The sequence below is a fragment of the Lissotriton vulgaris genome, chromosome 2_1 (genome assembly GCF_964263255.1).
Source record: "Lissotriton vulgaris chromosome 2_1, aLisVul1.2, whole genome shotgun sequence".
Lineage (NCBI taxonomy): Eukaryota > Metazoa > Chordata > Amphibia > Caudata > Salamandridae > Lissotriton > Lissotriton vulgaris.
The window spans coordinates 313,533,489-313,677,667 of NC_141687.1; the positions used below are offsets into that span (position 1 = coordinate 313,533,489).

The 144,179-nt window shown below is 46.1% G+C and overlaps 1 long non-coding RNA gene across 1 annotated transcript; it reads right to left on the bottom strand.

The window, feature by feature from the left end:
* Positions 1-8,025: 8,025 nt before the first annotated feature.
* On the bottom strand, positions 8,026-110,603 carry LOC147730247 (uncharacterized). Its single transcript, XR_015308569.1, has 3 exons — positions 109,906-110,603; positions 9,756-9,848; positions 8,026-8,068 (listed from the first exon to the last, which is right to left on the bottom strand). It is a non-coding gene; the product is annotated as an uncharacterized LOC147730247 (long non-coding RNA).
* Positions 110,604-144,179: the final 33,576 nt, after the last annotated feature.

The window sequence follows — 144,179 nt, forward strand, 5'->3', positions numbered from 1 at the left end:
GTGTGTTGTGAGAAACACCATTATATCTCCACCCTACCCTAAACATGGAAAGAGGACTTTTCGCGCCAGAACATACTGGCGGCCATCTTACAGTGGGTTAATTTCGTAAAATTTACAAAATATAGTTTTTGAGATACAGTGGTGCAAAAAAAGTGCTAGTGCAAATTAAAAACAACTTGATTTTGTATAACAGTAAATTACATTTCAAATTTCATCATGTTGCATACTGTTAACAACATAATCAGGGAAAAAGTGCAAAGTTAGGCATGCCTTCACAGAACTAATTGCATTCTGAGGTTTCCTATTCTCTCGTCGGTCATACGTTAGATTTAGAAGGAAGATACAGATATGTCTCCTAGTATGTGATCATATATATCTATGGTCAACATAGTGTGTGATAATTACATTGTCATCTTCAATCTATGATAACCTTATTCCCTGTGTGTTGTGTATGTATGCGTTTATGTATTCTTATTACGCCCTGTATGGGCATGCTTGACGACCAAGCCGTATTGGCGAAACGCGTCGTGGAGACTTTTCATCTGCCTAAATAAATTTCCTGAACTGAAGCTCTGGACGTCCTGTGTTCTTCTTTACTGTGAAGATTGGTGGAACGAATATATTATATATATATATATATATATATATATATATATATATATATATATTTATATATTTATATATATTACAACACACTTTGACTCAGTCTCGTCAAAAGAATGGCAAGCACACAGGTATCCAGTTCTTCGATGATTTATTACAAACCCCTCAACAATCAAATCTCAATTAACTGGGGGTGAGTGGTTGCATTGTTCAACACTCTGTCAATCATCCCCTTTGGTTTTGCTTTGTTCGCCCTAAGTTGTCAGGATATGCCCAGACGTGGGTCCCTTGCTCACTTTGCAACTGGATTCAAGCTAGCCTGGCTGATGACTGCTGATTAGCCAGAAACCGGTCCCAGGATGTTTGTTTCTGGTCCAGGGAAGACATGGCTTGGCAGTTCGGGATGGACCGTTCCCATGAGGCACAGGATCAGACTGATTCGCATATGGCCATTTCTGAACTGGTGTGGCAGAGTGAGCTAAAGAATGATGATGTATTAAACCCAGATCAGTTGACTGGGGTGAGTGCTTGCATTGTTCAACACTCTATCCATCATCCCCTTTGGTTTTGCGTTGATATTTCTGCGTCACGATATTTCCAACTCAATATTTGTGTAAATTGACATTTCCAACTCAATATTCTGTCTGAATACCATTTTGCTAATAAGGCGGTGTTGACAAATGCCCAATTACAGAATATTTCTACTCTTCGCGCTTTTTGTTTCTTGAAATACATGAAGGGTGCTGATGGTGATGTACCCCTTGTAAAGTCAAACTCTCATAACCATAAAAAGTGCTAACAAATGAAGCATGTGAATTAAACAACAAAATGCACGTAGATAGACACTACACGTGGGAAAACTAATTTCTGTCCTGCATAAAATAACTAACTAAATGAATGTAAATGAGTCATTTTAATACAGAGCTGTGAGATATATATATATATATATTCTCAAGAAAAGAACCCAGCCAGGCTCCTGTCAGCAGCCCAGATTCTCCACAGCACAGACGGAATCCAGACGTTTCTTCAGAGTTGAGGTATTTTTATTTAATTTACAACACCATTAGTGCAACAAAAGAGGACGGTCTACGCGTTTCGGCGGATGCCTTCAACTGGACCATAGAGTCCAAAGGTCTAAACTGTCCATTTAAAGTGTACTAGTGCATAAGTCCCTTCTTAGTTTCTTTAAAAATAGACTAGACTGTTTAACCCGTTTTTTTCTATTCACGTCCAATGGCCGTCATTGTTAACCATTTTTACTACTACAGCAAAGAGGCATTATTGGTGAATATATATATATATATATATATATATATATATATATATATATATATATATATATATATATATATACATACATATACATACATACATACACAAAACCATTTCCCAGAGGGGAACAACGGGTCGCACAGCCAGCTCTGATTTAAAACAGCAATCCTTTTATTTTGTATTTTCAAACAGGGCAACAGCGCATTGATCTACGCGTTTCGGTGTCACTCCACCTTGCTCACGATCACCGGGTTTGCCCCACCCTTAAGCATATATACACATTTTTTTCAAAGTATGGCATTTCCTGTCACATGTTAAGCTAAGGATTCTGGTCCTTGTAGTTTCACCAATTGAATTATTGAATTCATAATCTCATGCGCCTTTCAATGAAAATGATTAGTCAACATAAGTATAACAGACAATGGTGAACATAAAAGCGATGGAATTTACAATGGTACCTACTAAGAGGTAGCACAACAACAGAGACATCAGCCTATTGGAAGGTGCATGAGATTATGAATTCAATAATCACTGATAGAATTAATTTGTTATGAGTGCGGTGCACATTTAAAATTATGATTTTTGTCACAAACAATTGGTGAAACTACAAGGACCAGAATCCTTAGCTTAACATGCGACAGGAAATGCCATACTTTGAAAAAAATGTGTATATATGCTTAAGGGTGGGGTAAACCCGGTGATCGTGAGCAAGGTGGAGTGACACCGAAACGCGTAGATCAATGCGCTGTTGCCCTGTTTGAAAATACAAAATAAAAGGATTGCTGTTTTAAATCCGAGCTGGCTGTGCGACCCGTTGTTTCCCCTCTGGGAAATGGTTTTGGATATATTGAGCGGCTTGGTTCTGCTGCTGGATACCACACATGTTGTGAGCGCTGCGTAAACTCCCGTAAAGGAACCGTTGTGGTGGATATATATATATATATATAAAGCAATCCCAACCAGTCAGTGGATGACAGGCAACATCAGGGTGCAGACCTCAGTATGCCACAGCAGACAGCCAAAACGAAGCTCACAAAGGATCCAACTCAAGTGAGTAGCAGGAATAAACGTTTATTAAATAAATTATATATTATATAATAAAAATATGTGTGTATTTGTGCTTGAGTAAAAGGTCCCTTTGTGGCAAAAGAAAGAGAAAAATACAAATGGTAAGTAAAAAGACGCATATATGTTTGCTTTTGCTAGGTAACAACGAACAGGGAAAATTAGAATGGAGGGAGGTAAACAGAAGGGCTAAAATTCTAAATCTATTTTCTGTTGTGTTTATTTTCGTATTGGTTCCCATTGAGGCATGCACTGTTGAAACGATGGCAAAGGCTCCGAAAAAGATAGCCCCCACACATGCGTTTTGCGTGTCTGATGTGAACTAATGGCCTGTGTTCGGAGTGAGAGATGTCAAGATGTCAAGGTCAGCTTGGCCTAAGAGCATGAAGTGTGCCAAAGGATGCCTGCGTCTAAAACCATGGGAAAGGAAATGCAGGAAATAAAATTACGTAAAATTGATACAAGGAAGGAACAATGGGCACAGATTCTAGATGATGCCGGGAGAAAGCACTGGAGAGTGACATTGCAGATTTAAAACTGGTTTGAACGAGAAAAACATGAGGTGACCATCACCACCCCTCTAATGGACCAATCAGAAATGACTGTGGACCTTAATAGTTTCAATTTTAAGTTAGAGAAATAGGGTATAAAAGAGCTTGCACTAAAGAGAAAAAGTTGGCTCCACGGATTTTATTTTGTACCACAACATGCTGTTGGATTGAACAATTTTATGGTGCTAGAGACTTTGAAATATTTTTGGACTTTAACTTTGAGAGGATGATCGATTGAAGAGTTTCTATGTCAGGAGAGAGGCATTGAGGAGAATAGAGGGACAGACAGCTTGGGAACCTGTTTAATGCGACTCAGTCATTCGCCTATGACTGATGGATAATATGATTTCTAAATTTATTTTTCTCACTTAACCTGTACTAAGTAAATGCTTACATTTTTCTTGCCAAAGAACATGCTAAATTTATTTCTAATGAAATAGATAAACTATTGAAAATGTAAACTCAAGTTTGTTTTTTATTAATTTAAATAAAGTTATGATAAATTAAATTTGACCAGTTATAAGGAATTCTGTGATTGAGCTGGTCTTAAAGCCTTAACCGCGGCAGCAATTCTGCCGCGGTGCGGGCATTCTAAAGAGTGGGTGGGGCTGCGACGGCCGTTGGCTGTTCGCAGCACCAACTAACTTCTACTAGTTGGTCCATCGACCGAATAGCGGAGTACCTTGATGTATTGTTTCCTCTTTTTACAGGCTAGTCGATAACTTTGAAATGTATATAATGTATAAAGTATAGTTCTTAGGTACCCCGCTAACCAGCAGCTCATCCTCTTTGTCATTGATTTAGGGGCGGTGTGGTGTGTGAATGTGTGACTCGCGGTGTTATGGGATTAATTATTGCTCCTGAGTGAAGTGAAACAAGTTTGAGGGTATGTTAGAAAGTTCAGCTGCATCACGGGGTAAGACAGGAAGAAAGAATGTACGGATAGCTAGATCGAAGAGATGAGAGGCTGATTGACTTTTAATGGCAAAAGGCAAAGTACAAAACAACTTTAATTACAGAATATTCGATAAATCAAATTGGGGTCTTGAGGTAGTTCATAAAGCAGAGTATGTGTTTTTATGATAGTCCCAGATAATATATTTTTTTAGTCAAATGCAATTAATTCTACGGACGGGGGTTAGCTGCACAGTACAGGAAGATAGCAGCATGAAAACTGCTACTGTCAAGCAGCAGGCAATGTGAAGATTAATCGGGCCTCTGCTTCAGTGACTAAACTCAGTTTTTTGCAAAGAAAAAAAAACAAGAGGGGTAACGTTAAATAGGAACACAAAAAAGGAAAGCTGGATATTAAGTATTGTAAAAAAAACATTCATGAGCCCTACCAGATTTCCTAATGTCCCACTTTGTTACTGTAGTTTCTTTTAATCAGAGAACAGATAAAACACATCTGGAGGGGATTACCTTATCGAAATAGATTTATCAAAAGTCCATAAAAAACACACACACATGCTTGAAGTGGAAAAAGCCGGGGAAGCCTTGTGCCTGAATAAACTAATGACAATTATAGCATCTCTGGATATCGACTGATCCAGTTTAAATATCTTCAATCGGGTGTACTACACCAGCCTCCGTCTCTGGAAGATGGTGGCGGTCCCATCTCCCACCTGCCTCAGATGCCAATCGGAAGACGGATCCTTTTTGCATACGGTTTGGGGCTGTACGGCGCTACAACATTTTTGGTCGGGTGTACTGTCCTGCCTGGGGCGAGTACTGGATTGGGACCTCCCAGCAGATCCTCGACTAACTCTTCTCCACAGTACAGAAGATATTGGGTGGGAACATATACAAAAGACACATACTTTTTTTAGGACTCACATTGGCCAAGCGCGACATAGCCCAACAGTGGAAGTCCTCTTCTCCCCCGGAGGTGGCGGCCTGCAAATCTGCATTAGACAAATGTATGTCTGCCAAGGTGGCGGTGTTTCAGGCTCGAGGTTGCACGCAGAAGCACGGGAAGATATGGACTACATGGGCCAACTACCGGGGCATTGACCTTTCCATCTTTCCCACATCAACAAATCAGGACCATTTCATGACTTTCCAATCTAATGCGTTGATTGGCCGGCGCAGAGTTATGCCTGCATGTTTATATGCTTGTGTAATGCTTCAAGCGGGATGTGCGGTGCAAGGGAGGGGGGTGGTGGGAGGCCGGGGTTGTTGGTTTGAACGTTTTATTGATCCTCAAATGATACCCTCATCAGCGACTTGTGTAGCTATGATCCGTACCTTATATGACCATTGCTTGTGGGGGGTACGCCCTACTGGATGTAAAATTTCAATAAAATCTATTGTCAAAAAACAAACAAAAAAAAGATAAATATTGCATGTTGTATATTCACCCTCACTTGAAACACAAGGAGCCTCAAAAAGTCCTGACTCAGACGCTGGGCTTCTAATGAGGTGCGACTTTAAAACAAAACCTGGCCCAAGTGGTGTATCAAAATTATCTAACTGCGTAATTTCTGACCGAAATCAATTGGGTAACAATGCAATACATGTGAAGTGTGCTTCGCTGCCAAGGTGCCCAGAGGCCCACTGGGTAAGACGGCCGTGGGAAAATGGAAGACAACCGCTATTAAAACACACAGCTCCTCACTCTGCTTTAGGTAGGCTGTCTGGGAATGCCATTACACCAGGAGAAGAGCTTTGTGCAAATCTATCAAGTCTGCAGCAGCATGCTCTTAACAGTCCAGTTAGCTGTGTAGCAATACAAAAATACATTAATAACATGTACATACATCCCAAAAGCTTCTAGAGCATGCTGCTAAGAGGCATGCCTAGTGTGGAATCGCGCCCTCTACTCAGAGCTCTCCACGCATACCTCCCCACCCTTACTGCCGGGGTGAAATTCAATCAGCAGCCAAACACTGTGTATGTAGTACTGATGTCAGTCAATTAGCATAAGGCGTTCTAGAGGAAACCCATGAGGTACCAAATTGAATTACGAGCAGAGGGCAGAGGTGTCACAAAGAAACAGGAATCCAAACCGGAAAGCTGCAGGCATAGGTTTTACAAGGCCAGTCTCGCACAAAGTTCTGTTAATAAGAGTGCTGCACAGTTTCAGAGCCCTTAGACAGACCAATGCGCCACTGTGTAAAATAGTAAACCCTTCAACAAAACAGGTGGAAAAACAACCTTTTGTTAAGAGCCTCTTGTTGTGCGTATGCTGCATTTAAAAAAAGTGATTAAAGCGTGGCGCAGCCGCAACAGGGCCTGGGAGGGGTCTGCATCTGAAAGCCAGCAAACAACATTCCAAATTCGAGGCGAGGTAATCTAAAGAAAAAAAGTGCACTGTAACTAATGTAAACACGCATAACACGCTTCCTGGGAATACCCTAACAAAATGAAGTGAGGCGCCCCGTGCCTACTGTCCTCCTCCTGTACCGGCGGACATGGACTGGTGCGAGGAGAAGTGAGATGAAAGGGTGGGGGAGGGGTTGAAGCAGCGGAGTGCGTGCTGTGCGTGAGAAGACCAAACAGAAAAAGTAGTGCAAAACGTAGCGATATAGAACAGATGAGCAATTATACAAGTAACAGGGCCAGTTGCTAGGGACAGTTACTACCCACTGAAAGGAGGAACAAATGTGAAAATTAGCCCCAGAAAGGAAAGGAATTTAAACAGGCAGACAAAGGAACAAATGGGAAGCGAGGGGCGGGATCAATCTCCCTTTAGGAGATACAGCATGCCTCGCAGAACAGCACATGCATGCTGCTAGGCTTGACCTAAAAAACAATTCTGAAGCCCTAACTGGATGCAATATTTCTATGTTTTTGAGGTTATGTGTGAGTGGTACTGAAAAGAAGTTTTTCAGTACCACTCAGAATTGCAGGTACCTACTTCTCTCTCACGGTTGCCCCTCCACTAAAATCACTCCAGTCGTGGCCTTCTGATGCTAGGGCAAAGGCAATACAGAAAGGGAGAGCATTTAGGGACACCTCGCTATCCAAGGAGACATCCTAGTGACAATTCAGTTAGTGATGTGCCTGATTTAAAGTGCCATTATTAATCTCTGGTACGATCACACTGGTACTCTATCTGCAGGAATAGGAGCCCCCACACTGTCAATCACACTTGGTGCACTGCTGACCACCTCTGAAAACAGTATCGTTTGGTGCAAACCTACCTGGCATTCATGCCAACGATGTTTAGAGTAAAAATATCCAAGAAAATAAATATTGATTTCTAATCACCAAGTCAACCGATTTTTGTAAATCCCCCTGCTCCTCCTCAGTTCATCCCACCACTGAGGTTAATACGTTTTAGCAGGAAGTGTACTGAAACATGAGCAGGAACAATACTGAGTGCAAAAGAAGAACCTCAGCAGTACGTTTTAAGTTACACAGCAACCTTCGCTGACCAACATCCTGTTCTCTGCCCCACCCACCTCTCCTGAACCGCATTCCCTCATGCAACCATAACAAGGTCTTAATGACCAAAGGAAACATATTCAATTGTCTCGGACTGCTGCTCGCAATGAACCCCAAAAGCCAAATAAAAATCTAGATTCACCAACCTGGACATCATACAGAGCCACGATATTTTCATGTTGTAGTTCCTAGAAAAATAATTGCACTGTCAAACACTGTACATGCAGACAAAAACATACAAAAGATATTCAGCTCACCCTTTATTTACTACAAGAAGAACACATTACATTTACTTTAAAAAAGCAGACAGCGTCTTTACTAACGACGATACATGGGCACAGTTGACTTGTTCTGAAATGGTAATGCAAAACCATTCTTTACAACACCGTGCACAGAAGAAGTATTCAAACAAAGCTATAGATTTCCCTTGAAGAACATCACACTTAGACAGGCAGGGCATCCCTAGGTTTTTATGCAAAAGGCATGAATTTACACAAAACAGGGCAAGAAAGTACATGACATGTAATATTGATGAAGGGGTCACCTGGAACGAGAACGTAAGGTACCGTGCATGAAAGCATAAGGTACAGGGATTAATGTATTCAGTACCAGCAGGAATGTATAAGGCTTGGGGACTAATATAAATACACAACACGGTACATGAATGTAAGCTGCACAGGGCATGAATGTACACAGTAAAGGGCATGAATGTACACAAGGAGGGGGGTCATTTCAGGACAGGCAGGACATTAGTAACGGTGGCAGCAGAGAACAATGGGTGTCGTGTAGGGACCCACTCTTTGCTGCGCCAGATTCTGCCCTTGGCTACATAGGACCCCACTCATTGTCACAGAAGATACCATGTCTTTTAGGAGCAGAAAGACATCCCACAGAATCTGCTGTAGGTTCTAGAGCTCCCATCACTGGTGGCAGCAGACCCAGTGACTCTAGAGACCACTAAGGCTTCTCTCTGTTTTTTCAGCATTTCAACTCCTTCAACTTACCATTCAGTGCCTTCTGCGAAGGTAAGTCATCTATATACTCCTGGCTCCTCAACTGGGGACTGACTGTAACCTAGACCTGTAGGATCTACATTTCCATAACCTTCATTGGCAGCTTCACAAATGAATATCTGGGTTTGTCACAGAGTAAACAGACACTATAAAGTCATCCTTATATGGCAGTGATGAACTCTGTGATTCAGGCTGTGCATGTCAGCTACCACTATTTTGACAACTTTTTGCTCAAAGCTGCTTTCCCCTGGAAATAATATATTCTCCAAGCAGGTGACATCTTTACTGTGTTATCTAGGCCTAACGGTCAAACGGTCATCGCATATCTTGCATCAGCAGTTGACCTTCACGTGGAACCTTAAAATGGTGCTTTCAGAGAGCTCAGAGTCTAATGGTATCTTGTGGTCAAGTAGCTTAGATTGCCCATCTCTGAATGTGCATCAAGCAGCTTTATCTGGCTCATTGGTAGTAGACGGACCCTAAATCCCCGTCTCCAGTATAACTTGGAATTGAGTGAGGATCCTCCACATCTAATCTGAAAAGAGGTGCAGATCCTGATTATTTATTCACCCCCGACACTAACAGAGTGGGTTGCCACCTGGGGACACCCTTCCAGTTTGTGCCATTAGTTCAAAATGTACTGCTTTACATCACCAAACAAGCAGGATCTCACTACCCACAACTGCACCGATGTGTGATGGAATTAAACAGTGAAGCATGATCATCAAGCAGGCAGGAAACGGGCAGATACTATTTCTGGGTTTCAATCCACTGTGGCAAAAGAACCTGGTGAAAAGACTGAATTAACCCTGAACTGGCACATGCAAAGCAACATGCAGTGCAAAAATAAAGGGCAACTTACCTTCAAGATTTTAATCTCTTTGCCGAGCAAGATTTGGGACTTAGACAAATTCTTTTTGTTAATGCTTTTCACGGCTACCTCCCAGTCTGTTTTCTAAAAAGAAAAATATAAAAAGTTTTTTTTTAAAAGGCGAAGAGTAACTTAAGGACAAGAGGGCAATCAAGGGCAAAGAAATGGTGAGACAGAATTTGCCGTTGGTGTATTCCGTTATAAAACAAATGAGCTTTTATTGGAAGCGCTCAGGAGGTACAGCGCCTGCCAAACCGCAGGCGACCATCAACAGCATCTTATTTACAATACAGTAGTTCAGTGTCTGCTTATTGAGCGTGTGGCACTCTACTTGCTGACTGACACTCCCGAATTTACAATCATCAAATCCAGAGCACCTGCCAAACACGATTTGTATATCCTTCCGAAGCCAGAGTCCAAAGTTTCTTTTTTAGCTCTTTTATAACCGAAAGGAAACTGTTTTTCACACATGCTTAACCTTTTATACATGTTATAAAGTACCCCTTTGTCGTACATTAGGATGATATAGCAAGTCACCTAGAAGTTCCATGCGCATACAGAGGAACAAAACTGAAGGGGGAGTTCATTTACAAAGCTATGGAACTCCAAGGTGAGTTGCAATATCCTTATCATGTGTGGCAGAAGGCACTTTCTTCAATATAAAACATGGTCACACCATCACCTTTCCCACAATCCATTTAAATCCTTGGTACGTAGTTCTTTCATATGAGAGAGAGCATGTTTGCAAACATGAAGAATAAAAATAGATTCTCTTGTGCACAGCCAGACAACCAAAAGCTATTAGATATTTTGTTATTGAAAGTTAGTTTAAAATAAAAAAAGGTGCAGCAGCTGGGAATATGAACAAACATGCCGACATATGCTAAATTTGTCGATAATGACCTAAGGAGTGCAAAAAATAAAAATAAACATGTTGCATTAAATATCTCCTTCGTGCTTGTCAGTGTACAGCTAGAAAAACAAGCATTTGCAATGCAATAGGTCTCGCATTAGGAAAGTTTGAGCTATTGGTATTGTAAATGACAATTCTTTTATTTATGTGTTGGTTTTGACAATAGCGAAATTAATAGCTTTGTCATTTACAATGCCAATACTTTTACCTTTTGCAAATGTGACACCTATAGCATTTGTAATGCAATATGTGCTGTATTTACGTGACTTAGATGTATTGCCATAACAAATCACAATAGCTTTCATTTATTTTTAATAAGTAATACTTAAATAAAAGTTATTGTAATTTATATTGGCAATAGCTTAAACTTTTGTAAATAACTTTTGTGAAGATTATGTTCAGTGTATTTTATTGTGATGAAAATCCAAGAACAGAAGTGAAACATTAACATATTTTTGTGACATTTGTAATAAAGCGTGAAACATTGAGAGAACATATTTGAAGCAGTTGTTGTTGAGTGGTTGCAGATGGATGCTGTGGTGGCGCTGAGTGATGTTGCGGCAGCGCTGAGTGATGTTGTGGCGGCGACGAGTGATGTTGTGGCGGCGACGAGTGATGTTGTGGCGGCGACGAGTGATGTTGTGGCGGCGACGAGTGATGTTGTGGCGGCGACGAGTGATGTTGTGGCGGCGACGAGTGATGTTGTGGCGGCGACGAGTGATGTTGTGGCGGCGACGAGTGATGTTGTGGCGGCGACGAGTGATGTTGTGGCGGCGACGAGTGATGTTGTGGCGGCGACGAGTGATGTTGTGGCGGCGACGAGTGATGTTGTGGCGGCGACGAGTGATGTTGTGGCGGCGACGAGTGATGTTGTGGCGGCGACGAGTGATGTTGTGGCGGCGACGAGTGATGTTGTGGCGGCGACGAGTGATGTTGTGGCGGCGACGAGTGATGTTGTGGCCGGCGACGAGTGATGTTGTGGCGGCGACGAGTGATGTTGTGGCGGCGACGAGTGATGTTGTGGCGGCGACGAGTGATGTTGTGGCGGCGACGAGTGATGTTGTGGCGGCGACGAGTGATGTTGTGGCGGCGACGAGTGATGTTGTGGCGGCGACGAGTGATGTTGTGGCGGCGACGAGTGATGTTGTGGCGGCGACGAGTGATGTTGTGGCGGCGACGAGTGATGTTGTGGCGGCGACGAGTGATGTTGTGGCGGCGACGAGTGATGTTGTGGCGGCGACGAGTGATGTTGTGGCGGCGACGAGTGATGTTGTGGCGGCGACGAGTGATGTTGTGGCGGCGACGAGTGATGCTGTGGCGGCGACGAGTGATGCTGTGGTGGCGACGAGTGATGCTGTGGTGGCGACGAGTGATGCTGTGGTGGCGACGAGTGATGCTGTGGTAGCGCTTAGTTATGTTGTGGTGCCCCTGAGTGATGCTGTGGTGGTGCTGAGTGATGCTGTGGTGGTGCGATAGATAGAGTGAGGGCGATAGATAGACAGATAGATAGAGTGAGGGCTAAAGACAGATAGATAGAGTGAGGGCTAAAGACAGATAGATAGAGTGAGGGCTAAAGACAGATAGAGTGAGGGCTAAAGACAGATAGAGTGAGGGCTAACGACAGATAGATAGAGTGAGGGCGATAGATAGATGGATAGATAGATAGATAGGGCGAGAGATAGATAGAGGGCGAGAGATAGATAAGAGGGCGAGAGATAGATAGAGGGCGAGAGATAGATAGAGGGCGAGAGATAGATAGAGGGCGAGAGATAGATAGAGGGCGAGAGATAGATAGAGGGCGAGAGATAGATAGAGGGCGAGAGATAGATAGAGGGCGAGAGATAGATAGAGGGCGAGAGATAGATAGAGGGCGAGAGATAGATAGAGGGCGAGAGATAGATAGAGGGCGAGAGATAGATAGAGGGCGAGAGATAGATAGAGGGCGAGAGATAGATAGAGGGCGAGAGATAGATAGAGGGCGAGAGATAGATAGAGGGCGAGAGATAGATAGAGGGCGAGAGATAGATAGAGGGCGAGAGATAGATAGAGGGCGAGAGATAGATAGAGGGCGATAGAGGGAGTTAGCTAGAGGGCGATAGATAGATAGAGGGTGATAGATAGATAGAGGGTGATAGATAGAGGGCGATAGATAGATAGAGGGCGATAGAGGGCGATAGATAGAGGGCGATAGATAGAGGGCGATAGATAGAGGGCGATAGATAGAGGGCGATAGATAGAGGGCGATAGATAGAGGGCGATAGATAGAGGGCGATAGATAGAGGGCGATAGATAGAGGGCGATAGATAGAGGGCGATAGATAGATAGGTAGATAGAGTGAGGGTGAGTGCGATAGATATATAGATAGATAGATATAGAGTGAGGGAGATAGATAGATAGATATAGAGTGAGGCAGATAAATAGATAGATAGATAGATAGATAGATAGATAGATAGATAGATAGATAGATAGATAGATAGATAGATAGATAGATAGATAGATAGATAGATAGATAGATAGATAGATAGATAGATAGATAGATAGAGTGAGGGCGATAGAGTGAGGGCGATAGATAGTGTAGTTATGTGGCGTGTAATTATGTGCCACTGAGTGGTATTTGGAGTGTATGTTGCATTGTAATTATGTAGCATATAATTATGTGGCACTGAGTGGTATTGTGTGGACTGTGTGTTGCATTCAGTAGAGTGTAATAATGTGGTGTGTAATTATGTGGCACTGAGTGGTATTTGGAGTGTATGTTGCGTTGACTGCAGTGTAATTATGTGGTGTGTAACTATGTGGCACTGAGTGTTATTTGGAGTGTATGTTGGATTTAGGGCAGTGTAATTATGTGACGTGTAATTATGTGTCACTGAGTGGTATTTGGAGTGTATGTTCCATTGAGGGCAGTGTAATTATGTGGCACTGAGTGGTATTTGTAGTGTTATTGTGTGGAGTGTGTGTTACATTCAGTATAGTGTAATTATGTGGCATGTAATTATGTGGCACTGAGTGGTATTTGGAGTGTATGTTGCATTGAGTGCAGTGTAATTATGGGGTGTGTAATTATGTGGCACTGAGTGGTATTCTTTGGAGTGTATGTTGCATTGAGTGCAGTCTAATTATGTAGCATATAATTATGTGGCACTGAGTGGTATTGTTTGGAGTGTATGTTGCATTCAGTATAGTGTAATTATGTGGCGTGTAATTATGTGGCACTGAGTGGTATTTGGAGTGTATGTTGCATTGACTGCAGTGTAATTATGTGGTGTGTAACTATGTGGCACTGAGTGTTATTTGGAGTGTATGTTGGATTTAGGGCAGTGTAATTATGTGACGTGTAATTATGTGTCACTGAGTGGTATTTGGAGTGTATGTTCCATTGAGGGCAGTGTAATTATGTGGCACTGAGTGGTATTTGTAGTGTATGTTGCATTGAGGGCAGTGTAATTATGTGGCGTGTACTTATGTGTCACCGAGTGTTATTTGGAGTGTATGTTGCGTTGAGTGCAGTGTAAATATGTAGCATGTAATTATGTGGCACCGAGTGGTATTTGGAGTGTATTTTGCATAGAGTGCAGTGTAATTACTCATTGACTTGTGTACTTGAGGAGAGATTGGAGAGGAGTGGGGAGAGAAAAAGAGTGAGGAGAGAGGGGAGGGGAGAGAGGAGAGTGGGAAGAAGAGAGTGGGGAGAGGTGAGAGGGGTGAGAGGGGTGAGAGGGGGGTGAGAGGGGGGTGAGAGGGGGGTGAGAGGGGGGTGAGATGGGGGTGAGAGGGGAAAGGGGGAGAGGGGGAAGGGGGAGAGGGGTGAGAGGGGTGAGGGGGGTGAGAGGGGTGAGAGGGGTGAGAGGGGTGAGAGGGGTGAGAGGGGTGAGAGGGGTGAGAGAGAGGGGAGAGCGGAGAGGGGAGAGGGGAGAGGGGAGAGGGGAGAGGGGAGACAGGAGAGGGGAGAGGGGAGAGAGTGGTGAGAGGGGGGAGAGTGGTGAGAGGGGGGAGAGTGGTGAGAGGGGGGAGAGTGGTGAGAGGGGGGAGAGTGGTGAGAGGGGGAGAGTGGGGACAGGGGGGAGAGTGGGGAGAGGGAGGAGAGTGGGGAGAGGGAGGAGAGTGGGGAGAGGGAGGAGAGTGGGGAGAGGGAGGAGAGTGGGGAGAGGGGAGAGTGGGGAGAGTGGGGAGAGGGGAGAGAGTGGTGAGAGGGGTGAGAGTGGTGAGAGGTTAGAGTGGTGAGAGGTTAGAGTGGTGAGAGGGGGAGGGGAGAGTGATGAGAGGGTAGATTGGTGAGAGGGGAGAGTGACGAGGGTAGAGTGGTGAGAGGGTAGAGTGGCGAGAGGGGAGAGAGTGGCGAGAGGGGAGAGAGTGGTGAGAGGGGAGAGAGTGGTGAGAGGGGAGAGAGTGGTGAGAGGGGAGAGAGTGGTGAGAGGGGAGAGAGTGGTGAGAGGGGAGAGAGTGGTGAGAGGGGTGAGAGTGGCGAGAGGGGTGAGAGTGGTGAGAGGGTGTGTTTGGTTGTGGGTGTGGTTGTGGGTGCCGGTGTGGGTGCAGATATGTGTTTGTGTGTGTGGTTGTGTGTGTGGTTGTGTGTGTGGGTGTGGTTGTGTGTGTATGTGTGGTTGTGTGTGTGTGTGGTTGTGTGTGTGTGGTTGTGTGTGTGTGGTTGTGTGTGTGTGGTTGTGTTTGTGTGGTTGTGTTTGTGTGGTTGTGTGTGTGTGGTTGTGTGTGTGTGGTTGTGTGTGTGTGGTTGTGTGTGTGTGATTGTGGTGTTGTGGTTGTGTGCGTGGTTGTGTGTGTGTGCAGTGTTGTGTGCGTGGTTGTGTGTGTGTGCAGTGTTGTGTGCGGTTGTATGTGTGGTTGTGGTTGTGTGTGTGATTGTGTGTGTGTGTGTGTGTGGTTGTGGTTTTGGTTGTGATAGTAATATAGTTGGAGGGTTTGACGTCAGAAATAAATGCAACTTTATAATCAATCAACTGTTGCAAAAAAGAAGCAAGTCAGGACTCTTATATTTAGTTTCAAAGCACAAAGAGAGCGCAAGTAGAAGTGGCTATAAAAGTTTTCACATTTTATAGCAATTTGAATACGTAAATAAGCTCCTTTGAGTCCTTTTATTTTTAACAAAACAGAAGTACATTTATATAGCAAAAAATTGACCCGAAGGCATTGGAGCGCTTTACATGCGCACCACTTTATAATGCAGCTCTACCTGCAAATCACGTATTTCACTTACAATAAATAGCCGACTGTAGAAATATTCAATGATCGCAATATAGTTGTAGGGTTTGACGTCATAAATAAATGCGAGTTTAGAATCAATCAACTGTTGCAAAACACCATAGCTGTGCACAAGGTGATTTTACAAATAGAACTTCTCTGTTTTGTAATTTTATGAAGCCTTCCAGAACAATTGTGCGTGTGTGAAATGATGAAATTTGGCGAACAAAGTTTTAATAAAAATCGAGCACCCAAACAATACTGTTTAAGACAGTGTCCTTTAAAAAAATGGCTTTTGATTAAGCAAAAAGGTTGGAGTTAAGCGTCAACTAATTGGCTTCAGAGGGGACCCAGCAATTACGGAGGATGTCTCTGTGTGCCTTCTGCTCTCCTGGCGTCTCGGGTCTGTTTAGTGTTCATACGTGGAATTTCAAAAGCATTCATCAAGGAGGATGTCTCTGCCTGCCTTGTGGCGCCTGTTGACTGTTCCCAGCAGAGGAAGGAGCTGTAGAAGCAAGATTCACGCGCTTGTGGAGGAAGATTAATTGTTCACAAAAGTTAGCCTTTTCTCCAGCTTACACATAGTTTAGTTCTTACTTAAAGCTTTCATGCTTGTTGTTTCTAAATATATAGAGTGCGTGCATTTAGCAATTTACATTAGACCGTACAAAATGCACGCGCTATGTTTATTTAAAAACAACAAGCCGGTAATGTTTGACTAAGATGGCAGGGTGCTGGCATTTTTTTCATGTAAGAGTAGCATGGGCTAAACATGAATAATAAAAATACGTGCTCTGTGGTGGGGGAGGGGGAGGGCGTTAAAGCGCGACAGGACTGTTATATTTAGTTTCAAGGCACATAGAGAGCGCGAGTAGAGGTGCTTATAAAAGTTCTCACATTTTCAAGCAACTTATCTCCTTTGAGTTCCTTTATTTATTCAAAAACAGAAGTCCATTTATATATCGCAAACTCGACCCAAAGACATTGGAGCGCTTTACACGCGCACTAGTGTATAACGCAGCTCAACCTGCAACTCACGGATTCCACTTCGCAAAAATAGCTGACTGTAGAAATATTCATTGTTACTAACGGAAGCACGGCAGGACTGTTATATATAGTTTTAAGGCACATAGAGAGCGCGAGTAGAGGTGCTTATTGAAAGTTTTCACATTTTCAAACACGTTTAATAAAAAAATTGAGGATTAGCTTTCAGCATGTTCAAGTAAAGGAACAATGACGCGATTAAGGGACTGGCAGATGCCAGCTGTAAAGTAAACAAATAGATTTTTTTTCGAATTCTTTTCTTTTGCATCAATCGCGGCACTGGAGGATTAGCTTTCAGCATGTTAAAGTAAAGGGACGATGCTGCGATTAAGGGAATGGATGCGCGCTTGTGAAACAGGCATAAGGCTTATCAGGGAGCTGACGTGGGACGATGGCGCGATAGTCTGATGGCGGGGCGGGGGAGCGGCTTGAGAGCGGATTCCTTTGAAGACTGATGCGAGGCAGATGGTGTTTGATGTGCACGCGCCTTCCTCACACGACTGCATCACGTGAACTGGACGTAATCCGCATTGAAAAGCCCCTTGGTAAGCTTTCCTGGATCAGCTCTCTATATCTCTCGCATTGCGATTGCTTACGCAATACGCTAGGCGAGACCTAAAAACTGAGCAGAAGAAAGAAAAGCAGTGCTTCATCATTTAAGCAGCTGCTTTAAATAAGTTCTGTGACCTGGCCTGCCTTTCCCCTCAGCTGCTTGCTCTGGCAGCAGGCATTGTGACATCAGCAGTTTACAATTGACTGAGTGCGACAAAAGTCGCCTATATTAAAGAAATCGGAGACAGGTTTTTATACAGGAATTGCAAAATCCTACGTGTTAAACATCTAGAAGCACGTAACAAAACAAAGATGGTTTCAAACACTTAATAGTTAGCATCCTTATAACTGAACTCTAAAGTTCGGGTTTTGTCAACGTCGGAACGGAAAACTGAAATGAGGTCAGTCCAAGCAGTATTCGAACCAGAGACCCGGAGATCATGATGATGCATTTACCCATTCAGGTAGGATACCAACTGAAATATTTAGCTTACTTGGAGTCATGACCAGGCGGGCAACTAGAGCCAAATTTCGGGGGTGCTGGAAAATATTTCGAGGGGGGGCTAATTCTTCCACCACGGGCAGAGTGGCTGTATGATGGGGTGAACACACAACAAAAGCCTCATTTACATTTAAATGGTATTTTAAAGACATGTTAAGTACTCGGGTGCGGGTGCAATTTGATGCTTGCCAGCCCGCGAAGCTGTCTCCACCTCCCCACCGGCTCAAACACACGACTGGGTGGGGGGGTGAAGCATCGTGAGCCCAATGGGTGTTGCGCGCCTGGTCATGACTTACCTATGTTAACAATTTGAGCCTATGTCACTAAGTGCAATTGAGAACCACATTATGCAAATAGCCATGTTCTTGCCTGTGTGTCTCATAACGTAGCTCCAGTTCATATAGTTGACTAAGCCATACTTGCCAATTTACAAAATATTTTCACCTTCTGAGGAAGGGGTGAAGCCTTGGAGGGGGAAAGGCCTGGTGGCATCTAAGAAGCATTCTGACCCTCACCAAGACGCCCACCCACTCCCACTCCCACCCAAATCAAGCATTTACAATGCAACGGTTTCGCCTTTGTAAAGGTTTGAGCTATTGGCATTGTAAATGACAAATTTTGTATTTATGTGTTGGTTTTGAAAGCAGATAAATAAATTTCATTGTCATTTGCAATGCCAATAGCTTAATCTCTCACAAATGGGAGACCTATTGCATGTGCACACACACACACAGAGCACAAACACACAGACAGAGCCACACACACAGACAGAGCCACACACACAGACAGAGCCACACACACAGACAGAGCCACACACACAGACACACACACAGACAGAGCCACACACACAGACAGAGCCACACACACAGACAGAGCCACACATTATGCAAAAAAATTGATTCAGCACAGAAGCAATTTTATAGCAATAGCCACGTTAGTGCGTTCTAGCAATCAGACAGGATAATTGACATGCTATTACCTCAAATGCCACTCTGCAAAGTTTATTTTGCCTATTTGCTTCAAAGGTCTGTGTTTGACTTATGGTGCAGATCGAGATCTTTTCAAAGGGATTTCCTAAAATTGTGCATGAAGTGGTGTGTGATGTGGATTCTACTTGGTAAGAGCAAGTAACAACCTCATGATGTGGGATGGTAAGTGGGAAAAATGATCGTGTTTTATCTGTAGGAGAAAGTATACACTGCTCAGCTGGTTTCGTTCGTTCTTGGCGGGCCGTCGACAAACGGTCTGGGCCTCTGCCTGCTCCGCCGAGATGATTGGGTGTCAGAGTCCCCCAGGGCTCAGTGCTGAGCCCGACTCTATTCAACATCTTTATGACCCCTCTGGCGGCTCTGGCGGAGTCTTTCGGGGCTCAGATCGTTTCCTACGCCGATGACACCCAGCTCCTCTTTACCTGCGGGAGTGGTGAGGATTTCGACGGAGCGAGTATCCGGGGCTGCCTTGGGGCTGTTTTTAATTGGTTCCAACATAACAGCCTCAAGTGCAACTCGGATAAATCCGAGGTCCTCTTCTTTGGGTGCAGTTCAGATCCGGATTGGAAGGTGTGGTGGCCAGAGAACATGTTTCCACCAGCAGCTTCGTCCCAGGTGGCTAAAAACCTAGGGATTAAGATCGATAATGGCTTAACTCGGCGCTCTCAGATAATCGGTCTCACTGGCACCTGTTTCGGCCTGCTCCGGATGTTGCGCAAGTTTCTCCCCTTACTATTGGAGGAGCATAGGAAGATAACAGTGCAGGCTATAATTGGCTCGAGAATTGATTATTCGAACATTCTTTATCTCGGCCTGCCAGAATATCTGCTTCAACGGCTGCAGGTGGTCCAGAACTCAGCAGCACGGGCGATTTTTGGACTATCTCGCCGTGCCAGAGCCTCGGCCCTCCTGCAGTCACTGCACTGGCTCCCCGTCCGGAAGCGGATAATTTTCAAGGCCTTGACTTTGGCGCATAAAGCTCTTCATGCCTCGGGGGCTAAATACCTTCAAAAAAGGCTTGCCTTTTACCACCCGGCTAGGCCCTTGAGGTCCGGATCTCTGTTTCTCGCCACGGTCCCTCGTGTAAAAAGGGCACGCATTGGAGGCCGTTCTTTTAGACTGCTGGCCCCCCAGCTATGGAATACGCTTCCAGTGACATTGCGCAGTACATCAAATTTACTGGCATTTAGAAAAGGTCTCAAAACTTGGCTCTTTACTTCTTAGTTGTCCCCCTGGGGTTTTTTCTGGATCTTTTTCTTCTTTTTCTGCCTTTTATTTGTTATGTTATGAGATAGGTGCGCAAACCAAAGCGCCTGGGACACTCTTCGAGTAGCCGTGCGCTATACAAAACCAAGAATAACATAACATAACATAACACTATTCTCAAGTCATCTGCACACCACACAGACCCCCCAACCTTCACTCTCCTTCGGACCTGATCTGGGAAGGTTATCCCAGGATCAAAGCACAGGCAGAGCTGTGAGGATGTCAATTCACAGCTGGGAGCTGATTGAAAGGGTTCTTAGAAATCTGACTGCACGATTTAATACATAAAATGTGTTATGTTATCTGGCACTTTTATGCCACATAACTGCCTTTAGCATGGCAATGTGGCACTTTAACTGTCCAGATAGATTACACGTGGAAATGCGCACTGCGCTGCCTGTGCTTAGGTAAAGTTCTGGGAGAGGAAGTCATGCAGCTCCGTCCCTGCAGATTTGGAAGTCAATCTCATTTCAGCTGTTTCTTGTGATGCTCTCCCTTACCTCTTAGTCAAGTCGTGTTCATAATATGTCATAGTGAATTAAAAAATAACAATATTAAAGATACTTTTTGCATTAATAAAAACAATATATTTTGGTCACTGGACTATCATTCTAATTGTTGATAGGGAAAGAGCCACAGTTCTAGTTTTGCAGCCAACTTCACCGCCTATTCCCTAGAGATTAAAATTTGTAGAACACAAAAATGCTGCCTGCCTATCTGGCTATTTAATTTAGCATTATAACCTTTACTATGGCTACTGGGCACATAAATGATGGCCCAGGAGTTAAAATAAGTGTGAATGGAATAAATGTTTTCGAATTACAGATGATGGGCTTCTCATAACATCTTCAACGATAAATCAATTCTCTAACCTTCTCTACATATAACGAAATACACCCACTCAGTACAGTTCATTTTAGGGGCGCTAAGTGAGGGTATAATAGCAAGTTGTACAAATTAGAGTGGAATTATATCAACATGATGTTGGTGGCTTTATCCAAATTGATGAACAGCCAGTAAAATGAATGAAAACATCTAGTTGAACGGTTGCTAGTGATAATTATAGCACCAGTAAAAAAGGGAACTTTTTTAAAATCAAAATACAAAACATGGTGTGGGGAGTATGACATTAAAATGTTCCATGGGCTCTAGGCCAGAATGCCACTGATAACAAATCAAGCAATAACTGCCTCCCGGGTGGGCCTGACCGACTTGAATACATTTCTGCTGGGAACTGTATATATTTGTGAAGGTTGATAAAGCCAGTGTTTACGCGTGGCAGTCCTTGGCCATCAGTGAAATGTTTTTTAACAAAAACTTAACACGTTTTCTATGTGGATACACAAGCAACTAGGACAAAGTGGTTGGTGTTTTTTTAGTGATCATTTGAATTTTATTTTTTGTGATAGAAGTCTTGAATTGACTGAGGGATTGACTTAGAAGTCTGAGTGACTGATCAAATAGGGAATGATATTTTGAGAAGAATGGGATTTTCCAATCGCAGTAACCTTCCACCGGGTACATTCTAATTACCTGTGGAGAGACAGCACCGACTGCAAACAATAACCCACATCGGTGACCATGGATGGGCACAAAGCAAGGTTACATCAACCAGTCCGTCCTACTTTATCATCTTTCTACTCAGTTATAACACTTCTTAAGTGAGGAGCGGGTTTAGGGATGCTGAAGCCCTCCTCCCAGCCATCCAGCATCACCGGGGCAGTGCTGAAAACACCAGCCGCTGCTGTGCTGTTTGTCACGAGAGCGCCATGTTTGCACAGAGCTCGGAACCCAACTACGAGCAGGTGACACGGGACGCAGAGGCGGCGATCTCACACACATAGGTGGTCCGAGCTATAAAACAACCCGACACAAGTAATGCTGTGAAAGGTCAATCGTACAAAAACACAGATGACACAAACCACTAGGGGAATTGTGTATTCCTTGTTGTGCTTGTTGTGCTGTCCGCTCGACTCGTTTTTTCTGCACCAAGCAACCTTAGTCTTCGAATGTGTAAATGCAATAATGATAACATATATCGATTCGGGTGGCATTGAAAGCGACAGTTTATTTTTTTTAAATGGTGCGAACCAGACCTGAAAGTATCGGAAAGCTTTACATGAGCTCCATTGCACAGTGGAGAAGTGTGGCTCAATGGTTAGAAGCGGCAGACCTTGATGCGGAGCTCTGACCCGGGACCAGGGTTCGATTCCCGCCTCGGCGGGTTTCGAGCTCAAAAACTCCTTGGACCTGATATTCTCGCCTCAGTGCCTATTCTAACCATGGGTCCCACGCTGCGACTCTGGGCAATAGCTTGCTTAATCTCCACGTCGGCCCCAGCAGCGCAGGGGATGCCTGGCTTCACCTTGGGGGTGCCCAGGGGTGGACACTTCACATGGAAATCCAGGAAGGGTTCCTCTGCGGTATGAATACAGCGCTACGAGGCCTGAGGGTAGAAGTGCGCTATATAAATACAATTCATTTAATTTCATTTCATTTCATATTCAATGGTTTTAGGCACGTAGTGATTAAGATCACTTAATCACTAAGTGATCAGCCCAGAATCACAAAATGCTGAGCCAACGCCGAGACTGGAACCTGCTTCTCCAGTTCCAAAATCTCCAGCTCTGGTCGTAGGGACACATACTTTCCTATGATTTTCTTCTTTCTTTTGCAGTTTTTATATAGATCAAATTCGACCCAAAGGGATTAGAGCGCTTTATGGAAGCACCATTTAGATTAGGCAAGAGCACATTCATTTTTGGTAGGCATGCGGAGATCAAGTAATGTGCCCAGAATCACAGGATTTGAGCCGACGCCGAGACTCGAACCTGGTACTATAGGTCGGCAGTTCTCTGGCTGTTACGCCAAATCCTATTCCCGAGAGTTGATGTTGGGGTTGAGCCGCAGACCCTCCCTGTGGATATATTTGAAATCTGTCCTGGACACGTCCGTTCAGCTGCCTCGGGTCCACGTAGCGTTCCTTGGTCTGGGTGGCCCCAGGGTGCAGAATGTGCCAGGGTCTGTAAAGGCTCTCTGTTTGCAGGGCACACGTGGGTGCCAGATTCCAACGTCTAAACGGCCCGGCCCTAGCGGTGCAGACAGTGTTTGGGTTCATGCCGGGGTGGGGCGCCAGATGCGGTCCGATTTGCCGTGGGATGCGCGGTCTGCACGCAGAGAGAGAGGCGTCGGGCTTTTTAGGAAGAGTAATGCGACCTGTCAGAGCCGCAGAACAAGCTCGCAGGCGGGAGGATGGCAGGGGGTAGGGTCACCCAGTGCCAGCCGCAAGGGAGGGGGCACTGTAGTGGGGGCTTGAAGGGGTGGGGGTGCTGTCCTGGGAAGGTGTGAGGAGGCTGCCGGAGACCGATGCTTCTGAAAAGATGACGGACGGTGTTGGGCGACAAACTCTTCCCCGGCCCTGACAGCTCTTTAGAAGTGCAGGGACCATGGAATGTGTTCAGAAACTCTAGAATTGGCGTCGGGGTGACCCGCCTGCCCGCGAACGGCCATAAATCACCTCCACTGTGTCAGACAATGGCCCCAGAAGGGCTCAAAGGACACGGGAGCGGGGACTCAGGACGGGGAGGAGCAGCAGATGGTTTGAGATAAACTGAAAGCTGACTCCGGGACCATTCTTTCTAGAATTAAAATCTGTCAGCCAAGGAGAGCCCTTGAATAAACCCCTCCGCAATCCAGCACTATCGAAACCCCAGCCACCCCCTCACCCCACCCGCCATCCCTTCTCATTAGTTTCAGAAAAGAAGTCGAGACTTAAATTGCCCCGTCACCTCGAGGCGCCCCCTGCCCTCTCTCATTCAAGGGCTGCCCCCGCAATATGGCAAAGCTTTGGAGGCAACCAATTCACGGGAATCTGAGGCAATTTTAAACTCCAGAACAGAGAATAACTCGTAAAAGACGTGCCTGCTTACAAAGTTCCCAATTATCCTTGTGTTTCCCTCAATCGTGGTTTGTTGTAACTAAGCACTAGAAAAGTCTCGCGTGCCTCTAGCTATGAAACCTCTCCGAGAAGCGCTTCTCCTGATGATGCTAAGTAAATTAAGATGTATAAATAAAACGACATTTAAAGCCAGCAACTTGCTTTGGGGACACTGTCTCTCTCAACAAATTAACTTAAAACAAAGTCAAAACAGTCTCTACCTGTTGATTGTACAGGCTCCTCGAGTCCGGCCACATATTGCGATGTTAAATTAAAGCGGTTTCTCCACTTGAAGTGCTTACCATAAATCGAGTGAGGCGGGGACGGGGTCCTCGGGGGCTCAGAGGGAGGCAGTCCGGAAATTGGTCACCCTTCTCTCCATGAGGGTGCAGATTACAGCAAATAAAACCCTGAATCCAGAAGGGGGAGAGAGGATGTGCCGGGGCGCGCCTTGACCCCACACGGCGGACAGCGACCTCTCTAAAAACACAAGTGCTGCAGATCCCAGGTGGAAAACATACATGGAAACCCAAAATCCAATATTCAGGGAAAAGTGCGTCAGGCTCGGCCGGGAAGACTCCTCCGGGAGGACGCTACAGTCCGTGAAACGGAAGAACCATTCATTCGTCTTGCAGATTAATTTTGAGGGGACTGAATCGCCCGCTGCTGGGTGATTGAAACTGCACAACAAGCATTTACAAGTGGTGCCGGAGACACGGACAGCTAATGGGGGGGCGAGAACGGGCACATTGACAGCGGGAGGGGGGGGGCGGGAAGGGGGACACGGACAGTCGGAGGGGGGGGCGGGAAGGGGGACACGGACAGCGGGAGGGGAGGGGAGCACTCACCTGGACTTCTTCCGGCCGGCGGTCGGCCTGGAGGAATGACAAAAAAAAACCTTGGAAGAAAAAAAAAATAAACAACCGCCCACCGCCGTATGACGTTTTAATAGGGGCGGAGATAGAAAAAAATCACCGGAACGCCCACGAATCTGCTCCGGCAATGACGGACAGATCTATCTTCCAATGGCTAGCCTCCATTTATGGAGCTAGCCAATGGAAGAGCAGGCGGGACAAAGCCCCCGTACTGTTCTAATAAAAGATTGCGCCTGCGCGAACGCTGCTGTGCAGCGGACGCCAGGCGAAACCTAATAAACAAACACAAAGGGTCCACCTATGTCCCCTGGTAATTTCACACGTTTTATGGACATCGGTTGCTTACTGCCTCTGAAAACGAGCTAGAAATCCACTGTTTACTAGATTTTGAGCTTATTTTTCCTGACACCGGTGGATATCAGCTCCTCGCCTGGTGACCGTGTGAAAGGAGCCGAAATTGTGTGCAACACTAAGCTAGGCGTTTACTAACTCGATAACACATTAATAATCTTGCATCAATCTTCTTATCAGCCATACAAAGTGTGACCAAGTTTTTTAAATATAAAAAAATCAGGACATTCCTCCAACATAAAGACTACAGTTTTGCCAACGAACATGAACTGACATAATTGACAGCATTGAGCAGCATACAAAGATAAACAATGAGGCACGTAGGGAAAATTAAATTCAGGTTTTACGTGCAGCATTACCAGTGTTAAAAAACTGCCTGCTGACAAGGCTGCTTATGAAAACTTGCCACAACGCACTCTATGAAAAGCAGGCCATGTGCTAAATTTACAGCAAATTGTTGAGAATGATGGTGAAAAACAGGACTGTTCCTGTAAATCCAGGACGCCTAGTCACGCGAACTATAATGACTGCATTTAACCCTACACAAAGACTACACTATGTCCATCCGACAAACCTATAAAGCAGTCTACATGCTAGAAAGACAAGATCAACCTTTCAGAAATTTGCTCCATTTCAGAAAGCTTTGCTAGCTAAAAGAAGACATTGCAGAAAAGACATCTCAAGTTGCCCCATAAGTAGCTCAGTTTAGTTTTCTTTGTACAAGAAAGTGTGAGCCTGTTCCCTAATGGGCACGCTCACCCGACCCACTCCACAAAACAGGGAGAAGTATTAGCTTTCGATAAATAATCGGAAGGCCAGGACAGTTAACAAAAAACCGGGACTGTTTTGGTAAATCCTCGACGTCTGGTCACCCTAGCCATACAAAAAAAGCTTAATTTACCATACCCACAATGTACATAGATAGCGTTGCATAAAAGCCACAAAATGAACAAAGACGCATCAAAACCTATCTAAATCCAAGGAATGGATGACCATACAAACCAGCAACATGAAACAAGCATTTGCAATGCATTAGGCCTCGCATTTATGCAAGTTTGATCTATTGACATTGCAAATAATGCCTTTTATTTTTGCTTTCGTTTTTAAAATATAAATAAAAGGCATTGTCATTTACAATGCCAATAGCTAAACTCGCGTAACTGCACGACGTATTGCATTGCAAATGCTTGTTTAACTGTCTTATTCACAAATAGGGGTCACTTTTATTTTGGTGCCTGGGCCTAATTTGTGTTCCAGTCTGACTCTGGCACTAGGACAACAGCACAGTAATTACTATGGTGATTGTCCTGGCGGCACTTTTCTAACTGGACCTCATCAAAACTCTCATATTGCAGACTCCTCTATGGAGCATCAAATGACAAGTCTATAATACTTTAGAAGACATGTAACCTTTCACAGTGGGAATAGCTGTAGCATTTCACCAGAAATGTGCCTTCCGTAATAATTCAAGTTGGATTTCATTTTTAGCAAAGACTTACTCCCTGCCATTTTACAACATTTCTATTCTTTTATTGATGTTTTTCTGGTTGAGTCCGGTTTTCCAATCCTTTTTACTGTGGCAAAAAACTAAAGGTACACGTGTAATAAGGTAAAGATGTCTTCAATGGCGAACGAGATCCAGTGCCTGATAGCTAACAAACTTTGACCCTTTTCGGCTCACAATGCTGCTGGATAGCAGTAGTTCTTTTTGTCAACATAAAATAGTGTGTCTGCCTGGGACTAATGGGAAATGGAAAATGAAAAAATAAAATGCTGTGGCAGAAAATAACAAAAGGACCATCCAATTTGCTGGTGTCAACTACTTTAATCAAGGCCTACAAAGCCCTCCACAACCAAGGAGCAGCATACATCAACCACCACTTAACTTCCACCAACCTTCCAGAGACCTTCACTCCACCTCCCTCACCCAGACACCATGCATCTGTCGAAGCTACAGTGGAGGCGGTTAATTCTCCTGCCTCACCGCCAAGTCCTGGAACAACCTCCAATTCTTGACATCACCCTCCCTGGCGAATTTCAGGAAGAGACTCAAGACCTGGCTTTTCGACTAAGCCCTACAACTCACCGCCTGGATACCCTTTCCGGTGAAGAGCTGCGCTTTACAAATACAAATTAATTGATTGACACCACAGAATCCTGAAATAAAGTCCACATGAGGAAAAGAAGAACAAGCAGTAAAAAAATGATTTAGAAGAGATATCCACAAAGTGAAGTGGTCGTCAGGACATTTCTGCACTCAGATCACATTGTGTTTTTGAGGCATGGAAAGGCTTGGAAAAAGTTGAAGCAGATAGTGCTGCATATTAGCAAGTGTGCATAAGGTAAGTGCAAAGAAGCAGGACTGGGAAGAAGATGAAGAGGACGTTAATAGGTGACAGGTCAAAGTCATGTTTGGTGGGATTCCGTAAGAAGCGTCCATGATTGAGTCAGGGGGCCTTATTGGAGTCAGAGATAGGGAGAGGTGATGATACTAACTCAGAAGGGTTAGTGATATTGGACAGATTGGGGAGTGGGATGTGTATCAAGAGATCAAGGGATGAGCCACAGGGTGGCGGTTACAGTGCTTAATTTGAGCCAGTAGCTTACGGAGCTCAGCACTGGCACTTAATTAACAACAATGGCACTTATAACGGCCTGCCGGATGCAATCACTGTTTGTGTCATTCAGATATAAGCACAACATTTGTTTTTTTTAAGTCCATGTATATTAAAAGCCATTCTTATAGTGTTTGGGGCCTGGAATAGTCTACATTTTCACACTTGTTGGAGAGTGATGGTTAGTAGTTGTGTTAATACCGTCACTGGCAGTGCTGGCAGGGGCAATGGGTGGTGCAAGTTGCAGTGGCCTCCTGACAAGAACCCTGGAATTTTGTTTTTGTTATGAGTAAATTAAGCACCAGGCGGTTAGAAGCTGAGGCTTGGGTGAGAGTAAATTAATGGCTGTCTATGGTTGTCAGACGTGCGAGAAGAGTCTGAGATGGGATGAGAGTCAGGAAACCAGGCTGAGGGTAAGAGATGGAGTGGGAGTGAAGAAGATGCAAAGGACGTCTGGGTGACAGTCGTAAGGAGTGGCTACGCCACAAGATATCAGATGAGAATCAGTGAAGGCGGCAAGAGTCAGGCAGCGACAATGACACGCACTGGAGGTGGTGGGACTCCTCAGGTGGTACTGGAAGTCTGCAGGGAGTTATGGGGGGTATGAGAGTCAGGCAAGGGCGAAGACAGTCGGGGGCATTCAGGAGAGGTGTGCATTGGTGGGGGAGTCATGAACAAGAATTACAGGTAGCACCGAAATTCAGTGAGCTATGTCACAGGGATGGTGTGGCACTCAGAGTCAGTGGATATGGGAGAGATGAGGGCTTCTGGAGAGGTGGGGAAGTAAAGTAAGAGTTAAGGGATGACAGTGTAGCTTAAGGGATGACCGTGAAAGCATGCGATAGTGAGGGTTAGCGGGAAGCAATGGCTTTCGTAGGGAGGCTGTGAAAGGGAAGGTTTTGCAGTAAGATTTAGGGATGAGTGAAAGAGGATGTGCGTATCTGTGAGAGTCACATTGGGGTGGTGGGTGCTACAGGGACTGTAAGACTGAGGAAGTGGAGTGTCAAGGGTGACCCACTCAGTGAGGGGGCAGGTATAGCCAGTGTGTCAGTAGAAGTCACCAGGTGGTACTGTGAATTGTGTGGTGGCACTGTGGCAGTAAAAGCTATTGAAAGAATCTGGGAGTTGCAATGAAAGTCTAGGGTGACACTGAAGGCTGTGAGTGGCGGCGGAAATCAAGGTTTACGGTAATAGTCAGTGGTAAGGCAGAAAAAAAGATGGAGGGTAGTCAGTAAATTGCAGTGAGTACATTATGGGGTAGGTGTGAGGGTCTGCAGTGACAGGCTGCATGTAAAAAGCACGGGGCTGGAACGAGAGGTTTAGTAGTGGTGGTTAGGGCCATGGTTGGCAGTGAGAGTAAAAGTCTGTGGTGGCTGAGAGAAAGGCTGAGGGCCAAAGTGAGGTGGGAGTGAAAGTTAAGGAGCCGCAGGTTAATGTTATGTGGTAGCTGCCAATCTTGGGGTGCAGCGAGTCACGGGGTGGAAGTGACCGCCAAGACAGGTGTGAAAGTGGGAGTCACAAGGTAGCGCTTAGAGTCAGTGGGGTAAGTAAACACTCAGACCTAGCCATGCCATGTTGTCGGTGACAGTCAAACGCTGTCAGTGCAAGCCGGGGTTCAGTCAGTGGGTGGTGTGAGGAGTAAATTAGCGTGTCTCCACTCGAGACCCCCGTGCCCAGCAGCACCGTGCTGCACTGCAGGCCGCTCTTCCGGGAGCACGCAGGTGGGCTATCTGTTTTGCAATAATTGCAAACCGATGGCGCAAGGGAAACGCCAAATGTTCACGAGTTGTAATACAAACCAATGCAAAACATGCCCGGCTTAAGTAAAAGTCTTGGGCAAAAGCAAAAGGTCCCCTCCTAAGTAACGCTTGCGCGCTGCGTAGACGAGCCCTAAAAAAACGCAATCACTTCGGCACAGATGTCCATTACAGGATCTAGCCGGCCACCATCACAAAAAGCCACCTCTAAACAATACCCTACTCTCCTCAACCTCGCAGGGCACGATCTCATATGGCTACTCTGTAAACAGTATGATGCAAAGCTTTCCAAAACCCATCTGAACACCCGACTAGTACCCTAAAACCGTAAAGTGCACCCAGATTGTAAAAGCACTACGTGGATATATAAATGGCCGTAGGCACTACATAAATCTACACGTCATTTAAATGGAATTCTTAGAAAAACTTTTCCCCAGGGCTCTTGAGCGGCAGACTAATAAGTGCCTATAAGTAATTCAGTTTGAATTGTCAAGACAAATACTTACTGGGAACAAACTGTAGGAAAAAAATTGCAAAATCTTTTTTTCATTGTTGGAAGTATTTTCCCCTCAAAATCTTCAATGAGCCATTCTTTTAGTTAACCCGCCAAAGTTTACATTTAAAATTCCATCATTACAGTAAATGCTTTGGGGTCTAGGATACCTAATCTAAGCACTAAGATGCAAAGGGAGGCTGTGTCACCTGTGCTATATTAAGGCAGTCCTGGATTTTAGACACCAGCACTGTACATTCCGGGTCTACAGATGCTTTCAATGCCCTAATGTAGACTTACAATCTGATAACAGTACATTCTCTGTTTTGAAGGAATACGCCAGGGGCATTTTTTGCTGCCACATACAATAATCAAACGACAATAGATTATATTTTATTCAGTAAGGGAATACAAAATCTCATGGTAATTTATACAGTGTACCCACGAAGCGAAAGCGATCATGCTGCCTTATTCATTACGTTAAACCTCACAGCAGATACACGCCACACTTTACGTTGCATTGGGGCACCTAATGGAGAAGAGCTGCACAAGTTATTAAGAGGAATCAAATGGGGGCCAGCGCCAATTAACAAGTTCGATAAATGGAAAAAAACATGGGCAGGCTGGCAACTTTGCGCAAACATCAGGGGCGCTATAGATGAATGGGATCAGTTCGCCAGCAAGTTTGCCTCATTGCTTAGAGGGGACACAATAAGCAGAACCCCCCCCGAGACCCATCACACACTCTAGGACTCATCCCAACAATTAAAGAGAGTGCCAAACAATTAAATGCCAAACGTAGGGCTTATCGGAAAACTGGCTCAGCATCCGCCAAAAGGCTACTTAAAGAAGCCGTAAAAAGCCATTCGAAGCAGGTCTGGCCCATGAAACGCGAATGCATTGAGGCGAAATGGCTGAAGATCTTTGATTTGTTGAGGCCATTCAAATCCAAAGAGTTCTGGCGATACTTAAATAATCTAACCCAAGGAGACACCCACAGAGAGAATTCACTTGATGCTGGTACCTGGTCCGCTCATGTGAAAACATTGCACAAAGAAGATCAAAGCAGTACTTCCTTAAATAAATGCCTTAATGCGAGTGAAGAATCAGACAGCACTGTACACGCATTGAAAACGTTGGATGACCGAGTCCCTCCAGGCAAAACTTTAGTTCGCACAATTTTAAAAAAAGATCCGACACAATGGAACACCAGGTCCTAACGGCCTGCCTGGCTCCCTCTTCAGGGCAGACACAGATTTCTGGACGGACAATCTGATCCAGTTATATGCCAAATGCAGGTTCTTGGGAGACGTTCCAGACTCCTGGAGAGTGTCGTTACTTCCCCCAAATCTATAAGAAAGGGCCCAAATCCGACCCTTAAATCTACAGTATGATTGCCCTGCTGGATATTGAGGGCAAGGCCTATGCAAGCACCATTCTGGCAGAACTATCAAATTGGGCCAGCACTGAAGGCCTTCTGCCCTTCTTTGAATTAATTAATTAATTAATTAATTGTGTGCTTATATAGCGCTGGAATCACTCCCGAAGGGGTACCTCCGCGCTTCGACCGCTGCGAACCCCTTCCTGGCTTCCCTGAGAGATGGTCCCTTAATGGGTATCTCCAGGGTGAGACCAGGCATCCCCGGCGGTCTGGTGGGGCCGTTAGTGAAGATGAGGCAAGCTAGTGCCCAGAATTGCCGAGTGTGATCGCTGATCAGAGTGGGCACCGAGGCGAGAGAATTATCGAGTCCGCTGACCCTGGTCCAGAAACCTGCCGCGTCGGGAATCGAACCCTGGTCCCAGGCCGTCCTCTGCTCTCGGGTCTGCCGCCTCTAACCAGTGAGCCACACTACAGGGTTCAGACCTGGGGCATCAACGGTGGAGAACATAATCACCCTGTCATATCTAGCTCAACAAGCCGTGACTCACCAAAGTCTGCCGCTCTTTGCTTGTTTCATTGACTATTCGGCAGATTTTGATGGCGTAGATCGCACCATCCTCTGGCAGAAGTCGGCACGCTGGAATATCAACCCATCTTTATTACAAACGATTCAATCATTGTACTCACGAACTTGGGTAAGAATCAAACTCTCAAGCTTATCTGCTATAGAGAAAATCGACACAGATCGCAGGCTAAAGCAAGGGTGCATCTTAGCCCCGATGCTCTTTAATTTATACACCGCAGACATGGGCCAAGCCTTGACTGGAGCCACACTAGCAACACCCAGTATTGGGCGCATTAAGATCCAACTGATGCAATACGCTGACGACCTGGTACTCCTAGACCATACTAAAACTGGCTTACAAAAAGCACTTACGGCCCAGGCAACTTACAATGTCACAAATAAGTTGGTTGCCAATCCATCAAAATCCAAACCAGTAATTTTGGGGCAATACCCTAAAAAAAAAAAAAAAACTGGCAAAATGGAGGCTTGGTCAGCTGACTTTGGACTGTATACAACATTACAACTACTTGGGGGTTTGGTTTAGTGAAACAGGCCTTCCAGGGTTCCATCTCCACAAAATACAGATGAAAGGGAAAAGCATTATTTACGTCCTCTGAAAACTATACGCAACCTTACACAGCCCCACAACAATGGCTATCCAAAGAGTCCTGAGGGCGAAACTAATACCATCTCTTAATTATGCACAACAGGCATTCCCAGGAAAACTTGCGAAAGACCTAGAAAAAATCCACTGCACAGCCTATAAAAAGCTATTCCACCTATCCGCGTGCACCAGGAACAATCTAGTTTGGTTGAAATTCAACCTCAACCAACAAAAACTGGAAGAGATGGCCTCTCTGAGTAAACACTTCTACCTTTCAACGGCGGCACCAGAGAACACAATGAAGGCTGCCATAAAAAGTATCTTCTTGGAACCCGGCAATCCTTGATCAGCCAGTCTTGCTTCTGACAAAGACTTTTTGAAACTTGCAACAAAGAATTGGGACCCCAAGACAGTCAAGTACACTGCTATCAAAAGCAGAAAAAAAAAAAACAAGTATGTGTTTGCTCTCGCACCTTGGACATGGAATCGATGGTAACAAGAGGTTTCCATGAGTCCCAAAGCCTCCCACATACAGAGCATAACTCCAAACTTCACCTTACGAAGGCCATGGGGAGACAAGCCTTACATAGGATCTTGGCGTTCAGACTACACCCTCTCCCCCTTAAAGAATTATACCCCACTGGGTCAGCAAGACCGGTGTTCATGGAGTTCTGTAAATATAAACGTGAGTCTTTGGCCCACATCCTATTTTGTTGCCCGGCCTTGCGCTTAGCTCTCAGAATTTATATCCGGCCCATCTTGCTACAATTGGGCACTCGAAATGTAAAGGAGGCAGTTCATCAACTTTATACTGAAGACATAGTGAAGCAAATGGCTATGTTTGGCAAATTTGTACTACACACTCGCACGAGGCTGATGGACACTCCCTGCTAAGCGATCATGCAAGTACTTGTGCCGAGGTCACCTATCATCTTGTATTACCTGATTAGCTTAATTGGAGCATGTACAACTACTTGCTGAGTACAAAGAGTTATCTTGGTTTTAAAGATCTTTACATTTTAGACGTTTAGATTTTAATTACACTGTCTATCTTTTAAAATGTAGTGCTCTTCTTTTTTATTGTAATGGTTTTGAGTAACCACGCAAATAAAATGTATTCAATGGCAGAGGTAATGGAACTGTACGTTCTGGGGCTTGCAGTTTGGTCACCTACATTCGTATATGTCTTCCAGTCCCAAGCCACAAAGTAATGTTGAATAGAGTAAAAAACAGAATTTAGAAAAACCAGCAGCGGCTGCTCTAGGTGTCACCAATGGCAAGAGGGCACTTAGTAGCCATGTATGAAGAGCACCATATTAACATGCTCGTCTAAGAGAGCCGGGGAAAGGGAAAAAAGTTATTAGCAAAAACCCCATGGAAGAGTTGAAGACTGTAGCCCGTAATTGGCAGCTGGTAGCATGACCTTTTAAGAAGGAAAATATCAATCAATGTTCCCCAGCCACAAAATGAGTTCAGACACATTGGGGTGGCTCCTTTTGTTCAGGTTATGGCTTCTGGCAAAGAATGAACACAGACGTGGAACAAGTGCTAGCAGGATGAGAAACTCCCACAACAAACACCACTTATTTCAGATCGTTAACAATATAGAAGGACACAGCTAGTCATGGCGTTTTACATCCCGCAGTAATGTGGGAAACAGTAAGTGCACAGCGGGGGAAATAATGGATTGACATTAAATTAAATGCTGCATGTCTAAAAAAATAGGGAGTGTCTCGTATTTAGCTATTCAAATCACAATGTCCACTGTTGTGTAATATTACACAGAGGCGGTCACTACAGTTTAGTTAGGGTTCAGATGCACTTTTCACTGAAAATTTATTTTTTGATTGGAGTATAACTTTTGACCCCGTGCAAAATTTGCACAACAACTGGACCGAGCCTGCCAATGTTGCGAGCAGCAGAAAAAATATTAACAGGGGGTGGAAAGCGTTGATAGAAAGTTATTCGTTCCCATTCCAGTACGCTAGGAAAATCTGCTCACGCTTGCACCAAAAACAGCAGACCGGACTAACGTAAAACTGGTCATCAAAGTTAAACTTAACTCAGAAAGCGTACTTTCATTGGTTTGATGTACACCTGATCAGTAGTTTTTAGAGATATAACCCTTTAAAAATATTGCCCCTTGGGTATGAAAGAGTTATCTCCATCATTTAAAATGATGAGGCAAAAAGAATACTCGTGTCACACACAAGCGTGGAAAAATGTGCTCCCCAAAATTGGTTTTAGGCACGAAAATTGCGATTTTAATGAAAATCAAAAGTTAATGGCAGCCATTGTTTAAAAGCAAATGTAAACCATTTTGTGTTGAAACTCATTATTTTCATTAAAACAGGCAGTATTTGGCAGCAAGTTAGCTCTAGGTCCAGAAAGAGCCCTTTTTGTAATTTAGTGTAAATCACTACAGTAGTTTTGGAGTTATTTAGGAGAAAATAAATATAGATATCCAGGGAAGCAAATCCTCTGCAGATCCGACAGATCTCATGCCGAGATATGATTGGCTGCCAACACTTCACCAGGAAGTGCCGGCAGTCATTTTGGAGCTTCGGACTGAGCAGAGTCCCAGAAAAAGATTTTTTAAAAAAGAGAAGAGGGCATGGTAAGAATACCCTGACTTCCTAGGATTATTGGTGGTGGAGTCCCACCGAGATCTCACCAGGACCAAAAAGCATTTTAAAGAAATGTTTGCTGAAATAATTGCAGCCAATTCGCGAATCTCAGCAAAATTCTTTGTTTTAAAAACAAGCGCAATCCTGGGTGCAAGTATATAAATGTATATTAGGAAGGGGGAGCGCGCGGCCCCCCCCCCTCCCCATGGCTGATTTCAGCCCCAGGGACCACCACCTCCCTGGGGCAAGGCGAATGTTTGTAATGCGGAGGGGGGGCAGCACCAAACCCACTCCTGGGCACTTTTTGGCCCGTGAACCACCATCTCCTTGAGGCCAGGTGGATTTCTATTGGGGGGGGCAGCTGGTGGCACCCCTCCTGGGCTATTTTCTGCAGGGGCGCGGGTTATAGTTACCTTAGGGCAGGAGTTATTGTTTCTTGAGATAAGTGTAACCAGGATTTTAAGTGGCCTGAATAAACTGGGGGCAGGGGGGTCTCTGAAAGTGATGAGGCAAACTTGCTAAAGGGGCATGACCAACACAGTTTAAGGGTGTGGCCTAAATCACGAGAGCTAGAATAGTGTACTTCGGCAATTTTCACTGAGAAAGATGGCAACCCTAAGTGCAAGCTGCATCAGCTACCAAAGTTTACTCCACATAAAAAAAAAATCACACTTTTTATTTAAAAACATGAGACCTGTGCACAGCACAGCACGGCAAGAGAAACAAATTAGCATGTTTAAAAGAATAGTGGTGTAGGCAGTATATGCTGGACCCTAGGGTAAGGAAGGAAATGGCCCTCCTGGCTGCTGTTTTGAACTGCTAAATAAGGTAGTAATCAAGGTTCAGTGAGCCCCTCAGACCTCTGGACCCTAGTGTCACTGCAACTGCTGAACCAATGGCAGCTATGCTCCCGTTTTTGACAAGTGGTGGGAGCAAGGCAGACATGGAGGGAAGAGTGGCAAAGACTGCCTAAGATAAGTGGCTGTTGTATGGCAGCTTTTTAAAGTGACTGTGAAAGAAAGTGTCTTTTCCCCCACTGGTAATAAAACTGTTGAATTTTCAAATATGGGCCTCTATTTTAGCGATCTGTTTCTCTCATGGAACGGATTCTGCTGGATCCTTCGGCAGCTTTTGGCACGGTCGATCACGGTATTCTGATCGACCGTGTCCGCAATGCCGGAATTCAGGGTTTGGCCTTAAATTGGCTTTCCTCCTTCTTGAGTAATCGGACACAAGCGGTGCGCCTTGCCAATTTCTTCTCTAAAAAAAGAGATATTACCTGTGGGGTTACTCAGGGCTCTTCTTGTTCTCCACTCCTTTTCAATCTTCATCTTTTCCCCCTAATTCATTCGCTAAGGGAAAGGAATGTCGGAATTTTTAATTACCCAGACAATCTTCCACTGGTGTTCAACGTTAACTCATCTGATTCCTCTGACTCCAACATTCAAGACACAATGGTCTTCATAAGTGACTGGATGAATAACAACCAGTTGAAGTTGGATCCGGAGAAAACTGAGCTGATCCTCACAGGTGAGTTGAATAACCCTTGGCACTCCAACTTATGGCCCCCGAAACTTGGTAATCCCCCTGTGCCAGCTGTCTCTTCCAAGAGTCTGGGGATCATTTTTAGTAATGATTTGTCCATGAAGTCTCAAATCAGCTCGGTAGTCTCTGCTGGATTCTTCCAGCTGCGGAGAATAAAGAAGATCAGCAGATTTCTGAGCAGGGAAGCCATGATCTTGGTCACTTTAGTCCTAGTGATCTCTCGTCTAGACTATGCCAACTCATTATACGTTGGCACTCCAGCATACCAACTGAGGCGCCCCCAACTAGTCCAGAACCAGGCGGCTAGGCTGATTTATCATCAGCCCAAATGGCATCATGTCACCCCATTAATGAAAAGCCTACACTGGCTCCCAGTGAGTAAGGGCTGCATTTTTATAATGGGCTGTACTATTTTTAAAGTACTGCATTGTAACGGTCCGGCTTTTATCTCAGCCTGCTTACACTCCCTCTCAAAACCTTAGATCCTCCCACCTAAAGCTATTGGAAATTCCCTGCCAAACGGAAGAAGTATGGCGGACTACGGTTCTCTGTCCTTGCTCCACAACTTTGGAACTCCTTCCCATCAGAGTTAAGGTCCTTGACCTCCATTGCCTAATTCAGGGAACAGTTAAAGGCTTGGTTGTTTATTCAAGCATAAGTATTTTCCTTGCCGCCACCACCATCCTCACCTGAGCGCCAAAACAGTTGGTGTACACGTGCTTAGCAAGGACTTTTAACATAACATAACATGGAGGTTTTTTTTATTTTGTCACCCAGCCTATTTTCTGTACTAGTCTGACCCCTGCTCATTCTCTAATCTCATCCTCCAAAAATTAAGGACAAGGCCTTTGATGTAATTAGGAGGGCTAATGTTAGTCTTAGGCTCAAAAGGGGCCTAAGCCTGGACCTGTTTAAATATATTGAATTTTAATATATGCTTCTCGATTCCTTGATATAAAGTGATGCATGAAGGTAAAACACTACTCCGTGTTAATGAAATACACTTTTAAAGATTTTGAAGACAGCTTATCATATTGCCTAGTATACTTTATTTTCAGTCCATGATGTTTGTTGCGTGGTTTACATTTATGTTCAGATCCTGATGACCACAGCAGACACAGAGTACACATCATCCCTAGAAGATGTGAAGACACGCAGAAAACCAGGTGGGGGTAATCCCAGAGAAGCTTCCCCAGCTACTTACCTTAAAATTCTTATATTTACTTAACATGATATGCAATTGCTATAAGTAGTACATGTGCATCGGTGTGCTGTGTGGAGGCGCACTGACACACCGAAAGTTTACCTGCACTATTTGAGCAATTGCAGCCATAAGAAACATACAAACTTAAAGCCCTGACTACAAGGGTTTCATTTCTATGGTTTTGAGACAGTAAATTGTGAACCCAACTATAACGTCCCTCTAACCATTGGTTTTTTAGTGAATATGATTATCTACATAAACATATATACACACACAGACACAGATAGGTGAAGAACATGTTTATTTATTTTATGTATAAAGTTTTATATAGCCCAAACAAGAGCCCGAGGGATATCCGAGCGCTTTACAATATAATGGAAGGAGGGACATAAATACAAAATTATCAAGTCGGAGTAAAAAAGGCAAAAAAACAAGAATATTCGCATATTCAAGGACAATTGCACCATGGAGGTTAATACAATAACACAGGTATAAGTGGGCAATGAAGGGGGTCACAGTCTGTGGTAAAGAGAAGCAGTAACAAATTATGGCACAATGGACGTAGGAAACAGTGTCTTCGAACAGATGAGCCTAGCCCAATTAGGTAGGAATTTATTCATAAGGAATCTTTTGGCTTCCAATTTGAATACCGTCGTTGAGGAGATTCTGCTTACTTCCCGGTGGAAGAGAGTTCCATATCTTTGGGGCAGCACTGGAGAAGGCTTGTGACAAGTTGTCTTTTTGCTAAGGATGAGTGGTTTCAAGAGGAAAGTATTGGCGCTTCTTGAGGCTCTTGCATCACAAGATAGCTCAAGTTTTTGCGCAAGGTACCTTGGAGTATTGAAGTGAAGGGCTTTGTGTGCCAGAACGTCAATCTTTAACTGAATTTGTGCTTTGTAGGGCAACTATGTAAGAGATTTTAGGACAGGGAATATGTGTTCATTTCGTTTGGTGCCTGTAACCAGTCTAGCCGCTGTGTTCCGTGATGCCCTTAGTGAAGCCAGGGTGTATTTGGGAAGGCCACAGAGGATAGCGCTGCCATAGGCAAGCCTTGGCAAGACAAGCGCTTGGACCACCTGCTTGAAATCCTTTTTTGGAAGGGAAGGTTTAATATTTCTGAGTGTCCTCATCAAGTGGTTTGCTCCCTTACACACCTTGCTGATATGATATTTCATTTTTAGGTGCTTGTCCAAGGTGACTCCGAGCGATTTGGCGGGGTCTCTGATGAGAGGAGTGCAGTTGAAGGCAGTGAGGTGACTCAGCCACATGTCTAGCTTGGGATGTGGTTTAGAGGAGAGATGAGCAGGAATTCCGTTTTGGGGGTGTTGACCAGGAGATGGTTCCCAGTTAACCAGTTTTGAGTAGACATTAGGGTAGTGTTGAGTGAGATTATGTTTTCCGGGGAAAAGATTTTCAAATAGCGTTGCGCATCACCAGCATACATATGGAAGAGAAGGTTAGTGGAGTTTAATTAGTTAGCTAAAGGTTTCCGAGAACAAAGTTGAAGAGGACACGAGCTGAAGAGGACAGGAGCTAGGGCGGACCCTTGGGGAAGTACCATGAGAACCGGAGAGGGCTGGGAGAGAGCTTGATTTGCCTTGACTCTGAGATCTGTGGTGAGGAATGACGAGAGCCATTGTAACACCTGTCCAGAGAAGCCCATCCTGTTTTTCAAAATGGCAAGGAGATTGTCATGATTAACGGTGTTGAATACGGAGGAAAGGTAGAGGAGTATCAGGAGGCAGGATTCGTTTTGGTCCAGCCTTTTTAAAATGTCGTCCATGACGTGAGTGAGCACCGATTCAGTGCTGTGCCCCTTTCGAAAGCCGGATTGATGCTGGTCAAGGATTTGGTAATTCTCTATGTGAGCACAAAGTAGAGATTGTACGCATTTTTCTATTAGTTTTGCTAGGGTGGGGATGTTGGAGGTAGGGCGGAAGTTATTGAGATCAGCTTTGTCTGCGTTCGTTTTTTTTTTTTAATATAGAATAGGAGATACCTTGGCTGATTTTAGACAATCAGGGATCGTGCCTTGTGAAGCGTTTACAATCCTTGCCCAGGAGGGGATGAGTATATTCTTGATTATTTTGAAGATGGCCGGGGGCAACGGGTCACTGAAGTGGTTGGATGGGTTGATATTATGAGGGATCTTGTTGATGTCTTTTTCACTGAAAGGGGTAAAGGTATCCCATGACGCATTGTTGTTGCGATCAAGCTGGTAGATATGCGCTTTCCTAAGAGGTCAAAGGGTGATACGGCTTTGGGGAAAGGTAGTTTGTCCTTCTTAGAGGCGAGGTCAATGGAAAGAAGTCTTGCATTCGCAGTGAAGAAATTTTATCATTTATTATCATGACAGAGATGATCTTCTGGTCCTGGACCACCCTCTGGAAATTCACTGCTCACACTATGGGTGTATAAAAAGGAACTGTACACGGATTGTGTTTAAATACTTGAGTTTATAACTTATTCACCGTATGGCATAAACTACATATGTTTATATACAAAAAATAAATAACTGGGATTGAGGCATGGAAAAAACAGCATGGCCTTAATTTTGAGGGCATGCAGTCTTGATGGACGGAAATGTCAACTTAAACTGAATAAGCGTTGTTGACTGCAGAAGCTAAAAGACTGAGTTGATCCAGTCGTGATTTTAAACTGCGACCCTCATTTAATATATCTACGCAACAATGAATTTACCCACAAATTTGTAGTGTTACTGCCCAAGGGTTTCAGTTCAGGATAAACACCAGACGATGATATTCCTCTCTGCTTTCATATGCTGTGTACAAAATGGGAATCTGCAGGTAAGGAATACTCTCTACCTGCCCCAACTAACTGGGAAGTGAGCATTCGCTGCAGCTGATTAAAACATTCTCAAAAAGTGAGGGAAGCATTTCTAAGGACACTTCTGCGCTTTTTCTCGACCTTCATCAACATTAGACTATATTAGGTGATGTCTCGCTCAAGAATGTCAAAGCTTAAAAACTGTTCTGGTCGAATGCACAGTCAGAAAGAACATTAAAATTCAATCTGTTATTAGTAAAGCATACTGAACCATGAAGATCCCCGAGGCTGGACGTATCCAGTATGAACCTTGCAAATGACTGCCTAACAACACCCACACGAAAACACCCAAAACCACAGAACTTCCAAAAAATAGCGCTGAACATTATACGAGCATGAGGCTCATCTCTACTATCACATATTCAAAAAATTTCCACACTCAGAGATGCTAACCACCTCTAGGGTATCTGAACGCTGGCATCATCAGCCGCTGTTGCTTTCATATAGAAACGATCACCATATAACCACCTCTAGGGTATCTGAACACTGGCATCATCAGCCACTGGTGCAAGGCTGTTGCTTTCATATAGAAACGATCACCATTACAAAGAAAAGATGGTTTTAATGGACGAGGCTATGCTCCTGAAAAAAGAAAACATTATGGTTTTTTGTTGAATGACTGTTTTTTTGCCTCAAAATGGTGTTAGATTCTCAGATTTGCTATGTAACTACTATCATCTGCCTGCAATGAGAAAGCGTTTACAAAGGAATTCAGCAGGCAAAAACAGGCACCACGCCTTCACTACAAGGAGGCGTTCTCTCCAGTACTTGAGAGACCAGTTCCAAAACCTAGACACTGACAAACACCACACTTTCCTGCGTCCTGCACCAAGTACAAAATCTCGGAATGTTAAGTTTGGCGCGATACTCTTGCTAAATGGCATGATTTGAAACCATTGCAAGATCCAAACGTGTAGCAACTTTCTCTAAACACATGGGTTGGCCTGAATAGGAGGGATTAATTAATATCCCTTCTTGATTAATAATACATAAACATGTTCATTAAAGTATCTGCTCTGCAACTACCATTCTTCAAGCAACAATAAAACAAGCATTTGCAGTGAAATAGGTCATACATTTGAAAGAATTTTAGCTATTAGCGTTATAAATATGAAAGCAGGCGCTATGCTGAAACAAAGCATGGTGCCCGTGTACATAAAACATACGCATGGCGGCCCGTGAAGCAGATGCCATGGTAATAAAAAATAGAATCAGGCGCCGTGCTATATATACAAGTTAAATATAACAAAAGGAGGGAGAGAGAGAGAGACAAGTGGATTCGGTCTCCCTTAGCAATATGTTTAAACAGATTAGAATCCACTCAGAAAGTGGTGGTGATCCCTAAAGTGATGGGGAGCACACAGTGTTGTTTAAATGCCCCTCACACACCAACAGGCCCCTTGGTGTCATGCTTCATCATCGGGGCCTTCGCACCCATCTACGGGATGCGGCGTGCTACGACTCATGAATACGTAGGAGCACTTGATAGTGAACTATGTGTAGGTGTGTGATTAGGGAGGAAGTGTGAGTGGTGAGGTGAGGTGAAAAAAGTGAGATTTAATTACCTGGCTCGTAGGAAAAAATTATTTATTATGTCCTCGGCTGGTATTATTAAAAAGTGCAAAGTGAGGTTGACAATATACGTAATAGGGTATATCAACCATTGAAAGCATCGACATGTTTCGGAGTACAGCGACTCCTTCTTCAGGATGAGGATATGCACGTTATCCTCACCTTACTCACATGGAATGTAGAATGTCAAAGTGTATTCTACCAAAAACAAAAACTAGGTGAAATGTACCTATCAATGTTAATTGTGGATAAGCTCTGTTGCGCCCAATTGGCGTTAGAGGAACTTATAGTTCAAGGTTTGATGACCTCATGAGCCTAAGCGTGGTATTGGGAGATTCCTTCATCACTGCTCAGTAAAGCAACGGTTACTGCATGGTCTAATAACCTGCCTTCCCCTCAACGCTGCTCCGCCGAAGCTTCTTTCTGCACTTGCTAAAATCTCCAGTTAAATTCTTTAACTTATAATTACAGACTTCTATTCATGTGGATTGTTGTGGAAGCACCAACAATTTAAATCTTTTGTATCTGTCCCTTTTTGCCTCCTACGCGTTTTGATGTCAACTCTCGGCAAGGTAGGCACCATGTGGAGGCAACACTTTCACATGGACATGGCCAGCCCTAGTATCAAAGCAGTGAATCTTTAAGAAGGACTATCACTTCCTCCTGAAGAGTTATACTCAGACAAGAATGCCCAAAGATAAGATAGAAAAAAGTTTGTGATGTTTTGTTTTTAAGACTCCATAAAAATGAATTACAGGGTTTAACTTGAGCTAGGAAAAAGTGAGTAAATGCTGCAAATTTTCTGAATACATTTTTGTCTTCTTAAAAGGACAACCTAAAAAAATATATTTTTGATTCATAAACTTAAGTTTTCAAATTTTTGCTGTGTCACTGAAGAGAGCGGATGTTTGATTTAATCAAATCTTTTAATTATCCTGTGCTCCAGCACGTGTGAGGCACCGCAAAAGTCAAACTTTTTTTTTTAAGGTAGACAACAGTTTACTGTATTTGTACTTATTTGTTTGTTTGATAATATGCTGACAAGGCAACACAAACAAAACAAGAACAAATGAAACAATAAAAACCTATAAAAACCCATTATTAAATTTTTATAATGCCCAAATGTCCACATACATAAAATATTCCAATATTATCAGATATTACGTCTGACATCAATAATCATTCCCAGGTGCATAAAATACAATAAAAACAACATTTCAAATGAATAGTATAAAATTGGAGATACTTAAAACAAACAAGTCCATTTTTCTAGCTGATACGATACAATAGCTAAAAATTTCCTTATCCTTGATCAATCTCATATTATTACACCCTAAAATTACTTTTTAAAAGATCATGGATAAGACAAACTTTACGAGCTCTAAAAATAGGTAGTAACAAGCATTTCCTTTCTGTAACAAATATCTACAAACAAGCATTTGTAATGCAATAGATCTCGCATTACTGATAGTTTGAGGTATTGGTGTTGCGAATAATAATGCAACGCCAATAGCTAGTAATGTGAGACCTAGTGCATTGCAAATGCTTGCGTAGTGAGCCAGGAACCAGCATTGTGTGTCTCAGTGCAGTACTGCAAGCTGCACCTAGAAGTCCCTAGTGAGCAAGGGGGCACCAGCACTGCATGTCTCGGTGCAGTACCACAAGCTGCTCCTAGAAGTCCCTAGTGAGGAAGGCACCAGCACTGCATGTCTTGGTGCAGTACCGCAAGCTGCTCCTAGAGGTCCTCGTGAGCAAGGCACCAGCACTGCATGTCGACAAAGTTGAAGTTACTGGCATTATAAATGGCAATGTTTTTAACCTAGCCTTGTTGCAGGGTGCAGTACCGTATGTGGTCACATATGGTACTGCACCTTGCAGAAGATATGGTAAATCTCACCTACCCATAATGCTTTGCATGCAAGACAGTACTACAAGTACATTCAAATAGCTATGTCCATATATACAATTAGTAGCTTTGAAATGTGACAAAATAATTATTACATTCATTTCGGATTAGGTTGTACTCTGTGTGATGCTGATAAAGGGAAATGTATACATATAAATGTGAAATTATCTAGTGAGTGAAGTAACCACTGCCAGCCTGGCTTTGGACCTATTATGCGTCCAGCCTGAAGCCTTTTAAGAAAATAGCAATTTAAAAGCTGTAATTAAAACCTAGGGAGTAACAACACATGAAACAGTGGGGTCCTCATGGGAGGTTACAAGAAGAGACAAGGCGGACTAAGAAGGGACTACTAAGCCTATTGACCAATAAAAAGCCCCCATTTACGGAGGACGGGGACAGAAGCCAATTAAAAAGCTGGGAAGAAAGTGGGAGAAGCTTTATGCCCATATCCTGAATACAGCATGTCTCGAAGAGACAGCGCAAGCGCTGCCTAGGCGAGACCTAAAAAACAAACCCATTACCCAATGTCAGCGGGCAGAGTTTGAAACAAGCATTTGCAATGCAATAGGTCTCGCATTTATGCAACTTTAAGCTATTTTATTTACGTTTTAAAAACAAAAACAAAAATAAAAGGCATTGTAATTTGCAATGTCAATACCTCAAACGTGCATAAATGTGAGACCTATTGCATTACAAATGCTTGTTGGTTCTGAGATCAACCCTATTGAAAGGTCAATATTCCTTTGCTAATGTCCAGAAAGAGCATTTCCTAGAGTTAGTCGTTCCTCATTTCTATAGATAAAACAGGTACATTTTATTATTTTATTGCACATTATACAATTACGTTTATCAATGCATTTTATAGCGCAGACTGCATAATTGAATCAGCTCTAAGGGCCGATGGATGGATGTTATTATTACTCAGGTTAATGGTACTCACTGTCCTCCATTGAAAGGATGAGCAGGTGAGAGGAATCAACAGTATGCGCTTTATGTTTCACACAGACCTATGCATTAATCCATCAGTCTGCGTCACTGGATTTGCACAAGGAGCACTGGTAGAGTACTCGCAATTAGGGGATCCATCGATGGATATGTGAGGAGGAGATGCCCAATATCCCACAACAAACAGCTAAAGAAAAGATCACAGCAGCCTGTTGTGTTCTTAAGTCAGCACCCCCCGTCTCTCTCCCTCCCTCTCCCTCCCCCCTGCCTGACCCCTCCCTTACATTACGTCACCAGCTGGAATGTTGACAGCTGGAAGTTTCATTCCAACAGTTAAGCACCCCTCCAACTGTCACATGTCATTCGCTCTGAGGCACACACACAAACCACTCCTGTTTATGGTGTGTTGTCCACCAAACTTGAATAAAAGGCTTACGCTAATCATCTCTGCTTCCGGAGCTATACTTAACAATAATGGCGACGAGGTAGCTGGACAGCACACCGGAGGACCCACCAAGAAAGGAGGAAGATAAAAGGAGGCAGAACCAGAAGGAAAAAAAAGAAGAGAAAAGTAAATATCTGAACACAGGCAAGTGACAAGCGAAAAAAAGGCTAGTCGATAGCTTGTGGAGATGAGAGGATAAGGGAAGGATTAAACTAAATTTGGTGAAATTAAGAATGTTAAAAAAAAATAAAGAAGAACAGGAGGGAGTAAATTCTATGCAAAAGACTAAGGAAGTGTGGAAAGCCTTAAGGATTAAATTGGGGTAATAGTAATCTTCAGGTCACCCCTGTGAGCTAAGGCGAGTGAAATATGAAAGTGAAGATTTAAATATACATAAGAAAAAATTAATGCAATTGGCACACTGAATAACAAAGTCAGTAACAAACAAAAAGAACGTGAAATCTAGTGCTGTTCAGAACGGTGGCGATTTGCTGTTCATATAATTGAGGCTATGGAAACGAGCAAACAGAAAATAATAAACGTAATCCTCGAAAGAGAAATACTGAAGTTGTGAGGTAAAACATATCAGCGCTTACGGAAGAAGGAGGCAGGCGTCACAGAAATTCCAGTCAGGAGTTGGGGCTGAGAAACACTACGGGGTGACGTCAGACGCATCAGCACCATTTTGGTAGTAAGAAAGTTGCTGTTCTAGTCTTCCCACGCATGGGAAGTGTGCGTCCAGAACAGATACCTTGAAATGAGACTGGGTTAACGTCAAATAGTCGGATATCAGGATTGGCCATAAACTGGTCTAAATCATACATCATCCCTCTGACTGACACAACAACTCCCCTGGACACCGAATACCCATTAGAATGGCAAATTGATCCTATACGGTATTTAGGGGTGCTGTATCATAGAGACCCTGAGGTGGTGATCCGTTCGAATTATGGGTTAACGATCTCCAAATTGGAAGACAAAGTGCAGCGTTGGATACAGCTGCCATTGTCTTTAGCAGATCGCATCGCGATCGTGAAAATTAATATATTGCCCAAATTCCTATACCTTTTAACAATATCCCAATCACCCCTACCGGGGAAGTATTTTGTCGCATTAAGTCACTTGTGCTACAGATCGTTTGGGCGGGCAAACAAGCTCGCATAGACCTCAAGACGCTGACACTTCCATATATCAGGGGAGGACTCGGGGTGCCGGATTTTAAATTATACTATTTATGCGCACAGGCCCAATACGCTGCCTACTGGTATCACGAAGTACCATACCTCACTCCACTGCGATTGAAGAAGGGGGCGCGAAACCTATCCCGCTGACAGCTATTCTGTCGCATACAAGGCAGCCTCTGCATGCTCAGGACATTATCACGATATACACCACAGTAAAGGCAAACTGGGACAACTGGCACATAAGACCCCCTCTACGCACCGGACATACCTTTACATCATCATCAGGCGCTGTCAGTCACGGGGGAAAAAGTGGGCATGTCACTATTACAGCAGGTGGGCATAGAGCGGATGGGTGACCTCTTTAGGGATGGCAAATGTATAGACATTGTTGACTTGACATACATTCAAAACAAGTCGCAGATGTTCTGTTTCACACATTACAGACTGAAACGGGCATTGATGGAGCTTTATCCCACCTTTCCCAACGAGCCAGAAAGTCTGGACACACTGCAGTTGATTATCAATACTCACGACCTGTCACACTTAGTATCAAGGCTGTACACCACAGTGCAGGCAGAAATACCACACACCACTGAGAAGGCTAAATCTAGATGGGACTCGGTATTGGAGGATCCACTAACAGAACAGGAATGGCAACAGACGTGTGCCTTAATACAAATCCTCACTCCTAATGGCAATCTCAGAATTATACATTACAAGTTCCTCCACCAGGCATACTACACACCAGCACGCATGTGTAAATATGGTCTGCGGGATTAAGACAGGTGTAAATGATGTGGCACAGAAGGCGCAAACTTCACACACTTAGCATGGTTCTGCTCACGAATCCGTGAATACTGGGCGGATGTCAGTGGAAAACTGTCCACTATGATAGGGGTTGAGGTAGATTGCACGACCCGTACTTGTCTGCTGGGCATAACACCACAAATTAAATCCACCAAACGCAAATTCTGTGCTGTTTCACTATTACTTGCCAAGAGACAAATTGCACAATGCTGGCGCAGTACCAAGGTGCCCTCCACATCCAGATGGTTGCAAGATATGTCCAGCTGCAGGGATAAACTCCTAACATATGAGGAAGAACTACCGATGCAATCTAGGCCAAAAGATTTCTGGTGCTACCTAACTGAATATGTGCGCAAGTTGGAGGCTGCTACGAATGAATGACTTAAGGATACAGTCCAACATGAATAGGTTGATATCACTACGGTTGGGTGACATGTGGCTTTGTCTGCACGGACATACTATGAATCATTCAGAATTCACTGATTTGACTGCTAGTTTGGTCTCATTCCCTGGTTTATGAGTTGTTAATATATGTTTATCATTGTACATCACCAAAAAACCAAAAAAAAGTAAGACACAATTTATATGCTTTATGCCGCCGGACCACACGTTGTCGGCTGCAGGGCTGTGTAAAATCATCTTTGAAATGTGATATTTATGTTAGCGCAGCCGGCCTCCGGGTTGTAGGCTACTGGCTGTGTAAGAATATCCTATTATAATAAAGGTCTTAAAAAAAAAAAAGTTGGATATCGATCAGACAGGATTCAGAAAGCAAACTACTACTCTAGCTCAACCGAGGGTATAAAGAAAGCGTTTACAACAGGTGAGAGCATTAAGGATTTAGATTCAAGTACTTGTAAAAAAAAAAATTTAAAAACTAAGCAAAGCATCTAATGAGAAGGAAAAAAACTGTTATAAACATTGACATTGGTGTATTTAAAAGTAATTTCAGATAAAATATAGCATGGCATCAAGGAACATGTACAATCTACAACCACCTGAAGCATTTTTGAAAGGTGCAGGATCACCATCAGTAAAATGGGAGGAATGGAAGGAGCACTTTTGTAATTACGTTTCGACATTTGATAAAAATAATGAACCACTAAAACCTGAGGAGAAAAAAAGATCCTATTACATTGTTTGGGTGCAGGCGGTTTAAAAGTGTACAATAATATCACAAAAAAGTTAAGAGAAGGAGAAGAAAGAAATGTTTTCAATGATGCCATAGAAGACTTGGATAGTTATTATAAGGCCACGGTGTGTTTTGCTGTGCACAGATACAAATTTTTCAGGAGGAAACAAGGGAAGGAGGAAAGTGTAGAGGACTATGTATCGGCATTAAATAATTTAGCTATATCGTGCAAATTTGAAAACATGCATGATGACTTTATTAGGGATCAGATTGTAATGTGTGCTGCAAATCCTAACATACAAGACCCACTATAGGCAAAGGGCGAGAAACCATTTCAACAAGTCATTGAGATGGTAAAGAAAGCAGAATTGACTGGCGATGCGCTAAGGAGGTCATCAGTGAAACAAAAAACAAAACGGATGACGCAACGTAGAGGCTAAAATAAGTGGAAAGAAAAATAAGGTAACAGGTTATAAGCACAAAGAAACGGAAGAACAAAAAGACAAAGGGAAAATGAAGAATATAGAACAAATAAAATGTTACCGTTGTGACAGTAACAAGCATGTAGCAAGCGACTAGAAATATCCAGCAAGGAATAACAAATGTATATGGTGTGGACTAATTGGGCATTTACAAAAAGCTTGTGAAAGAAAACAATGGTTGAATATAAAATACGTAGAGGATGAAGAATAGGAGGAACAAGGATCGTCGGATGACTCAGATTACAACCTATGTGTATTAAACGTGACGGAAGGAAGGGAAGGTGAGGAAACAGGGTGTTAGAGGTGGTCTGATTCACAGACATTTCGTAGCATGTGTTCAGCATGGTGTTCTTTCTTAATCGGATTTGCATGTTTTTAGACATCACCTACTAGAACTCCTTGAGTTCCTTGTGGCCTGTCATGTACTTTTGAGACAATCCCTAAGGAACTGAACAGGACGCCTCTCACGTGAATCCACGCTTGGCTTACTGATTCGGCGTGACCAGGCCCCCTTTACCTAGCGTTCGTTCTTCGTGCAAGCTATCGGAGCCTTTCTTTCTCGATTTATTCCTGTTCCAGTTCCAGATATTTGATTCCTGGCCATCGTTTTCGGAGAGAACTTTTGTACCTTGTAGTCCATTCCCTAGCTTGCACCCACCCACTCCCGAGGGGTGGCGTGTCCTGACCCCGCAATCCTTCTTTTCCGGGTTCCACCCTATGCTGAGTTACGACTAACATCTTTACCTGGCATTTCCCTGTGTTCGCGAGTATTGTCATATCGGGTGTATGTTTTGAGAGGTGTTCGTTCCGCTCCGTCTTTAGTTTACGAGCCGGACAGCATTTCCTCTGGTCTCGAGTGAGCCAGTAACATTGTTGTCGTATTGAAAGCCCCTTCCCACTCGGTCTTTAGCTTATGAGTTGGGTGGAGCTTCTCATCCGTGTTTGTGTTTTATGTACACCCGTTCCGCTCTGTCTTTAGTTTATGAGCCGGACGTGGTTTGCTCAACTCATAATTTAGAACGTTTCCTCCTTGCTCTATTCTGTGGTGCCTTGAGCTGGTAGGAATTCCCTGGTACTGAGTTTTACTCCTCTGCTGTTGATCTGAATGCCGGGTGAAACCCCTATCCTCGCACGTTCTTGCTGTAACCCCTTTTCTGTGTGAGTCCTCTGCTGCCTGCTGGGATACATATCTTCCCTGGCGTATTTTTCACTCTGGAGTTTCCTGGTGACAATTCATTCGATGTCTGACTCTCACTATCGAGGGATAAGTGGAACTTCATGTTGAACACTTGCATATAATTCTGGTTGTTTCATTGTAGTTTAGAAGTACTGTGTATTTTTTGCAGCCTTCTCCTGTCTACAAGCCTGCAGCTACACCATCCAGCTGGGGGAGAGTTGGTACACTCCTCGGATTATTCCCCCCACACTTTGTGGTAGCAGTTGGCATTGAGTGTGTATATATCCCACTCTTGTCTTTGCTTTTTGGAAGTGTGGAGGACTTTCATCTTCGCTTCTGTGGAACTTGGCCCCCATTAGGGGAACCCCGACAGAAAACCAAGCCCACGAAGATATTCCACCCGAGCGAAGATGAATATGGATAACACCCGCAGTCCTTCCGACCCGGCAACCCTCTTACCTAGTCAAGCTCCTACAGTAGAAGACCTATCTATAGTGTTAATAGAGTTGCAAAATGAAGTAGCTCAGTTACGTTAAGAGAATCTAAAATTACAGGCAGAAGTCACCCAATTAAAGTCCCAAGATCTAGGTGCGACGGGAGGGTTGGGTGCCATTCCCAAGGGAAGGAGAAATTATATTCAGCCAGCACATTTTTTTGTTCCGACCTCTTCTGCAAGTGTCACATCTGGTGACACTAGTGCTATAAATCATGTTCAGGTTACTGTTCATACCCCTAGTCAAGTCCCATTAGCTATGCCAGAAAGGTTCACAGGGGACAGTTCTAAGTTCAATAGTTTCATGACTCAATGCCACCTCCAGTTTATGTGCAAAGCGGCTGCCTTCCCTGATGATGCTGCGAAGGTAGCATTTGTTATTTCATATTTAGCTGGGAATGCAGCCGAATGGGCAGTACCCCTTGTGGAAACTAATGACCCCTTGATATATGATTATAACACCTTTCAAGAGAAGTTGAGAAGTCTCTTTGCTAAACATACATACATGCAGGCTAGTGACAATGCCCTTCTTAATTTAAAGCAGGGGTCTAAAGATCTCCTCACATATATCACGTAATTTAATAGACTACTGTCAGAAACTTATTGGCCTGAAGACAAGAGAACATCCTTGTTTTAGAGAGGATTATTGGATGAGTTAAAGGATATATTATCTCAGATAGTTAATCCACCTAAGGATTGTCCTTCATTCATTGAACTCACTGTAAAATGAAATCATCTTCTCAGATCTCAAAATCCAACAAAACCCTAATTAGACCAGTGAAACATTTTCTTCTAAATGTGACCCTCAAATTTCAAATCAAGACATAATATGTCTATATTACTAGACTCTGGAGCCACGGGAAATTTTCTTGATATACAGTTAGCTCATCAGATGAGCATCCCTTTCAGTACCAAGAGTCATCCTGAACCAGTTAAGTCAGTAGATGGTTCGGAATTGTCTTCCGGTGTGATTGTTCATCAAACACCTCCCCTTACATTGGTATGTGGCAATGGACATTCCGAACATATAACCTTTGATTTGATTGACACTCCTAATTTTGGAGCAATATTAGGTGTCCCATGGCTAAAAGCTCATAACCCACAAACTGATATGGATAAAATGTACAGGGACGCTAAAATCTCAATTCTGTATGTTGCACTGTTATCAAGAAGCCCGTGACAGTCTACACCCTTTATGTTGTACCGTTCAATCTGTGGCAGCCACATCTGTGGTGCCAGATGTCTATTCAGAGTTCGATTCAGTATTTAATGAAGAAGAGGCTACTAAACTAACTCCACATCGTAGTTACGATTGTCGTATTGATTTGATATCAGGGGCAGAACTTCCCAATAGTAGAATATATGCTCTGACCTCGGCTGAAACGGACAACCTCAAGATGTATTTGAAAGAAATGCTGCAGAAAGGTTTTATTAGGCATTCATCATCTCCTGTGTCCTCGCCTTTATTTTTTATTCCCAAACGGGAGGGAGGCTTGAGAGCCTGCCTGGACTACTGGGCTTTGAACAAAATCACCATCAAAAATAAGTATCCTCTGCCACTCATTCCGGTCCTTCTTGACCAAGTGCGAGGTGCAAAGATCTTTAACAAAATTGACTTGCGAGGTGCGTACCATCTTATCCTGATTAAAGAGGGTGATGAGTGGAAAACTGCATTTCGCACCCGGTTTGAGTTATATGAATACTGCATCATGCCCTTCTGCTTATGTAACGCTCCAGATGCGTTCCAATATTTTATCAATAAAGTCATGCGAGAATTTCTTGATGTGTTCGTCATCGTTTACATCGATGATATTTTGATTTACTCACAAACTGAAGAAGAACATGAGACTCATTTAAAAATAGTATTAAAGAAATTACAGGAGAATTCTTTATTCGCCAAGTTAGACAAAAGCACTTTTCACACCGATACCATTGATTTTTTGGGATTCATAATCTCACCCCAGGGAATCCAAATGGATCCGAAAAAGACCAAAGCCCTAATGGAATGGCCAAGTCCAACTACGATCAAAGAGGTGCAATCCTTTCTAGGGTTTGCCAATTTCCATAGGAGATTATTGATAATATTTCTGATACCATCACTCCTATTACAAAATTACTCAAGAAAGGTACCAAGTTTTCATGGACGGAAGATGCGGAAAAAGCTTTTTGTATTCTAAAAGACAAATTTACTTCCGCTCCAATAATCTGTCATGCCGATAATACTCCGCCTTTTTTCTGGAAGCCGATGCTTCTCAATTAGCTGTCGGAGCAGTGTTATCTCAGAACGAGAAGAGTACAGGTCAACTGCATCCAGTTGCTTATTTTTCAAAGACCCTACTTCCAGCAGAACAGAATTATACCATAGGCATAAGAGAGTTACTAGCAATCAAGTTGTCTTTTTAAGAGTGGAGGCATTACCTTTTAAGATCCCCACAGGTTATCACTATTTTTTCAGACCACAGAAATTTGCAATTCTTTAAGTCTGCCAAAGCTCTCACACCGAGACAGATGAGATGGGCGTCATTCTTCAGTGAATACGATTTTGTAATCACTTATAGGCCAGCAGCATAACATGGCAAAGCAGACGCTCTATTGCGTATTAATAGCCCTCAAGAAGAGCTCAAAGAAGAGGTGCCTCCTATCATTCCTGAGTATAAGATCATTGGAGCAGAAGAACACAATACCAAAACATTTTTTTAGCTATTAAGAGAGCATTATGCCCTTATCCCTGCTGAAGAATGGAAGAAGAATCCTTTGCGTTCTATCAAAGAAAGATTATATTACCATGATAACAGATTGTACATACCCATTTACTCCTTACAGAATCAAATACTAGAGTGGTGCCATACAGTGTTTTAGCAGGACATCCAGGGGATGTCAAGACTGCTAGTACATGTCAAAGATGGTTTTGGTGGGACAACATGAATAAAGAGATCACTGCTTTTGTAAAAGTTTGTTCTGTCTGTGCCAGACAAAAAGCATCACATTGTGCCCCCACAGGGTTATTAAAGGTGATACCTGCTCCTCCCAAACCGTGGCATACCATAAGTATGGATTTTATAACGGAGCTCCCCTGTAGTCAAGGGTATAATACAATATTTGTAGCAGTGGACAGGTTGTCCAAGATAGCCCATTTGTCCCTTTAAAAAAGATACTGTCTTCCCAAGAGTTAGTACAGATCTTCTTGACTTACGTCATTCGATTACATGGCGTCTCAGCTGTTATTGTATCGGACAGAGGCCCTCAATTTATCTCAAAGTTTTATCAAGGGGTGTGTTCAGTGTTACAAATGGATCACAGACTGTCCACGGCCTATCACCCTCAAACAGATGGGCAGACTGAGAGAACGAATCAGACATTAGAGCAATATTTACAATGTCTTCTGACCAGTCTGTCTACTACCTGGGTGGAGGCTCTCCCATTGTCCGAATTCGCATACAATAATGCAACTCACTCTTCCCTAGGGGTCTCCCCTTTCTTTTTTAATTATGCAGAACATCCAGGGTTTCTACCTATCCCCTTTCTAAAAGAACTTGACAATATCCCCGCTTTAAAAGATCATAATCAACATTTGAAGGCTGTTTGGGGAAAGTGCCATTCAGGAATTAAATAAAGCCAAAGAAAGTATGAAACACCAGGAAGATAAGCATCGTCGAGCAGAGCCACATTATGAGATAGGGGAAAAGGTTTGGTTATCTACCAAGAATCTCAAACTTCCAGGATCCCGGAAACTACAACCCAGTTTCATAGGTCCGTATGCAATCAGCAAGGTCATAACTCCAGTCACTTTAAAATTGCATTTACCCTCACACATAAAGATTCGTCCTGTTTTTCATTGCTCCTTACTCAAGAAATACGTACCTCCATTGAAACCTGAAAAACCTCCCCCTCCTATAGAGATAGAGGGAGAAGAAGAATTTGAAGTACACCAAATCCTAGATTCTAGGAGACAGAGAGGGAAATTGCAATACTTAGTGAATTGGACAGGATACCCTCCTGAAGACAGAACTTGGAAACCTGCAGAAAATGTTCATGCCCCCAATCTAGTGAGAAGATTCCATAGATTACACCCCTCTAAACCACGCCATGTAGGGAGGCTTTTGAGGGGGGGGGGGAGAACTGTTAGGGGTGGTCGGATTCACAAACCTTCTGTAGCATGTGTTCAGCATGGTGTTCCTTCTTAATCTGATTTGCATGTTTTTAGACATCACCTACTAGAACTCCTCGAGTTCCTTGTGCCCTTTCATGTACTTTTGAGACAATCCCTAAGGAACTGAAAAGGACGCCTCTCACCTGAATCCACGCTTGGCTTACTGATTCTGACGTGATCACGCCCCCTTTACCTAGCGTTCGTTCTTCGTGCTTCGTGGAAGCTATCGGAGCCTTTCTTTCTCGATTTATTCCTGTTCCAGTTCCCGATATTAGATTCCTGGCCATCGTTTTTGGAGAGAACTTTTGTACCTTGTAGTCTATACCCTAGCTTGCACCCACCCTCTCCCGAGGGGTGGCGTGTCCTGACCCCGCAATCCTTCTCTTCCGGGTTCCACCCTATTCTGAGTTACGACTATCATCTTTACCTGGCATTTCCCGGTGTTCGTGAGTACTGTCATATCGTGTGTATGTTTAGAGAGGTGCTCGTTACGCTCCGTCTTTAGTTTACGAGCTGGACAGCATTTCCTCTTGTCTCGAGTGAGTCAGTAACATTGTTGTCGTATTGAGAGCCCCTTCCCACTCTGTCTTTAGCTTATGAGTTGGGCGGAGCTTCTCATCCGTGTTTGTGTTTTATGTACACCCGTTCCGCTCTGTCTTTAGTTTAAGAGCCGGACGTGGTTTGTGCTCACCCGTTCCGCTCTGTCTTTAGTTTATGAGCCGGACGTGGTTTGCTCAACTCATAATTTAGAACGTTTCCTCCTTGCTCTATTCTGAGTGCCTTGAGCTGGTAGCAATTCCCTGGTACCGAATTTTACTCCTCTGCTGTTGCTCTGAATGCCGGGTGAAACCCCCATCCTCACACGTTCTTGCTGTAACCCCTTTTCTGTGTGAGTCCTCTGCTGCCTGCTGGGGTACATATCTTCCCTGGCGTATTTTCCACTCTGGAGTTTCTCCTGGTGACACTTCATTTAAGGTCTGACTCTCACTATCGAGGGGTAAGTGGAACTTCATGTTGAACACTTGCATATAATTCTGGTAGTTTCATTGTAGTTTAGAAGTACTGTGTATTTTTTGCAGCCTTCTCCTGTCTACAAACCTGCAGCTACACCATCCAGCTGGGGGAGAGTTGGTACACTCCTCGGATTATTCCCCCCACACTTTTTTGGAGCAGTTGGCATTGAGTGTCTCACTCTTGTCGTTGCTTTTTGGAAGTGTGGAGGACTTTCATCTTCGGTTCTGAGGAACTTGGCCCCCATTAGGGGAACCCTGACACAGGGAAGGTTAAAAAGAAAAAACCTATGTGCATTGTGGAGATAGGAGGTGTGAACATTGATATAGTAGCAGACTCCGGGTCACCCTGCACCATAATCAACCAGGATGTTTGGAGAGAAAAATTCAAAAGAAAATTAGGGAGGCACATGGAAAAACCTGATGTAACTCTAAAAACTTTCACGGGCAAACAAATTGAACTAATGGATTTTAGGGAACTAAATTTCAGATTCAAGGAAAGAGAAACAAGCAGTAAGTTATATGTTGCTACCACGGGCCCATCAGTGCTTGGATGGAAAGACCAGGGTAAATTTGGCATCACAATTAACCCCAATAGATCTGAACCTGTACTAGTAGATCAAAACACAGGTAACTCTCAAACAACCTCTACAACAGTTAAAAGGCTCAAACATGCCATGGAAGAGAGTAGGAATAGATATAATTGGACCGATACAATTTAATGAAGAACAAGTGAACATATTGGTCCCAGTGGATCATTTTTCGAAGTGGCCAGAACTAAAGTTTTGCAGGAGGGTGGATGCAACTGACGTGGTCAGCTTCATGGACTGTGTATTCACGAGAGAGGGTATACCAATAACAATAGTAAGTGATAACGCAAGGCAATTTAATACAGACATTTTTAAAAAGCTGATTGAGCGAAACGGAATTACCCACAAAACAACATCTCTTTATCGACTGGCTGGCAATGGTGCCGTGGAACAAGTTAAAAGGGAAATAAAAAGGACCATTCAACTAACCAACAAAAATGGACGATGTTGGAAGAAGGAAGTCAACAAAATGATATGGGAATACAGAATAGCACCGGGGGAGAATACTCTGATAAGCCCATTCGAAATCATGAGAGGTAGGACTCCCATTTATAAGAACAATATGGGAGGGCTCAAGATGGCAAAGAGAACAGAATGGTCGGCTAAAACAGTCAGAGAAAGAATTCAAAAGCGACAAAGTCTGTGCAAGGAGGAATGTGACAGCAAACATAAGTTAAAGGAAATAAAAATAAAGGAAGGAGACAGAGTGAGAGAAAGGAAAAATGTATAAATAACTCTGCACTCCTTAGCGATGGAAAAATCTGGCATGCTTCATCTATTTCTGTTTGCACAAAACCTGATGCGATTCCTAAGAACACCAATATGGGTAAACGTGTGGAGAACGAGGAAATTGTCGGGGAACTGGGCATCTATGGATGGTTGTGTGAAGAAAGTGAGAATTCTGAAGGTGAAGGAGATATATCCAGGCCTACAAGTAGCAAGGCTAGCAGAGAGGGAACCAGCCTTGAACCTATAGAAACCATTGGTGAATACAGAGACATTAACTCTTCTGACTCAGAGATGTCACCTGGCTCTAACGTCTGTACCACTACTAGAGAAAAACAGGATGGTGAGGAAATTGTGAGTGAGAATATTGATATCGTCACTACAGAAGCAGGTAGCCTTGTAATCACGGAAGATAGTCAAGTGGCAGAAGAGGACAATGTGTCGGAGAAACACATTATGGAAGAAGGAGCATGCACCAGCAAATGCGGACGCAAGTTGGTCAAACCTAGCTAGTACAAAGACTTTTTGTGCGACTAGTTATTCTGAGTGTTTTCTTACTGTGCTTACTTTAGTCGTCCTTCCTTAGGGAAGGAAATGTGTTGTGTTCTTAAGTCGATTCAGAAAAGGGGGTGGTGATGAACAGAGTGTCTGAATTAAGCAGACCACTCTTACCCAGTCCAAAGATCAGGGCTTGATCCATCACCGTTATTTATCTCACTGCACCATCCCAGTTCAGAACCTGGCTATATGCAAATCAGTCTGTCCCTGGCCCAGTGCATCATGGGAACAGGGTAGACTAAACGACCAAGCCAATTCTTCACCAGAAAGGAGACAAGCTACCGGGGACCGGTTTCTGGCATTTCAGCCGTCGTCGGCCCGGCTTGCTTGAATCCTGATGGTGCAGTGAGAAAGGGACTCATGTCTGAGTATACCCTGCCACACCTATAGTGGCCAAAAACGATTCAGAAAAGGGGGTGGAAGGGTATACTCAGATGTGAGTCCCTTGCTCATTGCACCATCAGGATTCAAGCAAGCCGGGCCGAAGACGGCTGAAATGCCAGAAACCGGTCCCCGGAAGCTTGTTTCCTTCCCGGTATAAGAATTGGCTTGGTAGTTTGGTCTGCCCTGTTCCCATGATGCGCTGGGCCAGGGTCAGACTAATCTGCATATAGCCAAGTTCTGAGCCGGGATGGTGCAGTGAGCTAAAAAACGGTGATGGATCAAGCCCTGATCTTTGGACTGGGTAAGAGTGGTCTGCTTAATTCAGACACTCTGTTCATCACCACCCCCTTTTCTGAATCATTTTTGTCCACCATAAGCGTGGAAGGGTATACTCAGATGTGAGTCCCTTGCTCATTGCACCATCAGGATTCAAGCAAGCCGGGCCGAAGACGGCTGAAATGCCAGAAACCGGTCCCCGGAAGCTTGTTTCCTTCCCGGTATAAGAATTGGCTTGGTAGTTTGGTCTGCCCTGTTCCCATGATGCGCTGGGCCAGGGTCAGACTAATTTGCATATAGCCAAGTTCTGAGCCGGGATGGTCCAGTGAGCTAAAAAACGGTGATGGATCAAGCCCTGATCTTTGGACTGGGTAAGAGTGGTCTGCTTAATTCAGACACTCTGTTCATCACCACCCCCTTTTCTGAATCATTTTTGTCCACCATAAGCGTGGAAGGGTATACTCAGATGTGAGTCCCTTGCTCATTGCACCATCAGGATTCAAGCAAGCTGGGCCGAAGACGGCTGAAATGCCAGAAACCGGTCCCCGGAAGCTTGTTTCCTTCCCGGTATAAGAATTGGCTTGGTAGTTTGGTCTGCCCTGTTCCCATGATGCGCTGGGCCAGGGTCAGACTAATTTGCATATAGCCAAGTTCTGAGCCGGGATGGTGCAGTGAGCTAAAAAACGGTGATGGATCAAGCCCTGATCTTTGGACTGGGTAAGAGTGGTCTGCTTAATTCAGACACTCTGTTCATCACCACCCCCTTTTCTGAATCATTTTTGTCCACCATAAGCGTGGAAGGGTATACTCAGATGTGAGTCCCTTGCTCATTGCACCATCAGGATTCAAGCAAGCCGGGCCGAAGATGGCTGAAATGCCAGAAACCGGTCCCCGGAAGCTGGTTTCCTTCCCGGTATAAGAATTGGCTTGGTAGTTTGGTCTGCCCTGTTTCCATGATGCGCTGGGCCAGGGTCAGACTAATTTGCATATAGCCAAGTTCTGAGCCGGGATGGTGCAGTGAGCTAAAAAACGGTGATGGATCAAGCCCTGATCTTTGGACTGGGTAAGAGTGGTCTGCTTAATTCAGACACTCTGTTCATCACCACCCCCTTTTCTGAATCGTGTTCTTAAGTCAGCACCCCCTGTCTCTCTCTCTCCCTCTCTCTCTCTCCCTCCCCCCTGCCTGACCCCTCCTTTACATTACGTCATCAGCTGGAATGTTGACAGCTGGAAGTTTCATTCCAACAGTTAAGCACCCCTCCAACTGTCACGTGTCATTCGCTCTGAGGCCCAAACACACTCCACTCCTGTTTATGGTGTGTTGTCCATCAAACTTGAATAAAAGGCTTACGCTAACCATCTCTGCTTCCGGAGCTATACTTAACACAGCTTAGAGACAGAAAACTACTGCGTGTTTATACAACACACGCGCTGGGAGGCAGCAGTATCTAAATGTGCAGATCCTCGCTGAAAGGAGGGGTGGGGGCATGACTGAGGCGCTGACATTTCTGAAAGAATGTTTCAACTGAATGGAACTCCTAGAAGCAGTGACAATGGCCTGGAGGGCTGAATCCACTGGAAACCTAAGTTTTATGTAACGCGACTTAGACAGACCTTCAGGGTAAAACACCCACTGATGGAAGACGAAACGGTAAAAAACACCCAGCGCAAACCACTCCAGCTACAGTACACGCACACTCATGTAAAAAGCCCCACTCCCACTTGTTTCACCTAAGGTTCAAAACTCATCTCTGTTGAATTAGTCCTATTTGGATGTAAACCGTGATTCGCAGCAAGTACATAACTCTGTTTTCTGTTTGAGAGCGACGCACCGACAAGTCGCAGTCTGCCCAATGTCACTTTACCTGCCTGTGGTGTGGAATGGCTTCAGACGCGACCAAAACAGGCTCTAAATGACGCACAGCAGCACAATGGAGCGCAATGCCAAAGCAACAGGCAAAACAGGGTTCCCTCACCCGCTAAATCTGACATAAATCCAATTTCCACAAGATGGCGAGAGAATAAAACCTGACAACGCCTAACGTTCCCACCCCTCCCCATACCACGTGGCTTTCAAACTGCGGCGAGTGCGTCTAGACTCACTGCTCTATATTTGCATAAAGTGACTTGCGCAAAAGTCATTTGATAATGATGCTTTTTTTTTTAAAACACCTTTTTATTGACAAAGAACAAACAAATGCTTTCTTGATGATTATGCTTTTGTGTGTCTCTCAGTCAGTCAGCCCTCGCCAGAGCACACACCCACCACATCCGAGGACAGACTGCCTCCCGGCAGCCTCCGCGAGTGCCGGTGTTCAGGATGTCCTATTGAAAGCAGACACCTGAGCTCCTTGGCTTTCCAAAGACTGCAGAAACTAATCTTAATGTATACATTGACCTCTCAAAAAATTCCACATGCCAAACTTTCACCTAACATGGTATTTTTCAACAAATATCGTCATTTGGATTAATGGGAACACAAAGGCAAATGCCACGTCCCTCAGACTTCAAGCTATGTCAAAGAAAGAGTTGAATTTGGCAAAACAATGTAAGATGACTTCTTGTAGACAGAGTGCATATCAACCACTGTCCTTTTTCAACCTGGACTATAAGATTATGAGGAAGATCTTAGTGAATTGTATTCAGCCCCATTTATCGTCCCTGATCCACTTGGACCAGTGAGGATTAGTACCGTGAAGAAGCACTTCCTCAAATATCAGTCATCATTTCCACAATCAAACAGCCAACTGGAGGGCTCCCACTAAAAGGTGGAGGTCTCGGTGGACATGGAGAAGACCTTTGATAGCCTACTCTTTGCAGTCCTATGCCACATTGGCATCAGGGAGTAGTTGATAGCCTGGATCCGGGTGCTATACAAAGCCCTAGTCACGCAGATACGGATTGGACGGAAGTACTCAGAGCAATTACAGATTTACAGGGGCACTCGAAAGGGTTGCCAGCCGTCACCCTTGGTTTCCCCCCCTCACAACAGTCTCTGGTATACAGGGTATGAGCGAATGGTGGCGGGAACAGGCTACGAGTGGCAGGTCAGGAACACAACATCTGTTTATACGCAGATGCAATTCTGATTTACTTGAACAATGTTAACACAGCCCTGACACCAATCCGGAGCCTTCTGGACTCCTTCAGAGTGCTCTTAAGACACAATGTAAAGACCCAGAAATCCTAGATCTTGGCCCTGTTTGACTAGTGCACAACTTTTCTGACAGGGTGCGGATTCAGTGCACCGGACCCTATATATACTATTTAAGTGCTCAAGCACAATATGCATATGACTGGTTTAATCCACATGCCTATATTTCGCATGTGGCAGTGGATGATGGCGATGCCTCTCTGACCCCCCCTACATAGTCTCATCACTCACACGAGGCGAGGTACCCCAAAAACGGAAATAAACACAATAGATACTACAATAGCAGTGTGGCAGTCTATAGGGCAGTTCACCAACAAATTACCTATATATGCCCCAGCGATGCCCTTGGCCCACCATGCAGCATTATCTGTGACTCAGGAGGCTGGCCCAATGTGACTGCTTGAGGAGGCGGGAATGAGTACCATGCAAGACCTTTATCCTGGTGGCACTTTCCTTACCCCTGAAGATCTACAGTTTATTACCAACCCCACACTGCTGTACCAGTTCGCTGAACACAGATTGAGGCACACTATTAAATCACATTATGATAAATACCTGGTGGAGCCTCCAGTTCTCCAATCCTTACAGCCATTATTGACAACTCCCACACGAAAAAAGTTAATAACTAAGCTATACAGGGTAATAAGAGCAGAGACAATCAGCGGGTTGGATAGGAGCCTTGATCGTTGGAATGACAAACTAACCCCCCCACCCCTCCCCCCCCCTATGACACTGACAGAATGGGAACATATCTGCAGTCTCACAAGTAAGCTTACCTCGAACAGTAATGTCCGCATCATACATTTTAAATATTTACATCAGACATATCACACACACCTTCGTTTGCATGGTGATGGCTTACGGGATTCTAGTAGGTGTAGGCGGTGAGGCAAATTGGAAGCCAATTTTATGCATCTCGCTTGGGACTGTGGGAGGGTGGTGTGCTACTGGAGGACGGTAGTGCAAAATATACAGGACATGTCTGGATCGGAATTACAATGTACACCATTGGGATGTCTTTTGTGTTATGTTCCACATGTGAAAGGGGTCCTGGGTAAATTTATACGCATTGCCTTACTGATGGCCAAACGTAGAGTTGCTATAACGTGGGAAGGAGCACAGTTGCCGAACGTTGCACACTGGCTAAAAGACATGGTATACTGCAAAGAAAATTTGAAATTATATGAGGAGGAACTACCAACATCATCTAAGTCTAAAGACATATTGGAGCCATTACGGCATTCCCTTCAGCAGCAAGCCATGGCTGGTTCGCAAGGCGGAGCAGAGTAGATGCTATACATGAAAGGGACCTTGCATTCCAGATATACACTGAGATTATTGATTTAATATGCAATGTTTATCCCCTACGGTGTTGTTCGATCACAACTTGTTTCTGGGTGGTTTGATACGGAAGCTACCTTGCATGGTAGTATTGCTGATTATTTTTGAAATGCAATAAAAAGAGGTTTAAAAAAAACTTTGCTGACAGGGTCTGGATCCTATGTGGTCCCAGTGTCTCCACATACCTTCAAATATAGGAGAGTCCATGTGTATAGAGACTCTAAAGATGTAATCTGGGCAGGGTGGTCATCTCTCTCAATCAGTGTTCTGGCAGAGGCTTCTACCATCACCTTTGGGTTGTATTGTACTGGCAAAACTGGTAGCCCCATCGTAACTCTTGTACCTGTTCACCACCATCCCCCATCTGCTGCCTTGCACAGAATTCTAAGATCCTCATGGTTGGCTCTCTGACCTGATCTGGACGTTAGGCAGGCTTTGCGTGGCCTTGGAAAATATGTTTTACCTATGGTAGCAGGTAGTCTGGGGGCTCATGACTACGACCTGCAATTGCCCATATAGAGATTACAATAGCTAATGACGTGGATCGCGGGACAACTTTTGACACATGCGGCGGCGATTCAGGAGACGGTGAGGGGGGATTGTTGACTCGAGAACTGAGACCAACATGGACCCTCCGCTGCACACGCTGCTGATGTGCCAAGAACTACAGTTAGACATTACGGACAAAGATTGGTGTCAGGTTCCGAGACGCAACCAACAGATTTCGCCACTGAAGTTGTTGCAGTTTAATTACATCTATCGCACATACTCAGGGTAGGATTGCCAATGTGGGCAATCTGGCATGGGCCGGTGCGTAAGTGCCAGAAGGAGGCTGCTTTTTTTGGGCCTCTGTCAACTGCCCACAGTGTGCAAAGAGGCAAGGTGGTGTTGTGGCCTTTGGGCCATTCTCACCTAGTTGTCAGTTCTCACTTCGGCTCCCATGGGGCCAGCCCGTCACATAAGTGAAGCAATGCCATTCACATTTCACCTGTCCCCTCCTCCACTAGGACTTCACATTTAGGCCGTAATGGGACGGGGTAGGGAAGCTGAAAGTCCTCATTGGGAGGCCAGGTCAGGTTAGGTGTTGTGGCGATTTTCACCTTGACCTGGCCGGTTCAAATTTCATTAAGTAATCTACCCAGCAAACCCAGTATATTTGGTTTACCTGTAGCATTTACTTGCTTGGGAGATCTGCGTTTTGGCTAGTCAGTTTTAACTCAACGAAAGTAAGCAAAGAGGGTTTCTATGCCTGCTGCAAACACAACCTGTTGTAGCTAGCAGTTGACAGATTTGTATTTTATGTAGCAAAGTCAATGGGTTACTGCTCTTTTGTTACTTGCCGCTTATACATTATAATCATTGCCATTGGAATCAAATTATGAGGCAGTTGACACAATTTTGGGACACGGAAAGACATGTTATGCAACTTTTTGATGGTATTGTTTCATTATTTTGTAACTTTAGAACACAGTCATCCCAGTCTGGAAAAGTGTTTCATCCCTTTATTATCAGTTTAACAATCATATACAGCAACAGCTGAATGATGACCAGTCAACATTTGAGATGGGCCTTCCAATGCACAGGAACATATATCGCCAAGTTTTTTGTAACATTTAAACTGACTGAGCTAGAAACAATATTTTTCCCCAAAATCTTTAAATATTGCAGTAGATGAAGAATTAAGTGGCAAATCCATAATTCTACAGAAAATGCTGTGGCTGCTGAATCACATAATTCCAGGGCCCCTAGCAATGTGCGCTATGAACCAGCATTAAGGAGCTACATGCAGACTGCAAAGAATATAAACTTCTTTCATTTTAAATCAATTTCTTTTTTTTATATTGCTAAAAAAGGGTTCTTCGGGTAGTAATAAACTCTTATTAGTGCAGGCAACCCTAACCACTGTGTTATGTATTAATTATTTTCTGTTTCACTAGACCAAGCACTCCTAACTTATTATACTAACCAATATAGAAGATATGCTACTTTTACATCTTGTAACCATCATTGTCTTATGTAACATTTCCTATGAATTGATGTACACACTTGTAGGATTCATTTTCTGTGTACAATATGTGAGTATGATGTAAATTGCTAGGTCACCGTACACTGGGACACATAGCGCTATAAAAGAAATTAAATAGGAAAATTAATGATGCATGTCCCTTGCATACAGGGATTGAACAAAGTCAAAAAGCTGCTTTGGAAGTGTGGTGGTGCAATACTTGCTCTGCATTTCTGTGAGCAAGCCAAGCAGCAAGTGTGCCCAACTTCAAGGAAGGTTCATGGGTGTCTCTCCCTAAAAAACATGTTTTTAAAGAAGGTTAAATAGTGTACTTTAAAGCAGAATTTTTACATAAAAAACATGCTCATAAACCCTTCTCTCTCAAAGTGCACGTACTAAATACTGAAGTACTTTAAAGGTGTACCAAGTCAATAAAAACGTTTGACTCCCATTTAATTCAAATGGTGCTCCGGGTGCCCCTATATGTTAATATTATCTACATGTATCAAGAATAGAATTATTTTGGTAAAGATGGTTCCCATATGCCATGTGCAATCTGTTACTGCCAAGAACTACATACAGTATGCCAATGGCAGAATGTTGCCATTGACTGCATTCATGTATAGGATGGGTGACCCAAAGGTAAAAATTACCACTAGAATGTCAAGGCCAGAATTTTGTGGTTGCCTGCATCCCCCATTCAATATGCCATGGTTGTCCTGACTAATGTTCAGAATCATCTTGAGTATGGTAGCACCAGCATTTTGCTATTAATGTCCTATATGCCGAGAATGATCTCCAATATGCCAGTGCCAGCTTTTTACCACTGACGTCCCATAGACAACAAACTACCTCTAGTGCATGTATTTTGCCTTAGTTTTCCTTGTACCAAGAATCGAAATTTGCCTAGCTTATGTAACGGTAAGTTTCAATTCTATTAACCGCATCGCTGCGGCGGCTTTTCCCGCTGTGCGCGGCAAATTCGAAAATACCGCGTTACGTGACGAGCTGGCCTTGTCATCCGCGCAGGACAGGTAAGCGCGATGACGAGCCCAGCTCGTCAATAGCCTCGAAGGGGTTAAGGACACGGAGGCGAGGATTACGCTATATCTTCCTTCGCTTTATTAACATAAAACTCCACAGCAGCTCAGGAAAATACTCAAACAGTGAAAGAAAATGCTTTTAATCCCAAAAGCATTTGAAGAAACGTTTTAACAGTCCAAAACCACAACTCCCAAGAGTCTCTTGTGCACTTCTAGTCCACAGTCCTTCCACCATGTCTACCATAGATAGATAGTGCTAGAACTGGCTATTTCTGGTAGGCTAAGGCTGACGCCAAAGCCAGGCAGAAACCACCATTCTAGTCAGGGCAAGGAAGTCACACGCCAAGATAACCTCTGCTCACCCCCTTGGTAGCTTGGCTCAAGCAGTAAGGCTAAACTCGGAGGCAATGTGTAAAGCATTTGCGTCAGCGCACAACAGCAACAACATCCTAGGCACACCACAAAAGAGACTCCACACAAGGTTATTATAAAAATAACTTTTGTATTGTAAAAACATATCAGATAAAATTACACATATACATTGTGCCAACTGGCACGGGCAATATTCACAGGGATAATGTACACCAGACAGGGCCACATGGGCGCCTGACAGAATCAGATATAGTACTTCTAGATAAAATGTAGAATATAAAATCACTTCTAGAATAAAGAATAAATGTAACATAAAATAATAATCAAAGATAACAACCAGTAACCACTGGTAACAGGAACCAGGACCTTATTAGGACCACCTGTACTAGAAAAAGAAGAACCACCTAAATATCACACAGCATTTAGGGGTCTAAGAAAGAATACATTACTCATGATGCAATAAACCTACATTCAGAGGAGTAGAAAAGACAACCACCTAAGTATAAACATATTTAGGGGTATAAACCAGAACACCTTACCCATGATGCATGAACACATTCAGAGGAGTAATAAAGAGAAACACATGATACCATAAACATTCAGAGGTGTTAAGAATAGAGCACATGATGCAATAAAATACATTCAGGGGTGCAGCGCAAGAAGACACATGATGCAGTAACACATTCAGGAGGTGCATAATAAATCAATAGCGCAAAAACTCACATTAGCAATAACTATAAAAAGCATAGAAATCACATTGCGCCAACCCTCCATAAGCCACTACCTGTGGCAGTCCCTAGGCCAACTGGCCTTGTGGGGCAAAGATGCCCTGAGTCCAATGTCAGGGCGCGCTGCCATGCAGCGCCAGTCACAGAGTACAAAAAGCCTAAACGTGGCAGCTGCCCACAAAGTGCTGGGCAACTATGTACATCACAGAAAGGCCTAAACGGTGCAGCTGCCCACTAATTGCTGGACAGCTGGGTATCATCTGTGGCATGGGCTCTCAGTAGCCCTTTGGAAAATAAAAACTGCGCCACACAGCAATCTGGCTGGACACTAATAAGGCCCCCCTGAGCCTAGCAGGCTCTCAAAACAAATGAGGGGTCGTTGGAGCCCTGCAGGGCTCAAAACAAACAATGGGGCCCTCACGAGCCTCTCAGGCTCTAAACAAACATGCCCCCAGAGAGCCTCGTGGGCTCTGAATCACTGTGGGCCTCGTTGGAGTCCCTCACGGGGGACTCGGCATTAAAAGGACATGGCCCCGAACCTCAACAGGCTCTCAATCACGTTGGGGTGGCCCACTGCCAACCGGGGCCGCCCTTGAAGCCCCCGAGGCTTCCCACATCGAGCGCGAGCTCGCGCTACTGCGGGAGGGGGGGCGGACACCGACAATGTGTCCCGGCGCCCCTCCCCTGCTCTGCCCCACTCCGCCCGGCTCCAGCCCAGACTCACCGGGCCTCAGGGGCGGCTCCTCCGGGCGGCGGCTCTTCTTCGCTGGCGGTGGGGGCAGGCACCGACAATGTGCCTCGCGCCCCCGCCGCTCCTCTCTTCACTCGGGCCCGGCGGTGATCACCCTCACCTCTCTTCAGATGCCGCTGGGCTCCCTCAGCTCACGGGAGCCCGGCCGACCCGCCGCCATGCATCCTCTTCTCTCCCTTCCTTCCCCGGGCTCGCGGTCGCCATTTCTCGGCACCCGGGCTGCGGGGGCGGGACTTCCGGCCGGCCGCGCTGGGATTGGCCAGCCGGCCAGGTACTTCCGGGTCGCCGCGGGCAGCGCGGCGGCCCTCGCTAGGCAGGCAGGCGGGCAGGAATCGCGAGGTGGGCACTCGCCAATTAAATAAAGAACTGGGCAAATCCACAATCTGCAAAATAAGCGGAGTGGACTCCCGCGCCGATCTGCCGCCGGCCTCCAGCAGCAACACGCTTCCAAGCGCTATAGAGGCACACAAAGCGCTCCAGCACTAGAAGTGCAATCAAAGCGCCATGGGCAGGAAATGAAGCGCTCTCAGCGCTATAAAGGACAAATCCAGCGCTCCCAAGCGCTACAGCACAGAAAAAGCACTTCCAGGTGCTTAGGGGGGCAGAAGGTCCAGCAAAGTCCCCCCCTCAGGCAAGGCAGAGGGGTCCCCCCAGAAGTCCTCCAGCCATCCAGGGGCTGGGCAGCGCCCCGCCCCTGGTAGATTCAAGTCAGAAACAAGAACATTTTGGATGGGGACACAGCCCCTTCTTATACACAGAAAAGCCTTTGAAGTCCTTTGAAGTCTCAGTGTGAGAACCAGCTGGACTGGTTTAGAGGGAAGTCCCCTTCAGTATCAGGGACAGAGGTGCCAGTCGCCCAGCGGGAGGTGGAGCCAGCTTTGTAGTCAGGCAGGCACAGCCCTTCACTATCAGGTGCCATCTCCTCCCACTTCCCTGGCAGCAGATGCTGCCTTTCATCCATGGGCTGACTCAAGACAACCTCCTGGGCTCTCCAGCCCCTGTCATCCTCAAACCAGTCAATCCACAAGCAGGCCCAGGCACTCTGGGCCAGGCTCACCAGCCAATCACACGCTAGCACCAACTTACACAAATATGCCAACTTTCAAAAGTAGTACTTCTAGACTAGACACAGTCATGCCGCATACATCATTTTGCCGCATTCACTCTCACGAGTTCATACATACCAAATTCGCCCCTGCACTCCCCACACATCAGGAACTACCATGGGCATACATATTCCCCATTCATTCCTATGGGAGGGCAGGTCACTCACCACACATACAGAGAGCTCAAGCACTTTACACTGTACCACAGTGAAAAAGTGCGCAGAGGCCTAAAATCACCAACACCAGGTTCCATAAACAGGCTAGGAAAAAGCAAAAAGTCTAGGGGTGAACCTGCCCAACGGGCCGGGTCCAACAGATAGCCAGTCCTCTCTTCCTCTTCCTCCTCTTTCTTCGCGCAGATTACGCATTTTCCTCACTGATCCTGTTTAGCACCCTAGTTGCCTGCCAGAAAAAAGGACCGCGTAAGCGAGGAGTCACAGGAGCGGAACAGCATGACAGAGGAGCATCAGATCTTAGCAACATAACATAACCGCATATAGGAAAACACTTTACTTACTGCCATACGGGCGGGTAGGAATCACTGTGCATTCTGGGTGGGATAATCCTCGCCTCCGTGTCCTTAATAGAATTGAAACTTACCGTTACATAAGCTAGGCATATTTCGATTCTATGTCAGGACCGGAGGCTTCAGATTATGCTAGTTCAAAGCTTACTCACCACCAACTGGGCCAGATCCACCACTGGTTTGAAATAAAACCTCTTAAACGTGGAGTCCGAGGACCAATCCGCAGCTCGCATTAAATCCTCCAAGCGAGCACCCACAGCAAACGCCTTAGAGGCCATGGCCCCTCTGGCAGAGTGTGCCCCAAAAAATTTTGTAGCAATGCCTGCTTCTTGCATGACCCAAAGCACCCACCTTGCAATAGTGCGGGAGGAGACTGCTTTGTGTGGCTTCCGCAAGGCAATCAGCAATTGACGTTCGCCCGGGGGGCGTATTTCCAAGGTTATATCCTCATATGCTTTTAGGCATTGCACAACACACAACTTAGGAGTGTCCAGAAAAGCTAGGTATGAGATAGATCGCGACGCCGACTTTGTGCGACGCCCCACAGTAAAAGTGACCCCATCCGGGGAGAAGACTCGCGCCGATATGTCCAACGCACGTACATCAGACACACGCCTCAGGGCTCGACAAATGTACTCGCCCGCTCGCAAATGCGAGTGTATTTTGTGAAGGTCGAGTCAGTTTCAAGGCCTACTTGACCGGCCTGGCGAGTGCTATCTGGCAGTGTGCAGTAGCATGTGAAGGCTCTAGGTGGCAGCACGATAGGAGTGCAGGTGGTGCGGTGCGCTCTGAGAGGCTTTAGGGGGCAGCATGCATCATGCACGCACCACCTAACTTGGTGGTGGTGTTGTGGTGCGCTGCCTTTTGTTTGGGTGCCAGGGCTGTCAATCTTGTAGCGCGCGAAAGCGCTTCCAATGACGGCCCTGGCCTGCCCCTGCGCTGTGCTGCTTATAGTGCAGCAATGACGTAGCACGCCACCACGCTCTCTCCTCTGTGGAGTCAGGACTCAGGACAGAGTGCAGGGCGATTTGGCAGAGGTGAGTCAGTTTCGACAACTTGCGGTTAAATTTATTTTCGTGAAACGAGGCTGAGCTGAGCTGAATGATCCGTCATGTGTCTCCCTCGCAGTCCTGTAATTACCACTCCCCAAGGCCTACGAGAATGGTCTGCTCCTCGAAGCTGCCTGTGAATAATTTGGTCGCTATATGGGCATCCTGCCCATTAATAATGCCACGACTTCCCCTCCCACTGACTTGTAATTCGGGGTATTAAAGATGGTCACTTTAAGGACGATCTTGTGGGGGCGGGAAAGCTGCAGTTGGTGTGACAGGGGCTTTGCTGAACGTGAACGGCGCGCCACAGCCCTTGTGCCATATACACGTCTTAGAATAAAAAAAGAGGCAGAATATGTACACATTATTTGGTTATATAGATTCTCTTAGATTCTCTTTCAAAGACGTGGACACCTTAGCTTGAGTCAGTGAGAACCGGCGTGAATAGAAAATAATAAGCCGACATTTTGTTTGTGCAACCCTTACAAAATGCTTTGTTTGCTGTTTTCCTCTGGGTTTTCATTTAGCGCCAAGTGAGGCTGCACTTGGCGCCGCATTAGGGACTGGTGCGCGTGCCGGGAAGTTGGTAGTATGTTCATGTACACACGTGTGAGCCGTCGTCATTACAAGGAACGGCTCATGCCACTGGTGGTAGGATAGATGTACGAGGATACATTTAGGGGTAGAGGTTTAGTACTCCGGTATAGAGGTAAACCATAAAGCTGTATTGGCAGTTTAAGAGGTACAAGTGTGTCAGAAAGGAGGTGGGGGGGGCGGGGAGTATTCGCGAACCTGTATAGCAGAATTGGAAAAGACACTTAAGTGAAAAATAGGAAGGAGCTTCAATTAATGGAGAGGGAATAGAGGAGGCTGAACAAAGACGGATGGGTGTAGACAGGACAATTCCACCCGAAATGTGAAACGAGCATTTTTGTGATCCTTGAGAGAATTATAAAGACTGCAGGGCATGTTTTTTCTACGTAGACTAGTATGGATTCGACATTCTTGGAATTATTAATGTGAAAATTCGAGAAAGCAATGTTCGTGTGGAAAACATATGTATTTGTCTCCAGCCTCACTTGCAACTGCTGCAGTTCCAGATACCTCCCTTGTTCACAAGGAGCGGGCTGTCATGTGATATGTTTATCAAACTTTTTTTTGTTCTTCGGTGTGACATGTTGCAGCCCTATTTGTGAGGTCGATTGGAAAATGTTTCACTTTTGTAAAAGTATTTAGGCTGCAATGCAGATAGCTTCAGACATAAAGGAGCTTTTGGTACAATTTCCACTAGATGCCAGCACGGTCGTTGTGGAAAGACAGGGCCACTCGATAGCAGTGAAACGAGTGAAATTTAAAACGTTGACATTTACACGAGGTAAACTACTCTTTCAAACGTGTTGCCACTTTCTGAACTGAATGCGTAGCAACTTACTTTATTTCGCGGGGTTTTCCTTGGTTCGTTTCATCGTCTTAATTATCAGATGTTATGTACCAACCTCTCTGGTTTTGGGTTATGCAATGCCTCGTCCACATTTCATTTGGTGATCTGTGTAATTAGCTTAGTACACTGCAACTGAATTTTTATCCCCTTTGGTCTTAATAAGATTCGATATTGTGCATGTTACAGTTGAAAATGAAAAGCGTTACGTGTAAATTAGCATGGGAATGATATGTAATATTGTGGAAGCAACGAATTAGAATGACATTGGTGTAGTAAGAAATGACAGTTGCACTGTCAAGCAAGTCCTAAATTGTGCCCTTGAAAATGCAAACTCAGGCTGCTGCATAAGAAAACAAAAATGATCACGGTAAAGCAAAATAACTTTTTTTTGGATGCACATGTTCTGAAAACATGTACTCAGACAATTGGCTCTTAACATTTGGGCAGAGCCAAAGTCCCTCTCTAGTAATGCTCACTCTAATTGCCTGGTCACAGCTACGTTGTCAAGCCAGACCATGTGCAATTTGTTTACAGGACTGTCCGTGCTGTGCCCATATAAACTCACTGTTTAAAAAAGGTTTGCTTGCCTTTTCCCAGATGAAGCGCATGTGGAGAGTTTGATTTGGCTGTGTTGCACCGTAGGGTTTCTATACTTGCACTTTTATAAACGTCCGAACTTAGTCAGTTATTATCTGAAGGTACAAAGGAAATTTATAAGGTATTTTTTTGCCATGTATGTTCGCAGAAACGTTCACCACAGCACTTTGATACACAGGGAGGTAAATGGGTGATAACTTAATAAAATTTGCAGTTAATTTGCTTGGCCAACGTTTTCCTGGGTTGTTGGTGCTGCAAATGTTTTGAAAAAAGTCCATTATGTGATCAATTTGTGGGTCGAGTGCATTGCTGTTAGGTCGAGTAGAAAAGTCTACTCACTCGACCTGCAGGTCAAGTAAGATTTTTTAGATTTGTCGAGCCCTGCGCCTACAAGAAACCAAGCACAACAGCATGGCTAACTTAGCTGAGAGCTCCTTTAGAGACAAGTAGGCGTTGGCCGGCCATGAAAGGAATAAATTCAAGACCAAATTGCCGTCCCAAAGGACGGAATACCGAGGCTCTGGAGGCAACGCAAGACGAATACCTCGCAGAAGTCGGCAAACAAAAGGATGTTCTCCGACCGGAGAATTATCGATCGTGTTGTGACCCGCAGACATCGCAGATCGAATCGCATTAATCGTTCTGTAGGCAAGGCCATTGTCGGCTAGTTCAGCCAAGAAATTCAAAATGGGAACGAGGCCCGCGACCAAGGGATCCAAATCCCTTCGAAGACACCAACGCATCCACTTAAGCCAAGCGGATCTGTAGCGCTTCGTCGTACTATCGGCCCATGCTTTGGAGAGAAGGCCCTCAGCCGATCTCGAAAGGCCCGGGAGCGTCCAACGTCTCCTGAGAGCCTCCACGCCATGAGACGGAGCGAGCTCCGCAAGATGAGAGGATGCGGTTTCTGATCCGGATTCCTCAGGAGGAGAGGAAACAGGGGGAGTAGGATTGGAAAATCCCAAGAAAGTTCCAGAAGAACCGGAAACCACACTTGAGACCTCCAAAGCGGTGTAATCAGCACCAACTCCACTCCTTGGCGGCGTATCTGGGCTGCCGTCTGCACCACCATGGAGAACGGGGGAAACGCAAACGGCTTCTCCCGACTCCAATCCTGCAGAAAGGCATCTGTGGCCCCCGCAAGGGGGTCCGGCCTCCAACTGAAAAACCGCGGAAGCTGGTGATCCAGACGGGACGCAAACAGGTCCACCGAAAAGGGACCCCAAAGGTTTTGTAGCCACTGGAAGACCCCTGAATCCAGTTTCCACTGACTGGCATCTCTGAGGTACCTGGAGTGCCAATCCGCTACCCGATTGGCCTGAACTGGTAGGTACTCCGCTGTCACTGCAATGTGACGCGACAGGCAGTAGTCCCAGAAGTCCTTCGCCAAATTCGCCAGAGCGCGAGAGCGAGGACCCCCTAGATGGTTCACATAACGAACCGCTGAAACATTGTCCATTCTGAGTAAAACGCAGGCCTTGACCGAATCTTTGGTCCAGCAACGCACCGCGAAGGAGCCCGCCAGGAGCTCCAAACAGTTGATATGCAACCGTTGTTCGTCTGAAGACCAGGCGCCGCCGGTGGAGAAATCCCCGCACCGAGCGCCCCAACCTGATCTGCTGGCATCGGATTCTATGATGAGATCGGGACCGACCCGAAGATCGCCCGACCATTCCATGCCTCCATGTGAGAAAGCCACCATGACATTTCCTCCTTCACCTCCTCCGTGAGGGGAATCAATTGATCGTAGCCCATTCCCCTTCGCAGGTGTTGGGCTTTGAGGTGTTGAAGCACCCTGTAGTGCAGGGGCCCCGGAAAGATCGCTTGGATGGAGGACGACAGGAGTCCCACCACCCTGGCGACGTGTCGCAAAGATGTACTGTCCTTCGTGACCGTCTGCCGTAACAAATGTCGGATTTTCGCGATCTTCCTGGATGGGAGGCTTAGAACGGCCTCCACCGAATCCACGACGAATCCTAGAAAGGTAAGCCTCTGAGTGGGAACCAAAACCGACTTGGAGCCGTTGATGACGAACCCCAGTCGCTGAAGGAGGTGCACGGCTTGTTGCAACTGCCCGGCCAAAACCACTGGACACTGTCCCATGAGGAGAATGTCGTCCAAGTAGACCAACATCCGCACCCCCTGGCCCCTCAGGTACTCCACTACTGGATGCAACACTTTCGTGAAGCACCAGGGGGCCGATGAAAGGCCGAACGGAAGTGCTGTGAACTCAAACACCCTGTCGTTCCACAAGAACTGAAGGAAACGACGATGTGGCGGGTGGATAGGAATCGCCAGATAAGCATCCTTGAGGTCTAGCCTCACCATCCAATCCCGCGGGAGGAGCACGTCTCGAAGGAGGTGGATACCCTCCATCTTGAAGTGCCGGTAGACCAACCACCCGTTGAATTCTTTGAGATTGATCACAGGTCGCTTGCCCCCATCTGTCTTGTCCACTAGGAAGACATTGATGACAAACCCATTGGGGTGGCGCATTGATTGACGGATGGCTCCCTTGCGAAGCAACTCCGCGACCTCTCCGTCTATCAAAAGCGCGTCGGACTCTGAAAACACAATCGGCCGTGGAAAAACCTCCTGAGTGGGATGGTCGTAGAACTCTATGTGAAACCCACGGACGGTTTGCAAGACCCAAGCGTCGGCAGTGAGCAACTCCCACTCCTCGTAAAAGGACAACCTCCCTCCTATTGGAACATGATCCAAACAAAGTACACTCACCGGTGGTATTGTTGGGTCCGGAGTTTTTTCGGTAACCTCTGCCGCCAAAACGCTGTCCTCTGGTGGGATAGAAATTATTGAAGTTCGCAGAGGTCTGGTACTGTCCTCTGCCGGAGCCTTGCCCTCTATTATTGGTTGGTTGGCCACGGCCGGTCGCGCGGCCCCTGCCGCGACCGGCCCCTCCAGAGAAACGCTGATGAAAAACGCGCTTGATGCTGGATTGTGCTTTGTCCAGCGATGTAAAGGTGGACACAAACTTGCCCAGCTCCCTGATAAAAGGCTCGCCAAAGAGGCCCCCCTGGGCCACCGCGCCCGCCTCCGAAGAGGCTAGGTCTCCCAACTTTGGATCCAACTTAATCAGCAGAGATCGCCTACGCTCGGTTGACAGGGCGCAATTGGCATTCCCCAGAAACACGATAACGCGTTGTGCCCAGTTTGACAGCACCTCCGGGGAAATGACCGTGCCATTCGCCTTCGCCTCCTCCGCCATGTCGAGGATTTTTGTGGCAGCCCCGACTGCATCCAACAACTTATCCTGACATGATCGCCAGGATCGGTCAATGCCTTTGCGGGGGTCCTTCATGAATTTGGCCAGGAGGGTGGCCATTTTTGCATCTAACTCGGGGGTCATAGCTACCTTGCCGTCCAAAGTTGGCCTTGGGCATTCACCCCGCAAGCAACCTCTGGCTTCTTTCTCCAGCGGTTTGCTCAGGCGACCCGCAACGAACTTCGCCACAGTCTCCCCCGGTGTCCAAGCCGCAGACTGCGGGTGGACAATCTCGTCCGGGTCCAGCATGCCTGATTCATCCAGAGGAAGCTCTGCGGCTGAGCCCGAGGGGCGCCAAGAGCGCACCGACTCCCCGTCATCATCCGTGTCGGGGGAATCATACACTGGCGATGCGGGGGCCGTTCCCACGTCCACTGCGGACTCAGGACCCGACAGAGGTGCAGGGGGGGCAGCAGTCACCTTAGCCAAGAAAGCGTCACGGAGACGCTCAAAGGCGCCTCTGTCCACCCCCTGCATCCCTGAAGGGGGTCCCTCCCTGCAGGGTTTCTTTGGTGCCGGCGGCCTTTCGCTCGATGTTCCCGGGGGGTCAGTAGGTGCTCCCAAATGTGCGGACGCTAACTTCGCACATTCCTCTACAATGCGTGCTGAGAGGCGGTCCTCCATGGGACCCACCCCCTCAGTCACACAGCGGTATATGGAGCTATCCACCGCTTGGTAGAATTCATCATCCTGGAGGTAGGAGTAGGGTTCCTCCTCATAATCCCCGTTGTGGGCCATAACAAATATGTGGAAAGTAAATAATCCCACTAGACAGAGCAAAAGGGAAAAAAAAAACAAACACAGGAGCAACCCTGGCACTATAGGCACCCAAGTGGGTGTATTGTCAAGTCAATTCGTTTTTGGGCAGACAGACTGACTGCAATTACTTTGTGGGCCAACAGGTGTGGCAGATAGGGCTGCACCAACCCCTCAGCGCGCGGACCCTCCTCACCGGGACCGAGTCCTGCTACCCCTCAAGCGCGCTATGCCACACGAATAATTTCAGGTGCACAAAAAGGCACCCGAAGGCGTTCACGCGGTCTACGCCGCAATACAGACCCCAGCGGGGCGTCAGAAAGGCAGGAATACTGACCCGGTAACCGGGCGTCAGAGGGGCAAGCGAGGGCAGGCTCGGGCGCAGGCAGGCTCCTCAGCGCGGCTCCCGTAACCGTAGAGACGTGCTGAGGAGTCGGCGAGACGCGCGGGCGCCCTCTGGCGGCTTTGTCAGTCACCGCACTCAATCGGGGAAAGAAAGCCGCGTAGGAACGGTTAGAGTGTTCCCGCGACTGAGGGCTCTGCAATGAAAGATAACACAGACAACGCGACGAGCCCCCAACAAATCGTATGAACGATTCATACAGTAAATATCACACACTATAAGGAAAACGTTGAAAAGCACTTATCTGGCTGCGGGAGCAGCGAAGAAAGAGGGGGAAGAGGAAGAGAGGACTGGCTGGCTATCTATGGTAGACATGGTGGAAGGACTGTGGACTAGAAGTGCACAAGAGACTCTTGGGAGTTGTGGTTTTGGACTGTTAAAACGTTTCTTCAAATGCTTTTGGGATTAAAAGCATTTTCTTTCACTGTTTGAGTATTTTCCTGAGCTGCTGTGGAGTTTTATGTTAATAAAGCGAAGGAAGATATAGCATAATCTGAAGCCTCCGGTCCTGACATAGAATTGTGCCCAGTATGTCAGCACCAGCATTTTGCCACGGCGGTTCCATATGCCAGGAACTGCTTGTGTGCTTGTATTTTAAATAGGTACATCATCTAGTAGGAATTACCACCGTTACTCTTCTTCATTCTCACTCACTCAGTCACTCTAGCTCACACTCTCTGGCACTCACTTGAACTCACTCTCTAATTTTACCTTAGTCTCAATTATTCCCACTCACTCAATTTCACTTAGTTACACTATCGCTCATATACACAGCACACAAACTCACACCATATTTCACAGAGTATTATTTTACTTACTTACCTTCAGCTACTTGATCTGTTGTGCTTCAGATAATGCTATTGGATAGACTCTCAGGGCAGGTACACAGCTTCTTCCAGCTTCAGGAACTGAAGCACAAAGTTGGAGTCTGCACAGTGATGCATAGGCTCTAGCTGTCAGAGTCTTGCTTTTTCACCTCATCTTGTCATAAGGTAGGGTGTGGTGAATGAGGCTCTTGCCAACCCCTCTCCCCCGGATGTGATGGGATGAGCTGACAACATGACTGATGGATAGCCCTGGGCACAGTAGGGGTTACCACAACTGGGCCCAGGGCTACCTGTATCAGTGACAATACAGAATTCCACTTCTGGGGAGGTCTTGAGGCCTGGCAGGTTGAGGTTAGGACTTTGCTAGTCCTGGTCAATCTCGCTGATGACCGTTACAGGTGCCTCAATGCACCTTTGCCAGCCATGATTTACTGCCTCAGGCCGCAGCAAGGGTGGGCATATTTTTTATTATACTAGTGAATAATAGGTTATTATTAAGACGCCATGTTTTCGATTTTTACCGATTTGTTTAAAGAAAAATACAGACAGAACACCATTTATTGTCTAATCTGTATTTATTTTTAAATGTTATGTTATGTTACCTTGTTTTTTTGTGTAGCGCATATCACCACTGGTCTCTAAGCGCTATCGATGAAAACAGAAATTGGGTGCTTTTGAGTGATTCGAAATACACTTTGTCATGACTGCCGGGCCAATAACTTTGTGGATTGATAGGTAAAGGGTTAAAAAAAGGAATTTTAGTAAAGAGGCTTAAAAACAGCAGTAGCTGTGCACAAGGCTGATACTGAAATGTGCATATTTTCAATTACGTTCATTGATTTATCTTCTGTGGGTGTTTACATCACTGAAACCTGGCAAGCATTCAAGCAGAACTGCATATTTATTAGTTAAATAAATGTGGAAATATACCAGTTTCAGCTTTATTTTTTCATAATACCCATAATAAATATAGATAAATACAGATGGAAATGTGAAAAAAATTAATAGCATAAAACCGGCAGCCTTAGTTATTATTAATTACTGGTATCATGAAAAAGGGGGCCGAAACAAGAGTGAGCACTGCTAAAAATAACAGGTTTTATTCTATGAAACCTGTATGTAGTTATTCAAGAGGAGGAATTTCAGAGCCACTTTTTCTTTTCCACTGGTCATTGTAGGTTCTTTTCCCAGGAATCCTGACCTAACCCCTTTTGCCCTTACGATTTGTACTAAAGTTCTAATTGTTGTTATAATCAGTCTGGGACCTACTTGATTGAGAGCAGGATTCTTGTAACCCTGTACAAGGCATTGAGACTGAAATAAATAATCAGGCGCATCCCTGCATATCAGCAGGGATGCACCAGTTACTTATTTTGCGTCATTGCAGACACCTCTTGCGCCATCATGGATGCGCAGCATTTACAATGCGGCACACCATGGGGCAGGAATAGACAGACGCATCTGCTGCCGTAAAGGTGACACATTGCTGGAGTTGCACGACGCAGCTCCAGCATGGTTCGGGGTGCCCCTATGCCCAACATGCTACGTCAATCCTAACGCCCGCTTCAAGCAGGTGCAGGGTTTTGAGCAGCGTGGCTGTAAAAGTGACTGAGTGAAATCTTATAGATTTTACTCAGCCACTTTTAGGAGGCGTTCCTGCGCCGGAACACCCCCCCATCCCCCGCGCCGGAACGCCCACATGTGGAGCAAGGCTTTACAACGTGACGCCTCTCCCAGATGTGTCACATTGTAAATACCCCGCAGCATGGTGCTGGCTTTGCGCCGCCGCTGTGTCACAAATGTGATGCAACGGCGGCGCAAATGTGGCGTACGGGGCTTGGAAATATGCCTCTCAGTGTTTACAGTGGCAGGGTTTACAGTCTTCACCAATGCTACTGACATTTCAAGCTTAAAATTGCTTAATGTACCACAAATTTCTCCAAAAATGAGCCCCCTGATGCTAACCAAGCAATGTTTTGTGAATGTTGCGCTCATTACATGTGGGCCACTTTTTTAAGGTTGCCCGGGCCTATTTTTGGTCCCAATTTCGACCCTGCACATACTCGACCCCTTCACGGTTACACAGGATGTTCATCACGGTGCCGCATACATGCCTCCATGCTGCTCGGACCACACAGATTTTTACCGGATGAGGTGGCAGTGGACAACATTGCGCACTTTAGGGACTGAAGCTTGTGACTATGTCACACATATAACTGCCAGACTCCATATAAACACCATAGAAACATGCCTGTAGGGCCCAATGCCCCGCCCCATGAGAGACAAAGCTGGGACTAAGTTTATAGACTTGGAAGGGCAATAAATCGCAAAGCATTGGAAAGTGGACTCTCCTCAACGGACACCAGCCTAGAAGCAGGGCTTTAAGAGAAATGAAAAAATGGGGGGGGGTCTCTCGAAGGGGAGTGGTCGATTTAACTAAGGGCGTGGCTTAAAAATACGCAGGCTTAAAATCTATGTTAGCATAGGGTGCCTCCTGACTGGTATTTTTCTGCTTCTGTCATTGTATACAGATATATAACACAACAACTAACTTTACACCTACAACAAGTCAGGGCTAATGGCTTTGCCAATGGTTGGTAGTTCTGGAAGATAAATAAGCAACAATTATGGCTTTGTTGTATAGAATATTGAAAATGATTTGGTTCTGAAATGATAAGACCGTTAAAGAACTAAAACGATTCTCTTGAAGTTGCCTCAAAGACAGTGAAGGGTGGTACTGCTGCAGAGTTCAGATTTTTTTTTCACCCAGAGGACAAAAATGGAGAGCACGATAGAGACCCGTCTAAGCACCTGCTTTTTAGCATAAGATGGCTTCTGCCTTAGCACGCTTTTGTTCTTTTGAAACCAGTCATTCCCCATGTAGTTCTGCGCCACTTTGTGACGTCATCTGCATGCGGTTCTGTGCACAGGATGTGTGGCTGGTTGTTGCCGGTGCCGGCCTGCCAAGTATCACGCAATAGGTGTGATGCTAACGCATTTCAGTGTGGTGTTCCCGCATCACCACACTGAAATGCATTGTCACGCATTTTTGCCACTGACCAGTACTCTATGGACAGCGCTGAAACTAGCTGCCCACTTTGTCAGGTGCTAGGGCGCTCCGGCACCACCTGTGTGCCCCGGGCTGCAGAAGACTTCAGTTGCGAGCAGCAGCAGCTTAACAGTTAAAGATATGCTCTGACTCTAGTGCAAGCTACAATGTTACAATATCTGCCCTGCTTCCTGCGAAATTTCCCCCGGCTGCGCGGCTAGTGTCATTCACATTGAGCCACTCTGACTGCAGCCCAAATTATTCCGAGACCCTGCAGTAATCATATTTTTTTTACAATGTGACCAACGTCATCCACACGATCGGCAGCGAACCCGACCTGACCCCAAGCACAGGAACGGCGCGGCGACTTCTAGATCCCAGAACACACTCGGCTGATGAATTTTAATGCTGCTGGAGTGGTTGTAGTTACAAGGAGGGTGGGGCGGGTCCGTACCAGTTTGCAGCTGCTGAAGCTCACCTCTCAAAGTAAGTAGAGTGAGACATCCTCACCCTTCTAAAAATGTGGTTTCAATTATTATTATCATGTGGATTATCTTCACCTGCTTGCCCTGCGTTTACAGCTGAAGTCTTAGTGTGATAACTTCATTTTCAGCTGCGACATCATCTGTACCATGCTGGTGGCAGCTGGGCTGGGCTGGTAGCTGCACGCTGACCGGGACGATCGCAGCGCTCGGGGTGAGTGATTTAGGGTCGAGTCATTATTTAAATAAAGGTTGACATAGCGTGCACCTTGGTTGTGACTTATGTATGTTTTGTGCCTCAGCATGAGGCTTCAATTCTCGGCTGTCGAGTCCGATAGTCAGTAGACTGTTTACTCTTTCATTTTAATTACTTCGGCAGCTGACTAACATGATCCATGTTGTTGGGGCCTCACATCCTGTTTTGGCCTGGTCGCGCGTGGGACAGAGTGGCCTGCAGTGCACATTTGCTCTGCATCTGATTGATTGCTAGGGAGTACCCAGAGGGGCCCAGTGGGCAAAGGCTGACTAAAGCAGGGTTTGATAATTGTCTACCGGCCCACTCTGCTGGGGCACACCTGTCCGGTCATGCTATGACCAGGTGCCCGAGTTGTCTTTAAAAAAACAGCATTGCGCTACTGCACTCTGCTCTGCACCTGAGACCATGTCGATTTAAGGCTCAAGCATGAGCGAGTTATAAAAAAAAATTATTTGTAAAGTGTACATAGGGACTTTACTTTCTGTCTTTACTTTATATATGAGCCAGTTATTAACTTCGCAGCTCCAGAACACTGCAAAGTGTTTTCATTTTTACTATTTAAAGTATGCGCTGATGAGGGGAAATTATTGACTTTCAGGGCTTCTCAGAATTTTTGTAACAGCCAGACCTATAAAATACTGGTCATGCCAGTAAAAAGGAGCTTGGTGGTAACACTGAAAGTAAGTGACTGGTACAGTAGGAACTACATGTGATCTGCTGCAGAATAGAGAGCAATAGTGAAGGCAGTAATCTTGGTTATTGGCTAGAGGGTACACTGAGCAGCATTTGCTGTTGCTATCGGGCCAGTCCAGGCCTGGTTGTATCTTTTTGTTATTATGGTGGGGAGAAGGGTTTACATTACTGATCAGGTGGCATTTGTGTCAGAGGGTGGCTGGCTCTCTATGTCACATGACACCAAGTACTAAAATGTGACCAATCCCTAGCTGCTTCCTGTTGTGTGCTTCATGCGAATTGTAACACCGTGAATCCGGATTTGTTAATCCTAAATACTTTGGAATCTGAGATGAATAGTTTACTCCTTTCCTATAATAATGCATGGGCATACAAACCCCAGAATTCAAAGAACACCTACGTATAAAAAGCAGACATTTTGTGAGCAATAGGAAACTATAATTTCAGGTGCTCTGCAGCAGTTTCAAGATTGTTTTAGAGTTTCTCACAGCTCAAAAGAGTATAATTTGAAATATTTATCCTTTCCCATGGACTTCATTGCTTGGTTTGGCTTGCGAGAAATTGTCACTCATAATCATTGAAATGTTACTCATAATTGCACTGAAATTTAAAAATGTCACACATAGCAATCTAAAACCTTGGCAGCTATGCCGGTGTTTCGCGGCTTTAGTGGATGGTTGTAGCAATTGCATTATGTAGAGAGTACCTGATAAGCAATTAACAAGGGGAGACATTTTACAGAAACGAGAGGAGACATTTTACAGAATAGTACCCTGGAGGTAAGAGTTATTTATGCATGTCAGTTGGCAGCATTTTTATGGGGCTGTGTGTTAGTTTGGTAGGCGTTTTCCAACTCCGACTCAACACGAATAGGGTCCTAACCCAGTATGGCCATTGCAGGGTCGGCGCTAGGCATGGGCAGCGTGGACATCTGTCCATGGCCCCTGGTGTCAGCCCTCCAACGTGGGGCCTCGCACCAATTCGATAGACTATGGCACGAAATACCGCCCACCTCCCTGTCCCACCCCCATTCCCAGTGGCGAAAGGCACATTTCTCATGTTTGTTCGGCAATTAGGAGGCCTCCACCCATGCAGAGGCACCGCAGGATGGCAACCCTCACACCTTCAGCCCTTAATGAGCTGTCAAAAGGTGCTTGTGGGTGGCCAAGAGAGTGGGCCTGCAGCTGCAGGGGCATCTATTCAGATGCAAACAGCCCTGAAGATGTCATGTCTATGCAATTTAGAGGGGCATTGCACATTCCTTTTCTGCCCAGGACCCCAAAAATACTAGAACCGGCCCTGGACAATTGGTTGCATTATGGGTGCCTTTAATGCTCACTGAACTATGAGCAGTCACGCCAGATCCTTGAATACATTTGATTGTTCTCTCTTTACTTATTTCCTCATGTACTGCCACTTTTCACCTTGTTAGAAAGATTTAAACTTGGGCACAACATTGACATAGTGCCTTTTAATAATGATTGGCAATGTGTAAATACAGTTATATATAGTCCTGGTGCATATCACTGTGCAGAGCCGCGTTTACCCGTCCACAAGAATCGATTCGACTCGACTTTTGGTCATGGGAAAGAATGACTATGTAAATGCAATTGTAAATCTCAACGTAGTATGAGAATTTACCCCGTATGCTGCTCTACAATACCAACAAGACTTAAAGCAAGAATTACGGGGAAAAACTGAGGGAACTACAGAAAGAAAAGAAGTTCAACTGTGGGGTGCAAGAAAAATAAAGGTTGGAGAAGAATCCTCTAGTACGATGGGGGTGTCCATCTGAGAAGGAGACTGCTGTATCCCTGTTAGTGTGTTGGTAAGGATATTCCTACAAGTCAAATCGGACAAATACCTTGGATTTACAACAGATCCGTATTGTGATTTGGGAGATATCAGCTCTTGTCATGAAGAAGGTGGTGTTTAAGCAGATATACCCACCAAAGCGCGTCAATGCTCTTTTGTCTAAAGGCATACTATAGACTGTGGTGACATTTGTCGTTAATTCCTGGGCACAAAAAATTTTCTGTCTGACAAATGATTTTGGTCTGCTATATTTGCCTTTTTATATGATAAGAAATCTCCCAGTAATATATTGATTTTAATTTGGAATAATTGTCACATTGTTTTTTTTTCTTTTAATAGTCTATGGAAAATATTTTTATTGTGTGACCACATGTTTGGTTATTTTTAATAAAATATTTGTATTTTTCTAGCACTTGGCCTTCGATGGCAGTGGTGTTACGGCCTTCGATGGCGGTGGTGTTACGTTCTGGTGATATGGTTCTAGGTTTGAATGCATATAGTGTGTTGAATTAAAGTTGCCCAAAGGGGATTTTCTCCTGACTAAGGTTTAATAAAAGTGCCAAGCTTTACAACCAGAAGACTTAGGGCCATATGTAGGTAATCTACATTTATCAATTCTAAAATACCGAATTTTACCGATTCGGTATTTCAGAATCGGTAAATGGTATGTACGAAACAATTCGGTAAATATTACCGAATAGGTATGATTCGGTATTTAAGAATCAGTATTTACCGATTCTGTAATTCCCATTCATTCCTATGGGCCTGCCACCCTTGAATATGTGCCTCCTATTACCGATTTCAGTATTTACCGAATCGGTAATAGTGAATGGCTTCCCATTCATTCCTATGGGCCTCCAGGCCAGGGTGCATATTTGTTTCTTTTTCGAATAATCATGATTGTGAATGCCATAGCTATAAAAACAGAATTAAACCACCAGGTACACCTAAATATATAAGCACAACTGAAGGCTGTGTGCAGTGGGCATTAGAATTTAGGTCATGAAATTCACCGGAAAAACAACTGCTAAAACTGAATTATGTCTGTCCCAAAACCATGTACCAAAACCAATGTTTTCAATTATTCGAAAAAGAAACAAATATGCACCCTGGCCGTTTCTTATTACAAATACACACACTAATCTTTACGCTTTGTACCGTTTTCACTATTCTATCTACTTCTGGCTATTTGTGTTATTTAGCTTTTTGTTGGAAACCTTTTAACATCATGTCAAGTAATGTTTATTAGTCTCGTGAGTCAGAAGGGCGTTCATGAACAAGGTGCCACTGCCACTAATTCCAGAACGAAGTTCCCCGTATTTTACATTTCGAGTGAGGACGCTGCAGGAATTTAAAAATATCTGGATTTTGCAGGAGAAGAGCATACAGATTAGTAACAAACACTTGTCCTAGACTTCCTGGCCTCCTTGGATGGAATATTCTGCTCACTCTATTTTGTCACTGATTCAGGCAGTTCAATTGGCTTTCCATAGTGCACATAAACAGGAAACAAAATAATACGTTACTAATACTAACTTGCTGTTTATATAGCGTATCTTTTGTGTAGCCCCTCATACTGCACTGCTGTTATTTCTATGAACTATAAATACGACCTACTTTTACCGACCTTAGAACTGGGAGACGCATTGAGCCTTGTGAGGATTCAAACTTGTGACTGTAGATCACCACAAAACACTAATACCTTAATGAAAGGCACATAAAGCTGCAAAATATTCCACAAGTAGTACAGTCTGGGGGAAGACGTTTCGTAGAAATAACAGGGAGAAAATTGCATCTATTGTACAGTGATACTAGCTGAATATGCAAACTTGTGGTTGATAGAAAGAGACCACGCTGGGAATGAAGAGATGTTCTACTGATCAATGGAAGAGTCCATTGAGAAGAGGAAGATTTTCTACGGATTCTTTCAAATGGTAACTTGGCTTTACAGATAAAACCACAAAATTTTAAATTAAAAAAACACGAAAAATAGAAATTGAAAACCTTTACTGACATTCATGCAGCAAACCACAATGTTGGCAAAACGTGAGAAGTGCTTTTAAATTGAAAGATTGAAAAAAGTTCTAACCCTCTCAAAAAACTAGAAGTCCAGCCATCCTTCATCCATCCACCCTCTCACCCATCCATTCATCCACCCAGCCTTACACCCGTCCATCCATACATCCTTCATCCATCCACCCTTTCATCCATCCATCCACCCACCTTTTCACACATCCATCCATCATTCATCCATCCAAACTTTCATCCATCCATTCATCCACCCAGTCTTTCACTCATACATCCTTCATCCATCCACCCTTTCATCCATCCATTCATTCATCCACCTGTTTTTTCACACATCCATCCAGCCATCCTTCATCCATCCACCCTTTCATCCATCCATTCATCCACCCTTTCACCCGTCCATCCTTCATCCATACATCCTTCATCCATCCACTCTTTCATTCATCCATCCACCCATCATTCATCCACCTACCTTTTCACACATCCATATACCCACCCACCATTCATCCACCCACCCTTTCATCTATCCACCCATCTGCGCAGTGTAAATGTTCACACACTTACATTGTGTAAATGGTAACATTATTCATATGGCATAATCATGTGCGGTGTAAATGTTCACACTTGCATTGTGTAAATGGTAACATTATTCATATGCCATCATGCGTGGTGCAAATGTTCACACACTTGCGTTTAAATGCGTTGTAACCGGTAACACTATTACGTCACCATACATGTTCACTCACTTGCGTTGAAATGCGTTGTAACCGGTAACATTATTACCTCAGCATACACGTGTTGAAATGCGTTGTAACCGGTAACATTATTACGTCAGCATACATGTTCACACACTTGCGTTGAAATGCGTTGTTGAAAACCGATGCGATGGCGATGCAACAGGAAGACCGATGCGATGGCGATGCAACAGACATTATTACGTCAGCATACGTCATATTTATATGTTTAAATGGTAACATTATCATGCGTTGAAAGGCGTTGTCGAAAACAGATGCGATGGAGATGCAACAGCATGGCGATGCAATGTGATGCGATGTAAAAGCATGCATCGTTAAGGTTGTCGCGATGTAAAAAGTGCGATGTAATGCAACCGCGATGTTCTCTCTTCGTTATAATGGGCGTTCGCCACTTGAGTGCCTCCTACATAGCTTTTTGGATTCGGTAATTACCGATACCTTAAAATAAGGAATCGGTATTTTACTGATTCCTTAAGGAATCGGTAATTACTGAATCCTTAAACCTGCTTCCTATATCTCAAACCCTAAATACCGGTCAGTTACGGCCGAAATTCGTTAATTTCGGTCGTTACTGACCGGTATTGGGTTACCTACATATGGCCCTTAGTCTTAATCACTTGATCAAATTGTGTTATCTTGAGCATATCCTTCTATCTCACTGTGTCACTTTTCTTTTGGGGCTCCTCATCAGTTTGCGCTCCCGATACATCACTTCCATTTGGAGCTGAAGAGCAACGCTGTACTATACATGCTCATTAATTAGTGTCTGTCCCCTTTAATCCCTCCCATGCTCGTGATGGAACCGTTCCGCCACGAGCCCCGGGTGGGCTGTGCTGGTGACGGAACGGTTCCGTCACTGCCCTCTCGCCGCGCCTGCGTGGCGCGAATTCTGCGCCTGCCCTAACGTTCTCTAGCGCGGGCGGGGCCGTGACGGAACCGTTCTGTCACTGCCCTCTCGCCGTGCCTGCGCGGCGCGAATTCCGTGCCTGCCCTAACGTTCTCTAGCGCGGGCGGGGCCGTGATGGAACTGTTCCGTCACAAGCAAAGCTCACCTGCGTGCCGTGACGGAGCGGTTCCGTCACGAGCACGGGACCGCCGCGCAGCCCCCCGACCCCCTTAGCACTGCGGCGGAATAGCCGCCACAGTGAAGGGGTTAATGCAGGTACTATTTCTTTCACCCCACCTCCCATTCCCTACATCGGCTTTGCCAAGGCCCTTTAGGTAATGGTTTGGAAGAACTGTTTGTTTGAAACTGTTGCTTTTCTGCCCATACCTGCTTATTTTGTGTTTGTCTTGTTTTTGTGTGTGCAATTTTACAGGTATTGGAGCACCATACATTAAGTGATTACGCAAACACAGAGTGTTGAGCCTCCAAGCCTCGAACCCTATTCGCCAGCCTCAAGGTCAGCCGATCTAGCGCTTATGCCATATCCACTCTCCTCTACATTAGCATGCAAGATGGCAGTCACTCCTTTGAAACGAACAATTATAATGCACCCTCATTACGCATTCCAAAGCAGTGCCAGCCAACCTTTTTTCTTCCTCTTGCGTGGTAGTTTACCAGCCGCTTTGGCTGGTACAAAAGCTGGGCAGTGTCCCTACTGCACATCCATGTCTACGTACATCCACTACAATTTACAACGCCAATAGCTCTAACTCGCAAATGCAAGACCTATTGCATTGCAAATGCTGGTTTTCACTGTATGCAAAATGTTCAATAAAGAGCAATTTTTAAAAAGAAAGGTAACTTCTTGTAGGCGTTAAAGAGCCACCGTACAAGACTCTGTCCAATCTGGATTAGAAAGTGCACGCATTGACCATGTGGCTAGCAACTCAAGGAGAAGTGCATGACAGCAGATGTTGCCCCTTGAAATTCATGAACGTAGCGGGCCCCTGCATTCATCACTTCGCTTTCCACTAAGGTCTCCTTGAAGAACGGTCTCACTCGGAGGTACTCACTGGGTTGGGGGACCAGCATGGGCAATGGGTTTTTTAATGATCCTGTAAACACAATTTTGTATAATTTCCCATGAATATGTAGTGCTCATGTTGCATTTGTGATCTATTGCTAGAAACCCCTTGACACGGAGGGGTTTGGTTTCGTTGTTTGGTGTTTTTTTGGCAAATTGAAAAAGAAATACAAATACATATTTGAAGAAAAGGTTGCATCAAGAAGGGTAATGGAATAAAACAAGACCTACTCTGTCTCACTACAACTGCCGTGTTCAGGTGAACTCTTTCATATCTCAGACTAAATTTAGGATCAGTTTTCTCCCTACCAACTTCAACTTCTGAATACAGCCACTCGGAGTCCTCCTTGCCAGGCTCCACATTTAAATTCACGGAATCAAACTCTATCTGAAAACATTCACAATGTTTGGCAACCTCCAATTCAAGCACCCCCTTTCCTCAAACTGTTCCAGACCAAAACTGGTATTATCATTGCCAACACCACCCAGTAAGATCAGACACACGCCTCAACTCTCCATGGTCGCTAAATCACTGGGACTATTCTTAACAAAGACCTGCCTACTTTCAAAACACACAAAATCAAGAACAACATTTTACAACCCTGAAGCAGTTTCTCAGACTCCACATTACCACGCTGGAGGTGCCTTTTCTTCTTAGTCCGACTTATGAAATGGCTGAAGAATTAAGATGACAATAGATCAATTTTTGTGGATCCGCACTGGCAACTCCTCCACTGCCACAAAGTCTTCAAAACTTGCTTGTGATCAATACTTGGCCTAAGAAGAAACCACCTTCGGCAGGGATCGGGCATTAATACGAGAATGAGGCAACATCTGGAGAGCAACAGTCTTTAATCAGAGATAAGCCCCAGACACAGAGAACAGGGACCACATGAACGCAACAGAGCAAGATGCACATGCATCCAAACCTAAACGAACAATAATAAACAGGCATCAGCAATGCGCAAGAGGGGGTTGTCTAGTACAGCTAGATGGTGCCTTGTGCACCAGCCTGGAAATGAAATGTCAACACAGTAACACCAAGGAAGAAAGGAAGAGCATCCGAGAAATTGAAGATGCTGAGAAAGAGGGGCTTCAAGAAGTCACCGATTTCAGTGACTGGTGGCACAGAATAGGCACACTGCAGAACTGCTGAGTGGCTCTGACGTCAAGCTATCTTGCAAACTCTTAACCATTCACAAAGATGCACAAGTGGCCTCTATGTCCTATGCCACATAACTGATGCAATGGACTACTGAAAGCTCAGCGATCCACACTAATGGATATTTTGGCATTATATAATTGCCAATTTAAATTAAAAACAATATTGCCAGAGCAGAAAATGTGTTTATCAGAAAAAACAAGACATGACCCACCGAGCCCCAGAAGCAACTTTACATCTCGAACCCATTCTCAAGAGGCTATTAAATTATGGTTATGATGTCACTGTACACACACTCATGGAAGGTTTCACCAACAGAACATAACACCGGTGCAACAAAAAAAAGGCCCACGACAATGCTAGAGTCACAATCAAGCAATCTTTTTGTACCAACATGGGGTCTAGATGTTATGTGTTGTTATAGGCTGTATATATGTTGCCATTGAAATGTTATTAGATGATGGATATGGTTCGACCAGGGGATGGGCCTGCGTGAGATGATCAATAGCCTACTGGTCAGCAATCAGAAGCACTACACTTCTTTGGGGGGCGCAGGGGGTGTCTGGTTGTATAGCGGGTTGCAGTGCAGGGTCAACACCATGCAGGGGACATATCTGTTCCCTTACTGCTTCAGGTGGGCAATGGGATTGACGTTTGAATGGGGAATGGAGAGTCGGGATCCCGGGGGATTACCAGGATATATTGTTTGGGGTCAAGGATAACAAGTTTTGGGGCAAGTAGGTCAAATCTTATGCCAGGTTACAGTTTGCTTTAAGCAGTTAATTACCCCTGATTACTTGACACCATCAGGAATGACCTCCACAGGTGGAAACATCTATACGTCTCGTGGCAGGCATGGTGGCGGTAATTAAACAAAACATTTAACCCTGCTTACTATATCTTTTCCAAGGGTTACCAGGAATGAGAGATGAAGCTTCTGTAGCGAGACATAGACTGTTTTATTTGGGCCAGGAATAAAGCAGGTGTCTCAAGCACAATTATGAGACCCTCTTGGAGGTCCAGCGACCTTGGCCTCTCAGATATGTGAAAATATAATCAGTCGACTCAACTCTGCATTTTTTTTTAATGGTCCCTATACGAGACCAAATGCCACTGGGTCCATATGGATGTGGCAGTTCTGGAAAGGGCTGCCTGGACTGTCCCTTGGCTCCCAATTGGGATAGACCCATGGTATGTTACTTCTCAGACATCCTTAAGACCACTTTAAATATATGGGATAAACTCACCAGAGACGGCAGGTGAACAACCTTCCGGTCACCCTTTACACCCCAGTTAGGTAATGCAGACTTCTCCCCAGGAAATGTAAAGGTGGTAAGCACAGGGGGAGTGGAGCGCCAGCTGCGGGGAGTGTCAACGCCTTCCAAAGGTGGTGTTCATGCAATGGGATAGGGGCGCGTAGAATGCTCCGGGACCTCTTCCGGGGCAGGGGAATTAGAGAACTCCTAAAAATTTAAGCAGGAGTTCCAGTAACAGGAAACTGAGCACTTGCGATATCTACACTTATGGCACTGGGCCCTTCATCTGATCAATATAACAGTAGCAACCCAGTTCTTAACAACTTGGTAGGCACTGTTCACCACATGCTGTGGCCCAAAAGGCTTAATTTTCAACATTTACTCCCTCCTAACTAAAAAGTTACCTGATAAGGAAGGATAAAAAAAACTCCTCGTACTGTGGGGGGAGAACCTCGACCATTCCTTCTGTGCAGGAATAAGCAGGTAAACTATGGACATTATTCACCATGGAGAAACTGACATGTAATCTTGCAGATATAGACCATGAAGTTGATGCACAGTGACGCCCTCTGGTGAACTACCTATCGAGAAATCCCGAAATTCCAATACACGATTACCCAGATATTTGAAGATCCCTTTGTCAATTTATGAGCCTAATAAGCAATGCGTATGATAATTTTAGCTTTATTAACCTTTGTTTTGCCACTGTTCAGTCCGCTAGCGAAGCTGCTCTAAGCTATAAGAGGGGTTGGGGTGGTGGGATCTTTCTTTGTATAATGAAATACTCAATGACATTTTTTTGGAGAATACATCTGGAATCACTCTTGCTGTGACATACTGCTTCCTGGACAATGGACAGTACAGAGGAGTGGGCAACACCCACAACAAGAGCTTCAAAGACTAAGACACTAAATCACATTTCTGTCCAGAAACGAATTCTATAAAAAGGAGCTTGAGTCTCCAAAAATTGTCAAACTGGAGCTGTATAACAGTGTGGAGAAGCTCAGCATGACTTCTGCCTGTTGTGACCAGGACAACGAACTGAGGTCTGTTAATCTTCCTGCTGGTTCCGTGTAGAGGAATGCTACACTGATCCCCCGTAAGCCGCCCAAATACTGCTGTTAACGAACCTCACATGCCAGGTGGAGGCTGTGGTGAAGATATGGGCCGGTGCCCTGGTGCACGGTTGTACAAGAAGAGGGCCTTCGCCCCATGCAGTGGTGTGATCTGAAGCGGTTGTCCCTATATATCAGCTGTTTGCAACCCCCATGTGCCAGGTGGGGGCTGTGGTGGAGAAATGGGCCATCACCCAGGAACATCGCTGTGGGCCAACGACTTGTGCAGTTTTGTGACTAGTGGAGGGCCTCTGCCCAGAGTGCTGCTGTTTGCAACACTGTATGCCAGATGGGGCCGTGGGGAAGAGAAAGGGCTGTTGCCCCAGAGTAGCATGCCATTGTGAAGCAGAGCAGGTTGTGACCACTGGAAGCAGGGCAACGATCCAATCACCCAAACCTGGAAGCACCAGAGACCGGCCGCCTGAATCTGGAAACCTTACTGGATGATCAAAGGAGCGTTGTGGACACCTGCTGCCTCGCCTGCAGCATCCAGACTTCTGCTTACCACTGGGCCACTGATGCACACTCGGGCTGCCAAACTGCAGCTGCAACTTCAGCGAGAGCGTGTAAGATTGACTGCCGGGCCACCAAGCCTCTGGGGAAACTTGCTCGGACTAAAAGCTCTAGAGTGCTGAGACAATGACTTTTAATAAGTGTTGGACAGGCCTCGTGGACGGCCCGCTCCCTCCCCGCATGGCGGGGCCCGGACCTCTGCTCTCCCTGTATCCCCGACAAGAACCATCCCGGCAACCCACCGGGGCAACCCACGACCCGTCCTCGACAGAGCTCCAGCCCCCGAACACCCCAGTATCGGCTGGCCCGGGCCCCCGTCAGCACCACTGCCCCGGCCCAGCCGCCATCTTTGGACACTACAGAACAAGGCCGCGTGGCCTCGGCTCGACCCCAACCCTGGGCCTGGCCAGGCCCCGACATCGAGGCACCACCATCCACCCAGGAGGTGAAGAGACCACTTGGCAGGTCAATGGGAGAAGTAGTGTCAATGGCTCCCCTCCGCCAGGTGTCGATCGCCCCCGGCCTCCCCGGGCGCTGGCTCCACCCCCCTGCTGGGTGTCTGGACTCCCTCATCCCGGACCTCCCGACCTCCAAGTGCGAGGGTCCGGACATCAAAGGAGACCAGACCTATAACTGGGGCAGCTCCAGAGCAGGAAGGCAGTTGTATCTTGGAGTCGAGAGACACCGTGAAGAACTCATCCTTGGAGGCCTGCTGGCGCTGCCGCGGCTCTTTCTTGTGAACCATCTCCGAAGCCTGCTGGCGCTGCCGCAGCCCTCTTCAACGTGAACCATCGTCTTGGCCTGCTGGCGCTGCCGCGGCCTTCCTCGTCGAGCACCATCTTCGTAGCCTGCTGGCGCTGCCGCGGCCCTCCTCGTTGTGAACCATCGTCCTAGCCTGCTGGCGATGCCGCGGCCCTCCTCGTTGTGAACCATCGTCCTAGCCTGCTGGCGCTGCCCTCCTCGTTGTGAACCATCGTCCTAGCCTGCTGGCGCTGCCCTCCTCGCTGCGAACCACCGTCCTAGCCTGCTGGCGCTGCCGCGGCCCATCTTTGCGGACCCCCAAGCTCGAGGATTGTGAGCTTCCCTCTTGCCGCACCGGTACCGGACCGGTACTAAGACTGTCCCGCTACCCCTTTCCCCTACCGAGACTAGAATTGGGAGGATCCTCGTGTCCTGACCCCACTGTATCGTTTATCACCTTGCCTCAAGAATCTTATATAAAGTGTATTGAACTCATCCTTGTGTGGTGTCCATCTGTGGGGGGGAAGTTACTTGTCTGTGATCTGTGGGGGGGAAGTTACTTGTCTGTACGATCGCCGGAGACGGCCCTCACCGGAGGCCTCTCCCCCTGTACTCGGCCGACCCTCCGGGTCCCCGTCTAACATTGGTGGCCAGCGGCGCGATCTGAGCCAACGCATAATCGTACAGAGAGTAACTCACCCCACGACACACAACCACCATGACAACAAAAGAGAGCGGAACAACGGAAAAATTCCAGATGGAAAAACTAGAGGAATACAGCCACAGAGAACTAAAACAATTCTGCATAGAACTGGGCATTGCTACCACAGGACTGAGCACGAAAGAGGACTTCAAACACGCCCTGGAAACTTGGGCAGAGACGGGTACGGCCGTACCCCAAAACCAAAGCCTCGAGACAACCGAAAAAAGCACCGTGCCGACAGAAGAAAGAAGACCGGGTCTCTCACCAGAGGAGGCCCGAGAACGAGAAAAGAGCAGGCTCCACGAATTGGAACTGGCTCGACTTCGCTTAGATGGAGAACTCAAATTGGCGGAACAAAAAATAACTTTGGAACACTTACGGCTCCGAGAGGAGCGAGAAGAGAAACAAAGGCAGAGAGAGTTAGAAGAGAAAAAGCTAGCCTACGAGCATGAGCGCAACTTGAAGGAACTAGAGATTCGGAGGCAGAACAAAGATCTCGGGGTCCCCGGGCACCCGAGCCCCCCTGTCACTTCGGACCCCAAGGTCCACATCCCCAAGGATGTCGTCAGAGAATATTACCGGAACGAGGATATCCAGCAACGGTTCAAAGCCTACGAAGTAGCCATGACCTCCCACCGGATTCCCGGAGCGACTGGGGAGCCGGGTTATGGGGGAGGTTTGTCAACGAAGGACGAGACGCCCTGCTGCAACTCCCGGACCATCAGATGACGTCCTACGACCACATGAAAGCCGCCCTCCTCACTCGATACGGACTCACGCCCGAGATGTACCGCCAGAGGTTCCGCGACTGCAAACGGATCCCGGGTACGACTTGGGTGGAGTACGTGAACTTCTTTAGCCGAGCCTTTGAGGGGTGGATCAAGGGCAGGAAGGTGACCACTTACGAGCAACTCTTTGACCTTATTGTATGGGAGCACCTTTCTAACAACTGCTTCGTCAAGCTCAGGCAGCATCTCCTTGACAGTAAACTGACTGAACCTCGGCAACTCGCCGTCGAGGCTGACCGATGGGAAAGCACCCGAGTTTCCCGAAACGGGCCCAGCGAACAGAACAGAGCCGCCCAAGGGTTCCATCGCCCCCGAGGGCGAGGAGGAGGCCAGGGTCGGGGCAGAGACACCGTCCCGGTGGCTCCCGCCAGCAACACCCCGCCCCCGGCCGGCAGGGGGAACCTCCCGATGCGACCAGGTTTCCGCGCCAACGTTACCTGCCACCGATGCCAGCGACCCGGCCACTACGCCAATGATCCCAACTGCCCAAAGAACCAGAGTCCTATGCCCCGCCAGGTCGCTGCTGCCGCCCTGGGAGAAGAGCAAACCCAAGAAGACCCTGAAGAGTACGAGCCAGACCAGCCCGAGTGGGAACCAGCCGCCATGTCCCTGGTCTGCCTAGGGGAAAGAGACCTGATCCCGCGGGCCCCCCTTCCCGCCAACACGCAGAAGTACAGCCAGTGGGTCAACATTAATGGGCACCGGGCTGAAGCCCTTCGCGACACCGGGGCCAGTGTGACCGCAGTCCGCTGCCATCTGGTGACCCCGGACCAGATCTTGCCAAATGTACTTTGCCCAGTACGGTCGGCCGACAATTCAGAAAGCCTATGTCGGATACCCTGCGTCCCCTTCGAGTGGGGAGGAATATCCGGAATGCTGAAAGTGACTGTCCGCGATGATGCCCCTGTTATGTTATGTTATGTTAAATTAATTTATTGAGCGCACTAACACCATTAGGTTCCTTGGCGCTATACAGAGGGAGCAGGGAGGAGAGACAGAAAATAACATAACAGAGGATGACAGCTAATAGTACGCTTCAGTGAAAAGGTACCCCAGGAGGCAGTCCCCGTGGACTGCCTCCTGGGGAACGACCTCGAAAGTTCTCCCTGGTCGGCCGTTGAGAGAAGAGAGCACCTGGGGATGCTGGGCCTCCCTGAATGGGTCTGCGTAACGACCCGGTCCATGGCCGCCCGCGCCATACCCAGTCCCGAAGAACCCGAATGGCCAGAGCCTCCTCCCCCGATCGTCCAAGAAGGAGCCACCCTGGAAGCCAGTTCTCCGGAACACAGCGAAGAAGGACTCGATCGGCTCCGGGACCTTCCCGAACTGGCCCAGTGGCGTCAAGAGGGTGGCCCCACCCAGGAACAATTCCGACAAGAGCAGAGAGCATGTCCTTCCCTCGGGGGACTCCGGCAGCAAGCCCTCGCCCAGAGCGCAGGAGACACCTCGGGGGCCCACTGGATTTATTGGGACAATGATCTGCTCTACAGTGAGCAAAAGATTGCTGAGCTGGGGGCCAGCCGGGTGCTGGTGGTCCCCCTCCGCTTCAGAGACTTCCTCTTGAACCTAGCACACGATGTGCCCCTTGCCGGACACTTGGGGCAAGACAAAACGTACAGCCGCCTGGTGACCCACTTCTACTGGCCCAAAATGCGGAATGATGTCTCCAACCACTGCCGGGCCTGCCCCACCTGCCAGGCCAGCGGGAAGAGCGGCCGCAAGATCAAAGCACCCTTACAGCCTTTCCCCATCGTCACCACCCCGTTTGAACGGGTGGGAATAGACATTGTGGGGCCCCTGGACCCCCGAACAGCACAAGGGCACCGGTTCATGCTGGTCCTGGTGGACCACGCCACCCGCTATCCCTGGGTATGTAGCGCGCTATATAAATCACTGAATTGAGGCCATCCCTCTTCGGACTGTGACGGCGCCTGTGGTAGGCCGAGCCCTGATGGGGATCTTCTCTCGGGTGGGCTTCCCCCGGGAAGTCGTCAGCGACAGGGGCACGAACTTTATCTCTAAATACATGAAGTCTCTCTGGCAACAGTGCGGGGTCACCTACAAATTCACAACCCCCTATCACCCGCAAGGAAATGGACTGGTCGAGCGGTTTAACCGCACCCTCAAGGGGATGATCATGGGCCTAGAAGAACCCCTACGTCGCCAATGGGATGTGCTGCTCCCGTGCCTCCTGTTCGCCTACCAAGAAGTCCCCCAGAAATCCCTGGGCTTCAGCCCATTCGAACTCCTGTACGGACACCCCATCCGGGGTCCCCTCAGCCTGGTCAAAGAAGGGTGGGAGGTGGCCCCCCAAAAGGCTCCTCCGGATGTATACAAGTATCTCCTGACTCTCCGCAACCAGACCCGGCGATTCAGGGAACTCGCCATGGCCAACCTTGAAGCCAGTCAGGAGGACATGAAGAGATGGTATGATCAGCATGCCTCCTCCATCGAGTTCGAACCGGGACAACAAGTCTGGGTGATGTCCCCGGTTGAACCCTGCGCCCTACAGGACAAATGGACGGGGCCCTTCAAGGTGATAGAGCGCAAGGGCCCCGTCACCTACCTGATCGACATGGAGTCCCCCCGGAACCCCCTACGGGTCCTCCATGCCAACAGACTCAAACCCCACTTTGTACGTTCAGAACTCAGCCTCCTGATGGCTACCGATAGTGGGACGGAAGAAGACTCCGAGCCCCTTCCTGACCTGCTGAGGACGCTCGAGCAGGATGGCTCAGTGGAAGGGGTCAGACTCTCCGATGCCTTATCCCCAGAGCAACGCCAAGACTGTCGAGATCTCCTGCTACAATTCGCAGACCTGTTTTCCCTCATCCCCGGGGTCACCCCATGGTGCCTTCACGACGTGGACACCGGGGATAGCCCCCCTATTCGACACAGGGCGTACGAGTGCCGGATCGAGTGCGCACCTGCATCCAGAACAAAGTCTCCAAAATGCTGGCTCTAGGAGTGATCGAGCAGTCTGACAGCCCCTGGGCCAGCCCAGTCGTACTGGTCCCCAAGGCTGCCGCCCCGGGCGTTGCCCCCGAGCTCCGGTTCTGTGTGGACTATCGGGGCCTGAACGCCGTTACCAGAACCGACGCTCACCCCATCCCCCGGGCGGATGAGCTCATTGACCGCATGGGGCCGCCCGCTACCTGAGCATCTTCGATCTAACAGCGGGCTACTGGCAGATCGGCCTCACCCCCGGGGCCCAAGAGCGATCCGCCTTCTCTACCCCGGATGGCCACTACCACTTCAAGGTGATGCCATTCGGCATGAAAAACGCCCCAGCTACCTTCCAGAGACTCGTGAACCAGGTACTGGCGGGCCTCGAAGAATTCAGCGCCGCCTACCTGGACGACATTGCCGTATACAGTCGCCACTGGGCAGACCACCTCCACCACCTCCGGGAGGTCCTGAACGCCCTCCGGCAGGCCGGGCTCACCATCAAAGCCAGCAAATGCCAGATTGGCCAAGGGTCCGTGACCTACCTGGGACACCAAGTGGGGAGCGGTCTGGTGGCCCCCCTCCAGCTCAAGATCGCTGCCATCCAGGCCTGGCAACCCCCTGTCACCCAAACCGAGGTCCGAGCCTTACTGGGGCTCACCGGGTACTACCGGCAGTTTGTAAAGGACTATGGCAGCATTGTGGGGCCCCTCACAGAACTCACATCCAAGAAAAACCCCAAAACAGTCAACTGGACTCCGGACTGTGAAGCGGCCTTTGAGAAACTGAAGGCCGCCATGTGCACCGCCCCCGTGCTCCAGGCCCCCGACTACAGCCGGGAATTCATAGTGCAGACGGACGCCTCAGATCATGGCATTGGGGCCGTCCTCTCTCAACTCAACACCGAGGGAGTCAATCAGCCAGTGGCCTTCATCAGCCGACGCCTGCTGGCCCGAGAACAGCGCTGGAGCACCATCGAGCGCGAGGCCTTCGCCGTGGTATGGGCCCTCAAGAAGCTCCGGCCCTATCTCTTCGGGACCCACTTCCGGGTGCAAACAGATCACCAACCCCTGCAATGGCTGATGCAGATGCGGGGAGAGAACCCAAAACTGTTGCGATGGTCCATCTCCCTGCAGGGGATGGATTTCACTGTGGAGCCTCGTCCAGGCCAGGACCACGCCAACGCAGACGGCCTGTCACGCTTCTTCCGCCTCGGCGAGGAGAGTACCCAAGAGGATGGGTGACTCTCCCTGCCTTCAGCTGGGGGGGACGCATGTTGGACAGGCCTCGTGGACGGCCCGCTCCCTCCCCGCATGGCGGGGCCCGGACCTCTGCTCTCCCCGACAAGAACCATCCCGGCAACCCACCGGGGCAACCCACGACCCGTCCACGACAGGGCTCCAGCCCCCGAACACCCCAGTATCGGCTGGCCCGGGCCCCCGTCAGCACCACTGCCCCGGCCCAGCCGCCATCTTTGGACACTACAGAACAAGGCCGCGTGGCCTCGGCTCGACCCCAACCCTGGGCCTGGCCAGGCCCCAACATCGAGGCACCACCATCCACCCAGGAGGTGAAGAGACCACTTGGCAGGTCAATGGGAGAAGGAGTGTCAATGGCTCCCCTCCGCCAGGTGTCGATCGCCCCCGGCCTGCGAGGGTCCGGACATCAAAGGAGACCAGACCAGGAGACCAGACCTATAACTGGGGCAGCTCCAGAGCAGGAAGGCAGTTGTATCTTGGAGTCGAGAGACACCGTGAAGAACTCATCCTTGGAGGCCTGCTGGCGCTGCCGCGGCCCTTTCTTGTGAACCATCTCCGAAGCCTGCTGGCGCTGCCGCGGCCCTCTTCAACGTGAACCATCGTCTTGGCCTGCTGGTGCTGCCGCTGCCTTCCTCGTCGAGCACCATCTTCGTAGCCTGCTGGCGCTGCCGCGGCCCTCCTCGCTGTGAACCACCGTCCTAGCCTGCTGGCGCTGCCGCGGCCCATCTTTGCGGACCCCCAAGCTCGAGGATTGTGAGCTTCCCTCTTGCCGCACCGGTACCGGACCGGTACTAAGACTGTCCCGCTACCCCTTTCCCCTACCGAGACTAGAATTGGGAGGATCCTCGTGTCCTGACCCCACTGTATCGTTTATCACCTTGCCTCAAGAATCTTATATAAAGTGTGTTGAACTCATCCTTGTGTGGTGTCCATCTGTGGGGGGGAAGTTACTTGTCTGTACGATCGCCGGAGACGGCCCTCACCGGAGGCCTCTCCTCCTGTACTCGCCCGACCCTCCGGGTCCCCGTCTAACAATAAGGCACTGTGGAACTTTTAAGACTTGTACTAACTAGTGGGGCCTAGAATGTTGCATCATCTGAATGGGGTATAGCCAACGACTTTAGACAAGGAAGTAGGGCTCAGGGACTTACCCAGACAATGCTAGAGTGCCAGGCTCATAAAGACTGAATGTATTTGTTATGTTGTGTATTATACTTTGTATTCACATACAAGTACTACTTTTTTCAAAAAGGCAAGTTTGTGGATCGCTCATGAGGCACTGCCCGAGGTAAGGTACTTGTGACCTAGGGAAACTAGAACTCTTGTGCTTAAGAGTCTTGGGGACACCCCTTGGCATGCAATTACAACTTTTGCTCCGGGTCGTGCCCGATATCTCTGTCAGCAGCGCAGCAGGACAGCATATTCGTCAGATCTCCCTCTTTGGTGATTGCCCAACTTCGAAAAGGTTGAGGCAGTAGAGACAGGCTTCTATACTGACAACTATTTATAGGGGTGGCACCCTCTCCTTTGAGGAGCTCCATGAAGTTGTCTTATTGTAACCAGTTAGAGTGAAAATGTTGCACTACTTTTAGCAAGCGTTTAGTGAAGTGACACAGACAGCCTTTCGATGGATCACCTCCTTGGTGCAGACAGAACTTCTAAAAACACTGCACTTTTGTACCATGATCCTAGTACTGATACTATCATTATGCAAAACAGCATTAAGCAAACTAGGCTGGCTCACAAAAGCAAACTAACAATATTCCTGTGTGATTTCTACATTCCAGGCTTGGGGTCGACGGACTCATTGCTATTCACATCAGTCTGGTAAGCATCCAAGTGAATAAAGTAAACCACCCATGTTATTCTAAATGTTGAGGAGATTGCCCTTTATGAAAGGAAACAGCTGGAGCATATTCGGCTAAGCCTTTCCACCTCAACAGTATTCACATAAATCCATAGCTGCATACACACAGAGCAGCATTAAAGAACCATAGCAGGAAAAGTTGCCGCCAAATATTACAACCACAAGAAGATGAACATTGGACAACTATACTCCAGAGGAGCAACATTCTTCCTCACACAAGTTCATATCAAAGAAAAACTGATGTCATCACCGTACGGTGAGTTGTAACCATCAACAAGCATTTGCAATGCAATAGGTCTCGCATTAGGAAAGTTTGAGATATTGGTATTGTAAAGACACATTTTGTATTTATGTGTTGGTTTTGAAAAAAGCAAAATTAATAGCTTTGTCATTTACAATGCCAATAGGTTTAACTTCCGCAAATGTGACACCTATAGCATTTGTAATGCAATTTGTGTTGTATTTACGTGACTTAGATGTATTGATATTACAAATAACAATGGCTTTACATTTTTTTAAATAATTAATACTTAAATAAAAGATATTGTAATTTATAATGGCAATAGCTTAAAGTTTTGTAAATAACTTTTGTGAAGATTATATTCAGTGTATTTTACTGTGACGAAAATCCAAGAACAGAAGTGAAATATTAACATCTTTTTGTGACATTTGTAATAAAGCTTGAAACATTGAGAGAACATAGTTGAACCAGTTGTTGAATGGTTGCACAGATTGATGCTGTGGTGGCGCTGAGTGATGTTGTGGTGGCGACGCGTGATGCTGTGGCGTTCAGTGATACTGTGGTAGCGCATAGTGATGTTGTGGTGCCCCTGAGTGATGCTGTGGTGCCCCTGAGTGATGCTGTGGTGGTGCTAAGTGAGGGCGATAGATAGAGAGAGTGAGGGCGACAGATAGAGAGAGTGAGGGCGACAGATAGAGAGAGTGAGGGCGACAGATAGAGAGAGTGAGGGCGACAGATAGAGAGAGTGAGGGCGACAGATAGAGAGAGTGAGGGCGACAGATAGAGAGAGTGAGGGCGATAGATAGAGGGCGATAGATAGATAGAGGGCGATAGATAGATAGAGGGCGACAGATAGATAGAGGGCGACAGATAGATAGAGGGCGACAGATAGATAGAGGGCGACAGATAGATAAAGGGCGACAGATAGATAAAGGGCGACAGATAGATTGAGGGCGACAGATAGATAGAGAAAGGGCGACAGATTGAGGACGACAGATAGATAGAGAAAGGGCGACAGATAGATAGAGAAAGGGTGACAGCTAGATAGAGAAAGGGCGACAGCTAGATAGAGAGAGGGCAACAGATAGATAGAGTGAGGGCGACAGATAGATAGAGTGAGGTGCCCTTGTGGTGGACGTGGTGGTGCCTGTGGTGGACATGGTGGTGGTGGTGGGCGTGGTGGACGTGGTGGTGGTGGTGGTGGATGTGGTGGTGGTGGTGGTGGATGTGGATGTGGTGGATGTGATGGTGGTGGTAGTGGACGTGGTGGTGGTGGATGTGGTGGTGGTGGTGGTAGTGGATGTGGTGGTAGTGGACGTGGTGGTGGTGGTGGGTATGGTGGTGGTGGTGGTGGTGGACGTGGTGGTGGTGGTGGACGTGGTGGGGGTGGTGGTGGTGGTGGGGGTGATGGACGTGGTGGTGGATGTGGTGGTAGTGGACGTGGTGGTGGGTATGGTCGTGGTGGTGGACGTGGTGGTGGTGGTGGTGGACGTGGTGGGGGTGATGGACGTGGTGGTGGTGGACGTGGTGGTGGCGGACATGGTGGTGGCGGACATGGTGGTGGCGGACATGGTGGTGGCGGACGTGGTGGTCGTGGACGTGGTAGTGGCGTACATGGTGGTCGTGGACGTGGGTGTGGTGGTGGTGGATGTAGTAGGGCGGACAAGGTGATGGTGGACGTAGTGGGACGTAGTGGTGGTGTGTGTTTTCTCCAAGTTGAGTAGAACTCTGTGGTATAATGGTCTCCTTGTGCCAATGAACCGTGTCCAAGTGTGAACGAAGTCAGAGATGTGCTGGCGATTCCGAAGACACCATGATAAGAGCTCAGAAAGCTGCGTCTTGCATGGAAGGAAGAAGAACCATTATAAGCCAGGTTTGAGTGATATGAGGGCAAATCACACGATGAGTAAACGCGCAGTGTCACATAAGTATGGGAGCGGAAACCAGGTGTAAATATGGGCAACAGCGATATAAATTGGACAATAGGATTCCAAACCAGTGGTTCAGATGTTGAGTGTAAGAATAATACATGGGGTCTTAGCCGGCTGGTGAAAACCATGTGGTGTGTGGGCCGCCATGCGGGGAGAAATGAATGACCTGAGGGTAATTAGAGGCAGGGCAATGGGAGAAAGGATGAACAGACGCACACCAGAACAAATATTAAAGAGCGAGGTTCTCGATGGATCAGCGGGAAAAGCCCGGATGAGGTCCCCAACGTGGAAGGTCAGGAACCTGTCGGTGACCAATTTGAGCAGAAAGGCAGAAGAGTATAAAGTGGCAATACTGGGAAGAGTAAAATAGGACTTGGGGCCAGGCAGGCAAACGTGACAACGGTGTGCGCGGTATACATGTGCAGAAAGGAAATACAGATCCCCAAAGTGAAGAGGGAATGTTAGGTTGTGGTGACCCTCTGGAAAAGAATATATAAAGGGCAAAGCGAAAGAAAGCAAAAAGCGACAAGGCTAGAGGACACAAACAGATGTGGTGGATATATAAACGGCAAAGAGCAAGAAAGTAAAACAAGCTCTCGGCATTGCTGTGGGGGGGGCGGGTTACATGATGTAAAAGTGACAATTGTGAGCAAACAAAATACAAAAGGTAGCAAACAAGGCCGAGCCAGGGGAACGCATTCCTTTGAAGTCTGAAGCGGGGGCGGGGAATCTGAGCGGCCGCGGTCACTTTGATGTTCTTGTCCTGCTTTCTGGTAGGGTAGGGGGGAGCGAATTGCTGTGCACGTGCCTGGCTCACATGAACTGTACACGATCCCCAGCTAGGTAGAATTGTCGGACCGCTTGCTATAATCTCACCTATCATCCCTTCGGGATGTAATAGGCGAGACCTAAAAGAGGACGAAAACACTTGCACAAAAATGGAAAGTCAGTTCACCAGCTATCAGGTAAAGTTTTTGCAGTAAGAGCTCAGTAGGGTACTCTGCTGCACATGTGTATGGATGGAAAAGCCTGTATGTCCTTCAGAACCATCTCGGTCTTTCATCAAATCAAGGTAAGTATAATACTGAGCTGGATAATAACTATAGTTTAATTGTGAACTAAAATAAATTGTGTTTTTGATAAATGATCAATAACATTGTTAAGGTAACCTGCTATTAAATGCACATACAAATGCAAACGCCTCCAAGCAAAGCATGGTTTATACCAACCCAATAACAAGGAATAGCACTGTCCTGATATGTACTGCCGCAAGCTATATTTCCCTTGCGACTACAAGGCCTAGAAGCCTGGTGGACTAAATCAGAAAATGCAGTGGAACCTTCAGAGGAGCTCCATGAAGTTGTCTTATTGTAACCAGTTAGAGTGAAAATGTTGCACTACTTTTAGCAAGCGTTTAGTGAAGTGACACAGACAGCCTTTCGATGGATCACCTCCTTGGTGCAGACAGAACTTCTAAAAACACTGCACTTTTGTACCATGATCCTAGTACTGATACTATCATTATGCAAAACAGCATTAAGCAAACTAGGCTGGCTCACAAAAGCAAACTAACAATATTCCTGTGTGATTTCTACATTCCAGGCTTGGGGTCGACGGACTCATTGCTATTCACATCAGTCTGGTAAGCATCCAAGTGAATAAAGTAAACCACCCATGTTATTCTAAATGTTGAGGAGATTGCCCTTTATGAAAGGAAACAGCTGGAGCATATTCGGCTAAGCCTTTCCACCTCAACAGTATTCACATAAATCCATAGCTGCATACACACAGAGCAGCATTAAAGAACCATAGCAGGAAAAGTTGCCGCCAAATATTACAACCACAAGAAGATGAACATTGGACAACTATACTCCAGAGGAGCAACATTCTTCCTCACACAAGTTCATATCAAAGAAAAACTGATGTCATCACCGTACGGTGAGTTGTAACCATCAACAAGCATTTGCAATGCAATAGGTCTCGCATTAGGAAAGTTTGAGATATTGGTATTGTAAAGACACATTTTGTATTTATGTGTTGGTTTTGAAAAAAGCAAAATTAATAGCTTTGTCATTTACAATGCCAATAGGTTTAACTTCCGCAAATGTGACACCTATAGCATTTGTAATGCAATTTGTGTTGTATTTACGTGACTTAGATGTATTGATATTACAAATAACAATGGCTTTACATTTTTTAAAATAATTAATACTTAAATAAAAGATATTGTAATTTATAATGGCAATAGCTTAAAGTTTTGTAAATAACTTTTGTGAAGATTATATTCAGTGTATTTTACTGTGACGAAAATCCAAGAACAGAAGTGAAATATTAACATCTTTTTGTGACATTTGTAATAAAGCTTGAAACATTGAGAGAACATAGTTGAACCAGTTGTTGAATGGTTGCACAGATTGATGCTGTGGTGGCGCTGAGTGATGTTGTGGTGGCGACGCGTGATGCTGTGGCGTTCAGTGATACTGTGGTAGCGCATAGTGATGTTGTGGTGCCCCTGAGTGATGTTGTGGTGCCCCTGAGTGATGCTGTGGTGCCCCTGAGTGATGCTGTGGTGGTGCTAAGTGAGGGCGATAGATAGAGAGAGTGAGGGCGACAGATAGAGAGAGTGAGGGCGACAGATAGAGAGAGTGAGGGCGACAGATAGATAGAGTGAGGGCGACAGATAGAGAGAGTGAGGGCGACAGATAGAGAGAGTGAGGGCGACAGATAGAGAGAGTGAGGGCGATAGATAGAGGGCGATAGATAGATAGAGGGCGACAGATAGATAGAGGGCGACAGATAGATAGAGGGCGACAGATAGATAGAGGGCGACAGATAGATAGAGGGCGACAGATAGATAAAGGGCGACAGATAGATAAAGGGCGACAGATAGATAAAGGGCGACAGATAGATAAAGGGCGACAGATAGATAAAGGGCGACAGATAGATTGAGGACGACAGATAGATAGAGAAAGGGCGACAGATTGAGGACGACAGATAGATAGAGAAAGGGCGACAGATAGATAGAGAAAGGGTGACAGAGAAAGGGTGACAGCTAGATAGAGAAAGGGCGACAGCTAGATAGAGAAAGGGCGACAGCTAGATAGAGAGAGGGCGACAGATAGATAGAGAGAGGGCAACAGATAGATAGAGTGAGGGCGACAGATAGATAGAGTGAGGTGCCCTCGTGGTGGACGTGGTGGTGCCTGTGGTGGACATGGTGGTGGTGGTGGGCGTGGTGGACGTGGTGGTGGTGGTGGTGGATGTGGTGGTGGTGGTGGTGGATGTGGTGGTGGTGGTGGTGGATGTGATGGTGGTGGTAGTGGACGTGGTGGTGGTGGATGTGGTGGTGGTGGTGGTAGTGGATGTGGTGGTAGTGGACGTGGTGGTGGTGGTGGGTATGGTGGTGGTGGTGGTGGTGGACGTGGTGGTGGTGGTGGACGTGGTGGTGGTGGTGGACGTGGTGGGGGTGGGGGTGGTGGTGGGGGTGATGGACGTGGTGGTGGATGTGGTGGTAGTGGACGTGGTGGTGGGTATGGTCGTGGTGGTGGACGTGGTGGTGGTGGTGGTGGACGTGGTGGGGGTGATGGACGTGGTGGTGGACGTGGTGGTGGTGGACGTGGTGGTGGCGGACATGGTGGTGGCGGACATGGTGGTGGCGGACATGGTGGTGGCGGACGTGGTGGTCGTGGACGTGGACGTGGGTGTGGTGGTGGTGGATGTAGTAGGGCGGACAAGGTGATGGTGGACGTAGTGGGACGTAGTGGTGGTGTGTGTTTTCTCCAAGTTGAGTAGAACTCTGTGGTATAATGGTCTCCTTGTGCCAATGAACCGTGTCCAAGTGTGAACGAAGTCAGAGATGTGCTGGCGATTCCGAAGACACCATGATAAGAGCTCAGAAAGCTGCGTCTTGCATGGAAGGAAGAAGAACCATTATAAGCCAGGTTTGAGTGATATGAGGGCAAATCACACGATGAGTAAACGTGCAGTGTCACATAAGTATGGGAGCGGAAACCAGGTGTAAATATGGGCAACAGCGATATAAATTGGACAATAGGATTCCAAACCAGTGGTTCGGATGTTGAGTGTAAGAATAATACATGGGGTCTTAGCCGGCTGGTGAAAACCATGTGGTGTGTGGGCCGCCATGAGGGGAGAAATGAATGACCTGAGGGTAATTAGAGGCAGGGCAATGGGAGAAAGGATGAACAGACGCACACCAGAACAAATATTAAAGAGCGAGGTTCTCGATGGATCAGCGGGAAAAGCCCGGATGAGGTCCCCAACGTGGAAGGTCAGGAACCTGTCGGTGACCAATTTGAGCAGAAAGGCAGAAGAGTATAAAGTGGCAATACTGGGAAGAGTAAAATAGGACTTGGGGCCAGGCAGGCAAACGTGACAACGGTGTGCGCGGTATACATGTGCAGAAAGGAAATACAGATCCCCAAAGTGAAGAGGGAATGTTAGGTTGTGGTGACCCTCTGGAAAAGAATATATAAAGGGCAAAGCGAAAGAAAGCAAAAAGCGACAAGGCTAGAGGACACAAACAGATGTGGTGGATATATAAACGGCAAAGAGCAAGAAAGTAAAACAAGCTCTCGGCATTGCTGTGGGGGGGGCGGGTTACATGATGTAAAAGTGACAATTGTGAGCAAACAAAATACAAAAGGTAGCAAACAAGGCCGAGCCAGGGGAACGCATTCCTTTGAAGTCTGAAGCGGGGGCGGGGAATCTGAGCGGCCGCGGTCACTTTGATGTTCTTGTCCTGCTTTCTGGTAGGGTAGGGGGGAGCGAATTGCTGTGCACGTGCCTGGCTCACATGAACTGTACACGATCCCCAGCTAGGTAGAATTGTCGGACCGCTTGCTATAATCTCACCTATCATCCCTTCGGGATGTAATAGGCGAGACCCAAAAGAGGACGAAAACACTTGCACAAAAATGGAAAGTCAGTTCACCAGCTATCAGGTAAAGTTTTTGCAGTAAGAGCTCAGTAGGGTACTCTGCTGCACATGTGTATGGATGGAAAAGCCTGTATGTCCTTCAGAACCATCTCGGTCTTTCATCAAATCAAGGTAAGTATAATACTGAGCTGGATAATAACTATAGTTTAATTGTGAACTAAAATAAATTGTGTTTTTGATAAATGATCAATAACATTGTTAAGGTAACCTGCTATTAAATGCACATACAAATGCAAACGCCTCCAAGCAAAGCATGGTTTATACCAACCCAATAACAAGGAATAGCACTGTCCTGATATGTACTGCCGCAAGCTATATTTCCCTTGCGACTACAAGGCCTAGAAGCCTGGTGGACTAAATCAGAAAATGCAGTGGAACCTTCAGATAGTCCTGGCCAATCAAAATTCTCAGAAATAGGGCATTTGTTGTCAGCACAGATCTGCTTTCCAAAACAGAAATCGTGTATTATGTAAAATTCATGTACCAGAATGTTACTCGAGCAACTTTTGCTCCAGAGCTCACATCACTGTCAACAAACATTAGCGAGTACATCTGGCAGCACAGTTTGCCAGCTGTTTCAAACTACATATTTCCTAAGCGTTGTCAACACTCCTGCTGCTCCCTGAAATTTTTTGTAATAACATGTATGCGTGTTTTAAAGGGCACTGTAAAAAAGCAATTACCCTTCAACCTAGTTATAAAGCTTTGCCTCCAGCTAAATATCGATACATTGGATGGCTTGCAAGTATTACGTTATAATGCATTCTAAAAGGTTTCAGTCATGCGACGTTAATTAGTTTATTTTAAATCCATCAAGAGGTTATATTGTAAATGCAAAAATACCTTCATTCACCGCGCAAGTCACTGAACAGTGATGTTACATATCCAAATCATTGCGTTAATTCAATGAGAGCACCCCCTAGTTCTCAAAAAGGCTCTCACATAACCATGACAACCCGTTTTAAAGCCATCACATGGCACCTGCAAGCTCTTGTCATAACCCATACCATCATATAGCTTCTACACACCCTTAAATATCGCTCAGCATGCCCGTCCCTCGCATATTCCACAACAAAACCAAACATTAGGACCCTCAATTGCTAAACAGACCAACATAGTGCAGTACCTTCCTATGGCGACCTTTAAAGACAACAGCAAAGGCTCCATGCCCTATGAGATCCTTTCTGCTATACTCAAAGTCTCCGACCACCTCCATGATAAGAGTACACAGACTGGTGAGACCCAGACGACCATCAGTGGCAAGGCGGCGTTGGCTCTCTTAAAGGTTCCTCAGGCACGTTTTCTCTCCGCTGCAGCCACGGCAACCCAGCACAGCGCCCAGACGAGGCTGCAGCCCCAGCGGTTCTCACCATGGTGAAGGCAGGTAGAGCGCAGGAGGAGATAACAGGTGCTTTCCTTCAATTCCTAATTTTGGAATCCATAAGCGTCCCTCGTTGTGGGGAAGGAGCATATATTCAGCATGGTGGTGCTTCTCAAAAAGCCATCCTGCAGTTATAAATCATGCTGAGCTAGTAAAAAGTACGTGGGTCGCTCCATTGTATCCAGGCATGGATAAGCAGCGCTGTAAGGCATACTGGCATCCACAGTCACGGGCTGATAGTGATGTGGAACAACAAGCTCTCTTCCTTCCTCGCCACTTAATGGGACCATCTGCCCGCTTTTTAGACGACCTGTCTGAAAATTCAGCCTGACGACCGTCGCCCGTTGTTCATTTTTTAACGGATATCATTTGTCCACAATGCTAATACTTTCACGACGCACAACAACCAATGTTTCAGCTAAACATGTTCAAGGGAGTCGTCTGAGTGTGGGCGGTACTGCTTATTTGTGTAAGGCGATCTAGGATTGGAGCATCGTGTCACCTCAACCAACCCCAATGCACTGCACAGAATTTCGAAACGCTGATTGGTTTTGGAGCCAACACGTTCTTCTGTCCAAACAGTCCACAGTCATCCGATAGGTGCAGCCTAGCATGGAGCCGGGTGGGCTGGGCTAGAGGTGTTCCTGGTCTGTCAGTCATGGACCGAAAAGTGATAGCCTTCGTCCAACCAGACAGAGCAGGTTAGGTGAATGTTGCTTCCTAATGTCTGAAATGGACGGGAAAGACTAAGGATAAGGAACGAGAGCGGGCGGCTGAGTGCTGCTAGAACGATCTCCCCGGAGCGTCCTTACAGCGTCACAGTCTGTTGACGGCTGGCAGCCGGGCGCTCGCATTGGCTGCTACCCAAGTTCCTGGAGTTCAAGCCAGGCCAGTGACAGCTTTGCAGGGTCCGGCAAGATGTGGGGGTGGCAGTTCAGTAAAGCGCGTGGAATTGCTAGCGTTTACTGACACTAGATGTTCTTTTTATTACGTGAAACTGGTTCAAGTTGCACCCAGTCCTGCCACACTGACTGACTACTGCCTAGCATGCCACTTTTAAGGCATAGCTGACTACGCAGGCCCCTTATGTACACGGTTAAGCAATGCCACCCTTGCACAGGTCTCATTCTGCATGTTGCCCACAACCCGGAGAGGCGTCGGTCGGTGTTGTATATATTTAGGAGTACGTACAGTTACAAAAAATGAATATTATCCAGCTCTCTTGTCTTTTCCATTTCTGTAATAAATTGGCATTCTTTTGAAAGACAAAAGTTAGAGTCCTGTGCGCCCTTTTTCTTTTGTTGCTAATATATTTAATTTTAGAATAGAAAATTAGGTAAGCGTTTGATAGTATTTTAATATTTTGCCAAATGCAAAAAATAGTCTTCGCTCTTTTAATTTTGACTTGCAGTCAACCAAGAGTTTTAGTAAACCATGTGGTTAAAAGCAAATATAAAGTAGATAGTGGAATTATATACAGAACTTGTAATAGGTGATAACTTCAGTAAAAGGTGTTAGCGAAAGTTAGAGCTGGAACATGGGATCAGACGCTTCTGGGCCCTATTACACTTAAACATTCTGACCCTAAAAGTTGTAACTGCCAATTGGTTCAAGTCAGTAAATATGGATAATATTTCTAATCTTTGTAATAATGGTGCTCAGGATTTGAACCATGTTTTTATTCACCTGTCCTGCATTACTGTTGTATGCAGGTTTATGAGACCCTTTTTTTATAGATGATGCCTAAACAACAGCTGAATCCCTTTATCTATTGTTCTGTCTGCCTAATTATGGGCCTGATTACGATGTCGGTCGGAGTAGCATCCGACCAACACCTTTTCGGTGGAGGAAACGCCAAATCATAGGTCTGTGGTTCCACACACCAAATTATGACCTGACCACACGTAGGGCTCCATTATGATGTCGGGCGGATCGCCACCGCCATGGTGGCGGTGGCGATCCGCCCGACAGAAATGTCCGCCCGCCACCCTTTTCCCCCCCGCCACATTGCAATGGCGGGGGGGAACGCAGCGAAGGCAAACACCGCCCGCCACTTTTCCTCTCCGGTCGCCTTGCGGCCGGGGCAGAAAAACGAGTAACATGCAGGCAGTGTCTATCAGACACCGCCCGCAATATTACAATGGGCTTCTTTCAATGCCTTTCCGTGGCGGCATTCCCGCCACGGGAAGGCATGCGGTGTCCACTCTGGGGGCCCCCTGTGGGCCCCCAGAGTGAAGGCCAAAGGGGGGTGGCACACTGGGGGGGGGTACCCCCCTGCCTTTGCATAATCGAAGAGGCAGGCACCGCGCGGTGCCTGCCGCTTCGATTGTGCAAAGGCGTGCTTTTGTTTTTAACATTGTGGCAGGCGGAGCAGTGAGCACCGCCCGCCACAATGTTAAATTGAGGAATGCGCCCGCCACTGTGGCGGGCGCATCCTAATGGCAATGTCGGGACCCCCGCCCTTTAGGCGGGCGGTCCCGAGTTCCGCTAGCTTAATGTGCCCCATAGTGTGGTGGAAACTCCCATTTCTTAATGGGAGATTGTGCGGCATGCAAGAATTGCCCTTAGTAAAGTTCCCATTGAGAAATGGGAGTTTGTGAAAATCCTTGCACCGTGTGTTAGGCACTTCACAATGCCTGCCACACGGTGTAGGGATGTTCAGGGGGGCACCAAGTGAGGAGGGCCAGGGAGGAAGGGGGCCCTGCTATGGCCCCCAATGTCACTTTCTGACATACTTTCCATGTCAGAAAGGCTGTCGGAAACCAAAATCATAATCACGCTGGCGAAAACACCGCCTATTAGCGATTATGTAGAGTTTCCGACCAACGGGTTTCATGAGTGCGTCGGTCGATCTCTCAGACTACTGCCTCCGACCGCACACATCCTAATGCGTCGGTCGGACCACAGCAGTAGATGCAGTTCGGACCGCAACCGACAATCGGTCAATTGCGATCTGAAGCGCATCTTAAAGGGGACCCAGAATGTTTTTTATACGAGTTTTTGAACTTTTGAAAGGTTTTTTGAATTTGTACTGAGTAGGACCCAATTTCATTAGTTAAAATCTTATTTTTATTGTATTACGTTATGAAATGTGGGCTACTTTTTATGGTATTCTTATTAAAATGCCTGTTTTTTTGGGGGGGGGTTCAGTTTTTTTAGTCAATTTTTTCATGTGGATATCGTTAGAGTTCCAAATCTTTAATAAAACTTGAACTTAAGAATCATGGACATATGTTCCAATTTTTCTGTTGATAGAGCGCACAGGGACTTACTAGCTCAATTTTACCTTACTCACCTGGGCCCATATAACATTCACACTTTGAACTAGCAATCCTGCCTAACTGATTTCTAATTACTCCCCTATCACTGCCTAGAGGTCCCTTTAGGACTTATACCTGTACACCATTATTATTATTATTATTTTGAAGCTTATAAAGCGCACGGCTACCTCCAACGGGTGTGTCCTGGCGCTGCAGACAAACGATACCAACGAGATTTAGTGGGAGCTAGATCTTGGAAAAGAACCAGGACTTGAGTTTCCTCCAAAACAAGGATTCGGTAGGGAGAGATCTGAGATCCAGCGGGAGGCTATTCCAAAGTTTGGTTGTGGCCACCGCAAAGCCCCAGCCCCCCGTTCGTGCAAGACGGAAACGTGGGGTGTACATCAAGCGAAGATGGTTTGATCTAAGGTCGCCTACTGATTGAGTGACTTTAAGTCTGTGCCTCAGGTATGCAGGGCCTCGACCATTGAGAGCCACTAAGGCGATGACTAAAGACTTGAATTGTATACGTTGACTCACTGGCAGCCAATGCAGTGTGGCCAGGGATGGTGTAATGGAGTGGCGATATGGAATGTTACAGATCAGCCTGGCCGCGGTATTCTGCACTATCTGTAAGCGCTTGATGAGATAAGCCGGGGCTCCCACATACAAACTGTTTGCATAGTCCAAGTGGGACGTGATCAAGGCGTGGACCACCGTCCTTCGTGAATCAAGGGGGAGAAAGGGAACGATCTTCTTAATCATGCGGAGCTTTCCGAAGCAAGATGCCGAGACTTTGTTGATTTGTGTTTTACAGGACAATGCCGTATCAAATAGGAAGCCTAAATTACGGGCAGATTGTACTGGGGCAGGGGGGGATTCAGTTCTGTAGGCCACCATATTTTGGCTGGTATGGGAGCTTTTTGATTGAAGAATAAGACCTCCGTCTTATCTGTATTCAGTTTGAGGTTTTTGGTGGTCATCCAGGATGCGATGTCAACCAGGCAATGACGGAAATTAGCCATGTAGTCATCAGAGTGATCTCTAAAAGCAAACACGAGTTGAGTATCGTCAGCATAAGAGATCACTCTGACACCCCAGGATTCCACCAACTTCGCTAGTGGGGCCAGTTAAACATTAAAAAATAGAGGACTGAGTGCTGAGCCCTGCGGAACCCCCCATTCCAGTGGTTTCTCAGTAGAGACATACAGCCTGAGGAAGACCTGTTGCGATCTATCCTTCAAGAAGGATTTCACCCAAGCCAGCGGTGTCCCCCCAATACCCACCTCCTGGAGACAGTCCAGGGGGATGTCGTGTGAGACCGTATCGAAAGCTGCGGATAGGTCGAGGAGGACCAACCTGTCCTCCTCTCCCCTATCCACACACTCACAAATCGACTCAGACACCTCCAGTAATGCAGACTCAGTACTAAAGCCTGGCCTAAAGCCCGACTGAGAGTCATGCAACAAATGATGTAGTTCCAAGTATTCAGATAATTGCTCCTGTACCACTTTCTCCAAGACTTTTGCTGGTTTAGGGAGAAGTGAGATAGGCCGGTAGTTACTGAGACATAGCGGATCGGCATCCGCTTTCTTCAGAATAGGAATCAGCATAGCCTGTTTCCACAGCGTGGGGAACAGGCCAGAGCGCAACGAAGCATTCCATATTTCCAACAAAGGATTAATCAGAAGCGGGGCCAGATCACTCAAGATCTGAGCAGGAGCCGGGTCAAGAGGAGAACCTGATTTACAGTTATGGAATAAAGACAACGCGTATTCTAAAGTTAAAGGTTTAAATGAAGTAAACCGTTCATCATGAGTAATTTTATTTTTTGGTGATGGCACCCTCTTACTCTGATTAATAATTGCCGTGATGTGTACAATCTTCTCGTGGAAAAAATCTGACTGGTCATCACAAAGAGATTGACTCGGCGCATTAGGGCATGCCAGGGCAGGAGGATTGGAAAATTCTTTAACAATATTAAATAGCATTTTTGTTGAATTTTCTGCTGTCTTAAGTTTTTTCTAAGAAATGATCCTTCATCGTGGAGCGCTTAAGTTTATGAAAGTTCTTCAAAGCCATTCTGTAGAGGGCTTTGGCCGCCAGGTCGTAGGTCCGGCGCCAGGCACTCTCTAATTTTTTGCATCTGCTTCTTTCCTCCCGTAATTCCACAGTAAACCATGGAGCCGAAGGTTTAGATCTTAGGGAGGTAAGGTGCTGAAGTGGGGCGATTTGCTCAATGGCAGAAGAGAGATCCTTATTGAATTTAAGTGCATCCGCATTGAGGTCGCCCAAACATGATCCTATCCTATTAACAAAGGTATGTTCCAAGGCATTGTACGTGACCTTGTGCCATTTTCTACTCAATTCCCTGATATTAAATGGCAAATTATGACTTACCAATCCTTATCACCTTTGCTATAAGTCCTGTGGATCAAAGAGGGAGTTAGCATAAACAGGCTTAACAGGCCACGTATTAACGTGGGTACGTAGCGGCCATCTTTAGAAAAAAAAAGATAAAACTTTATACGCGCATAGGCTACGTTTAGTGCGCAAACTCGTGTGTGAGTACATATAAGTCCTGTGGATCAAAGAGGGAGTTAGCATAAACAGGCAATATTTAAACACATTTAAACGTAAAATTTCCTGTAATAACCACAGACTCTGGGAAAGTTTTAAAAGTTTTATCTATGAAAGATTTTCGGAGTCAAAATTAAAAAGGCCACAATCTTGTGACCATACATTTTACAAGCAAGAATATAACCAGTTAAAGTTTGTAAGAAATCACAGTAACACCTTTAAACATCGGTACCTGGGAAGGGTGAAAATTGAAATAGCACAGGGACATACCACATGGATTATTTTTACCTAGAATGGTACAATGACCAATCCTGGCCACGGGTTGGGGCAAAAAGACCAGGACCAGGCTCCCGACTAATCAGGTGCCCACGGGACAAGACAGGTGCAGATAAGGACAGGTGACCTCCTCTAAGTGCAACGCCAGCGTCACACCCCTCTCTCTCTCGGGAAAGCCAATTAGTACCCCGACTGGGTACTCGATAATTTCCCCACTGCTCGATTTTTCTGATAGAGTGCTCTGCCAGCACCTCTGCTCTCAATCTCCCATAGCAGTCGTTGGATCAGTGACAGGTCAGATACTCGGACAAGTGGGACAATTTCTCTATCTAAACCTACCTTAGTTATACCATTTTGAGTGCAATGTACCACCCCTAAATGTTTCAAATCTAGTTGTTCCCTTTCAGAGATTGGTTGGAAAGACGAGGATAGGTCATCTGGTGTAAATAGCTCTTAGTCTAACAGGACATTCTCTGTAGCCCTTCTTCTGTGTTACCTAACTTGTCTCTTTTGGAATGTTTACCTGATTCCAATGTCTGACCTCAGCCTGTTAGGTTCCAGGTTTTGACAGTTGAAGTCCGGTCAGCAGGCGAGGCGGACGTGCAGTCTTCTTACAATAAACCTATAGTTTCTACAACTATAATCCTGCTTCAGTGATCTCTTTATCTACAACAATTCTGGCGACGGAGTAACCTGCTGTGTGGACTGCGTAGATGAAAACTACATTTACTTCTAATTTATGGCATACTAAAAAAAAAAAATTGAGATCGTAAGAAGAAGACTGACGGCACCTCAACTGGCTTGGAAAAGAATCCACGTGGGACATTGGGAACCCGAACGAAAGAAATAGTAAATATCGTGAGTAGAAGAGATATTTTGAAGATTTGAAGTGCACCTACGTCATTCAACCAACGATGTGTCCTGGTTCCTCTCAGTTGAGAATCCAGTGACGTGACCAGCGCTTCTACTGTTGCCAAGTGAGTGCGTCTTTCCCTGTTGTGTACGGATAACGACAGACGTCTGTCTCCCAGCAATAGGATAGTGACCTGTTTGGCTACGCAGCGTGTAGCGCAGAGTCATCATTGGTCAGAACTGACGTATCCACGCAAGACGTATTGACGTGGGTATGTAGCGGCCATCTTTAGAAAAAAAAGATACAACTTTATACGCTCATAGGCTACGTTTAGTGCGCAAACTCCTGTGTGAGTACATTGTACAGGAGAGGTACAGCGTTACAACCCGGCAACAGGTCATCGAACAAGTCTCTGTGGTGAGCATGACTTTATTTTGATATACTGCAACTGTTCATTGAATTTCCCCTTGTGTCCGTCCCCCCCCCTCGAGCCACATTTTGCACACCTTAGGGGCCGATAATTTTGTTTAGGACACGCTAGCACTTTAATTCATTCTTCCCCGCTTCCCAGGTGGGGCTTGGCCGTCCTCGAGGCTAAGTTTACCGGGTCCCGGGTTGTTGTTATTGGCGGCCATCTTAGGTTGGGCGCTATTGGACGAGCGCTCTACTCGTTCTATTTAAACGGTCAGTCATGCTTCCGCGCAGCGGACGCGGGCAGCGGACGCGCCGGACCTGCGCCGGAGGTGCGCCAGAGGTAAGCCCGTTTGCGCCCGTTCGCGCTCGGACGGGCCCAGGGTCCAGTATCTCTGAGCGATCTTCTAGCTGTTTACAGACTTACTCCCGCCTGACTCTCCTTGCACTTAAGAGTGTCCTGCCGCCCCCTTGCACTCATTCTATAAATCTAGCGGTATGTCGTCCTTCCTGTCAACACTGCCCGTTTAGAACCACGGAAGCGGATATTAACACAATTAAAGCAGAAGGCATCTTGAAAATGGCTTTGGTCAACTGCCGCTCATTACCTAAACATGCTACTGAAATTTCCTTGCTAATTCAAGATCTTGGACTCGACATCCTCTTTTTAACTGAAACGTGGTTGGGATTCACGTCTGGCCCAGATATTGTCCAGGCTCTTCCTCCGGGATATCTGATACAACGCAGGGACAGACAACTTAAAGTTGGAGGAGGGATAGCCATAGTATGTAGGGAGCACCTAATCTGTCGTATGATCGACAGCTCCATCCCTGACTGTGAAAGTGCACAATTTGCCATCACTGTATCCCCAGAAGTGTCATTTTCTGGACTCTTAATTTATTGTCCACCTGGGGCTATTGGACAATTTCAGGAAGGAATTATCGAATCAACTATAGAGTTGGCTAGTAGGGTCTCAAATTTCATAGTACTGGGAGATCTGAATCTTCATTTCAATAATCCCTCAGATACTATTGCCACTGAATTAACTAAGGATCTGGCGGCATGTGAACTGAATCTGATAGTCTCACATCCCACCCACTCTAAAGGGAACCTTCTAGACCCTATATTTTCAAACATTGTGGACTTAACATCAGCCGAGCCATACCCTATTCCTTGGACAGATCATATGCTCATCCCCTTCAGGCGGTGGACAAAATTAGACATGAATGAATGGGTAGAGGCACTGAACACGAGCGAACCCCAGGCCAATCAGGACATTGGCAGGGCTAATGTGGAATTTAACCAATGGATTGAATCATCATTGGATAAGGTGCTTCCAAAAATAAACATCTCCAAAAAGAAAGGTTCCACTAAACAACCTTGGTTTACTTCTGAGCTAAGGTTACTAAAACAAGAATGTAAACGGTTGGAGAGACAGTGGCGAAAACATTTTGAGGAAGAGAGAAAAACCAAATATAGACTCTCTCTAAAAAAATATAAATCTGCCCTTAACGTGGCCAAATCCATCTTGTTCGCAGAAAAAATAGAGATCTCTGCCAATGCCCCAAGAGAGATGTTTAAGATAGCTAACTCTCTGTTAAAAGCCCCCGACCCGCCATCACCACCACTCAGTACGGAGGAGGCTGACGCTCACTGCAACAACCTGGCAAATTTTTTTGCTGAAAAAATTCAAAAGATCCTCCTGTCCCTCCCTCCTCTATCTTTGGAAGAACCGATCCTTCCTTTGCCAGATGATACTGATATCACTCTGCCTCGCCTTTCTTTCTTTTCCCCCCTCAGCACTGAGCTTTTACCCTCACTTTTCAACTCTGTAAAAAGCGGGTCTCCGCTAGACCCAGCCCCTATGAATATTCTAAAGCTGGCCCTGCCTAATATCAGTACACACATCATCCATCTAGTTAACACCTCATTTGAATCAGGAAGGGTACCCCAAGACTGGAAATTGGCCATGGTTAGAGCCCTGTTAAAAAAGCCTCATCTCGACCCCCAGGACTTTTCCAACTATCGTCCCATTTCCCTGCTCCCTGGCATTAGTAAACTTGCTGAGAAATGGGTAAATAAACAATTAGCATCCTTTTTGGAGACCCATAACCTGCTCCATCCAACCCAAACTGGGTTTCGGAGAGGACAGGGAACGGAGACGGCACTGTTGAGGGTGGTAGAGGATTCCAGGAGGATTCTGGACGCAGGTGGCAGCGCGGCCATTATCCTCCTGGACCTCAGTGCCGCATTCGACACGGTGAACCACCGTGTCCTCCTGTCTCGTCTCAGAAAGCTGGGCGTCAAAGACAGGGCACTCATGTGGCTGGAGTCCTTTCTTGGCGATAGATCTTTTAAAGTCTTTTCAGAAAATAGCTGCTCTCCATCAATGCCATTACAGTGTGGGGTGCCACAGGGTTCCTCCCTTAGCCCCACACTGTTTAATGTGTATATGGCGCCCCTGGCGGAAGTAGTAGCTCCCTTTGGGATCCAACTGGTAAGCTATGCTGACGACACCCAGCTAGTTGTCTCTCTCAATCAGGTGGAATCCCCCCCCTCCAGGCTTTGCCGTTGCCTGGAGGCAGTAGCAAACTGGATGGACTTGTCCCATCTGAAATTGAATGGAGGAAAAAAACAGAGCTGATGCTTTTAGGAAAACGAGCCATATTCAACAACGTGATACATTGGCCCTCCTGTATGGGTCCAGGACCTACCCCAAAGACCGAGATAAAGAGTCTCGGGTTTTGGTTGGATGCAGAGCTGTCATTCAAGATCCAGGCAAGGAAGACAGTGGCCACCTGCTTCGGACTGCTGAAAACAATTCGGAAAATCCTCCCTCAGCTACCCGAAACAGCAAAGAAAACCATAGTCCAGTCCCTTATTTTATCTAGTCTGGATTATGGAAATGCGCTCTATCTTGGAGCCCCCGTGTCGGTTATCCGGCAACTTCAGGTTGTCCAGAATTCCGCAGCACGGCTACTTACGGGCACTAGCCGTCGTACATCAGCCAGGCCCGCACTCTGCACCTTGCACTGGCTCCCCATAAAGGAGCGAATCCATTTTAAGACACTCTGCACGGTCCATAAAACACTCTATGGGAGTGGCCCCCCCATTCTAGATGACATGATCAGACCATACAAACCCACCAGGAATCTTCGCTCGAACCAACAAAACCTGCTGATAGCTCCTAGGATCAGCAGAGCCCGCACAGGAGGTCGTCTGTTCTCGCACAATGCGACTGGGTTGTGGAATGCTCTTCCTCCACCTCTTCGCCAGGAGCCTAACCTTCTTGTCTTCCGGAAAAAGTTAAAAACTCTTCTGTTTCCAAAAACTAGATAACTCAGATCTCCATTTTTAATTCATCTCTGTCTGGTCAGTCTTAAGCGCTGGGATGCTCCCGAGTGGCCATGCGCTATAAAAGAACCTTTTAATAATAATAATAATAATAACGGGTTGTATTTCGTTGTATGCCATATGTACTGAGGTCATCTATGTACTGCGACCACCTAATTTGAACGCACTTAAGTGAGCCACCCACACCTGGTGTAATTTAGAGGTATATTATTTTATCGAATATTGAGCTATTCACAGCAGCTTGCTTACATTCAACAAAGACTCTGCGAATTTAATTGCACATTGAAGGGTTATATATATTTATATTTTGGATACAATCAAATTTGATCTTAACATGGCTTAGCCACTAAACGTGACATTACCCCCACCATTTTTATGTGAACCTGGGTCACCTCCAAAACCGTGGGAGGACTGGATTGTCATATTTGACAATTACATCATTGCTTTGGATGGTCAAAACTTTTCTACTCAAAGGAAGAAAGCTTTACTTCTAACTGCCTTAGGAAAAGAGGGCCAGCGAGTATTTAAATATCTTCCACAAGTTCTTCAAGCAAGTGGACAGTCCGAATTGGATGTATTTAAAGAGGCAGTTTCAAGATTAGAGATGAGGTTTGCAATAGAAGAAAATCTTGTCTTGAACAGTTTTATAAGAACAAACAACGTTCAGATGAATCTATTGAAGACTTTGTGGCAAGATTGCGTGAACTTTCTGTCAAATGTAATTTTGGTCAGATGACTGAGGAATTAATAAGGGACCAGTTAATTGTACAGTGCAACAATAGAAAAATACAAAAGAGGTTATGGGCGGCCAAGAATCCACCATTAAAACAAGCCATAGATTTAGCCAAAGTTGTGGAAGAATCGGAAAAGTGTATGAAAGAGTTAGAAAACTGTAGTGTACCACATCAGGTTGCTGAAGTATCTGAGAAAGAGTGGCCGGATGATGAATGTAGTGAGATAGCAGTTGTCAAACTAAAGGGTAGTGGTTTTCAGAGGAAAACTAACTCAAGTAAAATTAATATTAAGTTATGTTCAAAGTGTGGCAGCAACACTCACACTGCAGATGCAAAATTTTGTTTTGCAAATAATAAAGAAAGCCTAAAATGTGGGAAAATAGGGCATTTTTCCAGAATGTGTAAATCTAAAATGATGGCAAGAGTAGCTGTAATTGATGCCAATGATATAGAGATAAGAAGAGATAAAAATAAGATCTTGGTTGTAGATGATGATAAAAGCAATAGGTATGAAGAAAAGAGGGAAATCAGACCTAAAGCAGATTTCAAAATTGATGGTCAACATGTTTCACTTATGGTTGACACCGGATCAAGGTGGACCATAATTCCTCAATCTCTGTTCAGAAGTGTATGGAGCACAAAGTCTCTGTTAGAGAGTGACATATGTCCGTCAGGTTATCAGGGAGGAAAGATAGACATTTTAGGGTATTTTGAAAGTGAAATATGTTTCATGCACAGATCCATAAGAGGGAAAGTTTATGTGTCATTTGATGGACCAGCTATTTTAGGTTGGATTCATCAGTATGACTTACACATTGTGGTGAATCCTTTGCAAGTAATGGTGGTGGATGAGATTACCGTCAATGACATTCTGGGTTATGCAAAACATTTATTTAGAGAAGAATTGGGTGAGCTCAAGGTTATGAACATAAAATTATTTTAAAGGAAAATGCCACACCTGTACAGCACAAATTACTGTCAGGGAAGAGGTAAAGAATGTTATTAATGAGATGTTGCAAGGGGGCATAATTGAGCCTGTTGAAGCTTCAAACTGGGTTTCTCCGGTAGTCATCACCTAAAAAAACGGATAAATAAATACGTTTTTGTGTGGATTTGAGGTCCTTGAATAAGTGTACGGTAGCAGATGTGTATCCATTGCCCAATATTGGTGAGCTGGTTTCAACTCTTCAAGGTGCGAAATTTTTCTCTAAACTCGATTTGAAAAGTGCATACCACCAGATACGTCTGAATAGTGAGTCAAAGCAGCTAACAGCATTTATCACTGCTGAGGGCACATTCCAATTTACAAGGTTACCTTTTGGCCTCATATCTGCGGCTAGTGTATTCCAACGCATGGTAAGTGAAATATTCAAAGGAATTAAAAAAGCTGTATACTTTCAAGATGATATATTGATATTTGGAAATACTGTGTCTGAACATATTGAAATCTTGAAACAAGTTTTGCAAAGATTAGATGAGGCAGGTTTAACTTTACAGAAAGAAAAATGTTCTTTTTTTGGTACAAGAAATAGAATATCTTGGTTATGTTGTATCGGCTGATGGTGTAAGGCTAAAGAAAAACTTAATTGAGGCTATACAATTAACTCCGTGTCCTGAAGAAAAAGATCAGCTTAGATCCTTTATTGGTTTAATAGAATTTTATGCAAAATGTGTACAACATTTCTCTGAAAAAACATCGTCTCTTAGGGCACTGCTTAAGAATGGAACGAAATTCTGCTGGTCAGAAGAACATACCAATTGCTTTATTAATATCAAGAAAGAGCTGTCTGAAGCAAAGGTTTTAACACCATTTGACATCAAATTACTATCCATCTTAATGGTAGATGCGAGTAGTATTGGCTTAGGTGCTGTGCTCTTGCAAAGGCATGAGAGTTGTGAAAAAACTGTCGCATTTGCTTCTAGACCCCTGACCGCTTCAGAATGTCACTATTCAGTTATTGAAAAGGAGGCTTTAGCTGCAGCGTGGGGCACAAGCTACTTTAGGACATACCTGTGGGGAGTGAAGTTTCAAATCAGGTCTGATCATAAACCATCTTTGTCCCGTGAGAGGTAAAGAATCCTCTCTCCCTCCATAACTTATCGAAGCTATGCGCAACGCCAAAAGCATACTGGCTATCTGTGTACACATTCACTCTCTTTCCCTTTGACAACACACACGCTCTAGTCAAGGCTATTAATTCAGATGCTTGGGCTGAATTATGTCCAATACGTGCCGTCTCAACAATTGTGCATAAGGTGGTGACAGCATAGGCAGAAGTAGTCTCCCCATTTGGAAGCTTGAAACAAGAACCGTCCACCCATAGGATCCCATCCGGGTCCTTGAGCGGAGTGTCCTTTAAATCAATCCTACCCTTCGTTTCTTCTTCCGTTCGAAGAAAACAATCATGTTTTTCCTGAGCATCTTTCTCATCTGGGAGTGGCAGCAGTGTAGCTGGATTTAACGTGTTACATCTTTTGATATGTACATGACTCGCTAAAAGTATCAACTCGTATCCAGACAAACGAGCACTCGTAAGGTGCTGTGTTCTTGTTCTATTCAACAAGGTATCCACTGCATGTGGAACCATAACAATGAGTGTGTTATCCAACACTAATCCGGCAGACTGTCTAATAGAAATTGCCGCAGCTGCCGTAGCTCTGAGACAACTGGGCAAAGCTTCAGCTACTGAGTCTAACGTTGCGGAGAAATAAGCACATGGCCTCTTCTTATCTCCGATTTGTCAAAACTTACAATGCGCGACCTTCTCTCTCGTGAACGTACAGTGTAAAGGACTTGCTAAAATCCGGGGTACCCAACACTGGAGCAGAACACAGAGCAGTACGTAGGTCAACAAAACTTTTCTGACATTCATCCGTCCAAGGGAGCGGATGGGGCGTATCTTTCAACGTTAGTGCCAACAATGGTTTAGCCAAAAGTGAAAAATTGGGAATCCATTGTCTACAGTAGGAAGTGATACCCAAAAAGGCACGCACTTCTCTCTGTGTGGTAGGTACAGACATCTGTGAAATAGCGTGAATACGTTCTGGGGTCAATCGCCTTCCCTCCTTCGACAAGAGATGACCTAAATAGGTAACCTCTTGGCGGGCATATAGCAACTTAGAGGGTGACACCTTATGATGTAAAACAGACAAATGATGCAACAACGCAACAGTCACACTCTTACACACATCTTCCGTATCAGCAGCCACCAGCAAATCGTCGACATACTGAATAAGCGTAGCGCCTGGAGGCAAAGAGAAAGCATCAAGTTGTGACTTAAGAGCCTTGCTATAGATGGAGGGACTTTCACAATAGCCTTGAGGAGCTCTTTTAAATCGGAAACTTCGGCCACCGAGAGGGAAACCAAAGATATCCCTACTTTCTTCAGCAATAGGAATACTAAAGAAAGCGTTCTTGAGATCAATGACTGAAAACTAAGCTGCCGAAGCAGGAATCATCGTCAACAAAGCTGTAATGTCCGGAACAACAGGAAACTGTGGCACAACAATTTTATTGACTTCTCTGAGGTCAATAACAAATCGATAAACAGGAGGCTGTGAAGGATCAGTTCTCTTAAGAATCGGAAGAACAGGACTGTTACAAACATTGCCTCTCGTTTCTTCAACCACACCTTTCTGAATAAAATCATCAACAATAGCCAAAAGTGCTCTCTCTCCATCACTAGAGATACGATATTGGGGAATGCGTGGCATTCTAACATTCTCTTTAACTGTGACAACATACGGTGGGATTGCAAGACGACCCACGTCATTTGGGCCTGTAGCCAAAGACTTTCAGGAAGAGAAAGCAACTCAGGTGGAAACTGGTCTCGGGACAAATATATGGAAGACGTCAATTTCTTCCCCAACGTAAGATGCACGCCAGAAGGGGAACAATACAATGTTGCATCTAGTCTTTTCAACAAATCCAGACCCAGCAAGTTCTCGCCACAACCAGTTGTCAAAATAAGTGAAGCATCTAAATCATAAGGACCAATCGAAACGGGCAAGGGACAAGAAACCGGATTACGGACTGGGGCGCCAGAAAATCCTACAGAAGTATTCATTAAGCCAGACAAAGGTGCCCCAGGTAGTTTAGAATGCATGATAGAACTTCTCATCGCACCAGTATCCAAAAGAAACAGTTCTGAAACACCAATAGTATTGACAGTGACATATGGCCCATTTTGATCTACTGGAATCAACACAACTCCCTTACTTCGTCCATGGCTGTCCTATTCGACATGAAAATCGTCAGCCCCATCTTCGACACAATAATCATCATTATAATACTGCGTAGACTGAATTCTCTGCTGATCAAAGTAATTCGTATTAGACGAAGGAAAAGAACTCTGCTCCTGAGAGGACACACCTCGTCCTCTACCTCTAGATCCAGTCTGAAAATTACCACGACCTCGTGGAGCAGACATCCCATTATTACGCTGTAATAAAACCGGACAACTATTCTTGTAATGTCCCTCTTCCCTACAATACGCACATTGATTAGGACCTAATGAAGGTCGTGGTACGAAAACCTCAGGCTTCTGGTACACTTTCTGAAACTGTGGGGGTTGAGAATACTGAGGCTGTGTAGTATGCGGAGGATAAGCCTGCTGTAAAAGAACCTTTGTTTTCAAATCTCTATTTTTCTTCTCTTGTTTCTCCTTCTCCTTATCTCTATTCTCATAATACTGTGCAGTAGCCAATATTTTAGCAGGGGAAGAGACAGCCCATGCACTTTCAGAACTCTTTAATTTATTTGACAATTCGGGAAGCAAGTTGTATACAAACTTATCCACAAACAACCGCTGGCCACCCTCTACACTCAGATCCTGACCACTATGATCAATAAACGTCTCTTCAAAACGAGTGAAGAAATCCGAGACGCTTTCATCTTTCTTTCGTTTGCATGCAGCCAGCTTATCCCAATTTACTCTCACCGCAGGCATCATTGTCTTCATCAATTCAATTATTTTGCCTGGTAGGGCCGTAATCAGATCTTCGGGTTTCGCACCACCCACTTGATTTGCATCAGCAGCCCTAATAGCAGCCCAATCACCACCTAATTCACCAACATGATTCTCCCTACGAATCCGTGCCCATAATGCTTGCGGAACAACATTTCCAAATAACATGTCAATATCAGCTAAATTCATAATACAAGCTTCAACCGTTTGAGACAATTCCTTGTAATATCCAGCTGGATTTTTACGGGGGTCCGGAAGAGTGTGTTTAAGCGCCAATACTTCCGACCTTTTCCAGGGTTCGTGGACCCATATACGCTGGAAAGGAGCAGGGACAGGAGGTGGACCATTCACCGCTTCTCTCCATACGGGAGGAACTTCACGCATCGGATAATTCTTAATGCCTCGTTTACTAGCAGGATCCGTCTCGGAAAAAGACAGGGACAAAAACATGGCTCGAAACGCAACAAGTCTATTCACCGATTCTTTAACTCGTGGTCCTACAATAAAACCTCTATCAAAATCAGCTTGTAACTTCAGTAGCTCCGAAGGGACTGTGTCTAACTCCATATCTTCCTGTGATACGGCGGCCCCACATACCCGTCACACACCACGGTATTGCAGTCCTTCCCGTACGACAGAGAACCCGGCCAGAGCGTCCATAGTAGCAACCCAACCCACCAAATGTCCAACCCTCTGTCCTCTGTTCCAGGACCCAATCCGGAACGGCGGAAACACGGAAGCACTACCTCCTGACCCCGGAAGTACCTCCCCCTCACGTGACCAGGACACTAGAAATACCAGACCCAGGAAACAGTCCGGCGTCGGATCGAGCTTGTGGCAGGAAACCCCGACTGGAGCGGTGAAGGAGAGGACGAGCGAAGAGGAAGAAGAGTGGTCCGAAGATTGGTGGAGTCCACCGGAGGTTGCTGGGGAGCGGCCGCAACTCAACTTGGAGAGTTGCGGCGGAGCGGGTGAGTGACACGAACCCCTCTGATAGCACATTAGGTGCAGTGTAAATAACTCCTTTCTGTATAATTGAACTACCCTTTAGGCTCACGTCGTCACTCGGAGCACTGTGTAAATATTGTAAAGCACTCCTCCACTTTGTAAAGAAACCCTTTAATCCTCACGTCCCACCACCCTACACCCCTACTGCTTCTCGATACCCAGCTTGTGTCCATCCCTACCCTGACCCTTCCGACCCCTCCTCACTTTCGTCTTCTTACCCCTCACACTTCCCGGTGCTGGTAACAGGGATTCGACGAGAGAAGTCCGGCAGGACTAACGGCTCCTTTCTTTTCTTTGTTTTCTCCCGGTACCTCCGAGGACATCCCCAAGAGTTGAAGACCCGGAGAACCCGCTGACATCGTTACCGGACCTGGACCCCTCTTCCACCCGGGGAGCTGTGCCTTTCATTTCTGGATCATTGACTCTTGCTAATCACCCTGTTTTGAGCAACCGTACGGAAATAAATCAAACATTGCCCACTATATACGGCCTCCGCGCTTGGTATTCCGGTCCGCCACACCCCCACGCACACACTTCCCAACCTTTAATAAGAGTTTGACACATGACATTAAAAACATATCTCTGTGTGGGCTCTACCCATTGATGAAAATAACTCATAATATCTTCTGTACTATATTCCAGTCCGTGCTCAATCCATTTACGAGTGAGGGAACCCAAAACCACTTTCTCGTCCGTAAGAGAACATTGACAACGAGATTGTCGTCTAGAGAAAGCTGGAGACAGATTCAAAGACCCAAGAAGAGGAGAAAAGAGTTTCGAAACGGCATCTGCTATTCTCCTATGTGAGGTAGGAGAATCCCTTAAGAGAATAGGAGGCATTACAGATGTAGAAGGCAACGGAGACTGAAACGTAGCCGACTGAGGAACAAGAGCAGGGGATTGTAGAAGAGGTGGGGGCTGAATTACAGGATGTAAAGACAGAGCAGAGGCAAGCAAAGCAGCAGTAGCAGGCTGAGCCGGTTGCTGAACGATCGGCAATTGCGCAACCACTGGTTGAGCAATAGGAGGGGGTAATGGAGGTGCATTAGGATTTTGGGCATAGGGCGGAGGTGAATTCAGTAAACAAGACATTAGGGAATCTTCTTCCAATTCCTTACTTTTATCTGGAGTGGAAATAGGCAGCATCGGTTAGCATCTATCTATCGCCATACGATGTTGTCTCTCTAGTATCTCCTTTGCACCATCTACTTCGTTATCTTTAAACTGCTGAGCAGCCTGTATAATTGACATGTTTTGTGCTTTCTTATCCTTTTTTGCTTGTTTAATTTCTTTCTGTTTGGCTTCCTTACGCCAAAGGCGAAAAGAGTCAAACATTGCCGGCCGGGCTTTTCTGCTAAACAGAATCGTTTCCAAATTATCTAGTATGGCGGGGTCAAAACTACCATTCTGGGGCCATCTCAAAACTCCACTATTCTTCGTGTATCGGACCCATGTCTCGTTAAAGGTAATGGGACCAATACCATGCTTTGAATAGAGTTCATAAGTGGGAGTTCCAACTGGAGGGATCTGACATGATTCCTCCAACTGGGAATCCCTCGTACAACCTAAGCAACAAATTCTTTTAAACTTACTCAGTCCAGGTATCGTTACTTCTCTAGACTGCTTACAAAGAACAAGGGGTGTAAATCAACGAAACAGTACAAACGTACTTACCCCTTGGCTTCAGCTATTGCAATACCTGAATAAAAACCCAAAAACAAAACAAAACAAAGTTTTGTGGGAGTGACCCACCAAATACTTAACTAAGGATCGTCCTACACCAGGGAAGGTCCGTCTATCGTCTCGCTTTACCAAACATCATCAGAAGGGTCCAAGGCAGGGCGACAGTCAGGGCAGCAGTCGTCAGCAGCCATCGGAGAGGAGTAGCCGCGCTGTAAAAGACCTTCGGTCCACTTCCGACATACAGGGGTCGATCACGTGGTGTGCCTCCTCCGGAATTTTCTTGCCGGGCTCCTCACGACCCTCGGGCTCAACCGCTACCACTGAAGTCGCCCTACGATGGGCGCCAGTTGGAGAACCGCAGCCTTAAGGCCCGGCGGCGCAGGGTACGCCTGAAATCCCCGGGATTCACCTGCCTTGTCAGAAACAGAGACACGGACTCTTCGTCTGGCGTAGAAGATGGTATTTATTAGCTGCAGCTAGTACAGTGGTCTTAGAAGTCGTTGGTATAAAGAGGTTCAAAAGAGACTGCCACTTAACTCTGTGGCGCACAGGTTTATATACGGTACAATACAATGCAAAATACAATCACACAAGAGCATGAGCTATAGGCAAACGTTATAAACAATGTTTTAAGTTCAAAGCAACTCAAGTTCCAGGTTATGTTTGTCACTCGACCCCTTAAGCAAATTACAAGTGAATCCACACAATTCGATTTACAAGTAGAGAAAACACAGCTGCATGTTTTAGAAGGACAATCGTGAAACAGGAGAATGCATGAGACGTGTAGCGAAGGACAGCAGATAAGATAACTTAGAGGAAAGAATGGTGTGAACCAACAAATAGTCCGGACGGGGATTAATCAGCTCAGACAGGAATTAGTGTACTCGGCCAGACCCTGACACTCGTTAGTAAACATAGGCAAGGAAGCCACCTGACACGTAAATGCAGAAACGACAAAAACATTGCGTTCGCCGCGCTGCCTGAGTGAGGGCAACATAAAAAGGCGGCGACTACAAAATGGAGGCTGAGCACGAGCGAATTCGTAATTTACAGAACCTCAAGGTACATGCCTAACTGTAGGACTGATAACCCAACTACCAGAACAAGCATTCTAGGCAATGATTACGCTAAGCTACCCCAGTTGCTGCAGGAGTCAGTCTCGACTGAAGAGGATGAATGGTTGGCCACAGCTCCTTTTTCTAAAGGCATGGAAAAAGAGTGGCCCTCTAATAAACCCCGGAAAAGTCGAAGACATAGAAGGGCTGAAAAAGGGATAAACCCCCTGGTAATGCCAGTCGTTCCAATAGAAAACCCTTGGGACTCAGACCGTAACTTTCATGCTGCCCAGCAAGAGGACCCTGTACTACAGGAGGCATGGAAAAAAGCGCTTGAGGAAGAAGACCCACAACATGTAGGTCCCTATTTTTTTTTACTAAGAATGGATTGTTGTATCGAAAAGGTGGTCCTGACCAAAAAGCCCAGTTGTTAGTACCAGAACCCTTTCGAGAAAAGGTATTATATCTTGCACATAGTCACCTTTTAGGGGGTCATTTTGGTGCTGATAAAACCGAGAAAACTATTGTAGAGAAATTTTACTGGCCAGGGATATACCAGCAAGTAAAGAAATACTGCAGAGAATGTCCTATTTGTCAGCGGCACAGCCCTTATCATCCCCCTAGGGCCCCGTTGCTACCACTTCCCATTATCAATGACCCTTTTAGTCAAGTAGGCATGGATATTATTGGACCCCTGTTACCTTCTCGAAGTGGGTATAGATACGTACTGGTTATGGTTGATTATGCTACTAGATTCCCTGAGGCAATACCACTCCGACGACCTGACACCGCTAATATAGCCAAAGCCATGATTGGAGTCTTTTCCAGGGTAGGATTTCCCAAAGAGATCCTAACTAATCAGGGAACTCTTTTTGTCTCCAAAATGATGAAAGATATATGTAAGCAGTTAGGGATAAAACATATAAGAACAGCCGCCTATCATCCACAAACGGATGGATTGGTGGAAAGATATAATGCCACCATCAAAGCCACTCTAAAAAAACTGCTGGATCTAGAAACAAGAAGGTGGGAAGACATTCTTCCTTTGGCTCTCTTTGCCATCAGGTGTAAGGAATAGAAAAGTACCGGATACTCTCCCTTCGAGTTACTATACGGGCATGAACCCTGCACTCTCTTAGACATGGCTCGAGAATAGTGGGAAGCAGAACAAGACGATACCAAACCCTTACCTGAGTACGTTTCAAAACTAAAAACTCATTTAAGACAATTTCGAGACATAGTCAGAACCAATTTAGAAGATGCACAGAACACTCAAAAGATCCAGTATGACAAAGGGGCCAAACTGAGAACTTTTCAGGTGGGGGACCTCGTATTACTCATGTTGTCCTCTTCGGATCAGAAACATTTGGGGCAGTGGCAGGGACCCTACACAGTAGTCCAACAAGTCACCCCTGTAACCTACCGCATAGAAGTAGACAGTAACAAAAGAATCTCGCAGGTTTATTATGTGAATCTGCTGAAGAAATGGGAGGGACCGGCTTCAGTAGCTATTCATAGCATAGAAACCCAGGAGCCACTGTTTCATCAATGCATTGATCCGGAATTGCCCAAGACTTTAAAAGAGGGATTGATTGAGGTGTTACAACCTCTTGATTTTGTCTTTTCCACTAGTCCAGGGGTGACCAACCTTATTGAGCCCACCATAAAAATACCACCTGGTAAGCGGGTTAGACTAAGACCCTATCGCATACCTGAAGCCAGGCGACAAACAATAAGAGAGGAAGTGCAGAAGATGTTACAGATGGGAATTATAGAACCATCTAAGAGCGAATGGAATTCTTCCATTGTGCTCGTGCCTAGGCCAGATGGGTCGATTCGATTCTGTATTGACTTTAGGGAAGTGAACAAGATTTCAGAATTCGACACCTATCCTCTTCCTCGAGTGGACGAAATGGTGGAGAGAATAGGGAAAGCAAAATACATCTGCACCCTAGACCTGTGTAAAGGTTATTGGCAGATACCTTTAAAAAAAGAGGACAAAGAAAAAACAGCCTTTTTCACACCTGACGGGTTGTATCAATTTAGAATGTTGCCTTTTGGTTTACATGGGGCTCCTGCAACATTTCAGAGAGGCATGAATACAATTCTAAGGCCTTATGATGATTTTGCTGGGGCTTACATTGATGATATTGTGATATATAGCGACACATGGGAACAGCACTTAACCCATCTCACCACTAACCTCCAAACCTTGGGCGCCCAGGGGTTAAAAATCAACCCAGCCAAAAGTCATCTGGCTGCCCAAACAGTTAAGTACTTAGGATACTTATTGGGGGAAGGCGTCATAAGACCACAGCTGTCAAAATTATCGGCTATTCTCTTATACCGTTTCCCAAAACAAAAAAAGATTTGAGAGCGTTCCTGGGTTTACTGGGTTACTATAGAAGATTTATCCCTCAGTTTTCCCAGATGGCAGCGCCACTAACTGATCTTCTACAGAAGAACAGTAAAACGGAACAGATATTGCAATCCCCTCCTAGTGAAGTACGACGTTCCTTTGAGACCTTGAAAAAGTCTCTAACATCGGAAACTGTCCTGATTAGTCCGAATTATTCTCGTCCCTTACAGATTCCACACTCGACACAGAAAAGAGCGAGACCAAGGGAACGCTGACTATCTGTCGAGATATCCACAGGGTCTCCACCCCCTAGAAGAAAGACAGCAAGGGAAAGGGGATGTGAGGAAGATGCCATGCGGAGCGAGACCCTTACCGAAGGAACAACAAGGGGAGGTCGACATTCATGGGTGATGGTTCCGCGCCCCTCAACAGAACCACGACATCCAGACACCTCTGCTCTATTTCCACAGGGACGCGGTCAGAGTCATGCCCCGGAAGTACCGCCCCCACAAACCGGAAGAAGAAGCCCGGGGCCAATAACAGGAGAGGAGAATCAGCCTGAGGGGAGGGAGGAAGAACGCTGGAGAGAGATCGTTGAGAGAGAAGATGCAGGACCCGACCAACGGAAAGAAGACGCAGGACCTGTTTTACAGAGAAGACGCGGGACCCAAATTGGAGAGAGAAGACGCGGGACCCGACGCGGTGAAGACTTGGACGCTGGTGAAGAAAGCTGGTCCGAGGACTGGTGGTGTCCGGAGGAGGCTGGGGAGCGGCCGTGACTCAGGAGAGTTACGGCGGAGCCAGACGTTAGACTAGGCACATCAAGAATCTAGCGCACCAAGGTGTGGTGATGGGAGTAAACCCTAAATAGTGCCATACAACATTCTGATGGCTCCTTTTCCTCTCTTTATCCTCCTATGAGCCTCCGGGGTGACCACCACGGTCAAGTACAACCAGAATGCGGAGCAACACCTTTATCCTCATCAGACCCTTCCAGCTCACGGGACACATCGGATGAAGAAGAAGACCGTCTAGGGACCCCATCACAACAGTCTACAGTTCCCTCTTTTGTCAATAAATCAACTTTCAAACCTATACTTAAGCCTCCACGCCGGTTTATCAAGCCTGCCCTCCCACATGTGGTTTAACTGACAAGGTTCTTCCTTTCTGTTTTGCATGGGGCCCTCTGTGATTCACATGTTCACCTGTATTGTGGATCTATAATGCAATTACTCACCTCCTTGGCAGCTTTGCTTTGGGCTGGTGACCAACTCGCTTTCAAAATGTCATAACAACCACCAGAAGGTAAGAACTGGCCCACTAAAAGATTTTTGGTGCAGCAAATGTGGTTGCCACTGGCCAGCCAGCCTTCCAACTCACCAGAGTTAAACTCTAGGTTCTTACAAATATTCTTCATGCACATGTTTTACAAAGTTTTCTATCAGTTCAATCAGTGCAATTGTCATCTGTCCCCTCAACAGCTAATTCTCACTCCCATTCTATTCTCCTCTCAGACCTTAAAATTCCTCTTCTTCATTTACCAACTTAGTATTGGATAGTCAGTCTTCTATTACCCAGCTCTTTTCTTTTAACCTATTCAGCACTTCAACTCCTGCCATTGCCTTGTTCCACTACTCTGGACATATTGCGGTTTTCCTCACCTGCTTAACCCCTTCGCTGCCGCGGCAATTCCGCCGCAGCGCTGGGGGGGGGGGGGACAGAGCGGTGCTCGCATGCTCGTGACTGAGCCGTTCCGTCATGGCCCCGCCCGCTCAATAGAACGCGCCGCGCAGGCGCGAAATCAGCGCCGCGCAGGCGGGGCGGCAGGGCCATGACGGAACCGCTCCGCCATGAGCACAGCGCAACTGCGGCTCATGACGGAGCGGCTCCGTCATGAGCATGCAAGGGGTTAATATTTACCTTATGATCCTTGCTTGGATTCTCACTCCCTAAAGGCAGCCTTAATAAGTAGTCTGTAACTATATTCCACATCCAAGCAACATACTCCACCTGATAATCATATTTCGTCAACCTCTCTCCATCTGGAAGACATTGATGTATTGCTTGGATGAATCTTAGTGGAAGGTATAACAAAGAGGGTCACCAAACATATGTGCAATAAGAGCTACTTATGTTCAATGAAAGTCATCCCGAGCTACTAATATTACTGCTCTAGTGACCACATCATCCAAGATTACATTAGTGAGCACACTAGGCAAGTTTATCATTAGGTAGGGTTGCCAGCAGTAATGTAGAAAAGGTTTTGCTAATTTGGCACCAAGTTAATAATGTTAGCAATAAATCTCTACAAGCCCACATGATTTATCAATCGGAATCAGATTTACATATATTTTGGGAATTCAACAATTTTTTGCCTAACAACTTATGAGTTCTGAAAATACATATATGTTTGCCTTGAATTGATTAGGCTGGACTGCACACATGAGAGCTACTTACCGGTAGCTGAAGAGCTACCAGCAACTCACGAGCTACACATTGAAGAAGCCTGTATATAATATATTTGAAAATATTGAATCATCTATCTGTTTACAAGTGATGCTCTCTCCCTGCATAGTTCACCTCAGGTCCTCACAGTGCTCTTGATGAAAACTCAATTACTACTTTAGCTTTCTTGTCAAACAGCAATTAAAAACAAGTCTACTCTTTGAAAACTGTGGCAGTAGTTAGTACTGTCTTCTTCGTCACATCAAACCTACCCAAAATTGTGGCATTAGCAATCATATTCTTAATAGTCAATGGCTTTTTGATATTCCTTCATCCACTCAAATCCAATCATTTTCTTTATCACCCTTTCCATAGAACAAATAATACTTGCAAAAACCCTGACATACCTGGAGTATTACTCTCTAAGGCCCAAAATGATTGTGCCATCTACTTTTAAGCAATGGCAATTTTGATTCTGTCTCCACTAAATCCAGGATGCTGTGCTTGTGCATTGTGACGTCTTATACATACATTGGTGTGTTTGCTTGAAACTAATTCAGGCCAGTATTAATCTCCAGATGTTCTACCTCTTCAATTTGTTCGTGTCTGCTACCAAACCGCATCGACACGGGCAGTCCCCTTTGGCCTAGACAGCCTCTGCTGTTGATGGTGCTCATGAATAGATGCTTTTAGCTATTCAGTCTGTTGCCAGTTTGACATGAATTGTAGATCCCCTGTAGCTGGACTAAAGTTGGGTGATTTTTTAATGGTATAAACAGCACACCTTCAAAACTGTCCCAACATTTTAGAAAAACATCTTTAACTGACATAAACGGAATAATTCATTCTCATATGCATAACCACATCTTTGACCTAACGCCTCCATCCCATCTATTATTCATTGTCTCTTATTCATACTAGACCACCACACTCACACACAATCAATGCAAACAATTCTCATGACCCCAGAAATTCCTCATCACCCAACATGGAGACTACTCATTTTATTCTTCCATTGTTGCGTCTTGTCATGGGTCCACAAACCAACCTTTGTCAATGTACGTTTCAATGTATTCTGAATATTCTTGGCCACCTTCTTCAGGACCTGTGTCTGGTAGCTTTATTATACACTGGACAACAACTGGGGTACACTCTAGCAAAATAAGATACCTAAATGTAAGGGTCAGAACTACAATAAATGTACAAACAATTACTGCATATGTCATTTCCAGAAATAATTGAGATCAAGGTGCAACCAAATCACTAACCACCAATCTATACAATAACATCCAAACTGTGCAGCTAAAATAAAAAAAGAAAGCTACCAACTCTATTGTACATATTACACATAGGCATCCAAAAACTAGAGAATAGTACCATCACCAAAATCGTGCTTAGAGGAGTTCACTCAGTCTTTCATGCTAGATGTTCAAAAAGGGTCACCCATTTCACACTTCCAACTTGTATACTGATACTATTTCAGTACTCCATGACAGACTTTACTGTAGAAAAACCTTCCAAAGCACACCCAGATAATGTATTCTTTACAAGGTAGGCAAAGCTAAGAAATGTCCTTAATGGAGCAACCCTAATTAGAAAGCACATTTTCATAAACTCTTAAATCCCACTGTAGGAAAGTAGCTTCTAATGGTTACCTCCACTTTTTTTACTAAATGTGATACTGTTTTTGACTAGTCTGACTGGAATCCTGCTAATCAGGACCCCAGTCTTTCTGCTTTCTCCCTAAACTGTTATTTTATGTACTTGGGTACACTCCAGTTTGGATACTGGGGTACCCTTTTCAGTCCCTAGTATATGGTACCCATGTACCCAGGGCCTAGGTACCCCAGAGGGCTTCCATGGGCTGAAGCATGTATTATGCCACCCATGAGAGGCCATGCAAAATGAAACCTACGGGCCTGCCATTGCAGACTGTGTAAGTTGGCGCATGCACCACTTACTTAAGATATAGGATTACTATATCTAAGGGTCACTACACGTAAAACCTATAAGTCACTCCTATAGCTGGCCTTAACAATCCTGAATAAGTAAACAACAGGGGGTGGTGATGGACAGAGTTTCTGAACTAAGCAGAATACTCTCACCCAGTCAAGAGATCAGGGCTTAACCTCATAGCTGCTATTACACATTCCTCCCCAGTGCTGCGCTGTCCATTAGAACTAGTGCTGAATGGACGTTCAATGGTCGTGCGCAGCACTGGGGAGGTAGTGCTGCCGTCGGCCAATGCACCGAGGCAGCACTTAAGGGGCTAATCCAACACCGTTTTTTAGCTCACTGCACCATCCCAGCTCAGAACCTGGCTATATGCAAATTAGTCTGTCCAACTATGTTACGCCTATTTGTTGCAGGATATGTGTTGGGTTGTGTAATATTCTTTTTAAACAAGTCAAGCTAATTGATATCTTGTTATTTATTGTTTTATGTATCTCTTTTATGGTTATGTGCCGAAATAAAGAGTATGAATCGAATTGATGTTTGTCAGGCATAGTAAATCATGTTTGCTTTTTTGTGTTGGTGCTGAGTTCAACAAACTAGGTTACAGTAAGACTACAACACCAAAAATCAAAGTCTGCCCAAAATTTCTTTTTACTAGATAACAAATATATTGGTTTTATGTAGATGCTTGATAACAAATATTTTGTTTTTATGCAGATGCATGTCTTTAAAGTAAATTTCTGCTTACATAAAGGTTTTATGTAAACTGTCTATAATGTGACAAATCACCTGTCTAATGTCAACATTTTAAGATAAGGTTTTAATCTATGATTGGGGACATGTATTCATTTCTCACGAATTGTATCTCAACATCATACTATTGTTTGCAATATTTCTAAGATAATAAATCTAAGTTTGCATTAGACACATCGAATGTTATAAAACTTGATACAATATCATATGTTTGTTTTCTCAATTGTTTCACTTGTCTTTGTAGTATGTGATGCACGTGTGATGTGTTGTTGTTATTATTAATACAAATCAATATTTTTAGGTATTCAAGGATAAGGCCTTCAGCCCTAGATGAAGCCTCCATTTGCACATCCCCAGACAGATGATCACAAGGGATATAATCAGTCTTTAAAGAAAACACAGAATATTGTGGAGAGGGCATTTGGGGGTCTTAAAATAAAGATTCAGATGTTTGGACCTGTCAAGAGAGAGATAGCTTAAGATTGCAGTAATATGATGTGTAAAATAATAGTGGTGTGTGCTATATAATATATGCATGCAGTCAAATATAGGCTGGGAAAGTGAAAGTGAGGTACGAGCAAGTAAAGATTTTGAACTTGTTGCCTAGTTAGGAGTTCATGATTCTACAGAAGGCCATAGTAGACAAACTAATTTGGTAGACAATTTATCACAACATAACACATTAATGTAGTTTATGTTATGAACCTTTTTGCAACTGAAGATGGAGATTATCCACATCCTACATAATATTTACACTAATCAACGTATAACAGCAACATTAGATTTTATTTGTATTTTTTCTAAATAACTTATTTTGTTGAATCATTTATTTTATATCATTTTTATGTTTAAAGTATTTTATTAGAAAGGTACAGCAGCATATTAAAACAAACATACAAATATGCAATGGTCGCGGCAGGAGGCGTCCCAGGAATGAAGTTCTAGTGTCCCAGCCCCGAGAGGCTGCCTCGATATCCTGCGTCTTGCATGGAAATGTGCAAAAGAAACGAAGGAGCATCGCCCCAAATTCCTGTTCCCTTCCTTAAGTAAACTATACCCTCCAACAAACCCCTCCCCCCACCACCCTCCCTGTCCAGTGCTGCGTAGTATGGAAGTAAAATGTCATCCCTGTCATCCTTCCCGAACCCGACCTCGCCTGTGGGGCCGCGCTCCCCCCCCCCCTCAAAGGAACAGTGCTTCACAACGGAGGCGTAAGCCTCATCAGTCTCAGGTATCTTGGGCATGTAATTTCCTTAAATTCTGTGGCCAGTAGCGTGTGAAAGGGTTGCCATAGCTCCTCAAAGCAAGTCACATCCCCCGCTAGTGTGAGTGACAGCTTTTCCATCCCCAGAACATGCCACAGCCTGTGCAGCCAACCTGTGTGAGAAGGAATGGTAGGCGTGCGCCAGTGTATCAGTATGTTCTGAACCGCTGAACCCAGCATAATAGCAATCTGCCGTCCCCTCCTAGATTTTAGCGGGTACATCAAGCCATTTGGGAGACCCAGCAGGGCATACGCTGGAAATCGGGGCAGTTCAATCTCAAAGCATGCGTCAATCTCATCTATCACCGCTGACCAGTAGGCTTGCAATACCGGGCAGTCCCAGAGGACGTGTGTTAGTGTACCAATCTGCCCACAATCTCGCCAGCATTTGTCACTTATGAGCCTGTTCATCTCGTGTAATCGTTCCGGGGTGTGATACCAATAGGTGGAAACCTTGGTAAAGGTTTCCGTGAGGCCTACGTGATAGGCTGAGTGTCTTGCCCTGTATGAAATATGTTCCCACTCCTTAAGGCTAAGTGTCCTCCCCAGTTCTCTGTCCCAGCGTTCCCGACCAGGAATGTGGAAATGGGAAGACGGGAGCTGGAGCATCCTATAGAGGTCAGTTATGAGTTTGGCGTCCGAGGTGCGGGTCACTAGCCACCTTCCAGACGGTAGCAACTTCCTGTCCGCAGACTCTCTAACGCGTGGCTGCAAGGCCCAGTGTCGGACCTGCCAGTACCTCAAGCGGTCTGTCTCGGCCATCTGATAATTGTCTTTAAAGCTCTGGAAGGGGATAACCCCCTCTGCTGTATACATGTGGAAAAGTGCTCTGCAGCCCCTTTCCCTCCAGTGTGAGAAGGCCCCCGGCTCTGTCCCCGGTGTAAAGTCTGGATTGTCCACAATCGGTGTGAACGGCGAGGGGAATGTGGTGAGATCGAATGCGCGATAGGTAGCGTCCCACACTCTCAGCGGCACCCGCGTCACGTAAGAAGCATAGAGATTCGGGGGGCGGTGTGACCTGCGAAGGAATGGTATTTCCTGTAAAGGGCACCCAGCTACTGCTTGATCCTGGAAGAGCCAGTGTTTATCGGACTCCCACCTACTCCATTCCACCAAGTATCGCAATTGGGACGCTTGGAAGTATTTGCGGAGGTCGGGGACTCCCAGTCCCCCGGACTCCGGCGCCAGAGTCGTAAGGGCGCGGCGCATTCGGGGCTTACGGCCCTGCCACACAAAGAGGGACACTTCAGTTTGCATCTGCTGAATCCAGCCCTTGGGGGGCTGTAGAGGTAGCGCTCGGAATAAGTACAGAATTTGGGGTAAAACTGTCATTTTGATCGCTGCAACCCTGCCAAGCCAGGAGATCGTCCCCTTGTTCCATCTCCCCAGTTCTTCCTTAACTTTCCTGCTCATAGCCTCGTAGTTAATGGAAACCATGGCATGCAACGTTGGAGCCAGCGCAATCCCCAGGTATTGCACCTGATCCCGCGACCAACGCAGGGGGAAGAGCCTCTGTAGGTCGCTTCTCGTTGCCGGAGTCAGGGATACGTCCAGAGCTGTGGACTTCTCCACATTCATCCGAAAGCCAGCTACACTCTCAAAAGCCTTAAGTTCAGCCATACATGCGGGCAGGGCCCGCCTCGGGTTCTCCAATGTGAAAATTACATCGTCCGCGTAAAGGCTTATTGCATGGGTGAAACCACCCATTTGTATCCCAGTCACGTCCGCATTCCGCCGCACTCGTTGAGCAAAGAGCTACATGTAGAGCGCGAAGAGGAGGGGGGAGAGGGAGCATCCCTGTCTCGTTCCGCGTTCGATATCGAACCGCCGGTAACCACAGCCGTTCACTCGCACAGTCGCAGAAGGGAATTTATAGCAGTTAAACACCATGTTCCGGAATTTCTCCCCCATTCCCAGCCTTGCCATCACTTGTTCGAGGTAGGGCCAGTGCACCCGGTCAAACGCTTTCTCAGCGTCAACCGAAAGCAGCATCCTCTCCCCCGGAATACGTGAGGCCTTTTCTAAGATGTGTACTATCCTTTTGGTGTTGTCCACAGTTTGCCTTCCAGGCACGAAGCCAGACTGGTCCGGTTCAATCAAGCCGGGGAGGTACTGTGCTAATCTCGTCGCCAGGATCCCCTTGTAGATTTTCAGATCTACATTTAGTAAGGAGATCGGTCTATACGAGCCGCATTGCTTCCTGTCTTTCCCTGGTTTGGGAATAACTGACACTGTCGCCTGCAGGAGGTCCGGAGGGATAGCCCCCGGGTCAGAGAAAGAGTTAAACAGCCTGGTCAAGATAGGGGCTAACGTTGCGCTGAATGTTCTGTAGAAGAGGGTGGTGTAACCGTCCGGGCCTGGGGCCTTTTCCAATTTAAGCCTAGAAATCGCTGCTATCACCTCTTCGGTTCTGATCTCTCTCTCTAGGTAAGCTGCCTGCTCCGGGGTTAGGGATGAGAGGGGCACCGAATCAAGGTAAGCATCCGGGTCCTCCATCCGCGCGGCCTCCGCTGCGTACAGGTCTGCATAAAACCGGCGGAAGGCCTCGGCAATTTCTGTGTCGCCTAAAATCCCCTGTCCTGCGCTCCCCACCAATTCTTTCACCTGACGACTCTGATGTGCTACTCTCAGTTTGGCTGCCAGTAGGCGGCCACATCGATCCCCCCGTGTAATAGGCGTGCTTTAGGTGCAGCGCAGCGTTTTCAGCCCTACCTAAATCTAGTGAGGACAAGAGTTTCCTAGCTGCCTTCAACTGCTTCCAAACTCTGGGAGCCCCAGTGCGACGGTGTACTTGTTCTAGCTCCCTGACCTTCTGTGTGAGCTCGTCCCGCTTTAGTTCCTATCTCGATTGTCCGCGGTTGAAATCGCAATGAACTCTCCCCGTATTACCGCCTTAAGAGCCCCCCATTGAGTCGACAGTGAAGTATCAGAGTTAGAGTTGTGCAGCTGAAAATCCTTCACCGAGTCTATGATACTCTGCACTACCGCTTTTTTATGTAGAAGCGTGTCTCGAAGCCGCCAATCTCCCCGCCGAGCCCGGCGGGAGAAGGAAGGTCCCCGAGACCGGTGCATGGTCCGAAAGAGAAATGACTCCCATTTCTGAAGCGGTAGCTAAGTCACGGACAGGTCCAGAGACCAGCAGATGATCCAGCCTGGCGTATGTCTTGTGTGCGTGCGAGTAATAGGAAAAGTCTCTATCAGACGGGTGGAGCCCTCGCCAGAGGTCGTGCAGGTCTAAATCAACCAACTGCGTCTTCACCGCTTGTGAGAGTTCCCCAGTTTGCGGGTGTCGCTGCGCTGATCTGTCTTTTGAGGAATCAAAGACCAAATTTATGTCCCCTCCTAGTATTATATGTCTGTCCGGTGATGCTGTGATGTCCTCCAGTGCTTTGCGTAGGAATCTATCTTGCTGTTCGTTTGGGCCATAAACTGTGCCTACTGTAAACACCAGGGTTCCCAATTTAAGTCTGTAGGCCAGAAGTCTCCCTTTTTGTTCTACAAATTTGTGCAGCACCTCCCCCCTGAAGGATTTGGACAAAAGGATAGCCACCCCAGCCGTTTTGGTCGTGTTGGAGGAAAAGAACTGTGTAGGGAAATGGCGGGACCGTAACCTGTGACAATCACCGGCCAATAGGTGGGTTTCTTGGAGCAGACAGACGTCTGCCTGGGAGCTTTCCAATAATGACAGGACAGCCCTCCTCTTCGTGGGATTATTCAGCCCCTTAACATTCAGGGTAACTATCTTCAACTGTGCCATGGACGGTCGGGACTACCTTGCCTATGTGTGCGATCTGGAGTGCGTGGCATCACGATGACCTCCAAGTGAGCGTGTGTGTCTAGACAGATACTCGCAGACACCTTAGAAGCACTGGACAGGGCAACCCCCAACTTCCCCCCCTCAACTCCTCCCCTTCCCAACCCCCAACACTCCCTCCCCCCCCAACCCCTCAACTCACACCACAACTTCCCCAACCTCCCCCCCCTCTTCAACTCACACCCCAGCATCCCAACCCTTCCCCTCCGCCCCAAACTTCCCAGAACTTCCTGAAATAGTCCCAGACAGGCCCAAGCGGACCAGTCCGTGGAATGTTACCTTAGTGGATGTCCAGCCACACGTGTTCAATCCGTCGCCGCCTCCCCCCCCACTCCAAGCCAGCAGTTGAAATGTTGCTATGATGAACTCCCCCCGGAGCACGTTTAAGCGGTCAATGCAACCTCCCCCGAACCTCCAAGCTCCTCAGAGGCTGTCCGAACAGCGTCCTCTCGTTCCGCTCTGATAGTCGGAGACCCCGGCCTCCGCGACACCCCCGTTGTCCTTCTTCGTGCAACTCGTTGCCAACCTCCGTCAGCTGTGCATCGCCTTCTCGGTGTGTGGGATTCCTCCTCCTCCGCGGTGATGCCCAGGATTTCGCAAGTGTCTTGTAGGGATCGCAATTGGTGCGTCTCTCCCTGCCACTTAAAAATAATACGGAAGGGGTGCCCCCAGGAGTAGGGCGTGTCGTGCTGCCTGAGGAAGTCCGTCACAATCTTAAATGCTTTACGCTTCTGAAGCGTGAGTGTAGACAGGTCTTGATATAGCACCACAGGGTGGTCGCGGAAGGTGAGCGAGCGTGCTTTTCGTGCCTCCGCCATGATCCTTTCCTTCAGTGGGAAGTCCGGGAGGAACGCTAGAATGTCTGGAGGAGGGCCATTAGCCCTTCTGGGGGGTCCCACCCTGTGTGCCCTGTCGATTCTAATGAGGAAATCGTCCCCCTCTCCCAGGACCATGCGAAAGAGTTCCTGCAGGTACTTGACTATATCCGGGTTCTCCTCCGATGATGGCACACCCCGGACCCTAATGTTGTTCCTTCGTGACCTATTCTCCAAATCTTCGTTATGCGATTGGAGGTCTAAGTGCTGTTCCCTAAGAGTCAGCACTTCCTGCTGTAGAAAAGTGATCTCCTCATCTTGTCTGTGCGTGGAGCTCTCGACAGTGGCTACCCTCTCGCCCAAGCCGTCCACTTCCCTGCGGATTTCTCTCACCGCTCCTGCTACTTCCTGCTTCAGGGCCTGGAAGTCTTC